Source organism: Channa argus, chromosome 3, assembly GCF_033026475.1.
Source record: "Channa argus isolate prfri chromosome 3, Channa argus male v1.0, whole genome shotgun sequence".
NCBI classification, from domain to species: domain Eukaryota; kingdom Metazoa; phylum Chordata; class Actinopteri; order Anabantiformes; family Channidae; genus Channa; species Channa argus.
Genome location: NC_090199.1, coordinates 22,764,551 through 22,879,207, shown reverse-complemented (window position 1 = coordinate 22,879,207; position 114,657 = coordinate 22,764,551). Strand labels below are relative to the sequence as shown.

At 40.6% G+C, this 114,657-nt stretch overlaps 14 protein-coding genes across 28 annotated transcripts; 8 read left to right on the top strand and 6 right to left on the bottom strand.

Annotated features, from left to right (window-relative positions):
* The first annotated feature begins 2,106 nt into the window (after positions 1-2,106).
* Positions 2,107-15,830, top strand: cep170ab (centrosomal protein 170Ab). Its single transcript, XM_067499170.1, has 20 exons — positions 2,107-2,245; positions 3,436-3,502; positions 3,839-3,982; positions 4,096-4,185; positions 5,343-5,424; positions 5,636-5,691; positions 6,050-6,209; positions 6,662-6,799; positions 6,967-7,422; positions 7,527-7,897; positions 8,027-8,155; positions 8,330-8,462; positions 9,317-10,786; positions 10,984-11,227; positions 11,460-11,568; positions 11,745-11,906; positions 12,366-12,454; positions 12,837-12,930; positions 14,165-14,216; positions 14,349-15,830. Exons 3-20 carry the CDS (start codon positions 3,878-3,880, stop codon positions 14,600-14,602), a joined length of 4,194 nt encoding a protein of 1,397 aa, XP_067355271.1. The 5' UTR covers positions 2,107-2,245; positions 3,436-3,502; positions 3,839-3,877; the 3' UTR covers positions 14,603-15,830.
* Positions 15,831-19,387: 3,557 nt separating this feature from the next.
* On the top strand, positions 19,388-31,707 carry pld5 (phospholipase D family member 5). Of its 2 annotated transcripts, none has more exons than XM_067499638.1 (10): positions 19,388-19,728; positions 25,688-25,824; positions 25,938-26,121; positions 26,349-26,457; positions 26,793-26,920; positions 28,067-28,264; positions 28,837-28,988; positions 29,223-29,388; positions 29,515-29,605; positions 30,021-31,707. In XM_067499638.1, exons 1-10 carry the CDS (start codon positions 19,570-19,572, stop codon positions 30,179-30,181), a joined length of 1,485 nt encoding a protein of 494 aa, XP_067355739.1. In that variant the 5' UTR covers positions 19,388-19,569; the 3' UTR covers positions 30,182-31,707. The 2 variants fall into 2 exon arrangements, with proteins under 2 accessions (XP_067355739.1, XP_067355740.1); XM_067499639.1 differs by lacking the exon at positions 19,388-19,728 and adding an exon at positions 23,471-23,853.
* A 1,632-nt stretch (positions 31,708-33,339) lies between these two features.
* Positions 33,340-50,872, top strand: ccdc88aa (coiled-coil domain containing 88Aa). Of its 4 annotated transcripts, XM_067499324.1 has the most exons (29): positions 33,340-33,709; positions 33,792-33,883; positions 35,217-35,322; positions 36,996-37,065; positions 37,573-37,631; positions 37,787-37,870; positions 38,058-38,198; positions 38,430-38,611; positions 39,968-40,049; positions 40,501-40,659; positions 40,829-40,975; positions 41,094-41,238; positions 41,433-42,095; positions 42,185-42,390; positions 42,659-42,853; positions 43,209-43,339; positions 43,442-43,580; positions 43,649-43,822; positions 44,397-44,558; positions 44,660-44,937; positions 45,024-45,167; positions 45,319-45,505; positions 45,708-45,853; positions 45,958-46,050; positions 46,800-47,011; positions 47,757-47,837; positions 48,608-48,859; positions 48,987-49,052; positions 49,323-50,872. In XM_067499324.1, exons 1-29 carry the CDS (start codon positions 33,647-33,649, stop codon positions 50,420-50,422), a joined length of 5,559 nt encoding a protein of 1,852 aa, XP_067355425.1. In that variant the 5' UTR covers positions 33,340-33,646; the 3' UTR covers positions 50,423-50,872. The 4 variants fall into 4 exon arrangements, with proteins under 4 accessions (XP_067355425.1, XP_067355426.1, XP_067355427.1 ...); XM_067499325.1 differs by lacking the exon at positions 48,608-48,859; XM_067499326.1 differs by lacking the exons at positions 47,757-47,837; positions 48,608-48,859.
* Positions 50,873-51,005: 133 nt separating this feature from the next.
* mettl26 (methyltransferase like 26) lies at positions 51,006-53,820 on the top strand. Its single transcript, XM_067498558.1, has 6 exons — positions 51,006-51,339; positions 51,584-51,746; positions 52,318-52,377; positions 52,514-52,581; positions 52,811-52,889; positions 53,009-53,820. The coding sequence occupies exons 1-6, from the start codon at positions 51,146-51,148 to the stop codon at positions 53,063-53,065; spliced, it is 621 nt and encodes a 206-aa protein (XP_067354659.1). The 5' UTR covers positions 51,006-51,145; the 3' UTR covers positions 53,066-53,820.
* wfikkn1 (WAP, follistatin/kazal, immunoglobulin, kunitz and netrin domain containing 1) lies at positions 53,496-62,232 on the bottom strand. Of its 2 annotated transcripts, none has more exons than XM_067498559.1 (2): positions 60,827-62,232; positions 53,496-55,418 (listed from the first exon to the last, which is right to left on the bottom strand). In XM_067498559.1, the coding sequence occupies exons 1-2, from the start codon at positions 61,106-61,108 to the stop codon at positions 53,901-53,903; spliced, it is 1,800 nt and encodes a 599-aa protein (XP_067354660.1). In that variant the 5' UTR covers positions 61,109-62,232; the 3' UTR covers positions 53,496-53,900. The 2 variants fall into 2 exon arrangements, with proteins under 2 accessions (XP_067354660.1, XP_067354661.1); XM_067498560.1 differs by lacking the exon at positions 60,827-62,232 and adding an exon at positions 55,557-56,285.
* On the bottom strand, positions 58,571-60,744 carry LOC137124003 (ras-related protein Rab-40C-like). The gene is made up of 6 exons (XM_067498557.1): positions 60,148-60,744; positions 59,995-60,055; positions 59,836-59,896; positions 59,671-59,748; positions 59,253-59,475; positions 58,571-59,036 (listed from the first exon to the last, which is right to left on the bottom strand). The coding sequence occupies exons 1-6, from the start codon at positions 60,299-60,301 to the stop codon at positions 58,726-58,728; spliced, it is 888 nt and encodes a 295-aa protein (XP_067354658.1). The 5' UTR covers positions 60,302-60,744; the 3' UTR covers positions 58,571-58,725.
* Positions 62,233-62,367: 135 nt separating the features above from the next.
* LOC137124002 (ras-related protein Rab-40C-like) lies at positions 62,368-66,660 on the bottom strand. Of its 5 annotated transcripts, none has more exons than XM_067498553.1 (7): positions 66,527-66,660; positions 65,943-66,145; positions 65,790-65,850; positions 65,632-65,692; positions 65,469-65,546; positions 65,049-65,271; positions 62,368-64,854 (listed from the first exon to the last, which is right to left on the bottom strand). In XM_067498553.1, exons 2-7 carry the CDS (start codon positions 66,094-66,096, stop codon positions 64,541-64,543), a joined length of 891 nt encoding a protein of 296 aa, XP_067354654.1. In that variant the 5' UTR covers positions 66,097-66,145; positions 66,527-66,660; the 3' UTR covers positions 62,368-64,540. The 5 variants fall into 5 exon arrangements, with proteins under 5 accessions (XP_067354654.1, XP_067354655.1, XP_067354656.1 ...); XM_067498554.1 differs by having other exon boundaries at positions 66,257-66,638; XM_067498555.1 differs by having other exon boundaries at positions 65,943-66,140; positions 66,257-66,638.
* A 235-nt stretch (positions 66,661-66,895) lies between these two features.
* Positions 66,896-69,964, top strand: zp3c (zona pellucida glycoprotein 3c). Its single transcript, XM_067496613.1, has 8 exons — positions 66,896-67,701; positions 67,800-67,906; positions 67,991-67,998; positions 68,836-69,016; positions 69,100-69,220; positions 69,301-69,389; positions 69,518-69,591; positions 69,789-69,964. Exons 1-8 carry the CDS (start codon positions 67,144-67,146, stop codon positions 69,962-69,964), a joined length of 1,314 nt encoding a protein of 437 aa, XP_067352714.1. The 5' UTR covers positions 66,896-67,143.
* LOC137123811 (inositol 1,4,5-trisphosphate receptor-interacting protein) lies at positions 68,985-72,462 on the bottom strand. Of its 2 annotated transcripts, none has more exons than XM_067498050.1 (2): positions 72,259-72,462; positions 68,985-71,934 (listed from the first exon to the last, which is right to left on the bottom strand). In XM_067498050.1, exons 1-2 carry the CDS (start codon positions 72,329-72,331, stop codon positions 70,109-70,111), a joined length of 1,899 nt encoding a protein of 632 aa, XP_067354151.1. In that variant the 5' UTR covers positions 72,332-72,462; the 3' UTR covers positions 68,985-70,108. The 2 variants fall into 2 exon arrangements, with proteins under 2 accessions (XP_067354151.1, XP_067354152.1); XM_067498051.1 differs by having other exon boundaries at positions 68,985-71,938; positions 72,259-72,400.
* Positions 72,463-73,082: 620 nt separating this feature from the next.
* On the top strand, positions 73,083-76,811 carry LOC137123813 (calcium homeostasis modulator 1). 3 transcript variants are annotated; one of them, XM_067498052.1, is made up of 3 exons: positions 73,083-73,237; positions 73,806-74,393; positions 75,549-76,811. In XM_067498052.1, exons 2-3 carry the CDS (start codon positions 73,848-73,850, stop codon positions 76,056-76,058), a joined length of 1,056 nt encoding a protein of 351 aa, XP_067354153.1. In that variant the 5' UTR covers positions 73,083-73,237; positions 73,806-73,847; the 3' UTR covers positions 76,059-76,811. The 3 variants fall into 3 exon arrangements, with proteins under 3 accessions (XP_067354153.1, XP_067354154.1, XP_067354155.1); XM_067498053.1 differs by having other exon boundaries at positions 73,094-73,248; XM_067498054.1 differs by lacking the exon at positions 73,083-73,237 and having other exon boundaries at positions 73,257-74,393.
* Positions 76,812-77,499: 688 nt separating this feature from the next.
* Positions 77,500-86,835, top strand: zgc:175214 (uncharacterized protein LOC557610 homolog). Its single transcript, XM_067498056.1, has 7 exons — positions 77,500-78,775; positions 78,969-79,324; positions 80,861-81,014; positions 83,385-83,427; positions 83,890-83,931; positions 84,570-84,652; positions 85,946-86,835. Exons 2-7 carry the CDS (start codon positions 79,300-79,302, stop codon positions 86,064-86,066), a joined length of 468 nt encoding a protein of 155 aa, XP_067354157.1. The 5' UTR covers positions 77,500-78,775; positions 78,969-79,299; the 3' UTR covers positions 86,067-86,835.
* Positions 86,832-99,735, bottom strand: pdcd11 (programmed cell death 11). 3 transcript variants are annotated; one of them, XM_067498047.1, is made up of 36 exons: positions 99,642-99,735; positions 99,082-99,203; positions 98,575-98,721; positions 98,261-98,425; positions 97,931-98,092; positions 97,711-97,831; positions 97,437-97,612; positions 97,178-97,285; positions 96,636-96,848; positions 96,389-96,513; positions 96,248-96,308; positions 95,839-95,985; positions 95,461-95,712; positions 95,192-95,317; positions 94,908-95,102; positions 94,542-94,712; positions 94,245-94,458; positions 93,952-94,101; positions 93,456-93,568; positions 92,834-93,333; positions 92,605-92,667; positions 92,303-92,399; positions 92,074-92,163; positions 91,853-91,955; positions 91,587-91,764; positions 91,011-91,067; positions 90,795-90,917; positions 90,478-90,600; positions 89,656-89,827; positions 89,160-89,309; positions 88,901-89,047; positions 88,527-88,777; positions 88,134-88,302; positions 87,831-87,984; positions 87,499-87,664; positions 86,832-87,383 (listed from the first exon to the last, which is right to left on the bottom strand). In XM_067498047.1, the coding sequence occupies exons 2-36, from the start codon at positions 99,181-99,183 to the stop codon at positions 87,212-87,214; spliced, it is 5,463 nt and encodes a 1,820-aa protein (XP_067354148.1). In that variant the 5' UTR covers positions 99,184-99,203; positions 99,642-99,735; the 3' UTR covers positions 86,832-87,211. The 3 variants fall into 3 exon arrangements, with proteins under 3 accessions (XP_067354148.1, XP_067354150.1, XP_067354149.1); XM_067498049.1 differs by having other exon boundaries at positions 88,901-89,044; XM_067498048.1 differs by lacking the exon at positions 99,642-99,735 and adding an exon at positions 99,594-99,612.
* Positions 99,736-99,858: 123 nt separating this feature from the next.
* On the top strand, positions 99,859-101,230 carry atp5md (ATP synthase membrane subunit k). Its single transcript, XM_067499161.1, has 4 exons — positions 99,859-99,954; positions 100,721-100,825; positions 100,918-101,011; positions 101,103-101,230. The coding sequence occupies exons 2-3, from the start codon at positions 100,739-100,741 to the stop codon at positions 101,005-101,007; spliced, it is 177 nt and encodes a 58-aa protein (XP_067355262.1). The 5' UTR covers positions 99,859-99,954; positions 100,721-100,738; the 3' UTR covers positions 101,008-101,011; positions 101,103-101,230.
* A 36-nt stretch (positions 101,231-101,266) lies between these two features.
* taf5 (TAF5 RNA polymerase II, TATA box binding protein (TBP)-associated factor) lies at positions 101,267-105,989 on the bottom strand. The gene is made up of 11 exons (XM_067499160.1): positions 105,570-105,989; positions 104,819-105,047; positions 104,399-104,714; positions 104,128-104,291; positions 103,339-103,474; positions 103,110-103,230; positions 102,893-103,022; positions 102,586-102,750; positions 102,249-102,426; positions 101,959-102,136; positions 101,267-101,796 (listed from the first exon to the last, which is right to left on the bottom strand). The coding sequence occupies exons 1-11, from the start codon at positions 105,979-105,981 to the stop codon at positions 101,582-101,584; spliced, it is 2,244 nt and encodes a 747-aa protein (XP_067355261.1). The 5' UTR covers positions 105,982-105,989; the 3' UTR covers positions 101,267-101,581.
* Between the last annotated feature and the right edge of the window lie 8,668 nt (positions 105,990-114,657).

Below are 114,657 nucleotides of genomic sequence, written 5' to 3'. Positions count from 1 at the left end.
ACGGTACACATTGTATTTTACTTTAATTAATTATTATATTATAGACAATAACTGACTTCTAAATATGTGAACAATGAACAGAAACAGTCTTCTATAATATGGTATAAAGTCTAACTTCTAAAAGACACAAAAGTATTGGGAAAAAACGCACAGTGGAGACAGCAGGACAAAACTCACTGTTAAAATAATCTGTTGCATCATTGTGATATTTATCTAATATTGGGCAGTTTTAGCCCAATTAGTTTTTGTTTTGTTTGTTTCAATCTGCCTGATTGTTGTGGTGCCAATGTGTGTTAACTTCACAGCTGATCTGGCTCAGTATGTGTATCCAAGCTCTAACTAACGTCCCAACCCAGTTCTTTGCCTCCATCTAGCGTTTTGGTTAGAGATTGATTTTCTAAGACAAGCAGGCATCACATGCTGACTGTGGGCACAATTCTCCTCACATGGATCTGCGAGAAGTCTATCTGGGCTGAGCGTATAAGACATATGCAGAAGCAGGACACCAATGTATACATGTTTAGTACGTCATTTCTGTGTAGTAAGAGATATTATGATTTTCACAGTTAAAGTTGCGAACTAAATCTACATATATTCATAATCCCAGATTTGAGAGAGGCAAATTTAATTAAAGAGGTCAAAAAGTTTAATTTTAATTAATTGCATAGAATTCTTATATTAATGATGCATAAAAATCCAATAATGTCCATCCATATCTGTACCCGCTTATCCTGTTCAGGGTTGTGGGAGGCTGGAGCCTGTCCCAGCTGCCAGTGAGGTGAGATGAGAGGGAGACAGTGGTCGCTAGTGTATCTCAGGAACAATCTAAATTTTTACACTGTAAAATACTGATAACAGCTTCTAAAATACTCTGATTAAAACAAATTCAAAATGGGTTTTGAAAAAATGTTTTAAAGTATTTAAAATACAACAGAAAAATGTAAATATATTCAAATTTCTACTTTCATAATCTACTTTCATAGCCTCTTTGTATCTTACTCTAAGCTTTTATAATAATATTTTTTGTAACAGAAATACATAAACACATACATTTCCATAAGAACACTTCCACGAACGTGGTGATGTAAAAATAAAAATAAATAAAAGGATAATGCTGAGAATCGTTTGCAAATCATTCTTTATAGTAAATAGTACAAAAGGTTAAAAACCTTTGATACATTTTCAGCATTTGATATAGATCTTACAACTGCTGAGGTTGATTGGCAACAGGTCAGCATCATGATTGGATATTAAAAAATGTAAATCCCAGAGACACTCAGTCTTTCAGAAAGATGTGCTGAGCTACTTGACTCAGGATGTTTCTCTAAATGCGAAGAAGTTGTGAATTTCACCATCTATATTTAATAATATCATTGAAACGTTCAGAGCATCCAGGAAAACATGTTCACACAAAGGACCAGGCCAAAAACACACACATATTTCAGTAACGCTGCTGCCTTCTCTGAGCTTTAAGCTCATTTAAAATGGACTGAGGCAGAGTGAAAACTATCCTGTGCGCTGATGAGTCAAACTCATTCTTTTTGGATATCTCCACCTCCTCCTTGCTAAAGATTAAAGGGACCATCCATCTTGTCATCAGTGCACATTGTTCAGTTACCTTGCACATCGATGAAAGCCTCTTTAATGCTTAAAGACATCCAAAGATTTTGGAGAGACATTTGCTGCCATCCAGAGGACTGAAAGTTCTGGGAAGGTCTTGATTATTTCAGCAACACACAAACCACTGTAACACCATGGCTCCACAGTTAGAGGCTGACCAGCCTGTAAGTCCAGACCTGTCACTCATAGAACACATTTAATGCATTATGAAAAATAATGTTTTCAAGCAAATTTGTGGTAAACATCCCCCAACATCAAAAAAAGCAAAGTTTTCAATTTTAACCAGTGATATTTGAATTATGCATTTTATTGATATGTTATAGCATTTTTTCGGGAAACACGCACTGCAGGATTCATAGAGCCTAAATATCAGAAAAGCGTTTTCAATGGGGTGCTAGAATATAACATACAGGTATTATTTGGGTCATCTCATATGGACCACTCTTAGTTTTCTGTGGCTACAGTTTTACATAACCTCATGTGCCCCCTCTATGGGCACACAGCGCCGCCGTGAGGCCAACGCGCAGTAGCGCTGAGGGAGCAGGGCTGGGCGGCGGGCTGGAGCAGCAGCAGCTCTGCTCATAATCCTCTACATATCGGATGCTGATTGTCCGCACAGCACCTGGTGAGTGACATGCATCATCCTCTGTATTTTTTAGAAACACTCCAGCTGTGTGGGTGGGGGTTGTTCCGGAGCAGGATGGAGACGGAGAAGCGAGCATCGTTGTGTTTGTGCACCAAAACCTATATGTCGTCCATAACGGGAGCGACTTGGCAGTCCAGCAGAAAGCCTCCATAACCTGATTTACAATAACACGTGATTAGTGTTGTTGTCAGTCCATCTAAATTAGCCCGTGTGGGGATAAACAGTGCGTTAAGTGAACAGCGATAATCCCGAATGTTAAGGATCAATACGCTTGAGTTGTCAAGTCGCTAATCAGCATCCGCGGGAGATGCACTATGGATAAAACCTGCATGTATCTCAGTAGTAGGATATCGTGCATGACTGTGTAAATAACATTGTTTTTTTTTAACGGATTGCCTTTCTGTGCACTGGTGTCATTATTAAATGGCTCCATGACAAACGCAGGAGTGAGACACGGCCTAACTGGGCTCATTTTCATTGGCCGATTTCTACCGCTTGTACTGCTGTGGTCACAGTGGATGTGTTGTCATCTGCCGAGGAGATTCATATCTCTGACTAGAGGGAGACGTGTGTGATCAAGCGTCTAAAAGGGAAATCTGGGCCATTAGAAGCCAGGCCACTAAAAGCGTTAACCTTGTCCATCCTAAGTAGATAGGAGATGCTGTTGAGTCCCATTGGACTTGAGTTGTTGCACAAACATGATCCTCAGATATGACAAAGTGTGCGTAATTAAATAACCTATGGCTCCTTCAGAGCGTGAGTCAGCAAGGCCTATATGCTGATGGGGCTCCTGCAGAGGAAGAGCCGGCTGCATGTCCCTGTAAAAGGAGTCATTGTGCTGTCTCCTGTGCATGGGCATCATCACAGCTGCATGGAAATCAAATGAGAGAATTGTGGGGATCAGACATGAGGTTTTAAGTACAAACATCATTGCTGTCTTTATTCTCTCTGACTCCCTTTGAACCCTGGCCTGTGTGTGTTTAATATGTCTTTGTGTACTGGCCCTGTGTTTGGGTCCCTGTGCACTGTCTCAGTATCTGTCCAGCTCCAATTTAAACAACGGCCCTAATTTACATGTATCATCATCTTGTTGTCTTTCTAGAGTCTCATAATTTAACCCTGTCATTCTGACTCTGTACAATATCTAACGGCTCCTCTTCTTTTTTCAGTGGCGTGGCTTTGTGGATTTGGTGACCGGGTGACAATTTGGGAGTTCAGCAGGATGCCTGGAATTCTGTAAGATGTTTTGGTTTTATGTCCTTAGCAGCACTGGAGGCAGATACTATAAGCATGTCAGGGTCCTCAGGTCATACTTGAAATAGCTGCTTTGTGACACACATTTGTGTGTGTCACACATTTGTGTGTGTCACATACGACACACACAAATATACAGAGTAATGTGCTTGCTGTTATTGCAGAATTCCTCGTGCCTGTTTGCGCTGTAAGGCCTCTTTTATTGATCAAAGTATGACTCATTAGAAAAAAAAAAACAGCCACATAGATAAATGCATAGACATAACCACTGTATATCTTTGGCCTCTAATACTGTTTTAACTGTTTCTGTTTTAACAGAATCCATTAAGGGAGAACAGAGGAGATAGCGAGGCAGAGATGAGTCTGACTTCCTGGTTCCTGGTGAGCGGAGGTGGGACGCGTCATCGTCTCCCCAGGGAGATGATCTTCGTGGGGAGGGATGACTGTGAGCTCATGCTGCAGGTACAGTACCAAACACAATCTCTGAGCTGTCACTCTTCATCTGTCTGGACTCTTATCTGAAGCACCACGATTAACGGGAATTAAAGTGATTGACTGGATTTTGGTTGCTTTAGTCCCGCAGTGTCGACAAACAACATGCCGTCATCAACTACGAGCCAAACACAGACAAACACAAAGTGAAGGACCTGGGCAGCTTAAATGGAGTGAGTGTGTTATTTATTTACTCTCCTGGGTCTTTGAGCTTTTTTACACCTGCTGTTGTGTTTACTTGTCATCACTGTGTTCCCACTGCATGATGTTTCCTGTGGTTGAGGAGGAAGGTTACTAAAGTCTGAGGAAATAACTGATGATGTCATCATTGGCATTCTCAGACATAGAGGATCAGTTGAAAGACTGTGAAGCTGCAATATGGGAAATGCCACAGAGTTTTGAGGTTGTGGCTCTACCAGATAATAGGGGTATACTTTGGCAGTAAGCACTACTTGATACCTACAGTGGCACATGCACAGGTTCCAAGGTTACGTACCTTCTCTAAACTGGCCACATTAGTGCTGCAGCCCTGATAAACATGCCGGGTAAGAGTGTAAGAACTGTGCCTGAAAGCTTTGTAAGAACCAAGTCATTTCTTCTTCAGTAACATGACACAGCGAATCAGCGTTACCTTATGTAACTTCAATATGTTTGGTTCAAAGTGGAGATTTACACAGTTACTGAGGGGAATGTAAAGCATAACAGGCCCTGATCACACTGACGTGCATCTAGAATTACAGCGGTGATATGAAATGTTGACGTTGGATTCTCAATTACAAATTAAACCTCTGACAGTGACAATACCATTGTAAAAGCTTCAGCATAGCTTCATCTCTGGAGCTTCAGTTTTAAATTTGTTTCCCTCAAATCACCGAGCTTTATTGAACTAAATTATGTATGTTTTAACTCCGTCATGTACTTAAATTGTGAAAATTAATTATTAAAAATCCACCTCTCAATCATTTGCCTGAGATGGTTCAATGGGTGAACTATAAATTACTTTTCTCATTAATGCTACAGTTACCAAGCACATACAAAGCTGTTCTTCTAATTATTTGTTTACCTCTTTTACATAAAACATCTTAAGGGCTTTGTCTAAACCAAGTATTAGAGTAAAACTGCTTATAAAGCTGCAATATCTCTTTAAAGAACCAGGAAATAAAAAAAAACAAAAAAAAAAACAGGCTTTTGCACCAAGCATTTGTTATTTGACTTTGGTATATTTTCAGCAGCCCAGATATCCAGAACAAAAAAATTAAATTCAAATAATACATAACCTTTTGAAAACTCTTTACATATTATTAATAACTACATTCTGCTCTGTTTGCAGACATTTGTCAATGATGTGAGAATACAGGAGCAAATCTATGTCACGCTGAAAATCGATGACAAATTGAGGTTTGGGTACGATATCCTTTGAAAACGCTCTTGTTTTATCTGTCAAACTCAGTGGTACACAGCACAAGGTCAGTGAACATGGACAACACTGTAACTTTATCTGTTTTTGAATAGCTGTCAATGGTTAATTGCACTCTACTTGCTGCATAATAGATAAGGCTGTCAGTGCGTGTTTGTCACTTCTGCACTCAGCTCACCGTCTTTTACCTTAATCTGCCTCACATACCAACCTGTTCACCGTGGTCCGAGGAGAGCTGCATATTCCCGAGGAGGCTCTCAAGGTTAGTACAGTTCCAAATATGCCTACACAAATTTATTTTATTTTTCATCAGTTTGAAATACATCAGATAGGTTGTTTTTTAGAGAGCAGAGAATTCAGCTGAACTGGGCATAAATTACACGATTGATGAATCTGCTGTTTCACCACAGCACACTGCCCAGGAAGCTGCTGAAAACATAGAATTTCATCTCTTGTTTACAATATCGCCTCAATTATTTTAAGAGACTGGGTTAAAAAAAAAAGAAAATCAATTTTCTGAAGTATGCAGAATCAAAATGAGTTAATAATTAATATGCTTACATATTCATATTCATTATGCTATTGTTTAGCTGCTTGAAATTCTCTCTTAAAACTTTCAGCATGAGAAGTTCAGCAGCCAGCTTCAACTGAACCAGAAGAGACCTCCTGAGACACAATCATCCAAATCAGAAGTGAAACCCTCTGAAGCTGCAGCGGCACAATTGTGTGAGGGAGCTACTGCTCAAACCTTTGAGTCCAGCAGGCCAGAGGACAAGACAGGTGAGCAAGTAGAAAGATACTCTAATTTATGAATCAGAAATGCCATTTGCTCTATCTCACTTCTTTAATGTCAGATATTTGCTATTCTGTATATTTTTATATCTGTAAACAGGCAAACACAAGCAAGTTCAGGACTTCGTTTTGGGCTATAAGAAATATTTTTCACAAACGTCTGGCTTTTTAGGACTAAAATGTAATGAATTGATCAAACATAAACATTAATTGATAATGAAGATTTAGAATAATTTATAGGGATATTTTTTACACAGCATTCAATAGACTGAAGATAGAAGGAAACTGACGAGTAACAAAGGTCTTAAGCTTAAGCTAAATTTGGGGATATGTTCAAGGACCTATGTCACCATGGACACCGCAGCTGTTTCTAACTTTTTAGCTGTGATAAAGTGCATGATATTATCATGTAAGGCTAACAGATGATTTGTTTTTGTCAGTGGATATAGCAGCTCTGCACAGGGGTACGCCCCTCTATGGGCAACCTGCCTGGTGGGGAGATGGAGACACTGATGACCAGCAACCAGGAAGGCCGGAGGAAAAGAGCTCCGATCGGAGGAGAGAAAAAGACGAAGCAGGTATTAGAAGAGTGACGCAATTGCAGAAGAAGTACAATTGAAGTAAAGAAGTAATGAAGCAATTAGTGTGTATGAAGTTTTTAATGACTTTCAAACACAACAGTTTACTACTTCCATTACATGTAGTACAATTTCTGTTAAATCCACGTTTGCATTAATTCTAAAAGATAACAAGAAAAGTGTGGAGCCCGCAAAGTCCATCCTGCAAACAGCATCCAATCAGGAGCCTAGCTACTTTGAGATCCCAACCAAGGAGACCCACTCAGCAGGTAAAGTGACTGGTGAGGCCCTCTCCCGAGAACATGAGTCTGCTGCTGCTTCTGCTGCTGCTGAGCCCATACATGGCCACGCCTCCTTCACCATTGAGTTCGACCCTGGGGTGTCAAGCAAAGTGACTGTCAAAGACAGGGTGCCAAAGACAGGACCAGAGACCAAGCCCCGTCCCAAACGGCCTGTTGGGGAGGAGCTAAGTCCACTTCAGACCGCCATGGTTGCAGCAGAGGTGAAAGTTGCTGACTGGCTGGCTCAGAATGAGCTGCCATTAGCTCTCAAAGAGACAGTTGCAGAGGATGATGGAGAAAGTGTGAAGAGCGATGTACCTGTACAACTTAGGAGCCTAAAAGGTGAGTGTATACGCTGCGTGTATTATCATATCTTCACTATATAGTTAAATGCGTATTTTCTTGTTTATTAACTTCTCTCTTCCTCTCTGCTCTTCCTATCCCAGGCAGTAAACATGAAGACGGCACTCAGAGTGATTCCGAGAATGCACTAGGAGAGCAGCGCAGGGCTGCAGCACTAGAGGAGCGTCCATGGGGGCTTTGGGGCAGTGCAGGAATGAAGATCAGAGAGGGTCGCGCTAATGTACCAGAGGGGCTCTTCGCAGAGGAGGATAGCCCTGCCCGTCGTCGCAAGCCTTCAAATTCCAAAGTCGGAGGTGGATACATAGAGAGGCGACGTGGCTCAGCACCACATCAGCAGAGTTGCCGTGAGGAATGTTATCACCATGGAGATGATTATAGTGACAGAGGGACCTACACCATTGAGGTGGAGAATGGAGACCATGAAGAAGAAGAGGCTAGGAAGATGATCGATAAGGTGGGAAAGAATATAACCCTTTTGTACATTTTGTCGATGACAAAGCATCTCATTACAAAATATAACAAATCATTGTCATACGTGTGCGTATGCTGGTGCAATTCTGACTCTTTATTGTGATTTTCTAAGGTGTTTGGTGTGGAAGAGCAAGAGGGTGTGTGTGTGTCCAGGTTAGGGGTTGCTGATCAAAGAGAGAGGCTCAGCTCCCACAAGTCTGGTACTGGAGACAGACTTAAGCCTGGGCGCATGGAGAAAGAGGTGGAAAAATATATTGTTTTAAATTCAAGCCATAAAAGTGTCTTAACTAACAGCCAAAAATAAGCAGTGCAAAATGTCTTGCCTTTGGTATTTAATAGTCCAATCTACAATAAACACCAAAAACAACTTCTGCTATTCTGTTTAAATACTTAGTAAATGGCTCATTTTGAACAGGTACTATCAGGGGAATTGGTGGTGGGTGGTCCTCGCTGGGTCTCACAGTGGGCAACACTGGCTGCCAGTCACATTAGGACAGACCCTGAGGGATCGGGAGGGGAGAGTCAAATCATGGTCACAGAGGACAGAGGTACGTAAAGATACTTGGATTTGAACAAAGGATTGGTCGCAATTAGTTTACTTAACCTATGATGTTTATGTAACGAGATGATTATTTCTATTCATGGATGTGGGTGGAATTTCCTGTTGAAAAGTTAAAAACATTTGAGTATTTCATATGTTCAGGCCTGGTCTTTTAAATGAAACTTACGTAACTTGTTGGCCTTTAAGTTAAAACTTTTTTCTAGTTACAAAGTGAAGCTTTAAGCCAACACTGCAGCCAACACTAGCAATTAAAGAAAGAAACATCAGAAAATCTGCCTGCTAGAAATAAAACACACCCTTGTTCACTTAGGGAATTGTTTTTGTTCTAACCTCACTTTGTCTGCTGTGATCAAACAAATTAGCAAATGCTTGCTAATGATATAGATACCATAAAATAGGGGGCCAAAAAATTAGAACCACCTCTTAATGTAATGCACTCTAGTACGACTCCACCACCCAGTATGACCTCAATAATAAACATAGAATTACCACCTTTCTGACAGTTTCACGACAGTGATACGGGTGTATCGAATTCTGCGGCTGATAAATGATTAAGCTTAAGCTACTTGTCTCTTTATAAACCAATGGGGAAAAACACACACAAGGGATTTCACATACTTTGGTTTAGTACAAATGACAGACCCCACTCTGGATAAGCAGAAGATAATGGATGAACGGATACTGAACAAAATAGCATCTCATGGTTCACTTGGCAAATACTGTTGAGAATCCAAACATCAACATAGATGGCTACTAGTGCATTAATTCTACTACCATACTGGATGTTACCCATTCACCTAACGACTCCATTCACTGAATATAGATTTTCTCCTCTTTTAGCTGAAAAAAGTGAGTCCAGCCAATCAGCCTCCTTTGCATCTTCTGGCTACAAAGAGCGTAAGAGGAGAACTTTACCACAGCTGCCTGGCGAGGAGCTGGCCCTAGGAAGGAGGACCCCAGGTTCAGGCCTGCGTACAGATATGGGGGAGAAACAGGACACTGAGCCACAGGAGAAAGAAAACCCAGAAGTGAAAATGTCCCGGGGGAAGAATCTGCCTGGTCACAGCACAGGTGGTGTGGGCAGTAACAGTGGCAGCCCGAGTCGCTCCTCACCAGCCAAGTCACAGGACAGTGGTGGGGGTAGATCGGGTCAGCAAGGTATGATGACCAAGGTCCCCCCTCGTCCATTGACAAGTGGGGAGAAGAGAATGGAGGAGGCAAGGAGGAGAAAAAGGGAAGAGGAGAAGGCAAAGGAAAGTAGTGACAAACCACTGCTGAGGCAGGAGAGTTTTACGGTGGAGAAACCATGCTCCAACGTGCCCATTGAGCTAATACCACGCATTGATGGGCTCACACGCAGCAAAACTCAGACTCGGGAGTTTGGTATTGACAGCGCCACACTGCAGAAAGACTCAGAGGCTGTGGCAGCCTTTCTAGAGACCACTGTTTCGGACCAAGGTGATCCACCAAGTCAGTCCATTGAAGGCTCTGTGTCACCTGAGTCAGATGTGGACACAACAAGCACAGTAAGCCAGGCTGAAGGAGCAAGAAAAGTTGTCCAGAAACGCAGAACCCTTGCAGGACAGCAGAAGGAGAGAACAGTGGTGTGCTCTTCCAGTAAGGGCCCTGCTGGAAGTCGAGAGGCCCAGGACAGGAAGGTCAAGAACAGAGCACCTAGTGCTCCACAGCCCAACCGCCCCTGGACTTCCCTGGACCTTACTGATGATGATGTCAACTCCAATGCACTCCTTTCTGACTCCCAGCCCACCTCTATACAGGAGTCTAGAGGCTCTCATGCAAAAGCCCATACAGGTAGCTCAACGGTGGGGGCCAGCACCAAGTCCAGTCGGGCTAAGATCACCCAAGCCCCTGTCTCCTCTGCACCTAGTAAAACTGTCAGTGTTCCCAAGCCCAGGCCCACCAGGGCATCCCTTCTTAGGCGAGCCCGTCTGGGGGATTCATCAGACACGGAACCTGCTGACCTCGACCGGATGTCAGTAGCATCTGAGGCCTCTACTGCTAGTTCCACATCCAGGACAGGGATGGCAAGAAGGGGAATGTCAAGAATAGAAGCCCTGGCACAGCCAAGGAGACCAAGGGTTGGATCCCCATCTGCCCAGAGTGATTCAGAGGCCACTGTGACAAGGAGTAGAGGTCTGGGGGCCCGGGGTTCAGCAGGTGATTATGCCATTAGACAAGGACTGAGAGGGTCTACTGTGACCTCAGTGTCTGTACCCAGAGCCAGGGCTAACAGTGCCTCCAAGCTGCCTGACAAAAGTAAAGGCACCACCTCCTATGGACCACCTGCATGTAAGTGTTGTTTTTTTTTTTTCATATTATTTATATTAAAAAGTAATCCTCTAAGTCCCTTAGCAATTGAAATTGTTTGCCACAAATTCTATTCTGTCCATGTTTGTCCACAAAAGTGCACAATTGTACTTACCTACTTGTGCAACTAAATGTTCCTTAAGACACCCACCTTAACTCCATTACCATCCTGTTCTTAGCTGGCACTCGGTGGCGCCGTGTCCCTGTAGAGTATGCCTCCACCTCAGAGGATGAATATGGCTCCAACCGCCACACATCCAAGCAAGGACACACACGGCCCTTCCCGTCTACCCGGATAGCCCAGCTAGGAGGTTCGGCCCCGGCAACTCCGAATCCTGCAGGCCTGTCAGCCTTAAAGCAGCACTCCAGGGAACAGGATGACTACATGAAAGACTGGACAGCACACAGCGAGGAAATAGCAAGGTACGTATAGGTGAGAGGTGCTCTAGTGCAGTTTGAGAGCAGCGATTAGTCATGATAACAGTGTTCAAACATGCTGCTCCGATATTTTATTTTTGGGACTGATTTGGTCTTCACTTTTCGGTTATGCAATGCTTTCAATTTGCTCGTGTATGAAGGATACAAAAATAAAGCTGAAGAAATCAAGAGAAAAGATTTGTTGCGCATATATTATTGCTTTATGTTTATACATCAGGATTAGCCAAGATCTAGCCAAAGACCTAGCCATGCTTGCCAGAGAGATTCACGATGTGGCAGGAGAGATTGATTCAGTCAGCCCTGCAGCCACAGACCCTGGAGCTCTGGTAAGTAAAGATATTATACGCTACCCAAACTACAGAAAAATACAGTTTCTCTATCTGCTGGATTACATAATATTAGTATATTATTATGTTTAGTATTCGTATTATTACTAATGCGCTGCTACCCACGTAATACGGTCAAATACATCTCAAAGTAACACTTTTTAATTCTGGTTTAGTTGGAGGAACACGTGTTTCATCAGAGCTTGGACCTGGGTGCTCCCTCCACAGAACACAGCAGCATTCAGCGAACTAATGGGCAGGCTGTGGAGCTGCGACCCCGAGGATCTAGCGGACAGGGCTCCCGCTCCATCCGACGACAGACATGGAACAGAGATGATGTAAGTCTTCTTCCTCAAAGTATGCAGACATTCTGCATAACAAAGGGCTATAACACAGTTTGAATTTGAGGTATTTTTCTCTTCAAGCCGGTGTTTCAAGTATGAATAATTGAAACACTCTGTGCACAATGTTGAAGTACTCAAAGCTACACTGAAATTAAAATAGGCTAAACATCGGGTCATTCAGATTTCCTTTTCCTATCCCCACTGTATTATTTGAGAGGATACAGTCACACAGACCAGCACCATACACAATATAATTTTGTCAGTCTGTCTGCCACAAGAGGGCACTCCTTATATGACAAATATCATTAACCCTTAACAGAAAACTGTGCTTCTGTTTGGACCCTAAACTAAAAGCTGAGCGAATTCAAAATAATTAGACAACATTTTGCAATATTGTAAAAAATGTTATGTTAGTGATGGTGAAGTGATGCCGTGTTTCTTTCCATCCATCAGGCTGTGCTAGACAGTTTATTACTGGCATCTGTGACTCAACTCTCAACTAGGATACGTCAGTCAGTTGACAAAACAACCTGCAAAATCCGGTAAGTATCATACACTGGTATATACATGATGTTACTGTAGTCTGCTGTAAATTTAATACATAGTTTGAAACAACTGAGGATAGAATGTCACAAGAGCAACATAATATATAGTGTAATAAAATTCTACTCTGTTTTATGTCGGGTAACTAGGCCAACCAATACAATTTGAGTGGCACATCACAGAGGAGCACTGTGACAACCAGCTACATATCTTTCTCTCTCATTAGCACACACGGGATGATGACTCAAAGGGTTTTTTCATTGCCACAATCTGCAGACAATGCCTGAACTTAATCACCTTGTCAACTAATACTTCTTATCAAGAACTATTTTAAATGCACTTTCACGTGTTTTGCTATTTTTGTAACAACGTGGCCTCTAGGATCCTTTTCAAGGATAAAGAACGAAAATGGGAAGAGATTGAGAACAAGCTGCAGGCGGAGCACGACTCCTTAGTGCTTAAAAGTTCCAACAAGGTAATAAACATGTCAACATTTTGTCTGTTATCTACTAAGGCTTGTGAAACTGACATCCGTAATGACTATACTTTACATTTTTAGCCACTGTACGAGCATGAGGATGGTTAGTAGCCCGCTGCTTGGTTTCTCCGTTTTGGTACAGATGTCAGCTTTACCCCGACGATGAATGTGTTTCTGATTTATAATTTGTGCCATCACATGTTAGCACTGCCTAATTTCAGCAGGTATGCCACACGTAGTACAACTATGCAACTATGTTTCACCCTCCTTTGGATGTTTTTGGGGTGATTCATTTCTATACCAAACCGTATGCCTGTAGATGAGTTTACGCTAGTGGGTGATTATTCTGTGACTATTTTATCTACCTATACAATACAACTGTAAGGTTGTATTGTATAGGTAACATCAAAAACATCAAAAGATGGCACAAGTTGTTGACTTCTGACTCTCACACCTGACAAAATCCATACAGCCACAATGTTTGCTGGTATAAACAGATGTGGTTTTCGTGAGAAAATCAATGCAGCCAATAAATGCCATAGTTAAATTGATACTGGAATTTCAACAAAGTCTAATCAGCATAATGTTTGCCTTTTGGCATTGTCATTAGCATAAATTAACACAAATGCCGGGGTCTGAAAGGCAGTTTTAGATTGCTACAGCAATAAATGTATTTTGCCTAAGAATTTATTTGTCAGTAATACATTAACTCTATAAACTGTGGGATTAATGCCACAGTATCAAATCCACTCCTTCCCTACAAACCACACAGTATCTGATTACGTACTGAAGCAATTATATTGAGTGCTGACAGTATTACAGCTCTCTGGGAGATCCAATCAAAGATGCTTAAGTCTTGAGCAAACCTTAACATTACCATCCAAATGGCTATTTTAGATAGTCCACTAAATAAGGTTTGCTCTAAAAGACTTACAAGCTGTTGTGGCCAAAAAGTTTGAGTCAACAAAACTTTTGTCTCTCTCAGGGGCAAGGTCATAAATTTTACCTTTTACCCAGTCTGGCCTTATGTGAACCCCTTGAAGACATATGTCTACCCACGGCACAAGTCACAGGGCTCATAAAGTATTAGTGGGTGTACGTGGCACAGCTCCAAACGTATTTCTGCAGCAATGAAGAAATGAATTGAGTGGATTTATTTGATGCATGAACTTTCACTTACTTACCCATATCTTTGAGCAACCCTCATTTTTTATTTATATATTCTTAACAGGAGATTTCCACCATTATTCAAGACCTGAAGAGAGTGGAAAGACAACTGCACAGTATGGATCCGATGATTCTCTGTCGTTATCAGAAGTTTCCTAAATAAATAAAGTTAGGAGCCATTTTTCACCAAAATAAAACTTAAGCATACTCAATTTAAATTACGTTTTCTTTCTGTTCCAATCCGACAGTAATTGACATGATGGTGGACCCAGATAGCACCCTGGACGCTCTGTCAAACCTGGGCCTGATTCCTCAGACCGATCAGAGGGTCAGCACCGGAGTCCAGCAGGGGACATCCGGTTTGCACCCTGGAGCTGAAGTGTCCCCCAGCACACTCTCAGTCCTCAGGCCTGAGGGACCAGCCTCTGAAGCACGTGGATCCTCAGACCATTCACTGTTGGCAGAGCGAGACCCAGGGCTACAACAGAGCCCAAGATCTTAAAACTGACACACCGAAGAAAGAATTCACAAAACATCAGTTATCTTGGACACATACTGAAACTCTTGGAGCAGATTTGGTGTATGGTTAGAAGATTAGTATGATGAGAGAGGCCTATTCCGTGGCAAATCTCTCTAGCATTTTAAGACTACAAAAAAAACAGCAGCTCTTCAGATGCCAGATATAAGCAACATAACATAGTAGTAATTGGTGGACTTGCTGTGATCTAATATACAGCCATTCATCTGTGTTTTTGTGTTGACACTCATTCTTATTATATTTAAACGGATTTGAATTAACAGGTGTAAAGGAAGAGAAAACAATTGCTAAAGGCTCTCCATATTCCTGCTAAGGTTATTTTATTGCATTTTGTTCTCAGAGTATCTCTGACTGTTGCAGCCTTGAAATCTACAAAAGCCCAAATCAAAAGTTCATCAGGTGGCCAACAAAAAATGTGCAATTGCGTTAAGAGGATTAAGCAAAGGTGTGTGCGCATGTCAAAATGTTCTTCTAAATAGCAGAGAATTATTTATTATTTATTATTTTTAAAAAAAAACATATTGTTGTAACTCCAATCCCCAAGCATAGCTCAGTAACGATTTTCCATCAGAAAAAGCTTGTTTGCTTGGAAAAGAACTGGGTATGTATATTATGTACCAGTGTAAATGTTTATTATACTTAAACTACGGATTCCTCCATGCCTTGTGCCAATGCTATTTTAAACCAGTGTATTACAGATATTCCCCTTGGTGAAATCAAATGTAGCTCCCAGAAAAGGTTTTCCTCTTCCAAATGTATTTTGTCACAAGTGCCCTGGATCAAACAATCATTAGAGAGAAAAGACGGTGCAGTGTATGGGAGAAGAAAAGGAGGTGAGATTTGTTTCTTTGCACATTTAAAAGCTAATATATGCTAATTTTCATCTCTGAGGGACCAGGACATGACTTTCTGTTATCACATGTATGTCCTCCACCAAAAACAAAGCAGGGTTACAAAGTCTGTCAAATTACTTTCTGATCACAAACAATATGTTGTGTTTAAACCAGCAAAGACAGGGGCTACCTCCAAGTCCTGCAGCTGCATTCTACTGTTTATGGAATGAAGAACGGTGTACTAACTGTAGGTTTTCCGATGTCTAGCCTGATACCAACGTTTACACATGAATGTAACCTGATCAGAGCTGTTGAAACAATTTTAGCCAAAACTGCTTTAATAAAGATGAATAACTGCATTTACTGTACCTACTGTGCTTGTCTTTAATTCTTTGTTTGGATGTTTTGTATAAAGATAGTTTTTTTCTTTTTAATAATGTTAGGTTAAATGTTGACCTTGCAATATGTGTGTACTGTCTCATTTCCAATAAAATGCATGATAATTCGAAATTATTTTGTTTTCATTTTTACATAAGAATTTGTTTTAAAAATTATGTTTGAATGGAGAAAGCTCACAGAACTTGAGGAAGTTACTAGAGACCAACTTCCTGTTGACAGACAACCTATGTTGGATGATCTATTATTAACCTATGGATTTATAGTTAGTAATATCCTCCATTTCACTCGTGGGGCATCTCCTCTGGCAGCTGTAGCTCAGTTAGTAAGGCAGTTGTCCACAAATCACAGTGTTAATGGTTCAACTTCTGGTCCTTCCTGGCTAATTGTTGAAGTGTCCTTGGGTAAGACACTGAATCCCTCCTTAACACTGATCTAGTTACTATACTATAATTTAGGTTTTACATGTAAAATAAAAACAATTTTTGTTAGCTTAGCTGTGTTTGTTAAAAATGTGTAGTAAAAATGTGTAATAATAACAAAAAACAATGAATACATTTATCTACAAACAATTAATAAGCCTGTTCCAATTCAGTTACTGACCAGAATAAAGTCAAATAAATATGTTGAATGCATTTGTTTACTCATGAAGCATTGCCATCTTTCTTAAAGCTTCACGTTTGCCATGGACATGTGACTTTTTCCTACCTTTCATCAGTGGAAAACTGTGAAATAATTGGCTGTATTGGATATTACGCCATCCACGTGCATGCACGCACTACATCTTCATGTGATTGCACAAGATTGAATGCAGAGCCAAGCTGCACTAGCATTAAAAATGATATAAGGAGCTATTAAACCCCCACTGTACACTTCACAAGAACACCAAAGATAACACACTTTAATGTTTGCCAAAAGCTGGTGAACATATCAGAATATTTAGCAGCTAAAGAGTCAGAGCACAAAGCAAACACAGAGAGAAAAGATGAGTGAACGTAAGGTCAAGTGAACAGACACAGAACTGCAACTAATGCTCCACACAATGTACTTTGACAGATTAATGTAAAAGTTAATGTAATTTTGTTAGAACATCTCAGCTGCCCATGATTCCAAGTATGAAATTGAAGTGTATGTAGATTTTTTCTGTTGATAGTATTGTGGTGGTTATATAATTGCATACAGCAAATATGAAGTCAAACCTGGTTGTTCTGGTAAAAAGCTAATTATTCCATTAAATTTCCACTTTTTCCTCTTCATCACTCCAGAAACTCCTTTGGGTTTCCATTATCCAAAGCCGCAGCCTTCCAGATCCTTACTCTACAAACTTGTCCCCACTCCCAGTCTCACTTCTCACTCACTCTTTGCAGAGGCAGGTACACACAACAAATTAGCTTTTAGAGGCAACATTGCCCGAGCCGGTGAACTACTAATTGTATGTCTCCAGATATTCTGCTCTACTTCCTTAATCCTTAAAGCTGTGTCAGGGTTTTCTCCCTTGTGCACAAAATTCACAGCACCTGCTGGTGCACATCAGCGCTTCTGCAGGTGTTCACCTAAGTGGGGACAGTTCGGCTGAATTGTTCCCACTTAGTCTTATTACGTTTCAGTTCCCTATAGCCTTCTTTACTGCTTTCAAACTACTTTTATTTCTTAAATATAAATAAAACAGTTACATCCCTGCAGTGCAGCTACTAAATGTGTTTATTTGCTCAAGTAGACAAATTAGAAATGTGTACAAATATAAAATATTTACCAGGCAATGCACTGTATAGGTCCTATAAGCTATTTAGTGTAATTTAATCTGTCCGTGATGATTTAGCACCTATACAACTTCATAATGAATACGATGTACAAGGCTACACTGTGTGTGCAGAATGGTGGAGTAAAAAGATGTTCTGCTCCGCACTGATTGACCATCATGGTTTTTGGGCATTAGAGAGAAAAGAATAGGAATAGACGAAATATTATTTGTCAGCAAAACTGATTATTCGCATCCACTGTAGGGTGGGACACACCAAGAGTTCTTAGATATTTTCAACCTGTCAATTTTTTTTACTGAAACTCTAGTCATATGGGTCTAAAAGTTTAACAGTGTTTATTAAATGCCACAAGTTTTGTTAAAGTGCCTAATTGCGTTGTTGGTCAGAGTTAGATAAGATTAGTACCACTATCATGTGTGTACAGTAAATATGGAACCACAGCTTCTGTGGTAGCTGTGAACAAAGGGAAACATCACCTTCTAGCAGCTCTTACTTTATTATTCAACCTATTATTTCTTGTTTATTCCAGAAGAAAAGTGAATTTAAAAATGACAAGTTGTGACTTTACAACAGAGACCTAAGATGCTGATAAGAAGAGATATTTAAATCTGGACAGAGCCAGGCTTGCTGTTTCTCAAGGTTTCTAATTTTGTGATGTCAGAATCTACTTAAGCCTTAAAACCGAATGGCATCAAATAAAAAAATGATAAACAAAAACTGCATCTTAATTTGTTTTTGGAGGAAACTTATTCATTTCAATAATTCAGAAAATCCAGAAAAGTTCCTTAAACATTTCCAGTAAATTTTAATCAACCTCCCATGTTGGACGGATTTTAGCCTATTTCTACTTCCACAGCACTTTTATAGGTTTAGCTCAGAAGGTAGAGCAGCTGTATGTGATCCACATGGTTAATGATTCAATTCCTGTTTCCTCCTGGCAATATTCTTTAGATACGACCATGGCCTCTAAGGACTCGCACCTAATTTCAACTTTAATTTCCCTTTAAAATTAAGTCCAAAGGTTTTTACAACCTGTGTAAAAATCTGATCACATTTTAGATCATGTTTGTGTATCAAGTCTAAAGGATTCAGAAACTTTCATGACCCTGTGTATGATGATATTTTCCCAGAATGCAAATTTGCTACTTAAATGGCAGCTGTCTTATTTTAAATTGCTGCACAAAGACTGAATTAACTCATCCTGCAGTCCACTTACAGCAGGTCTGCTTGTATTGACACTGTGGTCAAAGATGTGTGTGTTTTGAATTAAAATAATTTGAAGTCACTTGTTACACATGCACCTTATGGTATTCATAATTTAAAATTTGCAGGCTCCAAAACTCTCCATTCACCTTGTGTGTGCTCTTTTCACAGTGGGCATATGGAGCCTTTCTCGACCTGTGAGAAAGGCTTCCTAAGGCGAAGCTAGTGTATCTCAGAAGGCTTTCTCTCTGCATATCAGTGTTCACTGTATGTGAGGTGCAAATGGAAGAAATTAGATTCACACAGTTGTGTGTGTGTCAGAGTGTGTACGTGTCTTCATGTCTAACAGTCTCCTCACACTTTTCCCAATCAGATTAGTCTCCTTCATTTTCTGCTTTTTTCACTCTTGACCAGTGCAGCACTTCCCCTTGCACCTCCATCACACCCAGAAGTCCACTGCATGCACCTCCCATCCTGCCTGGCAGAGTATACACACACAGACACACACACAAACAGTCTTCCTAAGAAGTTTGTGAGGACACACTGGCGCTCCGACCGCCAAATGGCAGGGTGCATGCTGTAGCTCACATGGCAGAGAGACCAATAGTGACTGACTCAGCTACTGAATGATAAATAGAAAAGAGGAAAGACAGGGCTGACAGCATCTATATGTGCAAAGTCTCTGTGTGTACATCCATCTGTGTGTGTGCTCTAGCAGACAGGGACACACAGGTTATCAATGGAACTGTCAGATGATCAAAGGTCGAGGGGGCAAGACGAGGCTCCCCCAGCACTCCTTCCCTGTGTGTCCCAAATGAGAACTGGCAGCTACAGTGCTGTCCAACAGCATGACTACTCTGCATCCATCTTCCTCCGACAGAGAGTCGACCCAGAGCAGGTGAGCAAACTGTCAATTATCTCAAACATCATGCCATGATTTAGCGAAATGTCTGTGTTCTCAGCTGTGAAATGGTGAGGTTGAAAGTTAAAAAGAGTCCTCTGCTCACTTAAATGATCTAACATTAACTATTCTGGGTAAACATTTATCCGGAATTATTTTGACTTTGAGTAGAACTCTTTTCAATGGCATGGCAGGCTGGGGGCCCAAGAGGGGCTTTAGTTTCATCCACTGGAAACCCATATGTCTTGTACTGTACGCCTGTGGTGCATCAGCCTGGGCGCTGAAGAACTGCTGCTCAATATGTGTGCAACTCTGCTCTGTTACCTCCAATGAGAATTGATCACCACTTTTGTCTCTGCTGCTACACACCCAGTACACACACATACACACACATACACACAATGAGTAAAAAAGAAAAGAAGCAAGAAAACTGCTATTTCAGTGATCAGAATTTAGATTTTTTGTTTAGGTATTTTTAGTGTCGATCTTCTAAATATGAAATTATTTTAGTTACAGATATCTGTGTAGTAAATTATCCACCATTCAGCTGATAAAAAATATTATCTATGAATCCTTGAATTTCTCACATGCCTGCCAAAAAGATCTACACCAATGTGGTGCACAGCATTTCTAAGCCTGCATAAAGTTCTGAAATGATTAAACGCTTTGTCATATCATTTTTTTATTGCTGTCTATGTATTGTACCTAGTAGATTGTAGATAAGACTGGGTATTAAACATAGATACTTTCATCGCACCAACCAAACTGCTTTGATCTGAGAGAGGAGGGCAGAAGATCAGTGAGTGTTAGCGACTGATTATTCGTTCTTCTTAAACTTTGCTCAATAATTAATAGCAGGTTTATTTGAATTTTCAATATTTTACATTTAATCAGGGGAGATATTGAGTCTGTGTGACTTTGCCATTGCAGTCAGTTGGCAGTGCATCTCAGCATTGATCCTACAAGTCTCTGGATCACCACTGGAGGGAGGGAACATTATTCTCTCATTTAGTGTTGTTATGATGATGATGGGGAGCACTGTCTAACACATTAGTCCAAAATCTCCCATAGGTGTTTAATTGAATTGAGAATTGGTAACTGCAGGCCATAGCACATTATTCACATCATTTTCATACTCATCAAAACATTCAGTGACCCCTTGTGCAATGACCCCCAATGATGGAGGTCATTACTAGGGGGTGAACTGGGTGTCTGGAGTGTTCTGCTCACAGTTGGGCCCTGTTAGGTTGTCTCTAAATGAGACGGGTCATTTTTCACTGCTGGTTTTTTTCTATCTGCACCAGATCCACAGTCCCTTTGGCATGTGGCCCAGGTGTCTCCTATGGTTTTGCACCTAGTCAGCCTTCAGTCAGCACATTTCACGCAATCTATGACGTCTATGGCAACATAAAAAACAAAAACACATTCACACGTGTGGAAACCGGCTTTCACGTTTTTGGCATGAAGGTGAAACATCTAATTTGACTCTCAGCAGCTAAGGGAGGAGATCTGCATAATTCAGTGTATTTGATTATCTAAATGTCATAATTATTGATTAACGATTACAAACGTGGGGCAGTAAGGATACTTTACAGGTGAGAAACATCTCAGCATGGTAAAATAAGGCTAAATTGGAATGTTATGGTTTGGTTGTTTCAAGAGCATTTCAATGAGTAGCTATAGTTCAACTATGAGATATTATCAGTGGAATGCAGCTGAAACAATATGTTTCCTGCTCCTCAAGTATATTGAAATTTAAATATCAGCAGAGTGACAGCTGGGATCAGCACCAGTCCCCCAGGAGCCTTAACAAGATAAACACTTTAGATAATGGATGTGTGAATAAAGTAAAAATACGTTCTCAGTCTCTCTCTTCCCCGCACTTTTGTAATACACACACAAACAATACAATACTGTGCATTCAAACTTTTATTCGGTGTAGACCAGTTGTTTTTAATTATTAGCTAAATAAATTCTGAATGTGCCTTGCAGTGTGCCCCTTAAAAGATGAGGACTACTTATTATTGAAGAAGTATAGAGGCAAAAAGGAGCAGGGATGTAGAGGCTTCTGTGACCTCTGAACTGCTCTCCTGCAATGCCCCTTGCAAAGTGTACGGATCAGAAAATAAAACCCTGCAGCTGTTCAATATAAAAGAATTGAAGGGACAGGAAGTCGTACACATTAGTATTCAAAGATGCATCACTGCGGTGACTGTGCAGTTGGTAAATTGTTCATGTTAACACTTTCGTGGCATGATCACCACTGCCCATTACCATGAGGTAATGGATCTCATCATGGTGTTGCTGAGCTAAAAGTTGCCCTGTGGATCTGTCTCAGCTAAAGTCTGGTCATGATGTTTAAGGAAACACTGAAAATCTAATATTGCGTGGCATTTCTTTTCTCCTCCTATCGAAAGGTTTTCTTGTTGGAGCCCATATGTGCAGCTTTAGGAAAAATCACCTCTCTTGGGAAGTGACTCAAACATTTATGTCCCCTCTGGCCCCCCCCTTTTTTTCTCTCTAACAGACAGGGTGACATGCAGAGGGCATCTGCCCCAGTCAGAAACAGCAGGTTTCACTAAGTCCCACAGATTGCTCATCAGGTTTTTGTAAATAATTAAAACTCACACTTTCAGCAACCTCTGTGGGAATTACCATAGACAAAATATATATTGAAATGTGATACTCTCATTTAGAATTTTGTACAGTGTATTTTTACATGTAATAAAAGTCTGGAGCTATGCATGTTGCTCTGCAAGGCTGAGCAGGGGGGCCGCAAATATCATTAAATGCTGATGCTACAGCAACAGGGCAATGTAGTCACAATGACAACGCTGACATGGTGTAATATTTATCATGTTTGACATCACAGTTTTACATATTGACATGCTCACAATTACGCTGGCATGCTAACATTTGCAACAGACCAATGCGTCACTGGCAAAGCTAAAAATCGTGTTTTTAAACTTTCTTACAAGCCCGTATAGCAGATTTAAGTCCATTGCATTAATTTAGTTTATCACTAATTCCTGTCCCTGTGATTGAAGCCACACCCTCTCATCCACCGTATCCTCTAATTTCTCTCTCATGCCCCATTTTGTCCTTCCTTTACACTATAAAGTGCTGGACTCATAAACACGGCAGCAGCTTGCCTGCAGTCTGCAGCATATGTCGCTTGCTGCTATTAGGTGATGCTATATTGGAGAAAATGTTTGCATATTTCATTTTTCCCCACCAAGGCCTTTTAATGTGATTCCGTGCAATAGAAAGAGACAGAGCTTTAAGCTTGAAGCCAAATACATCAGAAATGAAACATGAATGAGTTCCCTGAATGGGTGCATTACTGAAAGACACATTTATTACAATGATTTAAATACAATACAGCAATACAGTATTGGTGACTTTCAGTTAGATCACCCATTGAAGTGATTAATGGGATCTATAGGGCTCTTTTTAATTCTTTTGTCTACTCTGAGCAGAACGGTGTGCACTGCTGTATGTGCGTGTGTGTGTGTGTGCGTGCGTGTGTGTGTAGAAGTCCGACCTAATGAGTTCAGAACAATTTACATAGTTTTGCTGCAGCTGTCACACACCGGATCACCAATGGCATGTTTCAGCATCACTCCCTCCAAGCCAACACCAAGAGAGGCAGATAAAAGAGCAAGATACAGACAGTACAGAAGGAGGAGGGAGGGAGTAAGCAGGAGGGGGGAGTTGCTGGGGTTCGGAGCTACAGCTCTGTATTGGCCATTTGAATGGGAGGGGTTGCTTTTCTCTATCTTTCCCACTGCCTTCACTGAGAAGCAAAGAGTGAGCAGCACACATAGAGCGCACACACAAAACACACACAAATATATACCATTCGAGGCTGGTGAACCATGTCAGGAAACGGGACAAACCAGGAGCTGAGGTTAAAACATTTCATGCAGGGCAGTGAGGAACCAGCCAGATGAAGAGTGTCAGGGAGTGAAGACATCAAGCAGGCTTGCTGGTTAGTGAGGGGGGGGGCTGAGACAGACAGACCATAAAGATGTGTGACTAAGCTGCTGCTTCCCGCCTGTCAGAGAAGTTTGAAGGAGTGCTGCTCTCATGGCAGGACCAACAACACAGGAGCCCTTGAAGGTGACATGTACACTTTACTCTGCATGTATTTAATATTGATATTTTTCTCACTTTGTCTTTTGCTGGGATTTTTCCTATAGGCTTTTCTCGCCCGCTTTCTTTACCGTGATGGATTAAATTGGATGAAGATTTCAATTAATTGAACAAGTGTGTTATTCAGTTTTCCAGTGTGTGACCTGCTGGGGTGCAACCCCAGCAATTGCTTTTGTAATCTACAGTATTAATTATAATATATTGCCTAGTTGTTGTTTTTTTTTAGGTTTTGTTTTCTACAAAATGTCTGCAAAATGTTATATAAAACAAACTAAAGCTGTTGTATTTGAGAAGATGAAAATAGACATTTTTGTACTATATTTACTCCATTATTACACATTACACTAAAGCAACTGTTAACATTTTCCAGAGTCCAAGAGCATCTTTAAATTACTTGTTTTGTCCAAACAGCAGCTCAAAACGTAACACTTTTGATTTATAAAAACATAATTAAAGATAATGAAAAAATTAATTTTCTTTTTTTACAAATTAGAAACCCATGGGGCCAGGTTCTGTTTGCCATTTTGCTTGTGAAATGTTCACATTTCAGCCAGTTAATGTTTTAGAATGACTGCTTTGTAATTTCTTTGAGCAATAAGTAATTGTTGCCAATTGATTTTAGTTAATTAACTCTTAATCTATAAAATGACGAAAAACTATAACTGAATAATTTTAGCGGTAGTCATTTAGGGAGGAAATATTGTATCTTGCTACATCAGTAGTTCATGCACTGCTGACTGGCCTCTTTTACTATGTCAGGATTGTTGAGAATTTATTTCCTCACAGCCATGTACACATCCACAGGTCAAGGTTGGTCCTTGACCCTGCTAAATGCAATAAAATGCTCAGTGGTCTCCAATGATCCAAAACAGCGGACTATGAGGTGCAACTGACTGGCACCAGTCTTATTGCTCAAAAGACACTGTAGAGACGCGTGGGGGACATCCCACAGCCCCCAAACCTTCATGACGAAGTGCTGAATACAGTTTTTCTTTTGTGTAGTACAGAATTTTGTCTAAACATTATATCTAACTCAAAAAAAATAGTGCTCACGCTTCCCAAACTTATCAGTGGAATGAAATTCATTTGATTGATTGAACGCAACAAAAGGGAATGTGTAATTTGATGGCTCACAAAACTGACGAAGCCAAACAGGGCAGTGAATGAGATGGTGCAAATCTGTAGTAGTAAGCAAAACAGAAGTGCCTAACTGCACTTTTAAACCGGTGAAGACCAAGACTCCTCAGGCTGGATCAGAGTTGCTGCATTGTAATCTGTGACCATACTTTCACTCCATTCTTATTTATCCAATATATAGTATAAATATAGCCTTTAATATTGCTTGTCATAAAGACGATACTTGGTGTATCCATCCTGGCACAGAGGTCATAAAATCCCGCTCACCTGGGGGCTTGCTTGGGCAACAATGCAGGCAATACACAGAAAAGCATAAACCTGAGCTTTCCAATCTTTCTCACAGTTTGTATTCATTTGCCCTCTGGAGCTAGAGAGGGTTCCCCTTCACATGCCCTCTGCTCTGTGGTAGGGGGCTACTCCTGAGCAATTCTTTAGCAGCACAGTCTTCAAATGAAGACAGAAAGTTGTTGTATTGATCATGACTCCTGACATCTAATCAGTGATAATGAGCATGTAGTGGCTGATAATTGCCCTTTTGTACATGCTTCAAAACTATCATTTTACTGTCTTGACTGCAAGTTGTATATCAAAAGGAAAAACTCGAGCTCTTCTCCTAAATAAAAAATTATAGGTTTGACATTTGTCCCTATCACTCATCTTTCAGACCCAGCACAAGTGCATTGCCAACTTTGCCCTCTGCTGCTGCTTTGCTGTGCTGGTGGCGCTGATCTTTTCATCTGTGTACATCTGGGGGGACAGTGAGGATGGAATCTCAGAGGAAAACTGCAGCAACGACTGCCAGTAAGATGTTCTGAAAGAGAATAAAAATAACAAGTCTGTGTGTTGCTAATGAATTATTATCCATTGAAGGCACTGAAGGCTCCAGAAACTGAAGTAGGATGTGTTACTTTCAGCATCGTACTTTTGGAAAACATTCCCGACGACCTCTCTCTCTCCGTGGATGGCAGAGCCCACCTCCCTCTCTCTGTTGGCTTTCACACACTGTTGGACCAGGCAAAGCAAACGGTTGAGGTGGTGTCACCTGTCTGGGACTTAAACTCCTGGGACTTGAAAACAACGCCAAGTGCTGCCAAACAGGTACAAAGTCATGGCAGACAGTCCTAACACATCCCCCAACTTCCCTACAGAACACGAACCGGCTGCATTTCCCAGGTGTTCTGTAAGAAGAAATGCAATTATTTTCCAGTAAATCTGTATGTAGACTCTTAATGAGGTTACTCCTGCTAATACATACTGTAGGCATTAACCTTTTAAAAGACATCTGACAACACTACAGTAATACAGAACTTGTCTTTCTTCCTCAGGGTCAGCTTTTGTTCCAGAGGCTGCTCAGCCTGAAATCTCGTGGGGTTAAACTTATGATTGCCAGCAGTCTGACTAACTCTGCTGAACTGAAGATGCTGGCAGCACACAGTGAGTAGCTGTCCTTGTTTATATTTCATTAAAACTAATTGTTAGGCCACTGTAGCAAACCGCAATGAAAAGTTATGTTTCTTAATACGTTCACCTTGCACACGAACCAACCCGCCTCATCCAGCCTGCCCCGAACACAGGCAAGATTTTAAAAAACCATGATTGTGCAAAGGTCCCTGACGGATTTACTGTCAAAGCCTTTGCCTCTCAGGCCGCCTGCTTGCTTTGCCCACACGTCAGTCACACAGTCTGAGGCCAACTGGCCCATTTCCACCATACTCTCCGCTTTATTTATTTAAAAGTTTTGTGCTAAACACCACTCTCATGTTGTCTAGATGCAGAGGTCCATTTCGTCAACATGACAGCTTTAACGAGGGGAGGACTTCGTTCCTCATTCTGGACGGTGGATCAGAAGCACTTTTACATTGGGAGTGCCGACATGGACTGGAGGTCGCTCTCCAAGGTAACAGCTCGCCACTACAATATGAATGTGCAAAGTAAAACAAGCTGCTGGGAGAAACGTGCTGTGAAAACTGCAGTTAATTGTGGTCAGGGGCACAGTTCTTTGAATACACCCACTTTTAAGTTACTTTAGATTAAAGCGTTTGCCAAATGACTAAATGTAAAGGCCTGGCCCCCCCAAGAATAAAAACTGGACTAGATGGGTTCCAGTTTACACCTGCACCTTTATTCCACTCACTCTGTTCAGGAGTCAGGAATGATTTAAGGTTTCTCTCTGAGGCAGGCGAACAAACAAGTAATACTTCAGTTCGACTTTAATAAGTATTTCATAATAAAGTAATAACCAGAGAGCATTAGTGCATTGTAACATGTGCTCTACGGTCACTTTGCATGGTTCAACATTTGCTGAAGCCAGAACTAGAAGTAGAAGTGCTGTTGAGTGTAATTAACTAAAGAGCCTTAAGAAAGAAGGAATGGACCCATCTAGAATATGAATGTGCCTGGTGTATGGACAGAGAGAGAGATAATGATAGATACAGGAGGGGGCAAAGCAGAATGTGCATTAATTCAGCCTGTATGAGAAGACAACGGACTGAAACCTCTGTGCGCTTCTTTCTGGGTCATGCATCAAAACAGAATAAACACAAAACTAATTTCTGTGTAGATAATGACCAGCAAAGATTATATTTAGAACAATTATCTGTTCTTACCTTTTGAATTATGCTGAATTCACTCTGCATATATTCATTTTAGCTATGGGCTATGCCAGTGCTTATTTGTAAAACCCTTTTTCTAATGACTAAACAATATTCCTAACATCCTCGGCTGTTGTGTTAGAGGTAATTTGATATAAAACCCATACTTAGATATGTCTAAAAGCAGCATGTTAGCATGCTGATGTTGTCATTTAGTTTACTACAGCCTCACAGAGCTTCACACTGTGGCCTTTTAGTTCCTCTTGACATTTTTCTGTACGGACTGATTGATTGTGAGTATTCAATGGTGAACCTTGTTTTATTTGTTTGTCTAACTCTCCTTCCTTTCTCGCATGTGCAAAGCATGTCTATCCAGAAGTCATCTGACATTCACAGTGCAACTTTTCTGCTGTGTCACCATTTCCTGTGTGCTCTTGTCTGACTCCCCACAGAGGAAAGAGCTGGGGGTGGCAGTGTATAACTGCAGCTGTCTGGCTCTGGACCTCCACAGAGTCTTTTCATTTTACTGGCAGCTCCATGAGAGGGACTACATCCCCTCCATCTGGTCAAAGAGAGTTACAGCCCTCTACGGGAAGCATGATGCCCTGGAGTTGCAACTCAATGCTACCAAGGCCTCTGCCTATGTGTCTGTGAGGAACACCTTAGTTATTGAACAATTATTATTGCATGTTACCACATACTAAGTTAGCCAGAAATAAAGTACCATAAACCAAGCAATGGGAAATGCTGCAGTAGAGGCTATGAGCATGTAATAACCTCTATGACTGGTTTAGATTTCTCCTGAGGCACCAATTTCCTGCCTCTGAGTTAGGTGATGACCATCTTTATGAAAGTTTTATTACCAACTAATAGCTGACACACACAGGGGGTGATTAATCATGTTAATATCATGCTGAGGAGCATCTGGACTCTTAATATTGCAGTACCTCAGCCTAGTTTGACGTTAATGAACCTTGTTACCCTCTAAGCGACATAGTGCTTATCAGTTGTATTCAGGCCATTTATCAGCCATAGCAACTAATGGCTGTCGCAGGCGGCCGGCAACCTGCTTCATCACATGGTTGTGGAAGTGGAGATCGTTGTTGTATGTAATCAAATATGTAATGTAATCAAATAAATGCTGTTGTCAACTTTTGTTTGTGGAACTGAATATTAAGAACCGAGCATGCTAACTTGCCTGTGTGATTTATCCTTTCTCCAGACCTCCCCCGAACTCTTTTGTTCCAAAGATCGCACCAGAGATACAGACGCCATTTATCAAGTCATCCAGAGCGCAAAGACGTTCATCTTCATTTCTGTGACAGACTACCTGCCGCTGGTGAACAGGAGTTTTAGAGGAACCTTAATCACAAGGTAGAGATCCTTCAGAGCTCTGACATCTAAACATGCTTTTTGTGACAACATGTATGAGATCAGGTCATGTGCACATCATGTATGTGTCCACTCCAGAGCGCAACAAAATCTATTATATACTGCTTTTTATTGATCATCTCTGATACCTTGACTCCAATTTGACAAACACTGTGTATGTGATCAGTGCCTTTTGAATTGGAAATTATTGCTTCCTAACATTGAAAGTATCAATAGGTATTGGTCATTCATCGATGAAGCTATCAGGGAGGCCGTGGTCCTGAGGGGAGTAAGAGTTCGTCTGCTGATAAGTTTCTGGAAAAAGACTCACCCTCTCACCTTTAACTTTGTCACCTCCCTCAAGTCGCTCTGCATGCAGCTGCACAACTGTTCTCTCGAGGTGGTATGTGAACGAACAAAAGCTGGAGCAGTGAATGTCTGCACATTCTTTTTCATTCATTAGGAAACTATTGACTTAGTGTTATTAGAATATGGGTTGATTATATATTGATTTTTCCGTTTTTTGCAGAGATTTTTTAGTCACAGGGCGCAGCAGGATGATATTCAACATGGGCTCAACCACAACAAGTACATGGTGACCGACAGCGCTGTCTACATCGGTAGGAAACGAATTAGAAAATGTACACCATATTTATTACACTATAGCCAGGGGACAGGCAGGGGACATCAACCAGCTTAGCTCTGTCTAATGGCAAAGAAAAAAACATCTCACTAGTTATAATGTCGTGTTGCATTTTGCTTCTACAAAAGCTAAAGCAGATATAACATGCAAGTCAGCGAGCCTCCAGATGATTTGACTGTTGAGTGGAGCAACGATGGCTTTCCTAAAACCTGAAGTAAACTAATATGTTATATTATAATATATATACTAAAATATTCCTTTAATACATTTGCTCATGTACATATAGACAAACAAGAGCCAAACAAGAAGTGCATTTACAAACCAGGAGAAAAAAAGATTTGTCTTCATGTACAGTAACTACCATATTACCTAAGGTTTTTCTTTGTCCACAGGTAACCATGACTGGGTTGGCAGTGACTTTGCAATTAATGCAGGAGTTGGGTTGGTCATCAGGATGAAAACCAGTCTCAAAGACAGGGGTGTGACAATCCTGGAGCATCTAAAGGCGGCTTTTGAAAGAGACTGGGGGTCACGTTACGCTAAGAGCCTATAAGCAAGCCAATAAAGAAATGTGCAACAATCAGAAATGCAAGAGGACACGAAGGGAACCAGATGGAACAGCCCTTTATATTTATAAGCACAGAATGTCTTTCTATAGCCTAATGCCTCATAAGCCTGAATACTAGAAGTAGAGAAAACATGTAACCATATATAGGAATGTAGAATTGATTGTGTTCGACTTGACTTTGATTTTGTGTTTTTTTTAATAGGTCAACTTACTTTCAATGAAGGCAACGGTGAATTGTTGTTTTTCTCAGTCGTTTTAGAACAATTCTCAGATCAGAAATGAAATTCTATACTTGTTCAACCTCTACATCATCTAACTCACTCGTGCACACTGCTTAAGTAATTTCTCATTCAAATTGCAATGCAAACACTTATGTACAATGAGCTGTTTTTTCCTGCATTTCCAGTTGCTCATGTCAGGTTGACCAAAATGCATCATACTGATTCTCCAAAACATAGGCATTTTTTGCAAATACATCCAAAATTGATGAATTTCTCTCAGGTCGATCTAAATTTTCACGAAAGATTGGAAATGTGCAAAGATTTTGATCAACCAGTGGTCAACACGCCATTTCTCTAAAATAGCTCAGAGGTGCAGCTCAGTAACCCTTCAGTTGGCAGGCATGTTGTATGTAGGCAGAGCACAGCTTTGTGGTACAATTTCTGGCAAGGAAAGATCAAGGAAAGGAACAGCACTAACTGCTGTCTCCTTTGTGCTATGCAGTGCTGTGAAACTCTTTTCTCTGTAGCTCAGTCACAGTAAAAACAGTAAAAGTGTAGATGTGATTCCTGTAAAATCTTTGGCGTCTCCCACAAACAGTGATGGGAAACTTTTTACTGCTTAAATTTATAGATGGCATAGAGAAAAAGTGCAGTCGTTTGCATTTCTCTATGGTCATCAAAATCTTAGCCTTTACTAAAAGACATAGTTTACATCAAGAAATACTTACCATACATTAAGTTAGGTTGAAATGACTTACACATTTTGATTATTTGGTTGTAAATGATGATGAGACTTATTCACGGATTTGAATACTTAGTTCAGATTTATAATGTATTTAATTGTGCTGTTTGTATAAATTGTTTTGACAAAGGCACTTACTGTTTTGCCAATTTTAAGGCGGATTTTAGAAATGTAACAGTGCAGTTGGGAAAAACTTTAATGGTATGACTGGGTTATAGTTACAGGGTTACAGTTACAGTAGTAATATCTAACTACTTTATCAGTTGTTGACTGTTATGTGAGCATGTACTGCTGCATGAATATTGGAGGCAATATTCTACTACAAACCGTATACTATGACAAACAATATTTAATCTATATATGGGAAATTCATAAAATAAATCTCCCATCAAACTCACCAAAGCAAGTTACATTTTCTATCTATTTCTATATCTGCACAGTATTTGGAGGATTTAGCTAATAACCTTTTTTCCATATTGTGTTGATTTCAGTATCACTACGTTGTGAAGCATATAACAAATATTTTTACACTATTCCCACAAAACAAGGTCAGGTACGTGGCTCAGCAGATAAGAGTAGACTTTTGTGTGTTTTTCCTCCTCTTCATTGTGTTCCTGCTTATATGTGTGTATATATATATATATATATATATATAGATAGATAGATAGATAGATAGATAGATAGATAGATAGATAGATAGATAGATAGATAGATAGATAGATAGATAGATAGATAGATAGATAGATAGATAGATAGACTATATTGCCAAAAGTATTCGCTCACCCATCCAAATAAATGAATTCAGGTGCACAAAGCAAGGTCCATAAAGACATGGATGAGTGAGTTTGGTGTGGAAGAAGTTGACTGGCCTGCACAGAGTCCGGACCTCAACCTGATAGAAACCTTTAGGATGAATTAGAGCAAAGACTGCGAGTACTGTGTATTATGTATTTCATAAACACACTCCTAAACCTCGTGGAAAGCCTTCATAGAAGAGTTGAAGCCGTTATAGCTGCAAAGGGTGGGCCGACGTCATATTAAACCCTATGGATTAAGAATGGGATGTCACTAAAGTTCATATGGGTCTAAAGGCAGGTGAGCGAATACTTTTGGCAATATAGTGTATGTAGATAGATAGATAGATAGATAGATAGATAGATAGATAGATAGATAGATAGATAGATAGATAGATGTTTTCCACAGTTTGATAGTTTAATGCAGAACAACATCATATTTTATAAAATAATTATATATTTATTTTTTATTCATATTCTAAAAAGTTCAGGATGGCTTATTTCATTAAGGTACATGTAGTTAAATGTAGTGAACATAGGTATTGTACCATAAAATAGCACCTTACTAATTTGCTCTATACTCACAAGTGCTTTGTTTGCTGTTGACTAAGGAGAAACATAATTTATTAGTTATTATTTTTCCAAGTCATGTGATTTGTTTTCACTTATTATAGTACAAAGATTTATTTCATTTTCTCTATTTAATTTCCACTCTTTAACACAAGGTGGTGTTGTAGCATCATCACAGAACACCACCTTTGGCATGAGCAGGAGATTTATTCAGAGGGAGACTTATTAGTTTATATTAGTTTGCATTATTATGTTGCAGGAAATGTCAGCTACTTAATTAGATTAAAAGAAACTGCTTTGAAGTGGGAATGTAGTTGAATTTATAGTAGTAGTTTTATTTCATATAAATCATAAATCCTTCAGAAATGTGCGTGAGGTTGTGGAGGCACAGGGTCATGCATCTTTTTTTGTTGGGACGCTTCAATAGTTTCTTGAACAACTGAATGTCATCTTCAACTAAGTGGCTACAGTGAAGTGCTGCTTTTGTTGTTGGCTGAGAGGCTGCAGCTGATGGGCAGGGGTGGGGGAGCCATCGTCATGGTAACAGATTAGGAAAAGATATTTCACATGGCTCCATTAGCACTTCTTCTGCAGTGGCTGTAAACTTTGAATCCAAATAGAGGGGAATTTTCATTTGATTGTCTAGAAAATGATTAATTGCCATAATAACGTGTACATTTGGCCCACTTCGCTTAAAAAAAAGTAACTCTAAGATCATTGCTAAGTCAACTCTGGGACGAGCAGAGAAGCTAGGCTGGGAGCCGGGGAAGAGGGGGAGGGGTTGGAGGGGACTGACGGCAGATGCCTTTGCAGCAGAGGAGCAAGGAGGATGCCAGAGTGTGCGGTGCTGCAGGAAAAAATGGGCACGGTGTTTTCTCTGAACACAGACTTGTAGATGTTTTCAAGTTCTCGTGGATGTTGTAGCCAGAGGAGTTGAGCTGAGTGAAAACGCAGACAGTTTAAATGGTAACTAGTCGAAATTCATCAAATGGGACGACCTGAATAGTGAAGCTCTGCAATACTGGCTCACTTGTGAAGAAAGGATTGTCTCTGGGTTGCTGGTATCAATATCAAAACAGCTGGAATATTCTGTTGTGATTTATTACCCACCACCTTGGTAACGATGGAAGCTGGAGTTTTTCTTCCCTCTCTAGATCAATTTATGCTTAGCCCACTTGTCACCTGGGTAAGTAATGCAGAAAGCTCTCATTTGTTTGCCAAATAACGTGACCCCAACCTCTAATCGTGTATCCTCTTTTTTTATTCAGGTGAAGACGTTTGTTCCAAATGATGTGGGCATGCAGTTGGATTTCAATGAATTACTGGATGGAGTCTTTTTGAATGACATAATGACACAAATGTAAGTTGTTGCTTTGATATTCTTATATAGCTTATTTTATTTGTTACATATCCAATTTAGTGTATGAACCATGTACAGATGGACCCTCAGATTAGTAGCATCTGCCGTTACAGTGAGGTTTTAAGAGAAAATGCTTGAATGACAAATCAGTTGTTGTACATGATTCAAACAGAAATCATCATCATCGTCAAACTGTCTGTTTTCAACTATTTATCTTCTCCTCGTGGCCTCTACAGCAGCCTAATACAGTAACAAGCGTCTGCTAACATTCTTATCACCAACAGTACTGGCTTTGTCACTATGCATTAATGAAGGGGATCTTTGTACTCTGCAGCAGTATTTAAATGCAACTTGCTCATGACTTAAAAGTTTGGGTTCGGAATGACATAAAACTACATAAAGACATACACATTGGACATTAGCTTGAAGGAAGATGACTATGATGTGCTCCCCGTCACTTTGACAAAATGTAAAGGCATTATATTAAGAAGCCACTTAGGAAATTATTATTTGGTCGCCTTATCGCCTGAGGGAATTACTCTTAACCTTAAACAATATCTGATGGTCCTCTCCCAGTTTGTAGTTTTGCCTGTGACTTCTGTGAGCTTATAGGTGGTAAGACTCAGACGTTCATGTGTAAGGTAGAATCCTAAGAGAAACTGAAGTGTTACAAAGACGATCGGTTAAAAACTGATGACCCAGTGAACCTGTGGATAATGCTGTCTAGCCACCCCATGTCTCAAGCATCCATTTATCCCATTTATCCTCCAGGGTCGCAATAACCAGCTCTAAATTCAAAATAATGCTGTGTCGAGGGGAAGGGAGGGGAGGGGAAGAGGCGGGATAATCCCCTGGATTGGGAGACCCTCTGGGATTAAGGCCTTGTTGCCAGTGTTTAGTGCCATTGGGACAGAAACAAGGCAGACGGCACAGAAAGGCAGACAGTTAGATGCATACAGTAGATAAGAGGCATCTCTTAGTCTCGAGACTTTTTCCCCGGACAGCAAGGTGACGTCTGACCTATATAACTGCACTGAGGCCCATGAATGAGAACACTCAGACTATGTGACAGTACAGTACAACCCCACACCACTGTCGTCTCTAGCTGACGACCCAGGAATCCAACTAAAGGAATGATTTGGGCTGGACAACAAACAGTCCCGTTCGCTGTCTGAAAGCAATGACGTCACACAGGCTAAAGTTAGAAATGAACAGCGACCTCGTACGTGTTTTCTTGGTGATTCTAGAGCCTCCTCTCCCCCATAGCAGAGAATCATTGTTTGTTTGTGAACAGCAGAAACACCACTGCCTTTATGTTCTTTCCCATCTTCAGAAATCCATCTGTTACACCTCAGGGTACAAATAGAGTCAGCAAGGATCCAAGTCAGAGGATCCAGAACCTGAACTTTCTTGTGCAGCAAATCAAGTCATATTATCTGGTGAGTTTTGGATGTTTTTTCCTTTCCCCAGTATATGCTACAATGCATCCAAGCTACATGCTGCTATGCTTTCCATCTCTGTCACTATCAGATTTCTGAACATTTGACTGGGATTTGTGTCCCTTAACTTGGCATCTTGCATCACAAACACATGTGTGCATGCTAACTCAAACAACAAAACATGTGGTCAAACTCTTCAACTAAAATGAAATACAAAATACACTGTCTTTATCGTAACATCCCATTGGGGAGTTGACTTTAGAAACACCGCTGCACGCTACACCTGCACTTTTGGACATGGCCTGTTGAAATACTGCAACATAGAGATTTCCTAAGAAAGTTTCTTAATTCGTTCCTGTGTGCAGGACTTCAGTGAGCAATTCAGACACTCAATATGGGACAGCATTTGTACTGTACTTAGAAACGTAATGTAAAATCATACATTATAATCTTTTACTGTACTGCATCATATTTCATTCTTTTTTCCAAATTGTTTAAACACAGCTAAATATTAACACTATAAATAATAAAGAGAAAACCGAGAAAAGTAAAAAGCAACCAAGTGAAACATATAGGTGGGAATATCAAAAAAATTAAAATGGGGACATCAAATATAATTTTCTCCTGTCAATTAGACCACAGGTTCTCATCAACATGACACTGAATGTTTTCCAGAGGATAAGGACTGATTGCTGATAGAAACATTAGGCATTCATATCTTCTCAGATGTGTATTCCTTTTGTTTGACACAGTTACAACAACACTGAATAAAGCAACGAAAAAGTGTTACAACATTTGCATGAGAACATTTCTGCTGAGCGAACGATGAAGATCAAGTGCATGCCAATTTCATTTAATGCATCTTAGCAACTGAGAAAAACTGTAATGAGCACACCAGGATCGTAACCATTTGTTGGGAATGTAATTTGTTCTCAATGTATGTGTCACAACAACACTAACAGAAATGTATTTGTCATAAGACAAATTACATTTTTGAACTGATAATGGGCAGAGGATCATCAAAAAATGGTTAAAAACCATGCAGGACTGAGTCTTTGCATAAACCCCAAAAATGCACTGCTACTTTAAAATCATCAACAAGGCTTAGTGACATTAGGAAGCAGCAAACAATTCAACACAATAAAGTTACATATTCATATTAGTATAGCGTTTCATTCTCAACAGTATTTACTTAGAACTGACTCCTAAATCTTTAAGACCAGAGAATTGACTCCATAATTACCCATAATATGGGAAAGGAGAGGATGATGGTCAGCTCCACGACCAGTCAGTTGAACTTCAGTCCAGTTCAGCTGTTAACTCATTATGCTGCACACACCTCAGCACACATCCCCTACAAACACAAGCCACCTATAGATTAAAACAGGGCTGAATGCAATAGTTTTGCAGGATTTCACCACTGCACCGGGGGAACTGACTCTATCGTGTAACCATTCAGAGCACGCACCCATTTCTTGGCTGTGATTCTATACATGTGTTTAAGCAGCTGCTATGTGCTGTACATACATACGCCCCTGTCCATTCACAAACTTTGGCTAGTCCAAAAGAAGAGTTTTGCACATTCTGGCCTTGTTTTTGTTTTGCCCAAATGTGCTTATCTTCCTTTTTCTCATCCACTCTTGTCCTATTCTGTTCCTTCTTCTTTTTCACAGGACCATCTGAGACAATTGATCATGATTCCTTTGCCAAACGTGTTGCTGCTTGGCAGGATTCCTTATTGTGGTATGCTCTTAAACAGTATTCCTCATTTCTTTTTCCGCTGAAGCCGCGGTTGATCTGCACTGCATTGATTTCCCATCATTTATCTATAGACACCATCAGGGTATGTTTAATAAAGGCTATTTTTTTTGTTGTTTTTGTTGTCTGTTAAATTAAACAAGTTTAAATTAAGGATTACATTTAAAATAGGGATATCCACAACTTGGAAATTGTAACGACAATTCTGATGATGCAGCAAGAAAACACAACGTAGAATAAATAAAAACCTTCGTTTCTAAATACCAGCCAATGAAAAGGGGCACAAAAAAGGCATCACAGCACTTTTTTCTGATACAGTTGTAATTCAGTTGCACGCTATCAGTCTGATAAATCCACTGGCTTTGGCAAGTGGTGACCCAAATTCACCAGCCAGCGCTCAGTTCAATTTAAATTCACACCAGCAGCTCTCAAGTACATCAGTCTGATAAGTTGTATTTCAAAATAATGTTGTTGTTTTTTTACACCCCACAGAACAAAGTCTGGAGGAAATGAAGAAGCTTTTGCTGTTACTGTTGGGATGTGCAGTCCAGGTAAACACCATCTAGTGTTTAAGATCATATATGAAAAGTTCCTTTACATGTATGTGATACTTTTTGTGCAGAATGAACTTCTTTTTGATCCCAGAGGCATAATCCTAAACCAGGCTTCATGATTTATCTTATTGTGGTAATATTTGTATTTTCAGTGTGAGAAGAAAGAGGCATACATAGAGAGGATCCAGACGCTTGACTTTGACACAAAAGCTGCTATAGCTGCACACATACAGGAGGTATGGGACTTTGTGTGACACAGGCCGTGCAGGAAGTCAGTATGTGCATTCTTATATTTGAGACACAAAATATTGTGCATAGATCTGGTTTTACAACCAGCAGAAAATGTCAAACAACATGTTCTGTCCTAAGTATATTATGAACATATACATTGTTTCCCTGACTGCCTCTTCCCATGTCTGCCAGTTGACCCACAGTCAGGAGAATGTGCTGGATCTGCAGTTGTTGGAAAGCAGTGAGATGCAGCCAGATGAGCTGGAGGCTGTAGTGAGGAACATGGTCAAGCACCTTCGTCACCTGCTGGACCAGAGAGACACTCATTTAGATGTACCCCTGCTTTTTTATTTACATTTTTTCAGACATACTTTTTTGTGACTTTTGCAACTCACCTGAAACCTGTGTGTAAATCACACCCTTTTGTACATTCAGTTGTACTTATGAACCGAAAGTCGCAAATAAAAAAAATTATAAGTGAAAATATTTCAGTCACTAAGCTTTTTTAGCTATGTGTTTGAGGTATTCCGATACAGCGTGCGTGTCTCTCCTCTTTCTTTGCAGACTATAGCAGACCTGATGCAGGAGAAAGAAGGTGTAGCTAGTTTGCTCAGTAGTCCCTCCAGCCCTCTGTCCACCAGCTACTCTCCCAGCATGCAGCAGCCGCAGAAGGCAGGGACTCAGCAACACCTGGCGGTGGAGCTGGCTGACTCAAAGGCCAAGATCAGACGACTTAGACAAGAGCTGTGAGTACTGACCAATGTGGACAAAACTGAAAAAAATACAACACTGTTAAAGAATCAAGCATGAGGGGGAAAATTTCCTCAAAATCTTCTTCAGATAGTCATCACAGTCAGGAAAACAACAACAAATCTATTCACAGTTTCAAAAAATAAAATCACATGATTTTATCATGTTGGTTAAATCTGAAAATATTATGGATGAAAGGAGAAATATTCTTTAAGGATAAATTTAAAGTTCGCTCAAATGTGACCATTTCTGTGTCATTTGGAATTATTAAGGATTATCTATACTAAAATCCCCAGGAATGATGATTATGTCAAGTCTGTGAATTAGGCAGCCATATTATGCTACGTTTCACTTATAAAACCAAACTGTGTGGTGTAGTTTGTGTTTTTTTCTTCCCAAAATAGAGTAAAACCATTCACTGCTTTAAGTCATATAATCTCACAGTAAACAAATTTGTCTGAAATGTCGGTTCCTATCATAGTATAGGTTTCTTGTCAGGGTGGTTGTTAGTAGAGTGGCAGCCAGTTTATGTGAAACTGCCAATAGAGATTGAAAGTGAGGCTGAGAGAGCGACAGACTGCAGGATAAGAGAAGCCCCGGGGAGTGTGTCCCACATTACTGCCAGCTTGGCAGGTTTCGTGGCTGTGCACTACCACTGACCCACATTGGCTCTACATTTCTGCAGATATTGCACACACGCACACAAACACACACTAAGCCCGATCCAATCAAGATCTCCGTTCCCTCTATGCCTTCCATCCCATCCTGTCTGCTGTTTTGTCCTCTCTTGCTGCAATGCTGTTGCTTCTGAACAAATACAATTAAAGCATCAAGTATGGCTTGGCTTGCACTTCCAAATGGCCTTAGCTTTAGAAAATTCCTTTATATACAATACATGGATGAATAGTCTGTTTTATATTTCATTCCTGGAAAGGCATAGACTTTAATGAGCCTTATCCTAACAGCTTCTGAATCAGTTAAGTTTCACTGCTTGTCATTTTGTTTTTACAAGTATATGAAACGAGTACTGAGCATAAAGGAAGTAATTGACATATGCAGTAAAATTTGTTTAGTTTTTATATTTTTAATGAATATATACAACTTTTTAAAGATCTGTTTTAACTTTGACATTAAAGTCTTTTTTGTATTTCTTGTCAAAAAAGAAATCAATTCGCTTTTGTAAAAAATAAAAAAAAAGCAAAAGGTGGAAACGTCTAAGGTGGATGAATATGTTTTATAGAAACATATCTAAAAGTGAAAAAGAAAGTGTTGCAGAAATGTAGTAAGTAGGGCTAACTACACTAACATATGCATCTGGTTGTCTCTCTGCACTGCAAAACAAATCCGACTAGAGAAGAGAAGAGTGAACAGATGCTGGACTGCAGACATGAACTGGAGAACATGGAGGCCGAGCTGAAGAGGATCCAGCAGGAGGTTTGATGTCAGAGAAAAGACAAAGAACAAATTACAGCTCCTTCTAACAGTGACACAGTAACTATGGATTTGTCTGAAACCCTTGTGGCTGACGTTAATAGTAGTTACCATTGTTCATATTGGAAAATAAAGTAGTTTTCACTTGTAAAAGTTAATATAGATGACCCAAGAAGTTAAAACGTTTCTTAAAGCAGCGGAAACACCACAGTTAGGTGAAAATCTTCACTACTTTATGCAACCCTAGTTCACATGTTGTCATTTGTATACATTTTAACAGAAAAAGATTCATTATCGCAGCTTTATCTATAACAAATTCAGATAATAAAAAAGGAGAGACACTTGATGATCCCCAGCTTGATGGAAGAAGTTTCCCCATAGTAAAGACCAGTTGAAAATATTATTTTCTTTAGGTTTTCGATATAAATTATGAGCCTTTCTTAATGTTCACCAGAACTCCCAGCTGCTTGTGGATGCCCGTGCAGCCCGCACGTACCGCGATGAACTGGATTCTCTTAGAGAGAGAGCCATCAAGGCTGACAAACTGGAGAGCGAAGTAGGACGATACAGGGAGCAACTACACAAGATGGAGTTCTACAAAGCCAAAGTGGAGGTTCATGCAGTATAATTTATCAGTAAATCTTAAGTCATACTGTAACTGGAATTTTGGAACCACACACTCTTTTTTGAAATTATAGGATCTAAGCAGAAAAATGTGTTTTCACACATTGTTTTGTGATGAGCTACATGTATAAATCCGAGACGTGTGTTTTGTATTTCAGGAGCTAAAGGAGGATAACAGGGTGCTACAGGAGACCAAAGAGGTGTTAGAGGATCAGTTAGCAGGCTGGAGGGCACGATCCGATAAAATCCACCAACTGGAGAAGCACAGTCTGTTACTGAAGGCCCAAGTCCACGACATGGAGCAGGTCAGAAGTCTGCACATCCACAGTAGACCTCTAAGCCCTCTATTAGACTTAATCTTTTTTTTGTATAAGCTGGGATAAAGTAAACACTAACGCTAATAACTTTGCGCCTCCACTTCAGGAACGGGAGGGAGATCGAAGGCGCATGGAGGAGCTGCAAGAGGAGAACCTGGCTTTATGTTTGGCTCAGAGGAGGAGCATGGAGGAGTCCCAACACCTGGGCTGGGAGTTAGAGCAGCTCTCCAAGACCACTGAGAACGGCCAGGGTTAGAGCCGCTTTTAAAAAGATAGAGCCAATTACTTGTTTGCTATGGGTAGGGCAGCAAATGAGTATGTAAAAAAAAGTGTGTGCATGCATTAGTGATTTCGTAATTCATTTGTTTTGTTTGTTTAATTTCACATTCTTACTTTCTTTAGACAGAACGTTAACTATCATGTGCTATCATGTGTTTGTCCATAGACCAGCAAACTCTGAGTGAGGAGGTGAGTGAGAGAACCCGCAGTCGGATGCTGAAGCTGGAGAAGGAGAACCAAAGTCTCCTGAAGACTCTGGAAGAACTCAGAGCTGCGTCTATTAGCAACAGCAAACAGGTAAAATATAGCCCCTGCGAGTGTGACCGTGTCTGCAACAGCAACAACTGTACCTCATCAACAGACGATCCCTCGTGTTTACAAACCTCCTGCTCCAATGTAGAAAACCACCATAATGTATTCTCCCACAACACAACGACAAGCCAGATGCTGAATCAAAATTCAGACTGCCACAAGCATCTGCACACAGAAAAGCTGCAGGGAGTCCAGAGTGAGATCCTCCACACAGCCAATCCAGAGCTTCATATTCAGGAGAAAGGACAGCTGGAGGACGGAGTCAGAGGAGATCATTTCAAAGAACTAATGTCTGATCTGGAAGTCTTAGAAAACAGCCACAATAGGCTCCACTGTTTTGTGGGATCCCATCATCACTCCTCTGGCTTGAAGAGCAGCAGTCCCTGCCATGACAGCATCTTCACAGGTCTGCCAACACGTTCTTCCTATGCCAGTAAGCACACACAGCGGCTAGAGGCCAAGTGCAGAGCACTGGACACAGTTAATCAGCATCTGCAGACTACACTCGATAACACTGGTACGGATTGTAGCTCAACTAAACTTTGAATGTGGAGTATTGTAATAGAGTAATTACTATATTTTGTTTACCATCTTTCATCTCTTAAGAGCGGAAGGTTCAGTGTCTGGAGGCAGAGGTTCAGGAGCTGGAGGCAGAGAACCAGAGCCTTCAGGCCACTTTAGAGGGACTTCGGATCTCAGCTCGAAGACTGGAACAACTGGAAACAGAGAAACAGAGCTTGGAGCAAGAAACTACAACTCTGGAGAGAGACAAGAGGCAGCTGGAAAAGGAGAATCGAAGAATCAGACAGCAGGTAGGTAGCTTGTCTTCTAGGTAAGTAAGTAAGAAAAGATCTTTCTAAGTGCCTCTCAATACAAATAAAATAAACACAATAAAAGCCTAAACATATAAAAACTATAACATAAGGCCACAGTCGCTGCTCCAAAGCCAGTATAAACACATGAGTCTTGAGCTACTGTTAAAAATTGAATGTGCAAGATATTTGTTGCCAGTTTAATGCAGAATAATGTTTGGAAGACTTAAATTGCCCTTCACATCGGCTCTACTTTACTTTGTCTCAGGTTGAAATCCAAGAAGCTAACTTAGACAGCAGTAATGTCTGCATGGCTAGTTTGGAAAGAGAGATGCGTTTTCTAGTCAAAGAAGTGGAGGAGTTAAGAGAGTCTGCTGAGAGGGTCAAAGGCCTGGAGAGAGACAACAGAGAACTGACCAAGCAAGCTGCCATTGACCAGAGGACACTTGCAACCCTCAGAGAGGTAAGAGGAGGACGTCTGTGCAGTTTAGTTTACGCTGACTGAAAAAAAAAATAGTCCCTGACCTCCCCTGAATGATAATGGATTATTTGCCCAAAGATCCTTATAAAGCAGCAGTGTATACGTGTATCACAGGGCTTTTCAGCGTTATGCTGTAAACAAATACCAGACAGCCTGGCCTCAAACATGTATTTAAAAAAAATTGATTAAAGCAAGTTAAAGTACAAAGTAACCATATTCAATTTTTTGCACAGAGTCACAAGTAGACGTTTTACTTTGAAACAGTACAAACTGAAAATGTTTGGAACTAAACTGAACGCTTACAGTTTGTATTTCCAAAAATATCGTCCGTCTTTAGGAACTTGTGAGTGAGAAACTGAAGAGCCAGCAGAAAGACAATGAATTTGAGAGGCTGACACATGAGCTGGAGATAAAGATTCTGAACCAGGAGTGTATACAGCAGGCTGAACAGAAGGCATCAGACAGCAGGTGCTCACATTCTGCCTGGAGTTCATTTAAATGCCACATCCTGGCCTTAACATCGTGCAAGAGAAAAGAAATCGACACCGTTGTTTTCTTTCTACACTGCAGGTTTAAGACGCTCGAGTCAGAGCTGGCGTTGTCTCTAAAAAAGTCGCTTCAGATCAAAGAGGACAAGATAGCTGCTCTGGAAGCTCGTCTGGAGGAATCATCCACCCTGAGCCAGCAGCTGCGCCAGGACCTCAAGATGGTAACTTGTCATACAGCTGAGCTTTGCAGGCTTGTTAGATCCAGAAGTGAACCTATTTCCCCACACAGGTGAAGCTGAGCTATGAGGCCTTGCAGCAGAGACAGGATGAGGAGTGGACCTCATCCAGCACCACCCCCCCTAGAGAGACTGGCAAGACAATGAGTGAATGGCTGCGTGAAAGTCACGAGGCCACAAAGGAACTGTTGAAGCTCAAAGACCGTCTCATTGAAGTGGAGAGGAATGTAAGTGGCAGCCATCTATTGTCCAATATGGTATTAAACGACGTCTTCACTGGTTTTGAACTTGCTTTATTGGTTCTAGTTAAGGTAGTACATGTAACTGGATGCCATAAAAGTTACCTCTGACTTACCTATGATGAACTCCTAATGATGAAAAACTCCTCCGGGTGATGTCATGTGGAGGAGTTTTTCAGCTAGAAGCATAGAAATATTTTAGTATAGAGTATAGATTCCCACTGAAATTAATCTTATATAGTCTTTTGTAGAATTTAAGAATTACAAACTTCGAATAAAAGAATAAAATGAATAAATAGATCAAATGAAAAGATGATTAATATGAAAAAGAATGCATGGGTGAAGACACAGGCATAATCCTCTCTTGTGAAATAATCTAGAAAAATATGTGGAAATTTACAAACACAGATGGGTCAGAAGAGTTCACAAATTAGTAAACAATAATTGTAATTAGAGCAGTTATAAATCAAATATGATGACAATTCCTAGAAAAAAATATTCTAGACGAATGTAGTTAGTCGGCTTTCCTCTCTTCTCGTCTCCTTTTCTTCCTCAAACGCAGAATGCAACACTGGAGGCAGAGCGCCAGGCTATGCAGGCCCACATGAAGCAGCTGGAGAGTCAGTCTGACAGCCAGCAGGCTCAGATCCTGGCTCTGCAGAGGCAGGCTGCCTCACTGCAGGAGAACAACACAACTCTGCAGACACACAATGCTCACCTACAGGTATACAACATGCGCTGTCCTCTGCACTACACTTTAAATCAGATACGAGCCCCCCCATGCTACTATAACTCCTAATTAAACTTGCCCCCCTTCTTCTCCAGGTGGAGAAATCCACGCTGAACTCGCAGAGTGCCTCTCTAATGGCCCAGAATGCTCAGCTGCAGCAGCAGAAGTCAGGGACAGAAAGTGAGCGGGACAGCGCCATACGGGAACGTGAAGAGCTGCGTGGTGTCTACGAGCAACTGCTACGTGACCATGAACGGCTGGCAGCGCTGCATGAGCGGCAAGCCATGGAGTACGAGGCCCTAATGGGCAAGCATGGCTGTTTGAAAAATGCCCACCGCACACTGGAGTTGGAGCATCGCACACTGCAAGACAGGTGGGGAAGATGAAAAAATTGCTGATATTATTTATATATGGTTCCAGTTCCCTGCATGCTAACATGCGTATTGGGGATGTATTTAGATACAATAGCTTGTTGCAGCAGCGGACTAAGCTAGAGGATCTGGAGAAAGCTCTGAAGGAGGAGCAGATGAGAATAGCTCTTGAGAAAGAACAGCACAAGACCACTGCTGCAGAATGTTGCAGGCTCCGGGATGAGAAGGACTGGTGAGGGGGCCCAAGCACACACACACACACACACACACACACACACACACACACACACACACACACACACACACACACACACACACACACACAGTACATGCACACTAATGATTACTGTGACTAATGCTCAGCCTCACATCTTTTTTTTTAGGCTGAATCAGACATACCGTCAGCTTCTGAATGACAATGAGTTGCTGGCAGCAGATCACAAACAGCTCAAGAGTCAGCTGAATGAGGCCAAACTGGAGCACACCTGGCTGGAGGCTGACTTTTCCAAGCTCAAAAAGGAGTTTCAGCAACTAGACATCACCTCCACAAAACTCAATAACCAATGTGAGGTATGGACATCACCTCTTATAATATTTTTACTATCTCTTTGAGTTTAGCGCAGACAAAAATCAAATAACAAGTGGCATAGTAGGCTCAATAAGCCAGATGTGTGCACTGTACTGTAATTCCTTGTTTTAATAATTGATTTAAAATGTATATTATCAAACACACTTGCAAATATGCCTGCTTTACTATATTTTCTATATTTAGTTGCTGAGCCAATTAAAAGGAAACCTAGAGGAAGAGAATCGCCACCTACTAGGCCAGATCGAGACCCTGATGCTGCAGAACCGGACCTTGTTGGAGCAGACTATGGAGAGCAAAGATCTTTTTCATGTTGAAGAGCGACAGTATATGTAAGCAAAATGAGGCCAAACATCCCAATACAGCATTAAACAGGGTCTGATTAATTTTTGCATGTTCTGCATGTTGTTAACGTCAGCTGCATGTCTCTGTTCAGTGACAAGCTTAATGATTTAAGGAGGCAGAAAGAGAAGCTGGAGGAGAAGATAATGGACCAGTACAAGTTTTATGAGCCATCACCTCCTCGCAGGTAAGTTGCCGATTTCAATGCTAAAGATTCTTTCATATTAATTGGATAAAAATAACTGATAGGTCAAATTTCTAATAATTAATCAGATTCTAAATTTTAATCACTAATTTGGACTTGCTTAAATGATAATGTTGAGTTTAAGTTCTGTCATTAGATCCTTGTGGATTTGTTTTTATTTATTTCAGATTAAACGAGCTGGAACGTAACACTTAGCCTCTTTTGTGAATGTGGCAACATTTGCTTATTGACACGTTAGGCACATATAAAACAATATTAGCGTGTCTACCCTATAGGTGCAATATTTTGGATTTTGATCTCTACCAACATGCTGGGGAAAATAAATCTTAAGCATCTAATAGCTCCCTATGTTCCCTGGCTTGTTGCTAACTTTATCTGTCTGCTGTTAGGTGCTGAGCAAGGAGCGAATCGTTTTTCCAGCTATTTTAGAGAAAACAGCCGCCACCTGTGTCTGAGAATTACAGTGCTCACGAGAGGGAATTAAAACACAAGATGGAGGCCATATTACTAAAGCAATGGTTTATAAAATGTAACATATTCTTAGAAATATTGAAGAGTTTCACAGATATATGTTCATTTGGTGTCTAGCAACTTTAAATAACTAAATGTTAATCTGATGCTTGCTTGTTTGTCGCCAGATGCAGAATACTTTAACCTTTCATATCAGCCCAGTACTTTGTGTCTCGTTCTGTATAGTTAGTCATTACTCTTGAAAAACTTCTCCTCCACAGGCGTGGTAACTGGATAACTCTGAAACTGAAGAAGCTGATTAAATCCAGCAGCCGTGAGCATGGACCTGAGTGCCCTCCTACCCCTACACACTCGGGTGGAACTGAGCCACATCTCTCTGATTATAACAACAGCTCCTTCTTCAGTTTAGAAGGTTCTGGAGGCTCAGCCTTCACCTCAGCAGGCGAAGTCAACTCACCCAAACGAAAGACCAGTGAGTATGACCTTTGTGAATTTGAAGGTCTTCTCCTGCTGACCTGGCAGAAATTACCTTTTCAAAATATTAAATTCCCCCATTAACTGCTTTAGCAACAGGTCAGAAAGTAACAACTTCATCAGATGCAGGCCACAGAGATGGTCCAGCTCACAGCCAAAAGACATCGATAAACTAGTGGCCATGACAATTGAATCTACATGTGTAGCAGCATTTGAAAGACGGAAATCTGAGAAAACTACTCCTTCCACCTAAGCATTTTTTAAGTAGACACTCAATTTATTGTAGACAGTGAATTTAAAGTAAAGCTTCAGAACTGTTGTAATGTGGATTTCTTTGTTTTTTTACTGTAGTGAACAGAATTTTAGCCTCCATTTTAGAAAGTGAAAAAATTCCTTGAAATGAGCGTAACAGCAAGGGAAAATATCAGACTTGTTACAATAGGACTTTTTTTCTTATCTTTACTTTTCACAAAGCCCTAAGCACAAGACATAGATTTTAATTGTTCAACGTGTTATTATTATAATTAATGTTTTAAAAAGCAAGTACGTATTCTGTGTGTCCAAAGTGTCTTTCTTCCTAATGCATCATGTGTGTAAACATTACCTCAGAAGTCCTCAAAATGCCTTCCCTGTGTGTTTCTCTTGTCTTTTTTTCACCCTTCCTTCCCCCTGATTTCCTTCCTTGCCTTGTGTTTTCCCTTCCAACTTCGGCCTTCCATGGTGATGCACATGCTGTAATCAAGCTGCACTGAAAATGTTTCCCCGTATGAGGAACAGGCTGAAGGAAAGAGACAAAGTCAAGTCACTCTTTCGCCGTTCCATGTGTAAGAAAGACTTTGGACCAGTGTCTATCATCATCTTTTCTGTAGCTTTTTGTTTAGTTTTTATCTTGATCAAGTCAGAATCTGTAATTCATTATTATTATTATTTTATCTATTACTTACAATAAAAACATAAGTAACATTATAACACAACACTGGTTTCAATAGGAACCAGCATTGTCAGTGAGACTTAAATTCACTGTCCTTATGTTGATAATGTGTCCATTCATTCAAATCCTCATTTCACCACAAAAACTAATTTGTTGTGATATTCCAGCAATCATAGATTGTTGTTATATTACAAACTGAAAGCTACAAAATGCAACTCAATCTAGTACTAACATAAGACTCAAAATCAACCCACTCTGCTTCACCCAAACCTTTCCCTGCTCTGCTATGCTCCGTCACCGTCTGTTCAATAGCACCTCTCCACATTATTTTTGGGAACATTTTTCTACTAAAAATCTATACCTGTAAAAAGTTACATGATGTGGTTTTAAGTATCTGCAGCAGTGGCCATATTCAAAAGCAAGTATGGGTATTTTATTAGAACGATCGAGGTCAAAGAAATACTGCATTGCAGGAGGGAAATATGATGCATGAGCTCTGTCCCCAGCATGAGCCAGCTGTAGAGTACAGAAACCATTTAGTGGAGAAAAAAAGTAACGGTCTCTGTTCCCATGTTGTCAATGCTATAGAACCCTCACAGCCTCCTGTCTGTCTCCTCCCTCATCCACCACCTATTTCCTTGATTTGTTGGTCCAACATTGCAGCCCTGAGCAGCCTGGCGTATCCCTCCATGCAGCTGGGGGTGCAGCTGTTGGCAAATGGGTCACAGCAGCTGGAAGGCTCAGAGGCTGAGGACAAGAAGGATGCCCTGACCTCATCCCTTACTACATCAATCCTATCTGTCCTCCACCTTCATCATCCCATCACCCCGCCTTCTGATCATCTTCACACTGTCATCATTAAAACCACTGACAACACTGAAAGTGTTCCAGATGTTCCTAAGCTGTGGGTGAAAGGTAGAAGCGTTTGTTTTATGTAAATTTCATTTTTTGTATAGAAGAGAGTAGCACAACATTCTCAAAAGCTTTTCTTGTTTTAAGCATACAAGCTAGATCCATTGAATTCAAATTTCATCCCCCACAGACAAGGATTCAAATGATAGTGCTGTGCCATCTGGATGTGAGGACAATGACGAGCTGCAGAATCATGGTAAAACCCTCTTGTTGAGAGGATTCGGCATGCATACAGATGTATTTAGCTCAGGAATTAGAGTAAATCCATCAAATTGCAATCATGACCTTGTTTCATATTAATCTCTATGCTGACCGCTAAGTTCAACAGCTGTATTAGAAAGACTTGTTCTGCTGCCCCCTGTCGGTCATTCAGAGTATTTTTTACACACCTGGCAGATTCTACCGAAAAATTCCTATATTGTATTGTAGCTCTTGATTAAAAAAAATAAATTCGATGTTTTTCCAGAGGTGAATTGTGTCCAGAGTCGAGCCCAAAGTGAGAGCAGTGGTGAGTTCAGCCTGAGCCTGGAAAATGAGCCGTGGTCAAATGGAAGCAGCCCTGTCCAGCATCCCCCATCACGCCGATCCTCCGCTTCTTACCAGCCACCCAGTGATACGTCCACCCCCCAACACACACAGAGGCTGCAGCAGAAGGAGAAAGCTTCAACCATGCCCATCACCATGAGACAGATTCCAGATCACCAGTCTATATCAAAACGAAAAGAGCCTGGTGCTACTCAGGACTTCTGGCTCACAAGAGGTACAAAGAGCATTAGGAGGGGTTCAAGAGGGAAAGTGACCCGTTGCTCATCAGATTCAGGTGGCACAGTCAAAATGAACTCAGAGCTTAATGGCATAAATTCAAAATCTATCTGTACCAAAGCTGAAAACACCCGAGCCTCAGCCTGTTCACCAATCACATTGTTGTATGTTCAGGGGAAGTCTTCCTCAATGTCTGGCTGTCTCAACTGCTTCTCCACCCCCCTCAGCAAAGAGGGACGACTAAAAGGGTCTAGATCTCCAGAAAGTCTCCCTCGTGCCAGTAGTGTAATTTCTACAGCAGAGGGTTCATCCCGGCGGCCTAGTGTCAACAGCGACTGCAAGGTGGTTGTCAAGATGGACTCTCTCCAAACCCAGGCATCAGAAGAAAGCAGTTTTGAGAAGGAAGCAGCAAATCACAGTCACCAATCACAGTGGATGAATAAAATCAGTGCGCCTGAGCCAGTCCCTCCGGTCAAACCTCTCAGAGACCTAGCAGGTGTAGGAAGCCCAGACCAGTCCAAATCCCCAGTGCAGGAATCACTGTTTGGATCCTCATTCTCGTTCAACGCTGTCTTCCCAAACACCATATTCAACAATTCCTATGTCACTATAACGACTAATGTGGATGCACTCGACAACAGCCAGGCCTTCCTCCATCAAAATCCCCCTCTGGTGCACAGCAGTTCCCTTGAGAGCCACGAGTCTTCTCATACCACACCGCAAACACTGCTCAACATCGAAGATGAGCAAAATGCAGAACATGCAGCTGGGCTGGAAAAGGACAAGTCCATCACAACTGCATAAGGGCAGAGGTCACATCTTTCAGTACTGTGTTATTCAAATAAAGCAGGTGGCTGCAAGTTCACATTTCATCATATCAACTGAAGCACATAATTCACTGTAACTGAGCATTTATTTTAAACCAATTTAAGAATGTGTGTTAATTTTATCTAAAATATGTCTGAGTAACAGCAATTCACACTAATATGTTTCTGGTCATATTCTACACTGGTTTTACATACATATTATGATTTGCCTGTTAAAATTATTAATTATGTTTACCTTTACCCCACTGACAATCCTGTGTTGTCTAGTTTTGTGTTTACCAAGACATTTTGTTAATGTTTTTTTTATGAGCATTTAGTAATCAGAACTTGTAACTTATTTTACACTGATGTGTTGAATTGAAAGATTTTGTTCATATGTGAAAAAAGTGTAAATCTATTTAAAAATATATATATATACGACCCGTTCCTGAATGCTATTTTCCCTTAATTAAAAGAAGAAAAACACTATTAAAAATATGTGTCGGCGTTTACATTCTTTTATAACGGTGCTGCATTTGCTCCCGCCTACTGTTCCCCACTATTGGATGCGAGCGCTGCCACGTGGGTAAATGCGGAAGTGAAGCACCTCAAGTCCAAAAACAAAACATACGGGGGTGTTTTGTTACGTTACTCAGGTCTTCTGGAGCGGTGTCGGAAACTGCACCGTACAGTTCGACGGTTATACACGGGGTGTGGCACGATGCTGAGCGCCGCCGCCGCAGAAAGGAACAAGGAGCCCATCCTTGCGGTGCTCCGGGAGAACGTGAACAACGGGAGACCCCTGCAGGCTCTGGAGATCTCCTCCGGTACCGGACAGCATGTCACACACTTTGCTCAGGCCCTGCGGAACATTACCTGGCAGCCATCCGAGTATGACCGCCAGTCTCTAGTCAGGTAAACACAGGTTGCGTTGATCCGTTTGCAACAATCTGTAATTTTAGTAACCTTTTAAACTTATATTCTAAACAGACAGTGGATTTCTACGTAATAAAGTTGTCTTTTACATTGTTCAAAACGAGAGTATAACTAATAATACTAGCGTCACCGTTGTAGGGCACATGCATTTTTCCAGTAGAATGTGTTTTTTTGTTTGAAGGATGCCTGCATTAACAATAATGCCTTTTGTTTCCATTCTCAGTATAGAAGCGTACAGAGGTCGCTACCAGCTGAACAATGTGATGCCTGCCATCCACCTGGATGCTTCTTTGCCTTATCAGTACTGGGGAGGGATCCAGCCTGAGAGCCTGGACCTGGTGGTCAATATCAACATGATCCACATTTCTTCTATGGCTTGTACAGAGGTAGGACATATGTGTGTATACTGCTGGAAATAGTCGGAGAAAGCTCAGATTCTGTTTGGCAAAAATGTAGGTATCGCAAAAGCACAGTAAAACAGCAAGTAGGCTCATTGGCAACACCTGCATTACTACCCAATCTAGACTCACTGCTGCTGCTCCCGCAGAGGGACCGTGAGGTAAAATCTCGTTTAAGGCACAATGCCAAACTACATTTATTATTAATTAATACATTATATACTAAATCAACTTACCTTAACATCATTACTTGGATGAGACATGCTGTTTTTCAACATTAGTTATCATTTACTGCTGGGCACAAATACAGTTGTAGCAGCAAAAAGCCCTGGTTGTTCTGAACTGAAACAAGAGTGATTTTTAATTTTATGTATAGGTTAAAAATTGAATTTAAAAGAGTGTGTTCCCTCCCACAATGCTTTTAACTCAGATAATCACTCTAAGCAATAGCCCTTTACAATATCTACTTTGGGTTCCAAATGTGGTTGGAGTAGCTGTCTGTCCTGTCACTAGACCCCAACTGCCACTAGTGTCTTAAGACGTTACTATTTTCTTGTAGGGCTTATTCAAAGGGGCTGGAGCAGTTTTAAAGCCGCGAGGTCTTCTACTGACATATGGAGTGAGTGAAAAAACAATTCATGTCACAATTATGAACCGAACACACTGATCGCACGTTATTACCAAATGCATAATATATACAACGATATATGCTCCATGACATTCTTTGCTCTGATTATACCCACATACCCCCACAGCCGTATGCAGTGAATGGTCAGATCACTCCTCAAAGCAACGTTGAGTTTGACTACAGCTTACGGCAGAGGTAAAGTACCTGAGATTGGTCACTTTTTTAATGCACTATTAACGCTGTCATATTTGAATGAAACTGATTTGTCACAGTTCCTATATACATTGGTGGTCATGCATTTTAAATCCTCATCAGATAAGCATGGAGTATCTTTTTTTTCATTGTTTTGAGAGCTGACAAAAAACTGACTGAAATGTTACTGTGGGATATTTGAAAGCTACAGCAAACAATTTTTATCTCACAGGAACCCAGAGTGGGGACTCAGGGACATCTCCCTCCTCTGCTCTTTAGCACAACGAAATGGTTTATACCTGGAGAAAATAGTAAATACACAGCTCATTTAAGCATCTTTCACATTTTTATCTTGAAATGTCAAGGATACAATTGTGGAATACGTTTTGCAAATGTATTCACTAAATGTTTTTACTTTTCTTTTTTCCAGGTGGACATGCCGGCAAACAACAAGTGTCTTCTGTTTAGAAAGGAGAGTTTTGTGTGAAGTATTCTGTTGTTCCTTTTCTGGATGCGGACCAGCTTTGGACCACGACGTTTCAAGAGCCTTAATTTGCACAAGAAAATTGCCAAATTGTTCCTGAACTGTAAATTAATCACATTTTCACAGTCAAATACACACTAACATTAGATGAAATAACTTAAACCAAACTCTTCTCATATCTATATTTCTCTGTATTGCTCTTAAATTGCCTTTGTACTACATTTAAATCAACCACATACTCTTATTTCTTTATTTTTCACGTACTTTGCAGAAACTGTCATTAAACATAGCTTAACAGAAGTGCTTTTTCAACATAACATTGAAAATATACATAACAAAGGGGAATCTATGTAAAACACATACTGCATGATAATGACTAATATAAAGAGCCAAACTAATTTTAATACAATAAGACAGAAGTGATATATAGAGGTAAATATAATAGGGGCATCTATTTCTTTAGCATTACATACTAGGCATTTTATAAGTTGTCCAGCTACAATATTATTTACCACAAAGCAAACATATAAACTACATAGCAAAACTGAATATCTATATTTAAACTTAATTTAAAAAAGAGCTTTTCTGCCTTGGTATACTTGGACTTAAAATATTTGGAATGTGGCACAGCCTGTGTTGTAATGCATATACATTTTACACACAAATTTCCTCTTAACTTTACTAACATACAGTATTGAACAGAAATGTGTCTTTTGATTTAAAGAGTTGTTATTAAATATGAGCTTTTCCTGTTGCAATTCAGATTCTTTTCTTCAGTGCTAAAATTAGATTGGACCACAGGCCCTCAGTGGACAACAAAGTCCAAGTCCTGGGACTTCTACATTTTCAGGCAGGTTTTTTTGTTGACAGCCTCACGTAGCTTCTTGAGCCTGCGTTCAGTTATGGTTCTGACATAGCTGTGTGACTGGATCATGGCCATGCCATCCTGCACCACACCCATCACTAGGAACGGGTTTTCTTCCATGGTGATGTTGGGACAGGGGCAGCTCCAGTCTATCTTGGCAATAGTTACCTCGAGGTGTTTGGTATTGAAGAAAGTCAGTCCCATCTTCTCATCTCTCAGAACCTCTTCCAAGCTAAAGCGAGCTAACCCAGAGTCCAGATCCTCAACCAGCTCTGTCAGCCGCCCCACAATAGCAAAGTCACTCTGGCACAAGCTGGGCACCATTTTCCCCTTGACCCGACAGGTCTTGCAAGGTTTCCTTTTGGGCTGTGGGCAGTTTGCCTCACATTCTTTTTTGGTGTGGAAGTTGTTGGAATTCCCATGACAGCCACCATAAGCAAAGGGCTGACACTGTTTCATGATGGAATTCCAGGCCCAGCGAGCCTCCCAAGATTTGCATGGGCCCTGAACTGCAGGCAGGGAGCAGATGCCCATCCCCTCTCTCTGACAGGAGGCCTTGCACTCCTCATAAGTCTCAAACCGATTGCGGCTGTCGTCACATCCACCGTTGCTGAAGGCCATGCAGGAGCCCATCTTGCTGTTGTAATACCAATCAACATGACGCTCGTCACTGCACACTCTCAAATCTATTTCTGCCAGGCAATCAGCTGGTGAGAAAGGTCGCCCCATGGGCATCTCGGGATCTTCAGAGAAATCATCGTCAGCCCGGCGAATGACAGACAGTGGATAGTCTGCACGGAGAACTCCTGCAGAGTTCCTGGCGATGCAGGTGTAGATGCCAGTGTCCCACACCTGGGCGTTGTAAATGACCAGCTGGCCGATGTTAGTGATAACTACATTACCATACATTTGATCAGGCCTCATCACCAGCCGCTCTCGCCGTTCACTTTGTTTCTCCCATGTAACATCAGGTCTTGGGACTCCAATAACATCACAGTGGAAGTTGACTGTGCCTCCAACATAGATGGACTGGTGGTGAGGGTTGGAATACAATGTGGGGGGCATCGGATCCTCCTGGGAAGATGTTTGGGTGGGATGAGCTGTAGTGTGCTGAGGCAGTGGACTGGTTTGTGGGCCGGCAAGGTAGAAACGACAGGTGACCACAGTTAACGTCACCCCTCGGATGCAGGCCTCTGCGTCCATGTAGCAGCGGTTGAAATACGTGAGGCCATCTGAAGCGCAGGTGAAGTTGGGTTCTTTTTCACATCGGTCCTGGCATTTGCAGATGGGCTGACCGTCCCAGATGTCACAGGTTGCTCCCTGTTGGCTACAGATAAAGCCCTCACAGGTAGCTGTGGAGGTGGGAGTATCATCTCCTTCTCCACCAGCGTCTCCACCTGGCTGTGCAGCGGTGCCATCGGAGAAACGTGCAGCTACACAGCTGTTAAAGCCACACACATTGGTGCAGCATTTCTCAAAGTCAGCACAGTCCTGCACACAGAATAAAAACAGCAAAAAAAAAACAGCAGTTCATAAATACACACAAGTCAAAATCAACAGAATAATATATGTCAGATTATTATTTTCATTTTTTTCACTGATGCTGGACTTTACTATAAGTGACATCACCACATCTATGTCGCATTCCCTCTCGCAGGTGCTTTGTGCATCGACCCAGAGATTAGCATTCAACTTGTTTGGACAGAATCCCTCATGTTCAACATTGGATTCTGCCAAACTTGCACATAGAGAAAGTTCTGGTAAGTCGCAAACCAAGAGCAGCAGCAGTTGCAGCAGCGGCACATACGCACGTGTCCATCCTAATCCTAGTTTATTTGTGTTGGGTGTAATGTAGCAACTTGTATCCTTTACACCTCTGTCCTCCCGGATTTGTAAAGACATTTCACAAATTGTTTCCTTTATTCATGTGTCGTCCACTAAATGTTTCCATTCCTCCTTTATGTCTTCAAAAAAGGAAGAAAGTTGTGTGTTTCAAAGGTGACACGGATACGAGTCGTTTCGCTGCGCGCAGAGAGAAAAGTTGTCTTCATCAGTCGTTTCCATGCGCTGGACATTAATTGAACAAAATATGTTCTGGAAATGATGTTAAATTTGCAGTGAGAAGCGCTTGTCTCGACAAGCTAAACAAAAGTCTTGCAACAATGTGAAAAAGCTCATTCAGGTCGATTCCTTACAGCGGCCACATCAGCGAACGGAGCCGCACAATGAGAGAGCAGGACGCAGCATCAGCCTTTCAGAGTGTGAATGGAGGTGGAAAGGGAAGCCCCTCTCACCGCCCACATGGTCTTCCAGAGTCTAAAACTTTTACGAAGCAGCACCATGCGCCAAGCAACTGGACAAACACCGTAAAAACATCAAAGAACACGCGGAGCTGTAGAGACTAGCGGTGCGCACGGAGTTACACATTCCGGTGAGAAATCCAATGTTAAAATGTGTCCAGACAGAATTTATAGAGGTGTCATTCATAAATAAGGTAATGAGCTTCTCTTTCCCTCGGAGCTGTTTTAAATGCTAGTTTTTATTCGGTCTTCTGTTGCACCCAGGTATTTCCAAAGGTTTTGCGCTATAACAAGTATGCATATGTCTGTTTTATTTATTTTTTGCACAAATCAAGTAGCAAATTGGTCGAAGTCGCCTGAGGGCGGAAAGCGTGAAAACCAAACACGGAGCGTGTCGCGTCATGTCCTGCAAAACATGTTGGTTACGTCCTTCTTGTCTAGACATCGGTCAATTTACCACGGTCCATTTACAAGGAGCCCAGAGATGCCACGGCCAGGCGGGAACACGTAAAGCATAACATTTGCGATAGTGCGCGACTGATCTTTGTACGGACGCAGCTCCGAGGCGATGAGAAGCAGCTCCCCTCATCTTTTCATTGGAAGTGACCCTGCAACCTTTGGATGACTTTTGACCGCGCTGCATTCAGGCGCTGCAGCAACGTGCTGGTTATCCACAACCGGTCAACACCCAGAGAACAGCTAATCAATTCAGCGACCTCCCCTAAGGGGTTTATTGCACATGAGCATCGGCGGCCTCGCAGACAAAAGGGGACAAAAATATTCCCACAATTTGTACAAAGACCTTGATAAATGTTTAAATAAAAAATCATTGCAGCAGAGCACACACGTTGATGAAAACACACAGCGGCCTTGCACTTTTAGCTTTTATTCTGATGGGTTTGTAATGAATCTCGTATCCAAATCTTCCTTCACACAGCTGTGATAAGAACTTATCAATCACAGTCCTGTTTACATATAGTGCTTTGTTTAACTAGAGTGTTGGTTACTGGTCTCACACAATACACCGCATAAAGTAGGCGCCACCATTTTATATGCCCTTAATGACCTTGTCCACATACATCAAGCCATGTCACTGGGAACGTTGAAGTGGAACTTCAGCACGATAATAAAAGGTATGAAATGAAAGATTCTAACAACATATTTATGAAGATTGTTGAATCATTCAAAACATTTACCTTTGAACAAAAACTTATTTGAGGTATAAATTCAGATAACATTACAATTCTGGTATAAATCTACTGTAAACTCATTGATCCATTCTTTTACATGACATTTTAAGGGTTGTACAGTAATAATTAAGGAACAAAGTTGCAAAAAAATTAAAATAAAATGTAAAAAAACTTCAAAAATGATATTAGTCGAGTGCAGATCTATTACCTTCCACCTGTGATTCTTATGAGTCCCACATACTACCACATGGCCACAGCAGGGCAGCAGAATATTGTTTCACATTTATAAGTACATAGCATATACATTAAATATCCAGAAAAAAACAAAAAACAAATTAAGAATTAAGAGAACCGAGACACAAGGCAAAATGCTCTGACTCAGCAAACAATCTATACATCTGAGGTTGCACAAAAAGTCTCCTCATCAGCACTAAGCAACCTTTTAACTGTCCCAGTAGGTAATTGATCCAAATCAATCATGCTATCGTGGTTTAAACAAGTTAAAGTGATGATACACTAAAAATAGATGTGGAGGCATAAAAGGCCTGAGAAACTCAAAAAGTGTCTGAAACAATGACTGATGGAGATGGAGGGTAAATTCATTTGGACTGAAGTTTAGGGTACCACAGAAATCTTTGAAATAAGTCAACATGGCTTAATGTTTCTGGACAGTTTCACAGACCAACTAATGCTAGACTTTGAGAATATTTTTAAACCAAACTTTTCCTAAACTTATATTAACTTTAGTACTACACTGTCTGGCAAAGTTGCTTGTGCTTGTGACATTCACTTTAACCTACACATTAGTCAAACATAAAGTTAAAGTTACAGTGTGCAACATTTTTTAAAACAAAAATATGCTCCAACACTTATTTTAGTGTGAAAAGGTGCATTAAAAGCCTCCTGTGACACAGACTCACTGAACTGCTCTGGCAGTGGTGCAGGGATATTTACTTCAGCAGCCCAGCTGACAGACAGTGGATAGGCAAACCTCACTCAAAAGCGTTTGAAGGAAGCTTGCCCTTCTGACCAGTCATAGAAAAAACAAATAACTTATTTTTTTAAGAATTCTTATTTATTCTAATTTCAGATGCAGTCCCAAAGAATTCTTGTTCTACTTAGTCACAGTGAGCCTCTGTTGTAAAGAGGCTCACTGTGACTAAGTAGATCTTCGGGAAGTGACTTGGACGGTTCAACTTGTTTGTTACCGATGAAGATGGCTGGTAGGTCTCCATGCTCTTTTCTGGCCTTGAGCAGCATCATCTTTACCACTGGCCACACAGGGGCAACCATTAGTCAACTGCCTCACTATGACATCTTACAGTTCCCCTTGGAGGACAGCGATGAGTCCTTTGAGTCCTTTGGAGGACTCTGTGGAGGCCTGAAAGACTTTGAGGGTTTGATACTCTTTGCTTTGCTTCCACCACCACTACAACCTGAGGCTAAACCAGTGGCCACTGAGTAGGAGCGTCCATGCATCATGACTGCATTCATGCCATTAGGCATAGAAAAAGACTTGAGGTGGGACTTGATAGCTACAGGAAGGGGCAATTTGTCAATGAGGTGAACCGGTGTACAGGAGACAATTGCACGACAGCACAGATCTTGGAGGCTGAAGACTGCACAAGACAAAGTAGGAAAAAGGAAAATGGATGTTTTAACACAATGTCATGTAAAACAAGGTTTAAAGTTTAAGTACATAGGAACAGAGTTTGCATTGTCAATGAAAACTATGGTGAAAAATATTCACTGACAACTTGTTTTAATATGACTAGATACAAAGTAGTATCTAATCTAATCTAACTAATTTGATAGACAAAACTTAATCATCTCACCTCTGTTGGGCCTCCAAAATTTATCCATGCCATGCCTCATCAGTACAATGCGAGAAAGCTCCGTGAAGGATTCAATGACGTTGAAGTTGCATAGTGGACTGACCTCAAAGAAAATCATGCTGTTCTTTTCTGCATAAGCTCTTGCCTGATCAGTTGGTACCTGCCTCTTGACAGCCAGGTGCAGCCGATTTCCCACCAGTATCCTGGGCACACCTGGTGCATGCTGATGGATATAACACCATTGTTGTCACCACATTCTAATAGACCTTTTAACAATGTTGACAAAAATTTATTCTATACTATATGAGACAAAAACACTTAAAAATCTACCTCTGGACTGAAAACGTATAGATATACAATTTACTCCCATCTTTGCTAAATTTCAACATTAACCAGTATCTGATTAAAAGCCATTTACCTCATCAATTTCCCTCATCCAGCGGTCAATGCCATCAAAGGACCAGGCGTTAGTGATGTCATACACGAGGAGGATGCCCTGTGGAACAAAGGTCAAAAACGCTGACATCTTCAAAGATTAACATATCGAAAGATAAAAGTCTAAAATGGCATGACTTGCTCTTACCTGTGCTCCACGAGAATACGACCTGAAGATGGTAGAGAATGTGCCTTGTCCCGATGTGTCCCTGTAAGCGATAAGACAAAACATTTGTGTCAGTGGACCAATGTGCTATAGCTATATTGCATTACTTCACCCATTAGTGTTTGATAATAAAACACTTACCATAACTCTAATTTAACTCTTCTCCCATCCAGCAGGATTGTGCTGGTCTTGTAATCAATCCCTGCGATTACACAAAACCCACACAAACTAGGTGAAGTCGGTACCGCCAATTAATATCTTAACAATTAAAGAAAAGCAAAGACATGTACTTACCACTGCTGTAGGCATAGGGAGACTCTATTGAACCATCTTGTAAACTGTCCAAGATTTCTCCCTTTCCAACATCACTATCTCCCACTAAAAGAAATTTTAGTAGGTAATCGTAACTCTTGACAGGACTACTCTGGGACTCCATCACCCCCCGCATTGGATCTGATTCACAGAGAGCTTTGAAAGCTTGCCAGATGTCTACTGTTGTGTTAGAAGACGAAACAGACGGTTACTAATAGTGACGGCAAAAGCTTAGCAACCGCCGTTGGACTTTGATGTTAGCTAAACAGGTAGCTGCTGCACTACCCACAACTCACATTAACTGCACCTTATGCTTTATAGCTTATGTATAAAAGATAAAATCCTTATTCCTGGTGGGCATGAAAAAGCCCTCACAGGTAGCTGTGGAGGTGGGAGTATCATCTCCTTCTCTCCACCAGCGTCTCCACCAGACTGTGCAGCGGTGCCATCGGAGAAACGTGCAGCTACACAGCTGTTAAAGCCACACACATTGGTGCAGCATTTCTCAAAGTCAGCACAGTCCTGCACACAGAATGAAAACAGAAGTTCATAAATAAAAGCTTAGTTCAATACACACAAGTCAAAATCAACAGAATAATATATGTCAGATTATTATTTTGATTTTTTTACTGATACGGCACTTTACTATAAGTGACATCACCACATCTACGTCGCATTCCCTCTCGCAGGTGCTTTGTGCATCGACCCAGAGATTAGCATTCAACTTGTTTGGGCAGAATCCCTCATGTTCAACATTGGATTCTGCCAAACTTGCACATAGAGAAAGTTCTGGTAAGTCGCAAACCAAGAGCAGCAGCAGTTGCAGCAGCGGCACATACGCACGTGTCCATCCTAATCCTAGTTTATTTGTGTTGGGTGTAATGTAGCAACTTGTATCCTTTAAACCTCTGTCCTCCCGGATTTGTAAAGACATTTCACACATTGTTTCCTTTATTCATGTGTCGTCCACTAAATGTTTCCATTCCTCCTTTATGTCTTCAAAAAAGGAAGAAAGTTGTGTGTTTCAAAGGTGACACGGATACGAGTCGTTTCGCTGCGCGCAGAGAGAAAAGTTGTCTTCATCAGTCGTTTCCATGCGCTGGACATTAATTGAACAAAATATGTTCTGGAAATGATGTTAAATTTGCGGTGAGAAGCGCTTGTCTCGACAAGCTAAACAAAAGTCTTGCAACAATGTGAAAAAGCTCATTTAGGTCGATTCCTTACAGCGGCCACATCAGCGAACGGAGCCGCACAATGAGAGAGCAGGACGCAGCATCAGCCTTTCAGAGTGTGAATGGAGGTGGAAAGGGAAGCCCCTCTCACCGCCCACATGGTCTTCCAGAGTCTAAAACTTTTACGAAGCAGCACCATGCGCCAAGCAACTGGACAAACACCGTAAAAACATCAAAGAACACGCGGAGCTGTAGAGACGAGCGGTGCGCACGGAGTTACACATTCCGGTGAGAAATCCAATGTTAAAATGTGTCCAGACAGAATTTATAGAGGTGTCATTCATAAACAAGGTAATGCGCTTCTCTTTCCCTCGGAGCTGTTTTAAATGCTAGTTTTTATTCGGTCTTCTGTTGCACCCAGGTATTTCCAAAGGTTTTGCGCTATAACAAGTATGCATATGTCTGTTTTATTTATTTTTTGCACAAATCAAGTAGCAAATTGGTCGAAGTCGCCTGAGGGCGGAAAGCGTGAAAACCAAACACGGAGCGTGTCGCGTCATGTCCTGCAAAACATGTTGGTTACGTCCTTCTTGTCTAGACATCGGTCAATTTACCACGGTCCATTTACAAGGAGCCCAGAGATGCCACGGCCAGGCGGGAACACGAAAAGCATAACATTTGCGAAAGTGCGTGACTGATCTTTGTACGGACGCAGCTCCGAGTCGATGAGAAGCAGCTTCCCTCATCTTTTCATTGGAAGTGACCCTGCAACCTTTGGATGACTTTTGACCGCGCTGCATTCAGGCGCTGCAGCAACGTGCTGGTTATCCACAACCGGTCAACACCCAGAGAACAGCTAATCAATTCAGCGACCTCCCCTAAGGGGTTTATTGCACATGAGCATTGGCGGCCTCGCAGACAAAAGGGGACAAAAATATTCCCACAATTCGTACAAGGACCTTGATAAATGTTTAAATGAAAAATCATTGCAGCAGAGCACACACGTTGATGAAAACACACAGCGGCCTTGCACTTTTAGCTTTTATTCTGATGGGTTTGTAATGAATCTCGTATCCAAATCTTCCTTCACACAGCTGTGATAAGAATTTATCAATCACAGTCCTGTGTTTACATATAGTGCTTTAATTGTTTACTCGAGTGTTGGTTACTGGTCTCACACAATACACCGCATAAAGCAGGCGCCACCATTTTATATGCCCTTAATGACCTTGTCCACATACATCAAGCCATGTCACTGGGAACGTTGAAGTGGAACTTCAGCACGATAATAAGACTTGGAAAGGATATAGTATAAAATGAAAGATTCTAACAACATATTTATGAAGATTGTTGAATCATTCAAAACATTTACCTTTGAACAAAAACTTAATTGAGCTCTTACTGAAAGGTATAAACTCAAGCAACATTACAATTCTGGTAGAAATGTACTATAAAACTCATGATCCATTCTGTTACATGACATTTTATGGGTTGTACAGTAAGAATTAACTTACTTAAGAAACAAAATTGGAAAAAAACTCAAAAAAATGATATTAGTGGCAGATTTATTACTTTCCACCTGTGATTCTTATGAGTCCCACATACTACCACATGGCCACAGCAGGGCAGCAGAATATTGTTTCACATTTATAAGTACATAGCATATACATTAAATATCCCCCCCAAAAATAACTAATTAAAATGACCCTAAATTTCATGTGAGAACCGCAAAACAAGGCAAAATGCTCTGACTCAGCAAACAATCTCTACATCTGAGGTTGCACAAAAAGTCTCCTCATCAGCACTAAGCAACCTTTTAACTGTCCCAGTAGGTAATTGATCCAAATCAATCATGCTATCGTGGTTTAAACAAGTTAAAGTGATGATACACTAAAAATAGATGTGGAGGCATAAAAGGCCTGAGAAACTTAAAAAAAAAATTCTGAAACAATGACTGATGGAGGTGGAGGGTAAATTCATTTGGACTGAAGTTTAGGGTACCACAGAAATCTTTGAAATAAGTCAACATGGCTTAATGTTTCTGGACAGTTTCACAGACCAACTAATGCTAGACTTTGAGAATATTTTTAAATCAAACTTTTCCTAAACATATCTTAACTTCAGTACTACACTGTCTGGCAAAGTTGCTTGTGCTTGTGACATTCACTTTAAGCTACTCATTAGTAAAACATAAAGTTAAAGTTACAGTGTGCAGCATTTTTTTTCACATTTTTTAAAACAAAAATATGCTCCATCACTTATTTTAGTGTGAAGAGGTGCATTAAAAGCCTCCTGTGACACAGACTCACTGAACAGCTCTGGCAGTGGTGCAGGGATATTTACTTCAGCAGCCCAGCTGACAGACAGTGGATAGGCAAACCTCACTCAAGAGCGTTTGAGGGAGGCTTGCCCTTCTGACCAGTCATAGAAAAAACAAATAAGTTGTTTTTTAAAAAATTCTTATTTATTCTAATTTAAGAACTCTGACCACATAAGGGGCTGTGCAGATCATGGTGGAGCATAAAGAGTGTAGCAAAACCATATCGGAAGAAGGAGGAGGGCTGATTCCGAGTCTCATGTTAGCACTAGCTTAAGTTGCACACTGTAGCTTTAACTGATCCAAGTAGCACAATTCCCTTAAGCTTGCGGGGGACGTTTTTTTTTTTTTTTTTTTTTTTTTTTTTAAAAACCATAGATGAAGAGCATAAGACACACAAAAAGGTTCCTTATCAAAGTAGGCCTCCCAAAACATTCAACACATAAGAAGCTTCTCCTCAAGAACAATCAATAAACACAGAACAAAGCAACAGCACATACAGCAACGTACAATTTCAACTCCAATTTTAAATACCAATAACCAGTCCTTTTTCTAATAAAAGCTAGCTGATGTCCCTGCACTTATTTAGTGTTAACAGGTGAGTGATAATCCTTGTTTCACATCTGCTGGTCCCAGAGAATTCTTGTTCTACTTAGTCACAGTGAGCACAGTTGAGTAAAGAGCACAGGTCAATGGACATCCAAAAGATGGCAACCGCAAAGGGAACAGAAAGCAGTCGAACCATTGATGTCACTTCCCAAAGATTGTAGCCACGTCTGTTACCGATGAAGATGGCTGGTAGGTCTCCATGCTCTTTTCTGGCCTTGAGCAGCATCATCTTTACCACTGGCCACACAGGGGCAACCATTAGTCAACTGCCTCACTATGACATCTTACAGTTCCCCTTGGAGGACAGCGATGAGTCCTTTGAGTCCTTTGGAGGACTCTGTGGAGGCCTGAAAGACTTTGAGCGTTTGAGACTGTTGGCTTTGCTTCCGCCACCACCACCACAACCTGAGGCTGAACTAGTGGCCACTGAGTATGAGCGTCCATGCATCATGACTGCATTCATGCCATTAGCCATCGAAAAAGACTTGAGGTGGGACTTGATAGCTACGGGAAGGGGCAATTTGTCAATGAGGTGAACCGGTGTACAGGAGACAATCGCACGACAGCACAGATCTTGGAGGCTGAAGACTGCACAAGACAAAGTAGGAAAAAGGAAAATGGATGTTTTAATACAATGTCATGTAAAACAAACTTTAAAGTTTAAGTACATGTGAAGAGCTTTTGCACTGTCAATGAAAACTATGGTACAAAGGTATGGTATGATACAAAGTAGTATCTAATCTAATCTAACTAATTTGATGGACAAAACTTAATTATCTCACCTCTGTTGGGCCTCCAAAATTTCTCCATGCCGTGCCTCATCAGTACAATCCGAGAAAGCTCCGTGAAGGATTCAATGACGTTGAAGTTGCATAGTGGACTGACCTCAAAGAAAGTCATGCTGTTCTTTTCTGCATAAGCTCTTGCCTGCTCAGTTGGTACCTGCCTCTTGAAAGCCAGGTGCAGCCGATTTCCCACCAGTATCCTGGGCACACCTGGTGCATGCTGATGGATATAACACCATTGTTGTCACCACATTTTAATAGACCTCTTAACAATATTGACAAAAATGTATTCTATACTATATGAGAGACAAAAACACTTAAAAATCAACCTCAGGACTAAAAACGTATAGATATACAATTTACTCCCATCTTTTCTAAATTTCAACATTAACCAGTATCTGATTAAAAGCCATTTACCTCATCAATTTCCCTCATCCAGCGGTCAATGCCATCAAACGACCAGGCGTTAGTGATGTCATACACGAGGAGGATGCCCTGTGGAACAAAGGTCAAAAACGCTGACATCTTCACAGAATAACCTTTGAAAGAAAAAGACTAAAATGGCATGACTTGCTCTTACCTGTGCTCCACGAGAATACGACCTGAAGATGGTACAGAATCTGCCTTGTCCCGATGTGTCCCTGTAAGCGATAAGACACACATTTGTGTCAGTGGACCAATGTGCTATAGCTATATTGCATTACTTCACCCATTAGTGTTTGATAATAAAACACTTACCATAACTCTAATTTAACTCTTCTCCCATCCAGCAGGATTGTGGTGGTCTTGTAATCAATCCCTGCAATTACACAAAACCCACACAAACTAGGTGAAGTCGGTATCGCCAATTAATATCTTAACAATTAAAGAAAAGCAAAGACATGTACTCACCACTGCTGTAGGCATAAGGAGACTCTACTGAACCATCTTGTAAACTGTCCAAAATTTCTCCCTTTCCAACATCGCTATCTCCCACTAAAAGAAATTTTAGTAGGTAATCGTAACTCTTGACAGGACTACTCTGGGACTCCATCACCCCCCGCATTGGATCTGATTCACAGAGAGCTTTGAAAGCTCGCCAGATGTCTACTGTTCTGTTAGAAGACGAAACAGACGGTTACTAACAGTGACGGCTAAAACTAAGCAACCGCTGTTGGACGTTGATGTTAGCTAAACAGCTAGCTGCTGCACTACCCACAACTCACATTAACTGCACCTTATGCTTTATAGCTTATGTATAAAAGATAAAATGCTTGGTCCTGGCGTGCATGAAAAATCTTTTGTGTTGGCAATTACCAACCGAGTCCAGACACCGTTGATGTAGCGGTAATATTTAAATTAAAAATCAAAACAATATTAGCATCTAACGTTAGCTGCTTAGCTAACGACATAACATAGACGATAATAATTCTAGCGAACTCAGATAACATAAAATCCAAAAAAGGCTATTTAGTACTGTAACAAACCAAACACACCTGTCTGACTTTAATTAATAATTTCTAAAAATAACTACAAAATCTATTCGTCTATCGAGCACAATGTCTCACAAAACGACTTCGTCAAGACTTCCGGGTTTTGACATCATTGGCTACGCAACACCCGGCTCGTAAACGTTATGTTATCAAAATGACCCAAAATAAATATGAAAGAAAATTTAATTTGGTTTTAATTTTAAATGACATTGATATTATCAGAAGTAGGAAATCTGCACATATAAATGACATAGTAATATATTAATGATAATTATTAATAATATTATATTAATTGTCATTGGCGCCTTATTTTTGTCAGCTTTACTTTTAATGTAGTCATTAAAACATTATTTTCCCTAGTATACCGCCGAATTGTAACGCATAAGGAAATTATATGACAATCTTGCAGTGATATAGGACAGACAAAGAAAGGCGTGGCCAGTTGAAGGTGGTTTTGATTGGTCTTCTCTCATTGGCTGCTCTGTTGGCATTTGCAGCATCTGTTGGAAATCACCCTTAATTGCAGAATACAAAAGCCAGGAAAAACAGTACTGTTATACTCAAGTCAAACCGATTAGTTGAAGGGCTAGTTTCAGTGGTAGGAAACTGCCAGACTGAAAATGGGGCTAATTTGTGTTGGGCTTTTATCATTGTTGGTTTGCTTTGCTTATAGTTATGAATTTAGAAGTGGGGCTGGAAATGGTCTTTTTGTGCAGCATCCTGAGTTAGAATGGAAAAGAATGGGTAGGCAGATGACTAGACAAAACATGCCAGTTCCTACACTCAAAAGCTCATTTTTGAGGAGCGCATCAGGTAGCGGATCTACACCAGCGGAAGCCAAGATTTTACCTGAGTATCTGATTGTGTCATCCTCAAATGACCCAAAACGAGACTTCAAGCCACAAATGGGAAACAAACCCCTCCCTGACTCGGCTGTGAACATGTTACTTGGTAGTCCTTCTAATAGTCTTCCAAATGTAACCCAAGAAGATCCAAAAAAAACAGTTGAAATCCTGTGCCATGTTGACAGAATGTATGTAAGAATTAAAAGGGAAGTCTTCAAAACTAGAGATGCGTACAAATATTTGAAACTGGGCACCTGTCCAGTTAACCAAGGTACAAGTATCCACTACTACCTTCTCTACCTTCTGACAATGGACTGTGGCTTCAAGCAAGAGGTTAGTAATGGTATTACTGTCTTTGTGTCTAATGCATTTATTTCTAGCATTATTGTGACAAAGTAGACTACATCCAACAGAATTGTGTTTTCTTACAGAGTAAACCTGATTATCTGTACATCAGTAATGTGCTTCGCTATGAGCCAACCACTCCAGTTTTAAGGGAAATGCCATTCAGCATTCCTCTGCGGTGTGCCTTTCCCAGGTAAAGGGAACAAATCAATACATTTCTTAATTGTCCTAATCTTACAGATATCAATGTCAGGGATATCTTGCATACTCTTACTAGACTAAAGGGTAACTAAACTTTTTTTCACATTGTTGCAGATACTTTTATTCTTATCAAGTTGGCTTCTATCCTATACTACAAGGACAGAGGGTTTTTAAAGCACTTGGGCAGCAACGCAGTTTTACCCTTACACCTCAAGATGGTTTGTTTCACTTTATTTTTGTGAAATTATTCCTCTTCATGCTTGTCATGCAAAGTTGATTAGTGTTTTTAGCACTAAGTCTTACTCACAAGCTTTAGAAAGTCTAAGCATTTTGTGCTTAGATCAGGGGTGGTAAACTCCAGGCCTGAGGGCTGCAGCCCTGCTTCTCTCCCACTTAATCCTGCACTACCCACCACTAATCACCTGGATCAGGTGTGTTCAATCTGAAGCTGAAAAATGAGCATTGCGCAGGGATTGGGAGTAAAACCAGCAGGGCTGCTGATTTCAAGGCCCAAAGCTTGCCCCCCTGCTTTGAATGAAAAGACAACTAGAAAATGCTACAAATATTGAACATGTGTGAAGTCAAATATCTAATGTACAAGGTAGAATATTTGCAAAAGGAGATGACATTTTGAAGTGACTTGTTCCTAAATTTATGTTCACCCACACAAAATTAACACGTTCTTCAGTTGATACACATTTTATTTAGTTTTTTTTCTTGCCACAGTAGCAGGATGTGTTGCTATGTGCGATAAAATGCACTACATACAAGCATAAAAGGATTTCAGCCAGCGTATTCACACAAACTCTTCAGGATCATATGTCAGTTTGAGTTTTGGAACCAAACCACTGACATGGTACATATGTGCAACAGCTTATGTCTAAAATTGTCCAGTGACTGAGTGCTCTCACTCTGCCACAGCAAAAGGGAATGAAATCCCTGTGGGACAAGGCTTCACTATGGGGGAGCCAATGTACTTTGAGGCCAAACCACCTGATAACAGTGCTTCTGGCAGTCAGAGGACTTACATAAACTACTGCTTCATGACTACCTCTCCAGACCCCACCTCCTCTCCTAAATATACAGTCATTGACAACCAAGGGTAAAGACCGAAAGTCTCAGGATTTAAATTATATTTTCTCTTATTGGTTTTGGAGGTTAACATGCAATATTCTCTCCTTGCAGCTGTATGATTGACAGCAATGTGACTGACCAGTCAAAGTTTCTCACTAGTGCTTCAAAGACTGTGCAGAAATTCACTGTGGGTGCCTTCATGTTCAAAGATGCAGTCTCAACTTCATCACAGGTACTATCAAGGCTGTGTCGTAAAGCGCTGTATGCTGTGAAAAGGTATAATCTGTAACACGGCCACTGAATGTCTTTCAGAAACTCTATATGCATTGTGAGATCGCCACTGGGGCACTTACGGCAACTCCGAGCTCAAAGGCTTGCAATTATGATCCATCTCTCAAAATGTGAGTGGCTTTCATTTGTGTTTTGGGTTGGGGGGCTGAGTATTAGACAAAGTGGTACTTTGAGAATTGCTGATTGTGGGTCAGTTGTATTCAGTCTACCATTTCTCACAACCCTGTTTATGGTTTAGGTGGAGGGAGCTGTATGGTGGTGATTCTGTGTGTGCCTGTTGTGAATCAACCTGCCCCTTGGCACAGCCTAGGTGTAAGTGAAACCCCTAACTAGTTGTATTTATACTTTAACAAAATTTACTTTAAAACCAGTATGGAATGCAGTAGCTTTAGACAAAATCGCTAGTCCCCAGCAGACATTGCCAAGGACAAATGGATTATAGATTAGCTTCAGACCTGTCTTAAACTATGCTTCAGCACTTTGAGAGGTTGTAACTTGTCTTGTTTCAGCAGCTTCCAAGGCTATGATCTCAAGCCACTCTTGGAATGTGCGCATGAGTGAAGAGGATGACTATGAGGGGGTTGTCCCTCGGATGCAGACCTATGACACCAACCCCTTTAATCTGGAGGACCCTTACGCGACAGAGCATAGAGACTTCCTAAACTACTGGGAGAAGCATGACTAACCATCACTTGGAAACTACTTTAAATAAATGACTTGAATTTGCATTTTGTTTCTGTATATTTTATAACTTGATTGGGGGGAAACATACAGTTTAACTTAAATTGCACAATTAACTCTTATAAACTCAGAACTTTCAAGCAGAATTTTAGTAGTCAAAACACTGTTCAGTGTAATCTTGGATCAACATGGGAGCATTTCTAAGTAGCTCCTGGAAATTCATCATAGCATTGCTGTAGATGCAGTTGTGTGCCACAAGGGGATGGAAGAGATTCACTGGCTTTGCTTGGGTAAACTCAACAGGAAGTTGAAGGATCCCCTGTATCAAACTGTTCCCAATAAGAACATGGTGCAGCAGCTTTTTCTCCAGGCTTCTCTCCATGAAGTCCATTAAGTCTTGCACCCTATTAGACAAATGGTTGGGCTTCCACTGTGAGGCATCTTTGGTCAGAAGGAGATGCATTAGTGCAGTTTTGAAATGGAAATCTTTGACAATGCTACTTCCTGACAGTGCTGTCTGTCTCCTGTGAAGGAAGCATGCAATTTCAAGAGTTTGAATGTGGCAGGATTTCTCAGGCAAGCGTTTGGAGAGACACTGTAAGACTGAGTCTTCGTAGGCTGTCAGTGAGATTGTCCAGAAATTATCCAAATTTCTTGGGGAGTAAGGTGTAATGTAGAAATGAGCATTAGTATTGAATTTAACCACAGGATTCATTCTGAAGTTGACCTCCTTCCCCGATCTGAATCGAATGACCAGGGCACCTGGAGCATCGATGTAGCGAATGCTGAGCTCAAACTCATACTTGTGTGAAATCAGTGCCCAGGCTTGTTTGATGGTGCTCTGAAACCATCTGGTAACTCGTGATTTTGACAGGTAAGGACTGTTCTTTATGCAAAAGACATCGAAAACATTGAGGACTTTTGTCTGTACTTTCTCATTGTCACAGTGCAGAAGGCAAACCATGTCATCCTCTGCATCAGAGGACTGGCAGTGGCAGCCATTTTGGATTTGTTTCTCCACCACTTTCACATGACCACAGACTTGCATGTCTGGCAGCAGGTCACTCGCATGGTTATTCCAGAGCAGACACTGAAAACTATAGGGCTCAGGAGGGATAATGGAGACATTTATATCATATGCATCCATCCAAAAGTTCCCAATCACCATACCGCCATTTGTATTACTGATTGCCTTCATAGTCTCCAAAAGATCATTTGAAAATCCTTCTAAAAATTCATCCCCTCTCCATTTGTTTTTGGATGCACCTTGAACACATTTTGAATGAAAAATATGCAGCGTGTCGCTGTCTGGTAGCGACACTTCACCAGCGATGCAGGACATTAGGGAAGTTTTGGCTTTGTGGTGATTCATTATGGAATTTTTTCTCATGTAATTCCTGAGGAAGCAGATCATAGAAATAATGGAGAACGTATTCCACAGGTAGCAGAGGTAATCGTTCTTCCAGTCACCAAGGTCCTCTGAAGTTTCATTTTCTGATGTTCTAGTGTGGACTTTTTCCTCTTTTTCATGTTTTTCCCTTTTTCCTTGTGGTTTATTTGAGTTCCTAAAAGAGTGCTCAAGTTTACTTTTCGAGATCTGTGCCCAATTTGGATCTGAATTTGCTATGGAGTGTTCTGGCATTTTGTCATGAGCACTGTCTTCTGCTAAATCTTGTTTGGTGCCATTTTTTATCACAGAGATTTTCTCTTTTTCATTAACACTTTGATCAGACTCAAGTTGATCTTCTGGAGCTGCAGATTTCCAAGGCCTTAAACTGTCAAAACGTGTCATTTCCTCAATGATAGGTGCCATTTCCTGGTCCAAATTCTCTTCTGCCCTCAGCAGCCTCTTTTCATTGTTTTGCATATCTACTTCATCCAATTCCTCCTCCACACCGGGGTCATTTATGGGATGTGTTAGGAGACCAAAAGCCACTACAAACACTCTCAGCAGGGTGTCTTGCATTGTCAATACTGCCTGGGAATAAATCAAACATCATGAACCAATTGTGACAAAAAATTAAAGTGATTTGTTTAACCATGCATAACTGCTCTCTGCAAACAAGACTGAACAAAAATCCTTGCTTAAATATGCAAATACTTATAGAAGTATAAGACTTATATGTTAAAATACTTAAGAAATGTTCCTACTGTTAAATATCACAATGATGCAAAGCAAGACCACAGCTACTTCCTCGATGGCCTAATTTCATGATAAAATGTAGAAAGCTTCATTTATCAAACTGTATACCACACTGTACTGCAAAATAAATAAAGAATAAGAAGAAGAATACGCACCACAAGAAACTGATTGTCCGTGCAATATTCTGGTAATGTGTGTGAAGGTAACAGGAAGCAAGAGAGCAACCATGTAGAGTCTCTCTTCCTATTTTAGATGAAGGTTGCTTTCTGACTTATTTCCTGAACACCCTGCCCATGTGTTCTGCTGTGACATCTTCCTGTGCAATACACTGATCATCACAGATAGCACAGACTTCCTGTAAGTTTAACTGTATAGATCCACCCTTTACTGTACTGCTGAGACGCTGAAGGCAACATCCACTTAAATGCTAGAATGTTACATATTATACTGTGATATGAAGGATCAAACATTGAGCGACATACTATTGTTCAAACTGAACCTTTTGTGTGTTTGCATCAACAAATAGAAGAGTAAGCCTCTGCCTTTTGTCCTCTTAATGACCTCTGACTGGTTTTTGGAGCTGCTGAGTTCAAAGAGCTTTGTGAAATAAATAACATAGAGTTTGAATAAACATCATATTTTTGCATGTGATTCGCATTGTTCCTGGATTTATTTGCCTCTGACTAAACAAGAGGAAAAAGATTCGCCCTTTACTTCTTATGCAACAAACAAATTTTTCTGGCCAAAGCCGCAGATATTTGAATGGTTTGAGGCTGTTTTGCAGGTATGGATTATGTAGTTATCTTGACTTAAAACTACTCCATACTACATTCATCTCAGTAATAAAATCACCAATGTAAATTATAAAAGGGCAAACTAAAAAGTGTGTGTTTTCTGAGAAGTGTAGCCTAACAGGTTAAGTTTTGAGAAAGTGTGGGTTGAACGAGAGTCTTTTGTTACCTCACGCACACCTGTGAAGGGAGGGGCATGATGACAGATGATGAGATCGGCTTCAACAGCGAGAGACATCTTTCATATGCTCGGAGATATGTCAGATAAAAACTTTAAGCTATTTACTATGGACACTGTCTTCATATGAAATTCTGCTTCTGTTTGTTCATCCACACTAAAGAAGTGAGTAAGATGTAAGTGTGTGTGTTGGTTGTTACTTCCTGAATAATACCTACTGACATTTGAGTTTGTTTCACTGATGAAATCTCAGTCTGCCCGAAAGCTGATTTAGAATAGAAGTCATACTTCGTTAGAAGTTTCTCGCACCATTTTCTCAAAAGGAATCTTTATAAAAGGTTTGTAAGTACTAAATATTGCCTTTGCTAAAGGTTTTTGAAAATGACTTAACATTTATAACTACTTGTGAGTTAACATTTAACACTGCTGAAAAATACAAATTAATTGTTACTATTAACCTAACAACCAGATACATATTTTCTAAAATGTGACAAAGTTGACAAAAAGAAAAGTTGTCATTAATGATGTTATTGTTAATCAGTTATAATTAGTCTACACTATACAGTACATTAGCAAGCCATTCATTAACCATTAAACAGCATTTATACAACTTAGAATCTCTATAAAGACGTTTATCAGCAAGTGGTAAAGGGATTACTGCTAAATCTTCATTGAACAAAAAATAGAAAGTATATTTAAAAAAAACACTTGAACTTTTTACTACTTTTTGCAGAATTAAGTACAATAGAGCAAGAGATCCACCACATCTGCCACCATGGATAAGTTTCGTATGATGTTCCAGTTTCTACAGTCGAACCAGGAATCTTTCATGAATGGGATCTGTGGTATCATGGCACTAGCTAGTGCCCAGATGTATTCTGCCTTTGAGTTCAGCTGCCCCTGTATGCCGGAATACAACTACACATATGGAATTGGACTGCTTATCGTTCCACCTATATGGTTCTTTCTTATAGGTTTTGTATTGAATAATAATGTGTCAGTGCTCGCTGAGGAGTGGAAAAGACCCACTGGAAGCCGGAGTAAGGATCCAACCATCCTTCGCTACATGTTTTGTTCAATTACACAAAGATCTTTGATAGCACCTGCTGTATGGGTGTCTGTCACTCTCATGGATGGGAAGAGCTTCCTCTGTGCTTTCAGCATCAACTTGGACATTGACAGGTTTGGAAATTATAGTCTCTTTAAAGGGATATCAGAGACAGAGAAGTTAAAACTCCTCGCAAAGATTCCATGCAAAGACCTTTTTGAGCATCAGGAAATACGAGTGGCAACATCACGATATATCAAGTGTATATCACAGGTAACCTGGTACATTTTTTTCTCAGTTTGAATTGAAGTAAATTTGGCGCTATTGCTGTTGGTTATAGTAGAAGACAGCATGTTTTTTGAAAATTATAGGTCATCAAAACAACAGAGAAAGATTTTGTTTTAGACTGCACAAAACCCTTCACTGTAGGTAAATTGGGGTTATAGGCCTGTTTTGCAGCAAATTGCACAGTCACAAAGAGAAAAGCAAAGGTGTAAATAATAAAGTGAATGAAGGCTTAATTCAATTTTCTGCTTCAGTTTTCATAACTTTGTGTTAACTGCTTCGTGACATGGACACCATCTTGTGAGATTCCCCCTCCTTTCTCCTTGCCACTGGAACACTGAAACAGAAATGTAAAGCCCAACAGTTAACACAGTGTGACATCGCTTAATTTCTCTATATTATCTGTAACATTTGTGCTTTTACTACTCTATTAAGCTACGATGATATAGGTACAAATGTTTGCTTTGAATACTGCCTATAGAGGACTTGGAGGTCATGTCCTTTATGAGGGCTGGCAAATAAAAATGTTTTAAATAAAAAACTTTTCTTTATGAAACATGTTTTTCCTACTACTACAAATGCCTGTTAATTATAACCGTTTAAACTTTTCAAGCTTTATCCCTCAAAAAGTGTAGTTAACTTAAATCTCCCCACCACACAATCTCACTTTGCACTTTGAGCTCACTAAAGCTTTCCTCTTCACTTATTAGAGGGAAAGATAAGCCTCCAAATTTATTATTCATGGACCTGGCCCTATTTCAATTTGTACAAAAACACCCACACTTTTATTTGGGTCTTTGATCAGCCAAAGGGCAATTATTCAAGCTTAAAAATACCATGTCTCGAAAAATCCTACTGATATAAAGGACCAATTCTTTTAATGAGCAGTGAAACTCTCAGGAAGCTGATAGATATGCTGTTCCCATTAGATGTTGGACTGTTCAACTTTTACTGTTAGTGTTTGCAGGAACAGCACATGTGCATCAGCTGTTAAAGCAGGTGAAGGATAATCAACTGCTGGTTGCTGTTTTGCTACCAAGACCCATTTTACTAATGTCTTTATTTTGGGATATTGTTTTAAAAGGCTCCAAATAATGCTTAGATTTCTGTGCCATTATAATAATAAATGTTTATAATTTACAGGCATGTGGATGGATGTTTCTGCTCATGATGACCTTCACAGCCTTCCTCATCCGGGCAATTCGACCATGCTTTACTCAGGCCGCCTTTCTCAAGACCAAGTACTGGTCTCACTACATTGACATTGAGCGAAAGATGTTTGATGAAACCTGTAAAGAACATGCCAAGAGCTTTGCCAAGGTTTGCATCCGCCAGTACTTTGAGAACATCAGCGGAGAGATGCAAAACTTCCACGGCCATCACTCAGGCAAAGATGACAGCGACGAAGACGAAGACAAGAAGAAAAGCGACGAAGAAAAGCTTCTGGGTATCAGGGCCCAGGACGACATGAATAAAGTTTTGTGGAACTGGCACACCTGCAAGCCAGCTCTCGCTCTGAGAAAGGACCAAAGAGATGACGAAAACAATGGCAAAATGAATGGCGAAGCTAATGGAGCAATAAACGGATTTGTAAAAGGACACACCCATGACGTGTCGAAAAAGGAATGGGCAGTGTATTACAGTAAGGTCTGAAGAGTTCAAAGGAACAAAGAAAAGCTCCGTCTGAAAGCTCATTTAGGTTTCAGACAGTTATATTGTTCCAGAATTTAACCAATCACAACTTTATTTTCAATTGATGTTTCAATGCAACACTTTTTGAACTGATATAAAGAGGAATTCACTGCAACATATTAGTTTATATTATGATAATAATAATTGAGCCTAATAACCACAAAGTGGGAAGAAGTGAACACTGTCCGTGGATCAGATTACTCAAAAGATGTATGGCACTGTGTGTAGTTTAGTACTTGTTTTCGTCATAATTATGTTTTGTCTAAAACTCATGAATTGCTGCTCTCTGTCAAAAAAAAAAAAAAATCTGGAGACTGTAAATTGTAGTAGAGCTGCTGTATCAAGCTGATAGTGAAGCATTATAACAGTGCACTGGAGAGTCCTCATTGATAATCACACTAATGACTGTTTATGTTGCTCTCAAGTACGTGGCCACAAGAAATATTTCCAGGGCGCAAAACAGGAAGTGTTGGGCTATACAATAAAGGAAAGGGGCTGCATTAACTTCTAGCCTCTGCTGCTCCATTCCCTAAAGTAAAACTACACATTCTGCGTGACTTCAAATACTTCTGTGAATGTTACGAATGCATCATAGTTCTGTATAAATTTCAAACGTTTTAATAAAAAGGAACACTTCTCTGTTATAGAACTCATCAAATCTTCACCTACTATATTTTGTAAACACAGTTCCTAAACCTTGTTGTGCAGATAACCCAGCAATCTACAACACTGTACTTCCAATCAGGCAAAGCCAATGATTTATGCAAAAACAAGATTGTGACAGTCAAAATAATTTACATGCCACTATGAAAACAAGGTCAACATTTGCATTTATCACTGTGACTCCCTCATTTTCTTGATCAGCATCTAGTTTCAATTCCTAGTGAAATGTTTTTAACACAGAAAGGCTGAGGGTTTGTCTCGTGCTTTTGAAAGATCTTAAAACATATTGTACAGAAATTTCCATACAGTATAACATGGGACCACTTCCAGATCAGGAAGCAGCTGATACAATGATGTTTTCAGCATATTTCACAAGAGGGCGTGCTGTCATCAAAACCACCGCCACCCTTCACATGCCAACAATGACAACACAATCCCATAGCTGCCACACACACATTGTCTTTGTGAAACGTACAAACACGCCACAGTTTCACTGTTTGAAAGATTGTATTTATGCTCATATGCATCTGTTCAGTCGACCCAGCTGTTCATCAGTACTCAGCATTAATATCCTTACTAGAGCAAGATGGTAGCAGGAGGAGAAGGAGGAGGAGGGAGGGCAGAGTGAATGAAAATGGCATGGATCCCGTTGAAACCTCTCCCTCCCCCTGGGGATTAGTGGAGCAGCACTCCCCTTGACCGTCTCAGAGCTCACCCAGTAGCCCAGCAGCTGTTCTCTCCCTCCGTGAATTGGCAGCCACTGGTCTGATGTGGGGGTGGACATGCATGCGACGTCTTTGTCCAGGCTGTGATTTTTCTCTGTTTGTCTCCCTTGTTTCTCTTTCTCCTACTTTCCTTCATATGGTGGGGGGACACCTCCTTCCCCCACCCCTGCTCTTTCTGTTTGTTCTTTCACTCTATAACAGTGACATGATGGTTAGATACAGATCAAACACAGCAAACGTGAAGAATAATGTGCTGTAGCTCTAAAAACACAGTCTCTATCTGTGAGGAAGAAGAAAAATGGTGAATGAGGCTGCATCATCTTCTCTTCTCCACTTCACCCAAATGGCTTTGTTTTGGTTGTCAGGACATCAGCCTTGCGCATGTTACTGACCGGGACCTCCCTTGACTTTGCTGCAAGTGTCTCTCTCTTGTCTCCCTCTCACATATGCATGCACAAGGGCGTGCGCACACAGACACATAGAGAGCAGCATGCTTGCAGGAGCCCTATTCGTCAGTGTCTGTCTCATTCTGCCTTCCTTCTGCCTACAGATTGGAGGACAGAGGAAGTGAGGGAGGGCTGAGGGAGAGGAGAGTTGCGAGGCAAAACGGCTGGTCACATGAGCACAGATCTGTTTACAAACCTAAGGCAGAGCAGAGCAACGGGAGGAAGGGAAAGGCGGATTGTAATTTCTCTCTCCGAGCACCATTACCGATTGAAAGTTGAAGAGGGGAAGCCTCCAATGACAAAGCCAGCTGGAGGTGGGAGAGTCTGAATACGACACGCGCAGACACACTCCTGCCTTTGTCTCTGAGTTTGTTTTTTTGTTTTTTTCAATTGAAGGAACAGATGGTTAAAGGGAGAGTAGGATCCCCCCCTACGCACATAAACACACACACATGCACTGACTGACGCACAGACACACACTCACCAGCAAAATACCAAACCCAGTTAGAGGAGTGTTCTTGACTGCATGGAGCTTTCCTCACTTTGTCTGGGCTTTGACGGAAGCACACCTTCCCCTTCTGCGCTGAGGAGGAATACCCACTGCAAGATCCGAGGACTGGAGGAGGAGACAACAGACTACAGGAGAGAGGGATGAGACTTGTGAGAATCCTCTGTTAAAAAAAAAAGCAGCTCTGAGAGAAGACAAAGCACAGACTGATGCCAGATAATTACCTTCTTTGGACAAGGGCTGTCATTTTGAATGGTGGATGTCACTGAATCTGGGGAAGGGACAATACTGCAGAAGGGGAAAGGGAAGTGAAAGACGCTCTTTTCTGCTACAAATGTAAGTATTTCCTGTTATCAAGTAACCCGTGTTGTTTATAACACTGCGACTGACCGAGATTCACTTTGGCACAATAACAACTCCTGAATAACACATGGTTTGTGGCATCTCAAAAACAGTCATTTATTGTCAACAAGATTTCTTTGTCTCTTCTTCTTTCTCCGGTGATGACATCATTCTCACTGGGATCCAGAAGCACATGAGGTCTACAGGCCTGGTCCAAATCTCCCAGTCTTTACACAGAGTGGTTAATCCAGATTTGGGAATGCTGGGCAGCACAGATTGCTGAGCCAACAAAACTGTACCTCCTAAGGATTTGTGGAATCTGAGCAAATCTGAAATTCTTTATGGTTGCTTTTCTCCGGAGTTACCAACAAAAACAAAGGAGAGAGCCAACTCGGGGTGACTGAATTCAGGCTCCAAAAAGATTCGCTGTCCAGAGCTCCAGCCCACGAGCTTGGCTCTTATCCAGTTTCTCCTGACAGGGCCTGAATTTACTGCTGCTGCCCTAGGAGTCAAATTTCATGCAACCATTCCAATGGTGTAACGGTAAGTGAGTGGATTTCTCTTCCATCTGGGGAGGTGGGAGCACATGTACTTACTTGTATCTTGTATCTCATAAATTCAGTCGCTAATGGTATCAACATAGTGGAAGTGCTTTCTGAAATTACAGAGCAGAGGCCCCAGTTTGAGTTTAGAGGTGGGCAAGGGCACTTTAAGTAAGACACGTTCGAGTTCATGTTTTTTCAACAACTCTTTTTCTGACAAGCAGAAGAGAAAATGTATCCTTAAATAATCATTTTTATTCTGTATTATTATTTTGTGACTGTCAATGCCAGATTCACAACTGTGTTTCTTATTGTGCTACCCTAGGCCTTTCCTAAACTATACCCCCTTCCTTGTAATTCCCCCAACCCCCAGGCATGTCAAATTGTCCAACCCATACCCCCCACTGTGTGCAAGCTGTAGCCATTCATTCATTCTAAAGAGAGAAACACAGACATTCAGATGCTGGCAAAGAGCATCCTCGCTGCAAATTAATAGGAACAAGCCTGTGGAAGTGGGGCTTCCTCCACTATTGTTTTACCAAATGGTCCTTTAGTCCCCAGAGTTCATTCTGTCTAATAGACCCCCCCCACCACCTGCAACATTTACACACAGACAGACAGACACACACACACACACACACACACATTTGTCTTACAGACACCATAGACCCCTACCCTTACACCCCCCGTGCTGTCACATACATACACGAACACTCTTCCAGTCACTTCTATAGTGTGTGTGGAACAGATGGTGGTGTGTCTATCCTCCATGTTTGTCTTGTTCATAGCCAGTCAAGGCGCAGTGCTACGAGCACCTCAGTTGCCACCACAGTGCCAGTCCCAGCTCCCCTGACACACCTGTATCCAAACACCAACTATTATGTTGAACTCCTCACCATATTTTACGTCACTGAAACTCTCGATACAGTGGAAATGAAGCATAGTGGCACGTTAGCCTAAAACCTAAAATCAAGCCTGAGTTCAGGTTTTGTATTTGTGTGCACTACATACAGGCCCTGCTGGCACTGCAATAGTGCCACATATTCATGTTCTAGTTAATGATCAGCAATCAGAGATCTCAAGACTTTACCTGCTTTCTAGACTCATAAGCAACTGCCTGTGCAAATTACTACTGTCTACTGTTTATACTAATAATTTAGACTTCAACTGTCAATGCTAAAAACTGTGTACTGTAGCCCTAAAGGGGAGGTTTCAAGATGGGTGATTACTATGGGAAAGTAAACAATGAAGTTGCACAACAGGTTTGTTTTCTTATCAGTAGATCATATCAGTAGTTTTTGAGGAGGAAAATTGAGTTTAAAATAAAACTCAAACAATCTAGTTTTCTTTAATAGGTATCGTTACTAAGAACAACAGACAGTGAGTTACTCCTTTAACAAATATTAACTACATCAAACATGAGGAAGGGTTAAGAATTCTTACTTACCTAATCTAACATGTTGGACTCTAACCCTTTAAGGTAATACCGTAATGCGTGCCAAATATGTAATCTGTATTTACAAACCACTTCTGGCAGGATGCCTGTGTGGTTTGGGTTCTCAGCGCTCTGAACACTACTGCAGCATGACGTCTGACATCTATCACCTCCCGCTCAATGTGTATGTGATTGTGCTGGGCATCGGCCTCTTTGTCTTCATGCTCAGCCTCATCTTCTGCTGCTACCTTTTCAGGTAGGTAGATGGGGGACTGGGAACCTGTGAAGCAAGTGAGAAATGGTACAGGAGAATAAAAAGACACATGTCTTTATAAATGTAAATTCTTTTTAATAAGAATAGGCTTCGCAAGGCAGTGCACCTCAGGAGGTTAAATTAATTCAAAACTGCATTGTAATAATATATTAGTAAGTGATAAAAGCAATAAATATTCAAATGGAGTGTTGTCCTGCAGGGCTGCCACAGGTTTTAAATAGTTTCTATAATTGCTTGTAGTGGAAAAAATACATAGATCTATTCTTTGCTTATATGTGTTACAAAGTACAGCATATATACTATATATACCCTCTCTCTCTTTCTTTCGGCTTATCCCGTGAGTTCAGGGTCGTGACAGCGGATCACTGTCCGCATGTTGATTTGGCAGAGTTTTTACGCTGGATGCCCTTCCTGAAAAAAGCCTCCCTAATTTCTATCGTGCTTGGACCGGCAATGCACAGCTGGGGAGGGGAATGGCCTGTTAAGGGTTCAGTGTCTTGTCCAGAGACACTTCGACATATAGCCAGGGCCAGGGATCAAACCGCTGCACTTTATATATACTGCAGCAGCAAAAATCAAAGCTTTTCAAGTAAAAAACTAAACATTACAGATTTGCAGATTTATATAGATAAATAAATAAATATCAAAGACTGGTTTGGTGTACTGTACTGTTCCATTAAAGATCTATTGACAATAAATCATATCACCATGAAAACCGTTACTATTGTCCTATTCACCTCTATCCTACACAATAGTTAAGTGTTGAAGTTTTAGCTACATTTTCAGATGTAGTTTTTGTTAGTACTTGCTGATCAATAGTTAGAAACAAAGTTTCCGAGGCAGTTGACTACGTAGATTAACACTGTGGATCACCTAACAGCTAAACTAAAAAACATTTCCGCCAGCAGCTGGAAAAGACCAAATACGAGCTAAAATTATAGCTACACTGTGTAACCTTTCAGATTTTTTTTTTTCCATTGGAAATATGATCCAAAATGTATATTAGTATGGAGAGGTGATGTTAATACCTCCTATTAAGTCTCACAAAACAGCCCTGGCAACAGTCTAGATACAGTACATGTGTCTTAAAGTTTTTGATTATTTTTGAGTGATTAGTAAGTTTTGCAATATTCCCATATATTGCAATTTGGCAGCGACTATTTCCTGATGGACTGTTCAGACGGAGGAGAAGGGCAGTAGATGGTAGCAGAGCAAAGTGGAGCAGGGAGAGGGAGGGCTTGGCGAATCAGAATGGATTGATTTGAACTCTTACTCGAGCACGGGGCCCAAACACAAATCCAAATGACTGCTTATTTTAATCCATGCCTGCTGGATGTGTACTGAGATATTTGTTTGCTAAGTCATTTATAATATGCTTTTAAGGTAGTAATATGTTTTTTTTTTGTCTCATCATCTGCACCCAAGTGGCAAAAAATCAGATAATGCAGGTTTAAATCAATAGTTCCTTTTAGGCCGTACGTTTACATTTATTAGTGTGGAGATTTAAATGAAGTGAAATCCTACTTCTAAAAATTAAACCACAGCCAGAAACCATTTAGCTTAGCAAGCTCCAAGACTGGACACATGGGGAGTAGATGAGAAATGTTCTGGCTCATAATTGCAAATGTTTTCACTTTTTTTTTTTTTTTGAACAAGTTAGACATGATTAATTTATGGCACTTTCCTACAGACAGGACCAGGTTAGCTATTTCTCCTTGTTTCCAGTCATTCTGCCAAATCCTAGGAAGCAGCTGCTGGCTTTATACTGTGTGACTGACTTCTGCAAACTCCACAACAATTCACTGACCAAACTGTTGCTATGTAATTTTAATAAGGTGATATTATGTACAACTTGTTTGCCTGCCACACTGTGGCAAAAACAATATTAATAAAGCTCTACTAACAAAACCTATCAAAAATGACTATTTAACTTACAAAATCATATGATAATTTATACTATAAAATATAAATATCTATTATCAGAAATGTTGGCATATTTGTATGTTATAAATTGTTATGTTAATATCTGTTGTTGCATTTGTCCATTGTGGGCAATGTCAGAAATCACTATTGGGTTTATGGGCTTGTTTTGTTTGAAGACCTTGATTTGTCAGGTATTTAGTTTGCTGAACTTGCTACAAACAGATATAGTAATGTAATACATTTGCAATTTATTTTCATTCTAGCTAGTTTCGTCATATATGACATCTTCCCAGGTGGAGGATTTTCTATAACTCAAAGCCGTGGGGCTGCGATATGATTCTGGAGTAGTCCACTGACTTGTAGCATGCATGTCTGAGTGAAGTTACAATAGTCACTTCTACTTTACAGATGTTATTGTCTGTCTCTCAGGTTGAAACAACAAGGAACGAGGGAGCAGTTCAGCTACAATGAGGTATGCTGCTGCAGTATCTGTCACCACGGGTGAACATGTAACACCAGCTCTTGAGGCAGTTTATAAATACTTCATTTCACACTCTTATTAACTGTGAAACCTAACACAGCTCTTAATAGATGACCTTGACTCCATCCATGTTTCATTATCTATATTGATTCTTAAGACGTCAATACTATTTGCATTGTGAAACAGCCTAATATGGTGAGGAGGTACAGTAGCAGGCAGTGACAGTTGGTGTTGTGGTGTTTACGGCGTAGGGAAAGCTTGAACTATGGAATGAACTACTGTGTACACACCACCACACCACTCTTGCGGATATTTTAAACCAATGACAGTGGGACACTGAACCCATCTAAAGTGTTTGTTTACACCCAAGCTCCTGCCAACATAATAGTACAGACACATCACCCACATGACCCCAGTGCTACTCTCTTTTTCTTAATTCTTTTCCCACTGCAGGTTGTGCTGAAGGGGGCAAGCAAGAAACTCAGCTTACTAGGGGTAAGTCACTCTTTCTGGCATGAACATGCCACTTGGTTTTCAACATATTTTCTATGTTAAACCCTGGCAGCTGTACATGTTACTCTCAGTGTTTCCGTGCCAACACTATAATCCATTATGAGCTGGGTGGGTTTGCTTGGTTAACTCAATTTCTCCTCTCAGATGTGGTTAACTTGCTGCACAGCCCCACAGTGGAGATGTCCTGAAAATATCAATTCATTTAATCTGAAATTCAGCCCTTTAAAAAATGTCAGACAGCCTCCTTGGCAATCTACTTTTTGAAAATGTATGAACATAAAAATAACTGCACTCATTCAAAATGGATTATAAAAAAAGATCTCCCCCTGTCTCTTGCTTCTGTAAACCATTTCTTGCAAGGCACTGTGGTTGTCATATCCAGTATTCAGGCTCTAATTTCTGTACAAGAGAAGGTCGACAGACTCCTGTTACTTTGAAACATAGTCAAGTTAAAAGCACTAACGTTGTTTCAGAACACTAGTTTGTGTTGTGTGCTGGGTTAAGACTAATTGAATTTACCACTCACACTGGCTTGATGTAGCTACTAATGACTGTACAGTCATTGAGATACAGGAAATGAAACAAATAAACTAACTTTGCTGTTATTTTTGTTCTTGCAGCAAACCTGTGCAGTGTGCCTGGAAGAATTCAGGACCAGAGATGAACTTGGTGTGTGTCCATGCTCACATGCATTTCACAAGAAGTGAGTAATATTACATTCTACCTAAAGTGCAACCTTTTAAAGAAACGGTTTTGCCTTTTGCTGAAATAGTTTTGGTTATTTGTTTTTTTTGCAATCACTGGCTACAATCAGGGGGACCATAGCTGGGCTTACCTGAATCCCAAGGGGATGAGTGTAAAGAAATAGCATGGCATTTAGTTAACCCCCATACAAGCTTTATTTTTTTCACACAAACAATACATCCAGTGTTTTAAATGTGTGGTGGGCGGGTTTCCTGTAGTCCAGCAGAGTTCATCATGTTTCCGGTTCTGTCAACATAACAAAGCCTCTGCTAACATTACTCATGAAGGCAAGACATCAAACTAAGCAAGCCACACGTTAGTTAACTACATTTTTGTTGTTTTTCCATGCCAAGGAGTATTTTAAAACATATGTACAAACGAATCTGGAACATGTGGAAAATTTAAATGCATCAGCAGAGATTGAGTTTTAGACATGGTCACAATTTTGTCATAAAATGGCAGGAACACTGAAACTGGTTTTACTTGTTACAGTCACTCATCTGAGATCATTCAGAAAGATTGTTTCTTATGTAAGTGATGGTGACCAAAACCATCTATGCAAAAATGTACAACAACTTTATTTGAAAATAAAGGCTTCAGCTTTTCAATTTGGTCACATTCAGTAGACATTTTTCAATGTTTTGGGATAAATAAAAAAACTTTTGTACATCTGTTGCATTTCAACAGGAAAGCATTGTTCAGCACTGTAAACACAAGGGACTTTTATGGTGAAACCACTTTAACTTTGGAAGGTTTCCTATTGATTTAGGCTTAATAAGCTTAGACTGCTCAAGCCTTTAAATTACCTTCAGATTCACAGGTAAACATGTTTGCACAGAACAAGGACTGCAGATGTTAGTCCCCATGACATCCACTGAAAGGGCTTTGGGAAGGGATCTTTTCATGGCCAGTAAAACAGGAGAAAGGACACCATCAAGCACAACCTGTTTCAGCATTTATAATGGGAACCTGGCTATTGTTTGAAGGCAGAGGTGAACGATAGGTTCACTATCTTTTAACAGCTTTTTTTTTTTTTTCTCTTATTTTGGAGATTTGTAAAATGCATCTGTGCATAGAGTTTAGTGCTGCTAAACGGTACTAAGTACAAAATAACATTTACTAAAATATTTGCAATTAAACCCACTAACACCCAGCAGAGAGGTTGAGGAGCTGAAAAATCAAATAAACATCTATTGAAGACTGTCCTTGTAAATCAGACAGTTTTTTAAGCTGACTTTCTGTTTCATGTCAGGTGCCTGCTCAAGTGGCTGGAGATCCGCAGCGTGTGCCCCATGTGTAACAAACCCATCCTCCGTCTCCACACAGACGCTCCCCAAGGTGCCGAGGGTCCCATGGACCCGGAGGAAGTGTGAGTGAATTGGGAAAGAAGAAACAAGACTCCCCTTACAGAAAACACCCACATTTAAAAAAAACAAAAAACACTAGAGATGATGCACAGTGGCCATCTTTAAAAGACATCTCACAGGAAATGTTGATAATGATCCCAAGTGGCTGCCTTGCTTCTGACTTTTGAGCAATATGCCTAGGTGGGAATTAAATATTGACAGCACCAAAATGATTTGGTCAGATCAGTCAGGGACAGATGAATAGAATCTTCTCATGAAAATGCTCCTAGTTGTACTTCCATATTGCACTGTTTACAGAAGACATGACGGGATAAGGTGCCACCATAGAGAGCAGGATATCATTGCCACTGTCACTGGAGGATTAATGCAGCACTGCCAGAGACTAACAACACTACAGGCATTTAGCAGAACATCAGAGTACAGGATCAGTATGGATACCTCTTATATCTCAGGGGTGTTACCAATACAGCCAGCACAAACCATTTTAGTCACCCTATAACCATGTGCCACACATGCATCTTCGGTACTGCCAATGTAGGTGAAACACTCCAGCAGTCAGAGGTGGCCACAACCTCTGGCTGAAACGAAGACCAGCGGGATTGCAACCATGATGACTTAAGTAGACAATATTGAAAGTGATTGTGCCCCAGGCCCTTTCCTTTAAAAACAGACAGTCTTTCCTGTATGTATTCTACGTAAATGTGTCCCTATATATATATATATATATATAGTTATTTTGTATTTGTTGCTTTTAAATAAAACGTCATGTAATGTACTGTAATGGTCTTGAATTTATTGAAAGGACAACCATTCAAAAAGTGTGGTCCATTAAAAAAAAAAAACACAAATTAATAGTCATTCTTTCTCTTTGTAGCTCACACTCATTTACATACAAAATGTATTAAATGTAAGTTGATTAAATGTAAAATATTTGTATCAAGATCTGTAGATTACAACCCATTTTACAAAGGTTTCTTACAGCATCAAATACAGACTTTTCAACCCAACAGTTTCTAGTTTTATGCTATTAAAAAAAGTTACAAAGTAAGAAGGTGATTTTTCATTAATGAGCATCTGTAGCCACACATTCGTTTCCCCACAGGTATGCAGAGCCAGTCTAGTTCAGAGGTGCACTGTGTGTATTTGAGTCTTCATTCGACAGCCTCACTGCCTCTGGCTTCCACAAACTCCATGGCCTTTTCTTTGACTGCCTGTATGCTCTGAGGGGTGCCGTGTTTCTTTTCATACTCCAAGTAGCGCTTGAAGAAGAACTTGATCTTTTTTACTGCAACACTCAAGTGAATCACTCGATCAAAAAGTGCCCTGCAGAAGACAGGACGTTAGCAAACACTATGAAGCACTTTGTGTGTGACTAATGGATAGGGTCTTCAACCTAATTTAAGAAAGAAATATGAAGAATCCAAATTCTCTTGCTCACCTGACTTCCTTCTGTGATCCATGTTTGACCATGAGGTCAATAAAGACTGACCAGAGATCTGTACGTTTTGGGTAGCTTGTCAGGACTTTATCAAACATGATGCGACCTTTCTCTACATCGCCATAACGGAACTCCAACTGAGCAAACTTGGCGATCATGTCAACACCTGAGACGAAGGACGATAAAACAAAAGGTCAAAACCTATTGAGACACAGCTGGGATATTTGCACTGCACTGTGACAAAGTGCACCATCAGTGGCTAGGTGCTACAGAATATGAATAAATATTATTATTATGTTTTTAATCTGAAGTGTTCCCACAGGCAAACTTACTTTCTTTGGAAGGCAGACTCTTGAGTGCCCTCTGCAGGACAGCATTTGCAGCATCACTTTGACCCTGCTGGAGCAGGAAGGTACTGTAGCTAAGCCACACAGCTTTATTCTGACGGAAACGCTTCACCATCGTCTTGTACAAGCCCTCAGCCTCCTGTGTAGAGCAACACAACAGAGCCAACGACACACACACACACACACACACACACACACACGGAACACGCAGAGGTTAAAGAACGGAAAACACCAATTATTTGGACCCAGAAGAGACAACATGTTTAAACTAATGATACCAGGTTGTACCTTGGTCTTATTGGACTTGGCGTAGATGTCAGCCAGGTGCTGGTAGACAGGCATAGGCTCACAGAACTGCAGCGCCCGCTCAAACACTTTCTTTAGGCTTTCCTCTGTGCCGTACATGTTCTCCAGGTTTAACAAGGCCACCCACACATTCAGCTTCTCCTGCTCCTCCCTGGACCAACACAGGATAAGGTTTCAATTACACTATTTTTTTTACTAGTATCTGCTGGAAAGATTGGTATGTAAAAATAAAAACACATCAAATTAATGATAAGATCACAAACATCCATTTTCATTCATTGGGAGTGAAATTAGTTCAAATATTCCATATTTTACCATCTAACAATTAATTAGGACTAACACAAAAAAGTAAAAAAACTTTATCCTATCAATCACCTAAATGAAATAGTTTTGAGGGCCCTCTCAGCCACAGTTCGGGCCTGCTCGATCTGCGTGGCCTGCAGATGGTGAGCCATGTACTGGAGCCAAAGCAGTGAGCTGTTAGGTGAGCCCAGAAGCAGGCGCTCGAAGGCAGCTGCATCTTGTGGGCACAGGGTTGGATCCATGAGCTCAGCTTCCCTCTGTATCAAGGCCTTCTCTGCTGCCTTCTTCTCCTGCTCAAGTTCATGGCGAGACTTTCTCTGGGGCTGGTAGAGGAGAGAGCAACGGTGAGATATTAGGAAAAAAATTGTTTGATAGCGAGAAGGAAACAGAAAGACACCATAAAGTCCAAAGTCTTGAAAATTCAAACATCTTCACGGTTAACTCACCTTATTGCTTGTGTCTTGGTCCTCTCCATCGCTGGAATCCCCCTCCTGTGCTACAGAGGCAGGCTTCAGGGAGCTCAGTCCTACATCCCAGGAGAAACCCGCTGCTACTTGCAGTCTGGATGGACCTGCTGAGCTGGGTGTCACCTGCTGAGAGAGAAAGGGATAAACTATTCTCTCAGTTTTTTGGATGATGACAATACTGCAGCAAATCTGTTGAGATTTGTAGGAATGGGAAAAAAAGGACTAAGCAGGTGCTTGCCTTTGCAGGATCAGGTTTGGGTTTTTCATCTTCCTTTTCCTCCTCTTCTCTGAAGTAAACCTCCACTCCACTGTCACTGTCTTCAATCTTTGTTTTCTTCTTCTTCTTTTTCTTCTTTGGGACCTGGGTCTCAGGACTGGGGTCTTGTTTCTGTCAAACAGTAAAGGGTACTATCAAACATTTGATAAACCACAATACTTAGAGATGAATCAGGGGCCATCTGGTTGCAATTAAAGCTGCAGTGTAAGTCGAGGCCACAATCCATGCAGCATACATTACTGTCAGACCAAAGGATAATGGATGAATGACAGCTGAAGATGGAACTGATCTGTGTCAAAGTCCTTTCCTATGTTGAGTACTGTTCTCTTGTAGCATCTAAGCAATACTTAAAGGCTGAGCAGTCAGTCTAGAAAACCGTGTTTTGATTTAATGCATAGAAGGAAGAAAGAAAGGAAATGTTTAATGCAAGAGCGAGAGGGAACAGGCCGTTTGTTACCTCGTCACACTCTGACACTGTGCGTTTCTTCATCTTCTTCTTAGTATCGTGTTTCTTCTTCTCCTCTCCAATTAGACGCAGCGGCAGGCCGAGAGATTCTGGAAGGATGTCTGGTTTCCCGGTGTCCTCGGGGAGGAGAGAGAGGTTGACAAACTCCTCCTCTTTGTCAATACTGAGGATGAGAATAGAAAGTGTTGCAGGCTAAAAATGAAATGATGACAGTATTGATTCTATAACCACTACAAATGGCTGTTACCTGAAGCTGCAATGAGCAGGACTTTATGTAAAAACACTATCAGCTGTATTCTGCCATTTTTTTTGCCATTTGTCCAAATCAAAGTCTCTTGTCTGGTGTTTTCCTTTCTTTTTATTTTCTTCAGCCCTATTAAACTGCTAGTTTTAGATGGCAGCATCATTGACACCACTGTTCCCACACTCCCATCCAAAGGCCAGACTGGCACCTAAATCACACCAGAAGATCAAGGGCATTTCTCCCTTGTGAGCTACCGTATTTCATATAACTTAAACACAGGCGCAGACACCACTTGAAGAGGTCATTGTCAACACCACAACAAAAAACAGCAATGCTGAGATAAATGGCAGACGTGTAAATACGAGCAGACGTGGACAAGTTTTTCCTTAAAAATTCCGGTCATTGTTGTGGTGATCATAAACAGACTTAATGTAAATTTCTGATGACAGGAACACCCGATGCTCCAAATAAATCCAGGCAACGCCAATTGGAGAACGTATACTATATTCGCACCCTACGTTCCTGTGAAGTTTTCTTGGATGGCTCAGAACTGGAATGTGCTCTATTACCTTAGGATCTTGGTGGTGAGCAGGGTGTTGGGAGGCAGGTGCTCAGAGAGGACCTTATGGTTGTTGACAAAGTACTTTGTGGATTGCTGAAGTTGGGCTCTTCCGGTAATAGTCCGAGACAACCTGGAAGACAATGTGAAAAAAGGGCAAGGGGTGAACGCAACTTCAGGTGTCAAGAACTACCTTAACCATCAACAGAGAGAATAAATGATGGCCAGGTGAGAGTGTATGTCATGACCCTTGCTGAAATACTTAGAACGGAGCATGTTGTTTTATTCAAAAGTAATTTTTCCTTCAATTAAAATCTTCTGCGTTACCTGACAAAGACACCCTGCTCTCCCACAGACTTGACGTAGCCTCTGATAGCATGGCCACCTTTCAGTGAGTCTATAGACAAAACCTCTGGGTCCTTTACGGGTTTGCCCTTCTGTGGGTTCAGCCTGAAGATGAAGGGTTGTTAAGACACATTTAGTATTGAACTCTGAATCTGCTACATAAACCACACAAACCTTTACAGCGACACCTTGTCCTACCTTGATGGACGCAGAGACAACTGCCATTTTCCATTTTCAATCCCTAGGAGGAAACACCTGAAGTAAAAGAGGTGGTGAAAACATAAGCTACACATCAAGGTAACAAAGACTTGTAGTGGTATCAAAAGCTTTTGGATTAGAAGTGCTGATTGTTGTTATGTGCCAGTGATTCCCCCAAATGTAAAAACTGGCCTAATGTTTTTCGAGCAGGAATTACACTCAGCTTGGAAAAACACTTGTCCCACACCTATTTGACATAGAATAAGTGGGGTTTATTCACAACCGCATGCTGTATAGATGGGAGAGGGTCCAGGCTCTGTTCTTCAATCTCTATCTCTCTTTTATTATCTGTTACTCAGCTATTTGTGGCACTTCAACAACAAAAACCAATTGCAATGTTAAAAATGTCCTCTTTGGGAGAGTGACTGAAACTAAGAACATTCATGCTCCATTCAGAACCATTCTGAACACATTCGGTGCATTTGAACAGCACCATCTTGCAACTACAGTAGTTCTTAAAATACTATAAACACATCCTAACATTTTCATCTAAAGGTTTGTGTTGCATTTACTGACCTGAGAAGCTGATCCTTGCTGTACCCATGCAAAGGGTTTGGCCTATAAGCATCAGTCAAGTCAGTGACAGCTACAGTTCCCATGCTGCCAAAGGGAAGTTTGACCACGAGGCCAGATTGTGGGTGAATATTAGTCACCATCCCCAAAGTAATACTGCCTTTCTCCAGTTTATGGACACCTGGATAAGGAAGTCAGAAACCCAATTAACTGCCTTTCGCTCTTACATTTGCAGCAGTAAAAAGTAAAACAGTGTGAGCTGCTCCTACCGGTGAGTGACAGCACAAAGCGATGAGGTTTGGAGCTCACTTCCACCACTTTGGCACGGACAGCTTGCCCCAGCTTGTACAGTTTCTCTGGATGGCTGGCATCCTGAAAATAAACACATTTACCAAGCCATGTTTTTAAGTTTTCAGCACTCCGATGTTAAATATGATCAGGCATATAATCGTCCCATTCACAGAAAATGTGGATACAATTCTGAAATTACTTTAGGATCCGTTATCATGGCCAGAAGCTCAACTGTTCCAGTAACACAGGGATCGGTAGTGACCTCCAAAGACTTCCTCTCTGGATTGAACTGGAGACAAAAAACAAACACACACTGAAGATCCAGAAGGCTCATTTTTTTAAAGTTGTTATGGGTTCACTTTGCATTTGTTAACTCTTGTTTAAAAGTGATGCCGGCTACAACAAGCCATTACAATCTCAAAACCCACCTTTGATACAAAGCATGTAAGTTCTTCCCCAACCTTATAGCTATTCAGTTTTTCTTTTGCTGTAACAGCTTTGAAATCTACACTTGTGTCCAGTTTGCTGCAAAAAAGAAGCAGAAAGAAATCAGACAAATCACAAAATGCTACATTTTATTAGAACAAAACGTTCTGCAGAAATTAATGTGCAGATCACTAAAATTTAGTCATTTTCTCCAGGATTGGACAACATGTAGGTTATCATGCAGTATTTATGTAATGCCAGGTGTAATAATTGTACAGTGCACTGTACTATACTATACAGTTACCTGGGTATAAGTGTGAGCTCAGGAACGGTGTATGTGAATTTGGGATGTGAAAACGGCAAAAATCTAAAAAACAAACAAAAAAAGATAATAATTTAAAGTTTACAAAAATGTACAGACATCTTCACACTTTAGAAGTTGTTTTACGGTTAAGCAAACGGACATAAGTAGAAACTTACAAAAAGAAAAAGCTATTACAACACGTAAAATGAAGCACTGCAGCCGTCTTTACCTGTGACTGGAGGCTTCCCGTCCTCCGATGACCCTGACGGTGACCGCACTGCCCACTTTCACTGAGGACGTGGGGAAGGATCTCTGAGACACTTCTCCAACCTCCACCACCTCAGACACATGCACACTGCCTATGCTTCCATCCTCTAGTGTGACCTGAATACATGTAGGCTTTACGGTCCGTACTTTGCCCTGCAGGATTTCACCAAAGCAGTGACCTCTGGAGCCTGCCTGGTTTTCTGAGGTTTTGTGCTGTCGTTTTGGTGCAGTGTGTTCCCACGAGACGAGGGGGAGCCCCTGCAGCTCCTCACAGCTTGGTTCTATCACCTCAACGATCAAGTTCATCCCCGCCTTCAGCTTCTCCGACTCAGACAGGAATATCTCATTCAGGTGGCAGCGCGTTTGGATCACAGTCAGCTGTGCGGTATCACCCAATGAGATGATAGCAAAGTCTTTGTCGACGTACTGCACCCTCGCTGTGTATTTTGTTCCTTCAGTTAACTGGGAAAATGCAAACCAAGACACTGGAATTACAACGGTGACTAATTATAAAAAATAAATAAAAAAACTGACCGTCAAACATATTTTTAGTATAAAACGGGTGAAAGCAGAGTCAAACTCACCGATTTCTTCCTTCCCACCAGCTTGGGAAGGATGGAAACATGGACACAAGTAGACAGGATGTCAACATGCAGGATGACCGCAGTTACCTTCTGTCCTGAGGTCAAGTTAACACCTGAAAACCATGCAGCCAACAGGAAAAACATTGTGTATTTTTGCAAAACAAGAGAGTTAAAGACACCTTTGCAATATGTGTTATGGTTCACAGAAAGAGGTCAAGAATATTTTCACTGCAGTGTCCCGTCATCACTATACAATAAATCTTACATTTGAAAAACTCCATGCAATGAATAACAGTATCCAATTAATTACTACAGTGTTTGGGTCGATACAATCAGACCATAAACATCTGACACTAGCTTGTGCCTATATGCATGTCCAGTGATTGCAGGAAACATAAATGATGTTTATAAAGGAGTTTAAAAGGTCAGGGATATAAAACATGTATTTCTATGTGGTATTATAAAGCTTTTCAAATGATTGTGAATAGACACATACCCATGACATGATGCTTGCTGGCCAGTATTGTTGCACCAACCAGATCATCAGATTTCAATGTTGCACCACTGTCACTCACAGTGTCCACAGTGAGCTTTAGCTTTTGGCTAATAGACAGATTGGCCAGCTGCTGGCGAAGATCACTGTCATCTGAGGGTAAAAGCAGACATTAACAAGATGTCGGACCTGAAAAATTAATAAATGTAAACACTGGATTGCTACTGAAACTGTGCGCAATAGTTGTCCGATTCGTATTTGAGTCTACAGGGACTTCAGTGACCACACGTGCATACCTCTCAAAGCCAACATTTCAGCCACAGCTCTTCTCTCCTGCAGACCATTTATGAGCCGGGTCTGGGCATCACCCTCAGGAGACATGACCTCTGACATCTTCAGCGTGATCAGAAAACGCCGCTTTTCTTCGTCCAGATTTGTCACTTTAGCTATAACTGTCTGGCCCAGCTGGAAGGTGGTAGTCATATCACTGATGAACTTGTCTGTCATGGCCTGGGAAGAAGAATAGAGAAAGAATGTTTAGAGGGGAAAATAAAAATCAGGTAAGAAGATGCAATGAAAGTTGGTTCACTCACCGACTTGGGTGCAAGACCAACAAGGCCATACGGGAACTCTACAAAGACGCCATAAGACATGATGTTCTTGATCCAGCCAATCAGCTGCATCCCAACTGAGATCTCTGAGAAATCTTTTGCAACCACCCCTTCCTCCAGTGACCACCTCACTGTTGGTTTCTTGGTGAGAGTCTTAAAAAGGAAAGAAGCTAAGGAAAACGGAGAGGACTGACTCCTTTTCATATTTAGGAAATGTGAGATAGGCATCAAAAGGTCAATAAATTATTTAACCATGCGCAAAATCAGTCATGTAATAGGATGAGGTTAACTTTTTAGTTGTAACCAGATTCAAAGACAAATCTACAGACATTTTAACAGACAGGATACAATATTCTGTTTATTCTTGCTTAAACAGATGACGTTTGAGATGTTGTCGCCCTCCTGTAGGCTCTCCCACAACAAAGGGCAGTTGGACATGTGATCAGAAAGGTGCATGGTTGGTAGTATGGCTCGTATGTCATCAGGGAGAATAGCCACCTCCAGACCATTGACAGACTTTTTAAGCACTTTAGCTTCCAACCTCTACATAACACACAGCAGAGAATATAGGTTAGCAAAGTGTATGATCCATTAAGATGTTAAACAAATACATAAATTGGGTTTTAACTTACCCTCCCCACCTCACAGTCAAATTGGGGCTTGGCAACTTCCTCAGTTTCTCCCAAAACAGCAGCTTTAAATGACAGCAACATTTTTGCCCTCTCTGGGTCACACTGAAGAACTTTAGCTTTTAACACCTGTAGCATCAACAGAAACAACTTAGCAAAGGTCAAATCAAAGACTTCTTCATGATAAGTCCCCAGCACACCAAACAAAGACGCCACCACAAATGAATGATTCCACCACGTTACATGATTCTCAGCGTTTAAAGTGTTCTCACCTGCCCAACATAGAAGACCTCTTCAGGGCTTAAAACAGGCTCTGAGCTGAGTTCACTAAGTGGCACCAGACCCTTGACGCTGTTGTAAAAACGAACAATGCAGCCAAAGTCTTTGACACAGACGATGTAGCCGTGAGACACACGGCCAGGACGAGCATCAGCAAAGCTGAGGAACAACGGCAGGGTGCTTTCAACCATGGCCTTTTTCCTGGTCAGGTACAGCTTCTTATTCTCTGCATCTACTGACAGAACCTGCAGGTACATATTTAAATACAAAAGAAGAAGAGTAAACACAAATATGGACATCTGGACTGTTGAAACTACATATCCCAGGCTTTACTGTCATGGCAATAAAACAGAGTAGAGAACTGCACTAACCCGACATTTGACCTTCATGCCCTCAGTGTACTTCTTCTCTGGATTCTTAAGAACAATATCAGACAGGTGGGTCCGAGGCACGAGACCTTTAATGTGGTCAGACAGATGCACCATCATCCCATGTTTCAGCAGGACTGACACAGTTCCCTTGAAAGGAAAGACACGTGGAAGATATAGGTTGTGAGACATAAACACTGCTGACAAGCTCTGAAAAGGTTCCATCAGTGGAATTAAAAAGAAAACCCTAAACTTACATTCGAGCACTATCCAGCTTATTGATGTCATATAATCCCATATAAATTTCATTACTCACAGTTTTAAATGTGAGAAGTTGCCAAGTGTTGCTTCACCAGACTTTCAAAAAAGTGAATTCAAGGCAACTGTGCAACACGACAGGCTAAATTCTTACCTCTACAACTTGACCAGCCTGAAGATCATGATATCTGTAAAAAGGCTTCTCGACGACACTCCTGGCAACAAGACAAGTAACGTTAGTCAGAAATTCACCACTAAATTCTGACAACAATGTTTACTGTGAGGTGCCACATACTTGCGCAGACTGGCAAAATAAACTTGTTCCATGGGACTGAAGTCCAGGATCCTGCAAGTGTGTGCAGAGATCGCCAGCACTCTGTTCTCATTGGCTGGCTGATACGACTCCTTCAGGTGGTTTCTCTGTCAAAAATATTAACAAAACACTGAATCCTCACAATATTTACACAAGCTATTGCTCAATTTAAACTGTGAAATGTTTAAATATTCTACTCATAAAAAAAAAAAATCTACAAATGACTTACATGTACAAAGGCCAGTGTTTTGTCAGGCAGCTCCAACATGGCTCCAGACATATGGTGCATAGAGATCATTTTGCAGTTTTTTACCACCTCACTAATGCGATCACCACCAGCAGGAGCTGTGTCGACTCTGGTCCCAGGCTGAATGAGGTAGCTGCGCAGACTCAAGCCCACAAGACGTGTAGACACCTCCACATACAGCACGCAGGCTTGCACCTTGAATGGATCAATGCAAATCAGTATAAGGATTCTGTGTTCAGAATCTAGTTTGACACATTTACAACACACTTTTCTTTTTTTTTTCTCCGTTCGGCTTATCTCATGAGTTAAGGGTCACCACAGCCCATCATTGTCCGCAACCCTTTCAAATTTCTACCAGACTTGGGATGGGAATGTTAAGGGTTCAGTGTCTTGCCCAGAGACATATAGCCAGGACCGGGGATCGAACCACTGACGATGTGGACGACTGCCTTACCAACTGAGCTACAGCCGCCCCTATGAGCATACAACACACTAACGAGTGAAAAAGGCCAACTGAGTTTCACCTCGGTTCCCTCTGTGTAGCTGGATGCTTTCTCAAGCTCCATGTGGAGGAAGTCCACCTGGCCACTGAAGGATGACAGGAAATGCAGGATCAGACCATGTTTGGTCGCCTACAAAATAGAAAGTTTTACTTCATCAAAATTAATAGTTTACTGTGAATATACATACATAAAACACAACATGTTACTCAGGAATTTTCACTCCAACACATGCATAGTATAATAATAAAATAGAATAATGTCAATCACAAAGCTTGTCTACCTTTTTAATTGTAGCTTTGACCAGAAGACCAGGCAGAAGGTTAGTGAGGTTCCAACCTTGCTGCGATTCAGCGCAGGCCTGGGCGATTGTCTGTGGATTGAAAGAAAGCCGGACCACGCGCCCGTCGTTCTTTACTTCTTCCACTTGAGAAGTCACATACTGACCGACTTTCAGCTCTGCAAACAAAGGAGAAAACCACTTAAAGGTAAAAAAACTGATTACTGAGACCGTTTTCCCTCAGCAACTAAATGCAATCTAAAAGACATTTTCATACCTTCTGGGTTGTTGTGTTTGTCTTTCACTGCCGTCTGAGGCAGGAAGGCTTTGGACCCATTGATGCCAATGTCAACTATGTAGCCGTGATCCTCAACACTCTCCACACATCCACTCAAGACCTAAATCAAAACATAGTGTCAAAATGTCAATACCTTTTTGGTTTTAAAACAATCCACAATGAAGACTGGCTTAACTGATTGCGCTCATTAGTGACTCACCATGCCGGGTTTCAGAGTTCTTGAGGTCAGAGCCTTGTTGACCAGCTTTGGGTTGACTGACAGCTGGATGCTGAGAGAACCTCCTTTAGTTATGTCCAACTTGGCAACCACGCACCTTATTACCATTCCCGGGAAAAAGAGGTGAGGCAGTGAGAAGATTTCCTGTGAAGCAAAAATATAAGAACAAGATATTACAAACATATCTTGCTATGTGTTTAATATCAAATGAAGACATGAACAGTGTGCAGAAAGCAAAATGCAACGGACCACAGTGACATGGTTAATAAGCAAAATCAACAGTGTATTTTAATTATCTGTACACAGGCCTACCTCTGTGTCAGCTGAATCCAGCTGCTCACTAAGCAGCTTGGTATAACACTCACTGATGTTCTTAATGCTGAGGTAGCCTTGCAGGCCACAAGGCAGTCCAACTGTCACCTCAAAGTCTGTTACCTCCTTCACACAGCCCAGCATCAGCATGCCCTCCTTCACATTCTGGGGAAAAAAATTATAATAATTTAAAAAAAAAAAATCTAACTTAAGTCAGATACTGCATCCCTTATGTTCCCAGTGGTGTCACAAATTAATCTACCCTAAATTTTTTGCTTTTATTAATATTTGCTGGGTGACTGCAAATATTGTACCTTGATATGAAGGATTTCCACCAGCTTGGCTACTGCATTGAGTGTAAGGCCGGCTTCCTTTTCATTGCCCGTCTTCTGCTTTTTCAGTTTCTTGCCATCATCTTTGGCTGCGCCCTTTCTTTTCTTAGTTTCGGCCGGTTCATTTGGCTGCAAAAGAAATGCATTCTCATACTAATACCTTCTAGTGGGAGATTAAGTATACATTGCACAATGTAGCAACAATCTGTGTGAAAGGATAGATTGATACATAGATGGACAGATACTCCCATAAGGAAAATGTTTGTGTTGCAGTGGCTGGCTCACATAATAATAGTAATTTACATGATATAAAGGAAGGCTGAGAACAACTGATGTGAGAGAACAACTTATGCTTACAGTAAGTAACAGACAGCAACAGTAAATTAACGGAAGATAAGAGAAAAAACACTTATGGGCATAGTTGATGAACCTGTGAAATCAGATAAATTTTTCTGCACATCGTTTGGAAAACACAAATGTTGACTCTACCTGAAATAAGTTGTCCACTTCTGTCCGCTGAACCACTATTTTACTCTCAGTAGGTTTCTTTGCTGTTCCTCCTCGAGGGAAGTCCTCTTCCAATGATGCCATGTTTGAAATGGTTTAGACGTCTAATAAAATTTAATTTAATATCAATTAATAGACCGTGTCAAATCACACACACACCAACAGGGAAAAATAGATATGGGCTGGAACAATTTTGAAAGTTTAAAATGTGATTATTGCTTTTACATCTGAAACATCTAGACTTACGAATAAAACAAAAAAAAAATTGGCATGAAAGGCACATTGATAACTCATATACAAATGTAAACACCATAGGCACTTGGACATGCAGAAATAATTAAACAATTTCTAGCATTTGTCATAACTATGATAACCACAAACAGTCTAGCGTTAAACACGGGATAATCGTACTATAAGTGTACGATGTTTTAGCAATCGTGCAAAACGCGTAACATTAGTGGCATTTTACAATTAAAAATGATAATTCAAACTACCATAACTCATCTTAGAAGATCACTGTTCATCAATAAACATTTCCTTACATTAAATATCCAGCTTGTAGATATCCCCAAATCACATGTTATTCAGCAACACGCCATGATCTTAACCCGGAAGAAAAACTCCCATGGGCGGTTCTTGCTTTGTCCAATTACGTTCAAGAAGGAATGATTGGCATACTTTTTAGCCATTCAGTGATCGTTTGGGATTGTAATTTTGACTGGCATTATTTTGGACTAATGACAACACGTTTTTGAATGACTGGGGTTAGGCGGGACTTCCTGGCTAATTTAGCATTGCGGCTTCAGTTGAAGGGCACTTGTCTCATTTGGTTTGCATAGGGGTCGTGTGCTAAAGGTAAGACATCGCCCATTTAGAAACGAATTACTTCATCAGTTTGACTTCAAATGCTTAGTATAATATATATATATATATTAAAAACACATTTTAACAATATCCTTAGTAGCTTATTGCTTTAAAAAAGAACTAGCTAGCGTCAGTCGACTAACCTAGCATGCTAACGCTAACTTGACACAAAGTTTACTGTCAGAAAAGCTGTACGGATACTTACGGATAAATATCAGCCTGAATAAAATGCCCGCCTTCAGTGTATTTGTCATGTACAAGATTATTGATTTTATATAAGCTTACAATTAAAAGAAGAATTGCGCCAAAGCCCCTTGTCAGTGATTCCACATATCACCCTCTTAAAACAGAAATATTAGCATGCTGGGCCACCAGTCTCATATGCAACGATAACCGCTGTAACTATTGCATTGAAGTTGTTTTTGTTAACATACCTAATTCAAGTTAGTCGAATTTATTAACTAATCTGCTAAAGTCTTCCTGCATTACTTGCCGTCCTTGTACCGTGCAATAATTACATTCAGGATTGAGACAAGTAAATTCAAATGTCCATCTATTTTAATTAGCATTCAATAATAAGAGGAATGTATATTAGTTTTTGAAATGTTTGTCAAGCAGTACAAAAAAATCTAAATTGCCTCTCAAATGTTTTTTTAATTTTGTGTCAAATTCCTTAGGTTTTCATTTTATTGTTTTTATTTTTCCCAAGATTAAGAATAAACTTACTCATAGTCTTTTTGTTTTCTCCCCGTGTTAGGACCAGTAACTATCCATCATGGCAGGACATGATGCTGGAACCCAACACCAGTTTACTGGGATTGCCAAGTACTTCAATTCATATACAATCACAGGAAGAAGGAATGTGAGTTATGTGCACCTATAAAACCGTCCTCGACACTTGATATTGGACTGTGAAATAACTTGGTAAACTCTTAATCTTTTTTTTTTCTGCAGTGTGTTTTGGCCACATATGCCAGCCTTTTAGCCATTGGCATTTTCTTCAAATTGAAGCCCAAGAAACAGCCAGCCGTCACAGATAAGTGATCATGTAAGTACTCTGTACTTTCTTTCCATCGTTTTAGTGTTTTCACATTTGCAGTACCAATGTTTTACTTGAGACCTCTGTTGCCTCCCTACAGGTTTCCTTTTTGACCATTCATTCAAACGTTGGAAGTGGAGAGAGCAGCTGGATGTGCTTGTCGTTAAATATTACTGTTTGGTTTCCCATGTTAAAAATAAAGAACATTTAAGGCCAAAATATAGAAAACACTTGTTTTATTTACAGTGTCCACCAGTATAAAAGACTATGATACATGAGTGTCAGTGTACTTAGGGCAGTGATTTAAAAAAAGAAAAAAAAAATTCATAAAGGGTCCTTTATCATCAGTGGCACTTTACTCCAGCCAAAGACGGTCTTGGTCTGGATCATCAAAGACTGAGGGTCAAGCCCAGTTTTTACCCTATTCACAGCCCGATGTTCCTCTGAGGTGAACTGATATTAGTTTTTTGTTTAATTCCCACTCGCCCACAACCCTATTCAGTTACTTGTGGAGCTCGGGGACCAAAGGTTTGCATAATTTCAAGCTTCCATTGATTATTTTTATAATTTGGCAATGTCTTATGGATTGTAGGCCCCAGCAGCCAGCAGCAGGTTCCTCCGGGTGAAGTGTAGATGTACAACAGGTGTGGATTTAGACATGTAGGTGCCCAGCAGAAGTTCCTGGGAGTTATCTTGTAGATGAATGTGTCCTGTAGCTGCTGTGAAGTCATCAGTTTCTAAATCATCAAATGCTTTCATTGCATCCCACAAACGAACTGTGTTGTCCATAGAACCTAGACCAAAAAAGTATACTCTGAATGTTGGTCTGCAAATTTAACATCACTATTGCTTATAAGTTCAGAAACTGAACATGAAATCTGCAGAGGTTAATTGCCTTAGTTTATTGTTTTAAAACCTAAATATATTAACTGATTTTTAAGTTGCACAATACCCACCAGAGGCAAGGATCTCACCATCCCTGCTGAACTTAAGAGAATAGATTGTATCCATGTGGCCTTTGAGTTCTCCGACCATTAGTCCGTGACCGATGTCCCACAGAAGAACTCTGCCATCAGTGGCCCCTGAAGCTAAAAACTTGCCATTGGGAGAAAAAGCCAGTGCGTGGATAGGACCCTGGGAGACAAGGTTAAAAGACTGACTCAGTCTCTGCTGCAGGCAATTATCCCAGCTGTGCCACAGTTCAGTGTGAATGTCAACAGAAAACTGCTCTGGTGATCAGACTGACCTTATGCCCTGTGAATATACGGACACAGTTTCCTGTTAGGACATCCCAAAGGCGAATGGTTCGGTCAGATGATCCTGTGGCTAGATAATTGGAGTTGGGGTGGAACCGGGTGCAAGTGACGTCAGCTAGATGACCAGAGAATATCCGTAGAGGTTGGTAGTGGTCTGTTGCCCATAGACTGTTAGAGAAAGCACAATGCAAACCAAGTAAGTATATCTGTACATCTAGAGAGAGAGAGTGTGTGTGTGTATTTATGTTTTTTTTTTTTTTCTGTGCTGCAGAAAAATCTAGAAGAACTCTGTATGAAAATAACTACATATGATCTGCAGTTGCTTACCGAGCAACTCTGTCATGTCCGCCAGAGACAAAATAGTACCCATGGGGGGAAAAGTGTGTGTCCCACACTGGGTAGTTGTGGCCTTTATACCCCACCAGGCAAGTAAATGTTAGAAGACTCCACAGTCTGACAGTACCATCTTCTGAACTTGACAACAAGTAGTTTCTGAAAGTTAAACATTTTAAAATTATAATTTACTTTTTAATTTAAAAAAGTTCATTGTACTAATAAAATCAGTTTTGAAATTAAACATGCAGTGTCTGCAAAAGGTTTGAAGTATGTAATTAAATTGCATCAGTCGTTTTACCTATCTGGGCTGAAGCTGATGCCATATATAGGGCCACTGTGTCCATATAGGATCTTTGACTCACTGGCTGTCTTCTCATCCATAATCCTCTCCAGAACATCATCTGACTCTTTGTCAATCAGATTCAAGTCTAAAGAGAACGTGGGAAAACAAGACAAATTAGTAAATTATTTTCTGACACTGTAAAAAGTAAAGATACAGGTGTCATATGATGTACCTGCTGCAGATTTAACCTTGCGAAGCTTTTTTGGTGTAACGCTCCATACACGAACTGTGGAGTCAGCGAATCCTCCTGCAATTAGACTAGAGTCATCTGTGAAGTCCACCGCTGTCAGACCCTGTAGGACAGATAGGTGAGAACTCTTAGAAATGACTGCTACTGTAGTTTGCATTAACAATGAAACTGTTCAATGTATACTGGTTTCTTTGTGGTCATGAGGTTTTACCTGGTATGCATTGAGAAAAGTGTAGAAGCAGATGGATGGAAGGTTGTCTGGTCCCAGGCGGATCCTCTTGGTAGCCTCCTTCATGTACATGATCTTGTCCAGCTTGTCAGAATCCTTCAGCTCTGGCAGAGGTATTCTAAGAAACAGCAAACAAAATGTTTTTCAGCAGTCAGTGACTACTATGTTCAGAAACCGTTTGCTTGCAGCAAATATCTCCCATATATGTGTAATGTGTGTGTTTAAACAACATGACTATGCTGCTAAAGACGTATTACCTAATAATATGACACTGTATGCAGATATGCCAAAGTTTCATTCATAGCCAGCCATTAAAGACAAACTAGATAAGGCATTCCAAAAAAGAAAATGCACTGAATGCTTTGGCGCTGAAAGGATTTTCCAAAGCTGAAAACAACTGGGCAGTTTTTGCTTTCCTCATTTACTGGATAGGCAAAGTTCAAAGCCAGTCAAAACTGCAATTATTCATAAACTGTAAAAGATATTAAAAAGCGGAATAGAAGGCTGATAGCTGAAAGACTTGTGATTTGCTGAAAGTTTGAGTGGTCTCTTTAGGGTGAATTAGGCTGACTAGCATATTATTAATAATAATAATAATAATAATTAGGATATCATTAGTGTTAATGCTGAAAATGAAATGGACATACATTTCTACTATGGAAGGTACCATTGAACTGTACCCCAATGCTGCAGCCAATTTTAAAGAGACCACACTGTCTTGGCTTGCAAAGCCAGTTTATTAGACAACAAATGCAGCAGTGCACACCATACCTATTCTGTGAAGGAGCATTGGGATCCTGTTTTTTGCTCTTGGAGCCCATGCTGTCCTTTTTCGGTTTCTTTTTCTTAGGTTTACCCTCTTCGTTCTCTGCCTCCTCATCCTCGTCATCAAGAGGCAATTCAATTTCTGGCTCCTTCAGCAACCCATAATAAACCTGTGACACAATGACAAATAGACAGGTCATGAATTCAACAAGGTTGATTAAAAGCTGTGGTGACAAAGCTGAATATCACTATACTATTATAAGCAAGTTGGCCCAACCTTTGCTTTATTGGCCTCTCGCTTTGCCTCTCCTGCCAAGCTGCCAGACATAGCATCAATCTGGCTCTTGCTGCGTGGCATGCCATCAAAAATGTCAATGTAAAGATGCTCCTGGATGATATTCCAGATCTGGTTGTTCTGACGCTCCTGCAGGTGCCTCTTTAGCAGCTGGTAGGAGTCACGAGAGATACGGAGGACAAACTTGCTTGTACGGAAGTCCAATAAAGTCTCATTTCCTCTCATGTGCTCCCTCTTGGTCAGGCCAGATAAAACACGCAAGTCGTCTTCATAATAGCACTCCTGATCCCCACTAAACCTGAGATAGACAAAGACGGAAGATGCAGGGTTATTGAGTTGTGTGGCAACTAAACTATGTTTTATATTTGAAAGAACGTGCAATAATAAGTAAGGAAGACTTACCTTTCAAAAAATGCCTTGGCTTCATTTTCGTGATTGTTGTAAACCAGCTCCAAATACATGTGGACAAACAGAGGGTAGAAGACCTGAGACAGTTCTGCTCTGTGACAGTCCAAAACTGTTTCTATGAACTTTTTTAGGCCGCTGTAGTAAACTTCATAGAGAACTGGGTCTCCCTGCTGGCTATAAGCTGACAGCACTACATTGACATCTGGCTGATCCTCTCCAACTGCTGTTGAAACAGTTCAAATCCAAGTCAGATGTGCAGTTATACCAGTATACATTGGTAGTTACAAAATAAAACTTGAGAGTACATGTGAGTAAGAATACTCCACAGAAACAGTGAACACTCCATCTGTTGACTAAAGACTGAGTAAGTCGATGGAGAAAGCTTGGGAAAATCTTGTTAGGAGTATTTTGTAAAAATATGTAAAAGATTTATATGAATGATGTAATTGCTATATAATATGGAAAATGTGTTTTAATTTATCTGTGCGTGCCTACAGCCAGATTGAGTGAATACATTACGGACTGTAACACAACCCACGTATCCCTGGAAAACACACAAAACTTTGTAAAACTTGAATATTACATTAAAATGGGACTCAGAAAGTAGACGTACTAACTTTGGTAGTTTGTTTTGGTAAAATGTCTAGTTAAAGGCGAAGCTCAAAGCTCGTGTGTGATTATGTTATATTAGCGGGAAACTTGTTAACGTTTCACATATAAACACAACAGAACACGGGTATAGTACTTTTGGTTGGCGGCTGGGCTCCAGCGGAGGATGAAACAGTCACCCGGCTGAGGAGAGAGGTCGCATCACCACCATCTAAATCCACAGTGCCCGAAGCACCACCCGAGCCGGCTCCAGAGGAATCGTTTCCCTTCAAGTCCAGGGAATCCTCCGGTAACCCCGCTTCGCGACGCAAAATTTCGACGGATTCAGTCAGGTTGTTCTTCCTGAGGAACTGCAAGACCGCCAGAAGTGTCTGTTGGTCCTCCGGGGCTCCCGCCGCAGATTTGTTACTCCCAGACGAGGCACTGGGAGACGTAGAGAGCACTCTTCCGTCGTTTGCATGATTATTTCCACAACCATCGTTTGGTGGTTCTGTTTTTATGTCCTTTTCTTCGTCGGCGTCGACCAGACTACCTTGTACGGCCGCCATTTTCAAAAGGCAATGCGCATGTGCTAGGCGTGAAAAAGGACAACACGAACGGAGCAAGATACGGTCACCTGATTGGTTCTTACATAAACACGTGATCCAGGCAGAAGCGCCGCTTCATCTTCTTCTTCGTCTTGCTTTATTAAAGTAGAACATGTTTGCTGGGTCTGTTTCAGGATCTAGTGATAGTAAGACTGGATCGGGAGGAAAATGGACTAAATGTGAAGTCATAAGTTATAGCTTCAAGACCAATAGGGCCAATCACGCTCCAGTAATCCTCAAATGTTAATAATTGAGCCACAATTAGGCTTTTCATTTATGAATCAATGAAAAATTAAGTCTATACAATGAACAATTATTGGAAAATGCCTTTTGTATTTTATCAAAGTTGTATCCAAACAACAGTTCAAAACTCTGCTCTTTCTTTTCATTTCTTTTTTTTTCTTTTGGCTTATCCCGTGAGTTAAGGGTTGCTTACAGCTGATCATTGTCCACATTTTGATTTGGCACAGTTTTTACGCTGGATGCCCTTCCTGATGCAAGCCTCCCTAATTTCTACCGGCCAAGAGGACCAGCACTGCACAGCTGGGGAAGGGAATGGGCTGTTAGGGGTTTAGTGTTGCCCAGAGAATCTTCAACATACAGCCGGGACCAGGGATCGAACCACCAACCAACCAACTGCCTTACCAACATAGCTACAGCCGCCCCGTTCTTATTTCATTTGTGACACACACAAAAAAAATCACATCTTCAAAATTAAAAACTAGAACCAGCAATAGTTTGCCGCCTTTTCTTTTAAAAAAATGATTGACGATCAATTGTGAAATCATTGCTAACATTTCCCTATTTGCTAATTGGTCGATCAACTTATCAATTCAGCTCAAATTTATATTTTATAAAAGAGGAAGGAAGAAAAAAAAGGGTCAGTAATTTGGTTTGTAGGCTACCATTTTGTACCAGGTGGTGGCACTTTAGTCCCACATACCCAGTCTTCAGTGTTCGAACCTGATGACCTCTCTGGACAATAAAAAGTAAAGAAAAATTGAGGTGCAATAACGTTTTTATGTTGGGAACAACAATGCAATTTGCAATAATGCAAAATCATCCCTTTTGTTTTATAGATGTGTGGAATAAGGTACAGGTGCATACAGGGTTTATAAAAGTTTTGGATTATGATCTTAATGAAACTGTGTATGTACAAGCAAGGGTTGTCTATAAAAAGTTTTATAAGTGAGGTTGAATATAAACTGCCTACAAGTATCAGCAGTATTAACTTTGCATTCTGCTGAGGGTGAATTTCTGTTTATGCAGAATTACTCACCTATTTCCCTCTGAACATTCTAAACCTGTCAGAGAAACACTCATACAGCTAAGTGTGCTTTGGTGCCAGAATAGCATCTGTTTTAAAACCTGAACTTAATAGTATATCATATATAGTATTTTTATTTTATTTGGTTTTATTTTTAAACCAAATTAAAGTCCTATTTACTCACTCTGAAAGTTTATCTCACAAGTTAACTGATAGGACTTTGCTTTGATGTTTACTCCTTGACTTAGATTTTTGCTTGCCTTGTACCTCACTTGTAAGTCGCTTTGGATAAAAGCGTCTGCTAAATGACTAAATGTAAATGTAAATGTAAGTTAAAGATTTTTCCCACAATATTTTTCTTATGCTTGATCTGATAGATTGTAATATGGCAACAATATCAGATTCTAAAACTGAAGGACATTATGCAATTCATTTAACACAAATTGGAATTTTTGGAAAAAACCTGGAATAATTCAAGTGCCCCAACCTTATATTGACATATTGTTCCTGATCAGGAGGGACATGGAAAAGCTTGTATCTCCTGCCTGGGGACATTCACACCTGAGATCATTATAGTGTTCACTCAGCAGCAGGATTAGCATGTAGACTAGGGTCCAAAATAAGTGGTGAGACAAAACAGGGGTTTACGGAAGAAGCTGCAGGGTGTTGTGTAACGTTGCAACTGCATTGCTCCATGTGGAGAAAAAACAGGGGTGGGGTCGTTCAGTTGGCGTAGGAGACGCATATGTTAACATCGGCAGCTAAGGCCATGGTCGTCTTTATGGGCTTATTGTAAAGCTCCTAATTTGAGAGCAATGATGCATGACTTTCCTCTGTGTTATTCTCTGTGCCCATGTGTGTTGTACAGACAAATAACATTAGCAATATTACCATATATGGTTGACATAGCTCCTTTTGTAAAATGTCTTTCGGCTTAGCCCAAAAGAGATGTGTCAGCATAAAGTTTTGTTGTTTTAACATATAATTTCAGTTTTCCTTTATGTACCAATTTAAAAGCACCTATTGTGCATTGCAATGTCCAGCACCTGTGCCACCATGTGTTCAGCTTATCATCACGTTTCTTTATTATTGAAGTGCTTTTATTTTGATTTAACTAAATAATATAAAAAATAAACAACCGTTAATGGAGTGTTTTTCCATTGTCATATTGCTAGTTTCACTTGTGTGCATTTAACTTTACTTCTTTCATGTTAAGGGAACATTTATGCCAAGACATCTAAAGCAAATTAAAATGTAACTACACACAGTTTGTTCTCGAAATCCTTTATGTAAATTTTCACCTCCAGCTTTATTCATACTGATAATATTCACCGAGCAAATTCAGTCCGGTGCTCTTCTCACACCTTAGTGATGACTTCACTCAGTTTGTGAGTGTGTGTGTGTGTGTGTGTGTGTGTGTGTGTGTGAGGAAGTCCTCTCTCTCTCTCTCTCTCTCTCTCTCTCTCTCTTCTATTTCTCTCTCTTTGTCAAGAGGCAGCAGGGTGTGGCATCATCCAACAGAGACTGCTTTGTGGAAGCACATACACAGATTCAAAGCAAACTAAACTGCTCTGTGTGCACTTCAGGTGGCTGCAGAACCATTACATAATACTGAAAAAAATGTCTCACAAAATTGTCCAAGCAATTTTAGCAAATAATTATTATCCATTCTGTATCAATGCATGGTGTTGTCGCAATGCTTTACGCCAGTGTCCTATGCTGCTGTTGCACATTAAATTAAAAGACCATGTCAGTTTTAACATGGTTACCAGTAGATGCTAAAAATAAAATATAGAGATGAAAAGGCAATGAAGATTTATAGCATCTGTTAGCCGGTATTAGCGACACCACCAAATGAGCAGGTTTCTCAAAAATGTGATCATTCAAATGAACCTGGAAGGTCGCCTGGAATTAAGTTACATCACTTTGACCTTCCTCTAAGGAATAACAATGCACAAAAAATGACGTGAAAATTATTATTAAAAGACATTCACTTTGAATGTACAGTGCATGTTTGTGTGTGAGGCACCAGAGTGTGATGTAGTGCTGGGAGTGCAGACTGGGGTGTGGCAATTTTCTGGTCGCTTTCAGAATTTTTATGTTTGATTTTAGAGCATCCATTGTTTGCATCTTGTGCACGCTGCTTTCAGTTCAGGGGTTAAACATTTTCAAATTACTCATTCAGGACAGGCTTATTGCCACACATATATAAAAGGACCTTGGATATTTATATTTTTGACATTTTAACATTGTATCATTATATTTATTGCTTAAATGTGGATTTCCTGGCTTTAAACTTTCTTTCTGGCTTTAACGTGTCTTTAAACTTTCGAAGTTAGTTCTGATGTCATGACTGTTCTATGCAGGACGGGTCAGCAGCCAGCGGAGACTGAACATGAGAATCAGAGGGTCTGTTGTGCTTACCTTCACTTTTTAAGGAGACACAATTTTTTTGCCCTTCAGGAAACACCGCCTGTCTGATTTGTAGCAGTAAATGGTCAGGAAATGCAGCAAAATCTACCGGTGACATGCTAACGTGAATAATTCATGAGGTGTGACTCACAAGAGGTAGAAAATGCCCTTAGAGAACAAAAGGGAGAGAGTGAAGAAAGGAGGAGAAGGGAGAAAAAAGGGAGAAGAAACAGTCTGGAGGGGAAGGCAGCATGGTGGGTGGGATGGGGAGTGGGTCAGGGAAAACGGGGGTGCGGCAGCGCATGGGCAGCAATAGGGAGGCGAGGGTGGTACCCTGGACTCAGAGGATGTGTAGATGATAGAGAAGCAAAGAGAGAAGCTTCCATGGGAGGTGACATATGATGGTGAAAGGGGGGTGTAAAGGAAGGTGTAAAATGCGTGAAAGATAACGTGAAACACCAAATGAGAAGAGCTAACAGAATAGCACCTTTTCTTTGCAGTGATGTAAGAAGTGAGCTAAAAGGAAATGGGGGGATGAGGATTTCAGTAGCTATTAACAACAAAGAGGAATCTCATCTTCTTCAGGCTTTAATCAGACAGAGATGTAATAACCGAGAAGCAATAACACGGAGATGAACACACTTTTCACCTCGCAGACTTAGCTTTGATTTGCACTCATAGGACTGGGGTTTAAACCTTTCAATCTGAGAAAACAGTTGTTGGGAAAACAAATGATTAGGTTAGATATCTCGAGTTGCCCTAGAATCCATCTATATGATAAGGTAACTAATTCAAAGCTTCATATACAAGTTATCCATTTGTGTCCTCTCAAATCTTTTTTATATAATTTGGCCTATGCCAGGTAGTAAAAGCGTGTCTATGAATACATCTTAGAGCCTTTTGCCCAGTCATGTGGACTAATGGGTGTGAAAGCAGAGTTGCAGTACCAGAGAGCACAAGTTTGGGGGGAATGAAATGAAGGGAGCCTGCATTATTCAAAACTGACCTAACAGGAGAATTGTATCCTGCACGCATTCAGCTCTGCTGGCCTTATGGAAGGGCGGTGGCATGTGCACAGAGGCAAGCTTGCTCAAACCTTCAGAAAAACGAGCAATGTATTTTTTCTTTTTGTGTGTGTGTACCAGAACTATCCTAAGGATAGTGAAGGATATATTGTTATAATGTAAAAGTATTTGGGCATGTACTGCGGTTTGTCACCCTTTCAGAGGCAGGGAACAGCTCATTAACTGGAAAACATCTCCTCAACATACGGTGTACATCTGTGGCCAAACATGTGGCGTATGTGAGGTTCCTGCTCTGCTGTTCTCTGCTACAATCTGCTATGCTCTGCCACGCCCTCTCAAGTGCTTTATGCATTCGGTGTTATGGAAATAACATAAAGGAGAATGCTCTAAAAGCTACCAATCACGCAGAAACAATGACTCGTTATAAGGGGGAGCCTCACTTGCGAGCAAATAGAGTGTTTCTGTGCTGCTCATAGGTCACTGGAGACTATAACTACTCCTCTCCACATCAAAAGATGTTTTGGTACATATTTGTACTAAAACAATATTTGGAAAAAGTCAAATACTATTGCTTTAAGAAGTTGTTTTCCATTTCAAAGCCCACTCTTTTCTATGTGCTGTTTCTCTCTGTTCCCTCCAACACATTTTCTGTCAGTACATATCTAACCAGGCACTTAAACTAACCCCCACCCCCACTGTAGGTCCTCCACAACACACTGTTGTGCACCCCCAGTGTCTTTATCACTATGAATAATGCAGGCTCCATCCCAAACTAATAAGGCAGCATGTCACAGTGAGGCCTCATAACAAACTCAAGCCAAGAGGCAAGAAGAGTCTATTGAAGCATTTTCATTCAACTGGATGTCTCTCCATCGCTTATTACATCATTTCATAGCTTTTATTACAAATAGTTGTTCAGTGTTGAGCCACATGGTGTTATTACAGCATGAAGCTTTTTGTAAGAGACAGGTCCCTGCATGTCCTTTGTCCCTTTGATCCAAAGCTCTTCACCATAGTAGCTTCTCTACTAAATTAGCTTTTGCTGTGGTCCAGTGAGCACTGAGTCAAAGGATGGTCTCTCTCTCTCTCTCTCACACACACACACACTCACACACTCACACACACACACACACACTGACTGACAGCTGCTGGGAGGGTAAGATAAAGGAGTGATCTTCAATTTGCTAAAGGTCAGAGCCCTGGTGCTTAAAGACCAAAATACTGAATCAATAATTGCAATTTGCACCCAGTGGCAACTTAAACATTCTAGAGACAAATGATTTACCGTGCATAATTAATAGGAGCAGTTTCTTGTAAGTGGGGTATGGGATACAAAAGTGAATAACCCAATAAAACCTTATATAACATAAATGGACATGGAAATTGTTCTATTAGTTTTTTTCTACTCATATTATTTTTTTGTAGACGAATAATGACACTTCTTAAATTGGAAAATCTATCGTAGGATATCATGCCTCTGCTGGAAGAAAATCTTCTCCTAGGACATTTAGGACCAAAGTCTGGCTGAGAAAGATGATTTGTTGCAGACAGTGAGCTTTGGTAAATTGCTTCGATCTGTCAGTAAATTCTTAACTATAAGTCCTGATCTGCTGCATAAGCCGATGTGTTCAGTGGCACCTTTTTCATTATGTTTTCAATTCAACTGTTTGAAAAAATTGTTCCAAATTTGATGCCATTGCCAGTCATGGTGGAGGTGAGGGAAAGAGGTCTACTGCAGCCTAATGATGCTCTGACACAACACACAGTGAAATGTCAAATGAACATACCTGTTTATATTATATAACATTTAGCAATGTTCTTTGTTCTCCTTTAAACATGTGTGTGTTTCAGGATGGGGGTGGACCAGGTTTTCCTTTGTTATCACCATATGATGTCACCAGGAGGGGAGGGTAGACAGAATGCTTGGAACGTCCTTGGGGGCTGACTGACCCCCAGAACAAGATAATAGAACAGTGGTGGCCATTGAACAGACAGGTACACACATGAAAATAGAAAAACTCAATATTAAGAGAAAATACTTTTCAAAAAATTCTTAAGTTGAGAGGTTTTCTCTCTTTTTTCTAAATTAAAAAATTGACTTTTATGATTTAGAAAACATTTGATTTAAAAAAAAACATTAGACTACTATGTGAAGTTTGGAAGCATTTTTCAGAGAAAACTACATTTAATCTCGAAAGAAATATTAATACATTACTTACTTACTTTTCGGCAATATGTAAAATTTCCACTGGAGTAGAAAGCAAAGGAACAAAGTTTTTTATCCTATAGAATCTAAATCCACTGATTCTAATGTCAACTTGTATTCAACAGACTAAGATTTAGCTTAGATTTTTAAATTCTTTAGTGCTATTAACATGACATTTCAATCTTTTTAGCAGTGTCTTCACCCACAAAAAGCCTGTAAATAAGCTATTTGATAAAAAAAACAAAACAAAATAGCACACTGACTAGTTGGAGAGTCAGTCAGATAACATCCATTCATCTGTGGAGATTCAGATGCAACACTCACGGCATAAAGTGACATCTTACTCTCTTGTAGCTCTTTGCTCCGGGGAACACTGTGGTACAATTTTAAAAATGGCTATAATCTGGAATTTAATTGTGAACAAATAGCCACAAACCAACCACTAACGTACAGTGTAAACTAAGCCACACACGGGACTAAAGATTCTCTGAATATATGAAAGCCAACCCTCTTTCTTTGCTCAAAGCTGACCCCACAAGCTCATAAACTGCTTTCTAATTAGCAACTGATCATGCTCCATTGATTTGTTCTCTAATTATTGAGGTGTTAGCTCTCCAGCAATGAGCTGCTGTTGTGATGCATCACCTGCACACACATATACACTCAGCCATACTGTCCACTGTATCCCCTTCATTGTGGGAGGTAAATATTTTAACAGCATGCCAGTCAGAAGCATTGCCTGAATGAGTCTCAAGTCCCAGTGGCACTGACATTCTGAATTACAATCATATCAAGATAATGAAAAGCTTTTGGTGTTTTCTACGCGATCAATAGCTGTTTATGTGTGTACAGTAACACAGCATATCAGCCTCTGGGCAGACAGCCAGCAGGAGAAGGACTCCAGTCAGCACTTTGCAAGATGGGAGTGGAGTGGAGTGGAGGGGAGGAGAAGGAAGGAGGGGGAAGCAAACACATCGAAACAATGACTTGCATTGAGATGGAACGCCTTGACATTGCGTGTATTTGCTGTGTTAACATGGTGCAGCAAAGAGGCTGAAGGAAAGGGTGTGGAGGTGCTGGCATTTGATGCATGACGGATTTGACAGCTGTGTCTGATGGACCTGCAATCTGCAGCGTGGCATTGCTAATGTGAGACAGACGAAAAAGAACTGGGACAGAAGGAATCCTGATACATTGGTCAACATAAATAATAGGTACATTAAATTAAATAGGCTAACTGTAAAAAAACAAAAACATTTTTGCCATATACTAAACATCCCGCCTGCACTGCACTGTGGAAACTAAATCAATGAGTTCACATCTCTGTGAAGGTTTCTGTCAGCCAGCTGCCATCAACAAGGCAATTCATGTCAACAACGACATTTGATTAATAAAAAAACAGGCGTCAGTGTTATATGTTCCCATAGCTGCCTCAGGTGTTGTATGAGCACAATCACTGTGTTAACTTCATCCAGCCATTTGTTCTCCATGGAGGAACAATCTTTGAAAATCATAATGACTCTAAGTCATTTTTTCTGCTGCCTTACGATCATGAATGATGTCTTGTAATCACCGTGCACTCACCCATGACTAGCAGGTTAGACTGAATTATTCCCCCACAGGGAAACACTCACTCACTTAATGCCATTGCTTCAAGGTTGAAATAGATATTGCTACTCAACTGAGCACAGGGGAGTACGGCGATGACAGTACTGTTTAGTTTGTTA

Coding starts and splice junctions, on each gene's coding strand:
- LOC137123813 (XM_067498052.1), top strand. CDS start 73,848: ATGGATAAGTTTCGTATGATGTTCCAGTTTCTACAGTCGAACCAGGAA. Junction 74,394..75,548: donor ATATCAAGTGTATATCACAG/GTAACCTGGTAC, acceptor TATAATTTACAG/GCATGTGGATGGATGTTTCT.
- LOC137123811 (XM_067498050.1), bottom strand. CDS start 72,331: ATGGTTGCTCTCTTGCTTCCTGTTACCTTCACACACATTACCAGAATA. Junction 71,935..72,258: donor CGGACAATCAGTTTCTTGTG/GTGCGTATTCTT, acceptor ATTCCCAGGCAG/TATTGACAATGCAAGACACC.
- LOC137124002 (XM_067498553.1), bottom strand. CDS start 66,096: ATGCGGGGGGTGATGGAGTCCCAGAGTAGTCCTGTCAAGAGTTACGAT. Junction 65,547..65,631: donor CGTATTCTCGTGGAGCACAG/GTAAGAGCAAGT, acceptor TTTGTTCCACAG/GGCATCCTCCTCGTGTATGA. Junction 64,855..65,048: donor ATTTTGGAGGCCCAACAGAG/GTGAGATAATTA, acceptor TGTCTTGTGCAG/TCTTCAGCCTCCAAGATCTG.
- ccdc88aa (XM_067499324.1), top strand. CDS start 33,647: ATGGAAGCTGGAGTTTTTCTTCCCTCTCTAGATCAATTTATGCTTAGC. Junction 33,710..33,791: donor TTAGCCCACTTGTCACCTGG/GTAAGTAATGCA, acceptor TTTTTTATTCAG/GTGAAGACGTTTGTTCCAAA. Junction 42,854..43,208: donor CACTTGCAACCCTCAGAGAG/GTAAGAGGAGGA, acceptor GTCCGTCTTTAG/GAACTTGTGAGTGAGAAACT.
- mettl26 (XM_067498558.1), top strand. CDS start 51,146: ATGCTGAGCGCCGCCGCCGCAGAAAGGAACAAGGAGCCCATCCTTGCG. Junction 51,340..51,583: donor GACCGCCAGTCTCTAGTCAG/GTAAACACAGGT, acceptor TTCCATTCTCAG/TATAGAAGCGTACAGAGGTC. Junction 52,378..52,513: donor GTCTTCTACTGACATATGGA/GTGAGTGAAAAA, acceptor ATACCCCCACAG/CCGTATGCAGTGAATGGTCA.
- cep170ab (XM_067499170.1), top strand. CDS start 3,878: ATGAGTCTGACTTCCTGGTTCCTGGTGAGCGGAGGTGGGACGCGTCAT. Junction 5,692..6,049: donor TTCCCGAGGAGGCTCTCAAG/GTTAGTACAGTT, acceptor TAAAACTTTCAG/CATGAGAAGTTCAGCAGCCA. Junction 7,898..8,026: donor CTAGGAAGATGATCGATAAG/GTGGGAAAGAAT, acceptor TGATTTTCTAAG/GTGTTTGGTGTGGAAGAGCA.
- zgc:175214 (XM_067498056.1), top strand. CDS start 79,300: ATGCAACCATTCCAATGGTGTAACG. Junction 81,015..83,384: donor TTCTGCTGCTACCTTTTCAG/GTAGGTAGATGG, acceptor TCTGTCTCTCAG/GTTGAAACAACAAGGAACGA. Junction 84,653..85,945: donor TCACATGCATTTCACAAGAA/GTGAGTAATATT, acceptor GTTTCATGTCAG/GTGCCTGCTCAAGTGGCTGG.
- wfikkn1 (XM_067498559.1), bottom strand. CDS start 61,108: ATGTGTGAAATGTCTTTACAAATCCGGGAGGACAGAGGTTTAAAGGAT. Junction 55,419..60,826: donor GGGAATGCGACGTAGATGTG/GTGATGTCACTT, acceptor TTCTGTGTGCAG/GACTGTGCTGACTTTGAGAA.
- LOC137124003 (XM_067498557.1), bottom strand. CDS start 60,301: ATGCGGGGGGTGATGGAGTCCCAGAGTAGTCCTGTCAAGAGTTACGAT. Junction 59,897..59,994: donor AGAGTTAAATTAGAGTTATG/GTAAGTGTTTTA, acceptor TATCGCTTACAG/GGACACATCGGGACAAGGCA. Junction 59,749..59,835: donor CGTATTCTCGTGGAGCACAG/GTAAGAGCAAGT, acceptor TTTGTTCCACAG/GGCATCCTCCTCGTGTATGA.
- taf5 (XM_067499160.1), bottom strand. CDS start 105,981: ATGGCGGCCGTACAAGGTAGTCTGGTCGACGCCGACGAAGAAAAGGAC. Junction 105,048..105,569: donor AGCCCAGCCGCCAACCAAAA/GTACTATACCCG, acceptor CTGTTTCAACAG/CAGTTGGAGAGGATCAGCCA. Junction 104,715..104,818: donor GCCAAGGCATTTTTTGAAAG/GTAAGTCTTCCT, acceptor TGTCTATCTCAG/GTTTAGTGGGGATCAGGAGT.
- pld5 (XM_067499638.1), top strand. CDS start 19,570: ATGGAACTGTCAGATGATCAAAGGTCGAGGGGGCAAGACGAGGCTCCC. Junction 28,265..28,836: donor AGGCCTCTGCCTATGTGTCT/GTGAGGAACACC, acceptor TCCTTTCTCCAG/ACCTCCCCCGAACTCTTTTG. Junction 29,606..30,020: donor CGACAGCGCTGTCTACATCG/GTAGGAAACGAA, acceptor CTTTGTCCACAG/GTAACCATGACTGGGTTGGC.
- pdcd11 (XM_067498047.1), bottom strand. CDS start 99,183: ATGGCATCATTGGAAGAGGACTTCCCTCGAGGAGGAACAGCAAAGAAA. Junction 97,832..97,930: donor GAACTCTGAAACCCGGCATG/GTGAGTCACTAA, acceptor GTTTTGATTTAG/GTCTTGAGTGGATGTGTGGA. Junction 97,286..97,436: donor TCAAAGCTACAATTAAAAAG/GTAGACAAGCTT, acceptor TCTATTTTGTAG/GCGACCAAACATGGTCTGAT.
- zp3c (XM_067496613.1), top strand. CDS start 67,144: ATGGGGCTAATTTGTGTTGGGCTTTTATCATTGTTGGTTTGCTTTGCT. Junction 67,702..67,799: donor ACTGTGGCTTCAAGCAAGAG/GTTAGTAATGGT, acceptor GTTTTCTTACAG/AGTAAACCTGATTATCTGTA. Junction 69,390..69,517: donor TATGATCCATCTCTCAAAAT/GTGAGTGGCTTT, acceptor TTTATGGTTTAG/GTGGAGGGAGCTGTATGGTG.
- atp5md (XM_067499161.1), top strand. CDS start 100,739: ATGGCAGGACATGATGCTGGAACCCAACACCAGTTTACTGGGATTGCC. Junction 100,826..100,917: donor CAATCACAGGAAGAAGGAAT/GTGAGTTATGTG, acceptor TTTTTTCTGCAG/TGTGTTTTGGCCACATATGC.